The 120757-nt window shown below is 40.1% G+C and overlaps 4 protein-coding genes and 1 long non-coding RNA gene across 6 annotated transcripts; all 5 read left to right on the top strand.

Moving 5' to 3' along the window:
• The first annotated feature begins 12502 nt into the window (after positions 1 to 12502).
• On the top strand, positions 12503 to 109954 carry LOC115730983. Its single transcript, XM_048279771.1, has 6 exons — positions 12503 to 15349; positions 19865 to 19975; positions 20153 to 20376; positions 21074 to 21554; positions 107980 to 108696; positions 109520 to 109954. The coding sequence occupies exons 1-6, from the start codon at positions 12503 to 12505 to the stop codon at positions 109952 to 109954; spliced, it is 4815 nt and encodes a 1604-aa protein (XP_048135728.1).
• Positions 26446 to 27810, top strand: LOC125315150. Its single transcript, XR_007198504.1, has 2 exons — positions 26446 to 26551; positions 27703 to 27810. It is a non-coding gene; the product is annotated as an uncharacterized LOC125315150 (long non-coding RNA).
• On the top strand, positions 75167 to 77670 carry LOC115731359 (B3 domain-containing transcription factor VRN1-like). Of its 2 annotated transcripts, none has more exons than XM_048279308.1 (4): positions 75167 to 75434; positions 75939 to 76362; positions 76686 to 76852; positions 77159 to 77670. In XM_048279308.1, exons 1-4 carry the CDS (start codon positions 75306 to 75308, stop codon positions 77486 to 77488), a joined length of 1050 nt encoding a protein of 349 aa, XP_048135265.1. In that variant the 5' UTR covers positions 75167 to 75305; the 3' UTR covers positions 77489 to 77670. The 2 variants fall into 2 exon arrangements, with proteins under 2 accessions (XP_048135265.1, XP_048135266.1); XM_048279309.1 differs by having other exon boundaries at positions 76814 to 76852; positions 77159 to 77390.
• LOC125315123 (disease resistance protein At4g27190-like) lies at positions 98971 to 104704 on the top strand. Its single transcript, XM_048279298.1, has 2 exons — positions 98971 to 101838; positions 103834 to 104704. Exons 1-2 carry the CDS (start codon positions 98971 to 98973, stop codon positions 104449 to 104451), a joined length of 3486 nt encoding a protein of 1161 aa, XP_048135255.1. The 3' UTR covers positions 104452 to 104704.
• A 1744-nt stretch (positions 109955 to 111698) lies between the features above and the next one.
• LOC115730781 (beta-ureidopropionase-like) lies at positions 111699 to 114263 on the top strand. The gene is made up of 4 exons (XM_030661386.1): positions 111699 to 111821; positions 112743 to 112850; positions 113735 to 113899; positions 113997 to 114263. Exons 1-4 carry the CDS (start codon positions 111699 to 111701, stop codon positions 114261 to 114263), a joined length of 663 nt encoding a protein of 220 aa, XP_030517246.1.
• Positions 114264 to 120757: the final 6494 nt, after the last annotated feature.

Raw genomic sequence — 120757 nt, forward strand, 5'->3', positions numbered from 1 at the left:
GGGTGGCATGCTGGCCCTTAGGCCCTCCGACCATCCTTTGTTATGCCATGTAGGACCATCGACGATCAAGTCATCAATTTTCGGCCAAAATTAGCTGGATGGACTCAAGTAAAAAAACATGAAAATGTTTAGGACTCAATTAGCATAATTAAAAGGACTCATTTAGCAAAATTAAAAGGTTTATAACCGTATTGATTAAAATACGTTAAGTTTAGGATTTTTTAGATAACTTTTCCCTTGAACGAGCATAACATGTCCTGTGGTTTCTACAGAAGCAAATTAACTTGGGAAAAATGTTTGGATAGTGGGGCGCAAATGTAGAATGGGTAACATTCATAATGGACATATGCCGAGTTATGAAAAGAGATCGGGTCCTTAGCACCATTACCTTCTCAAGAAAAGATGGTCCCATCCCATTCCAATAAAGGGATACTCTGATTTGAGTTCTCCAGCTTTTCTCAAGGACAGTGAAAGGCTTAGGCATTTAGAACCATGGAAAAGATGCTCGAGAGCTCACTAGACATTTAGCTCTTGATTCAACATTTAAGAAAAGCCTTTGGAAAAATGTAAATGCTTTTAATCTAAAGGGTTTTGGAGAAATGCATGACTATTTGATAAGCTGTAATTGCAAAGTGCATTGAAAAGCAACTTTAGACTAAATGTTGTTTGGTAAACATTACAATTGGAAAGCCCTTTGATGTGACAAATTTTAGTTTATTCATTTTAATTTGTTTAAAATTGAAAAAAATGACTGTCAACTTTTATATTTAGTGTTGAAGTAATATAAAGAGACATAGCAATAAATTTATACAAGAGAGTCACTTCATTACAATAAATATGTTCACATATGTCCCCAACAAAGTACATTATCAGAACCAAACACACATGCTGCATATTAAAGACCATGAAATACAGATCTGAGCAATTGAAAGCGGATCCATCGGGGGTTTTGGGGGGGGGAGAGAGGAACTTGCAATCGAGCGAGCGGTGCGAAACTAAGCAAAGCAAATGAGCAGTTGAGAGCGAGAAAGGCGAAAAATCGAGTTAAACGTTCCTAGAAAATAGGGTTCTGATTCTAATAGGGAAAAATTGGACTTTCAATATTATTTTAGGGGCAAAAAAGGCAACTCGCCATAATTCATTAGTCGAAAGCTGTAGCATTCCAAAAATACTAAAAGCTTGAGACGGATGGGGATCTACCTTGAGTTTTCAACTTTGTCAAGTCCAGTATTTGGCTAAATAAGTTTCAAAATCATTTGTCAAGTGATCCAAATTTTCCTCAAGGGTCTTTGGAGGTCCATGGCCCCTTCCCAAAACTTAACCGAATGCACCCTAGACCATTTGGTCCAACTGTACAAAGGGAAAAAAAGGAGAATACCGATGAGATTGTAACTAGTTCAAAAAGAAAATAAAAGCCAAAAGTAAATGATGGTCGAATTCCTAATAACATCAAACTTTAGGTTCAGTCACAATTTTATCCCAAACTTTTTTTGTTTGAAAAAGTCTCAAACTTTGGGTCCAATCCCAAATCTATCCCCAATTTTTTTTCTCGGAAAATATCCCAAACTTTAGATCCATTCCTAAATTAACCCAAAAATTTTTATTTTGTCTAGGAGAAAAATCACCAATTTTTACTCTAATCTCAAATCTGCCTCCATTAGCCCTTTGTCCAAAAATCACTGTTAGACATCCCTAATTTCATATCTTGGAACAATTTCATTTTGGATAATTTAAATGATTTTTATTGCGGTCCATTTGTTATCCATGTGGAAATATCGGGTTGGTCCGTACCTATCGCCCCATTACTTTGCTAATGTTAATTTTTCTATTGATGTGAAAATGTCACGTCAAGTTAGGAATGGAGAACAGGGTATATTTGAGAATAGATTGAAAGTGTGTGATTTTTTTTTTAACGAAACAAAATTCGAGGCAATTTTGAGACTGTAACTAAAGTTTAGGATTTTTTCTAAGACAAAGAAAAATTCGGGACAAATTTGATACTGGACCTAAAGTTTGAGGGTTTTTTCTTAGATAAAAAAAAAATTGGGGTAAAATTGAGACTAGACCTAGAGTTGAGCATTTTTTAGGTCAACTTTCAATTGGCTCATCACAACCGAGTATACAACAGACATATATTGGTACACTATTCTGCAGCCTCAACTAAATCTTCCATTGTTCATCTCAGTCGACCTAAATGAGTTTCTTATAGCTATCAGCATTGCTGAAGATGGATAATCTGATTACAAGATTGTCTCTACCAATGAGCTCAAACATGCATATGTTACGGGCTTAGAGATTCTTTGGTCGTGGAATAGCTTGTGGGGCACCTGGCGAGTCGTGCAAGACCACGCTAGCCCTTTTTCCTCGGTTATTCATGGAACACTCGGACGAATGTCTTTCTCGTATCGAGTCATACCACACTTAGTTTAGCTCGGGCATCCTTTGTATCAAGCGATAATGGACTGCATTATGTACTACAACCGGTTTTGGCTGCCATGGCCTCATTAGGAGAGCGGGATCGGCTCCCGATCAGATTGTACACTAGAGGTCAACCCCGCCTTCGGAGATCCTAAGGGATGTATTCTATCTAATCCTAGAACTCCTAGTACAAACCGTCATGACACCACTCCCACATACCCAGTTGACTCTTATCCTCTACATCGCTCACTCACTATGTGTGACAACAACAAGCATCACTTCAAGGTTTACAAGTGTGGAAGGACCCCGACGACACCGGTCGCTTAGTCCCTTGCATCGTACAAGGGACACGAAACTCCCGACCTGTGTCATTCTTTCCACTCATTTTCGCAACGCCCTCATTGTGAATTCTGTCGCTTCCTTGTGCCTTTTCCTACTATCAACTCCAATGGAGTCGCGCGCTTGCCCAATAGAACTATTTTTCCTTAACATCGATAGCTTCTTTTTGTTTTCTTTTGTTTACGTGTTGATGGCCGTTCGGGTTTCCTTTGGTCACCCTTGCAATTCGGTGTGGCACTTTGGCCAACTGTCTTTCCCCCGGCAGCATTGTTTTATAGTCACCGTCGCTTTCAAAGTGTGGCGCTTTGGTCAACCGCACTAACCCGGCGGCACCTTTCTTTCTCCCTAATAAGAACTTTTTTTTTCTTTTATATTTAGCTAACCAATGGAGGGTTTTTGCTTGTTTATAACATGGTAGAGGACCCATCTTGAGATTCGCCAAATTGATCTAGGAACGTTTCCCATTTCGGTGAGAAACCAGTTTTTCCGTGTGCCCCCATTGGAATCCTCGAAGCAAGTTGAAAGCCGCACATTGTCTAAGCCTTTTCTTTTGTTTTGGCTCCGGCGATTCACTCTCCGCACTCGTAGGACCGAGAAGACCGCAAGTTTCTTCCAATTCACACACCTACTGGAGGGATTCTTGCTAATATACCATTTGTCGCGGGCTCGGAGATTCCTTGGCTGCGGAATAGCTTGTGGGGCGCCCGGTGAGTCGTGCAAGACCAAGTCAACCCATTTTATTTAGTTATTTATGGAACACTCAGGCAAATGTCTTTCTCATATCGAGTCATACCACGCCCATTTTAGCTCGGGCATCTTTTGTATCGAGCGATAACGGACTACATTAGGCACTATAACTGGTTTCGGCCTGTCATGGGATTATCGGGAGAGCGGTATCAGCTCCCACCTAGTTTGTACATGGGAGGCCATCCTCGCCTTAAGAGCTCATAAGGAATGTATTCTATCTAATCCTAGAACTCTTAGCACAAACTATCCCGACATCACTCCTACTGACCCAGTTGACTTTTACCCTTTGCAGTGCTCACTCGCTATGTTTGATATCAACAAGCATCACTTCAAGGTTTACGAGTGTGGAAGGACCCGACGACACCAGTCGTTTAATCCCTAGCATCGTATGAGGGACACGAAACTCCCCGCCCGTGTCACATACATCTGATTTAGACAAGATTCTCTCTCGAACGTGGGCCAACCACCAGAATAAATTCAAGCAAACACTAAAGAAAGATGGCAAAAAAAAATGCCCATTTTTGCTAGCCTTTTCTAACATAAAAATTTGAAGTCCTCAATCCCAACCTGGCAATTTGAAGCCAAAATGCCATTAATGTTTCGAACTCCTATAGTAACGCTTAAAGGATTGCTAACACTGATCGTCTCTATCACATCCTCTCGGTTTATAAATCATATATGTCTTCTTTCGACACACCTTTTTAAAAGAACCAAAAAGACGATCTCCTCTAATTGGTAATCTTATGAGCCCATAAACTAAAGGAAGTGAAATTTTTCAAATTGACAGAACTTGTCGGTTGCTTGCGAAGCTGAACTATCAGTTGAAGCTTCCCCCAAAATCGATATTTTCAATCGTTGCCATCAGAAGAGAAGACCGGTATCATGCTTAGGTCTGAGGTCGACTGAATTGACAATGCAGGGCCCGTACGCTTATAATTTAGGGCTTTTGTCAACAGAAAAATCCCCAAATCAAATCTAAGCATGCAATTCAGTAAAATAGTGTAGATTCTGAAGGTCACTCAATATGTGCATGATATCAATTGAACATCTGCATGGCGCCCGCGTTTTCCTACATGAGAGTAACCTATATTGACACGTAGTTGCAAAATTAAGGTACCCCGTCACTCAATTATGCTCACTTGGAAGGGGTTACTTGTAAAAGCGATATGAACCAGTCGCATGGTAGTATGCCAAAAAAGCTAATCGAAATATGTGGAATAGAAAATTGTGGTCACAATCAATAAAAACGAATGGCGGGTAAAGAAAGTTTCGGTCACGTAGCAGGCTGTCCCGGTCATTAATCGAGTTCCGTCTAGTTTTGGCTTGATTCATTATTGCCCTTTTTCAATTGCATGAACCTTATCCCTTTCCTCTTTCAATTTTGGGCATCCCCACCTTCCACAAATGCCTTTCATTCGAACTTTTGCTTGGGGTGACCCAGTCCTCAGGTGGCAAGGAATCATGCCCATTCCATGGCATTACGGTTGGAAGGAGAGAGGGGCCGGGCTTCAAAAGGGCTTTCAGACCTAACGTTCAAATTTGAAATGGGTTAAGGCTTCACGTGCATGTTAAGGGTCTTATTGAAAAACCACATTAATCCGTGCCGCGAGGACTTGAAATACTTTAATGAAATTTTGAGTCGGGTCGCATATTGATTTGGTTAGTAAAACCCCGAGTTTTATCTTAAAAAATATCCATATTTCCTCAATTTGGAAGAATACTGTTAAAGAATGAGAATGTGAAAATATTAAGTTTGGATGTTTTTATTTAGTCATAACATTTCTTTTTGTTAGAAATTAGTCATAAACTTTTTCAAATAGTAATAACCATTATGGTTGGCAAGAAACTTGAGCATTTTCAAATGTTTGTTATGCACTGAGTTTTTTTTCCCTCATTTAAAGGGATGATTTGAGGGCTTTTGGCCAACATATTTGAGAAAATTTCAAAGATAATACATGACTAATGGTCACCGTTAGTTAGATATAAGGGTCTAAGTTAGCCCCAGGCTAATATGTCAATAAGAAGAAGATTATTAGAAATTGCTATATATATATATATATATATATTAAACGACCAATTTCCGTTATAATGAGTGTTTTCTTAATTTATAATCTAGAAGTTTATGTTATTCTGATATGTAAAGCCGATAAAGAGAGAAGTTTCCAATTGATTGTGGCATTAGAAGAAGATAATCAAACAATGTCTAATGTCTGACACGAATGAAATCTCTATACGATAAGTAGGAACACTTACAAGGCTAAGCAGTTGAATGAAAGGGCAGGGGCCGGAAAAAAGCACACAAGTGAACAAAAAGATTTGGATTTGATAAATACTTGTTCCTTACGCAACTCATAGAACAAATGCAAGGAGCCTTAACATTCAGAGCTCTTAGACTATACTTTCGTTTTCTATGACATCCTTATCAAAGTCATTATTTCCAAAATAGCAGCCATGCATTATTACAAAAGTCCAAAAGTTGAACCATTCATGCAAAAATATGGTCCACATGTTCTCTTTTGTCTGATAAAGCTCTGTCAATTAAAAAAAAAAAAAAGAGCTACGCACGCTGCTCAGGACCAGAAGATGCAATAATTGGAACAGACATAAGATAGTGGGGTGTCCCATCTCCATCCCGGGTCAACCTTCAGAAAAGCCGCTTTATGAAAAAGCTAGAGTCCAAAGCGTCCATTACTCGGAAATGGATTAGCATGTGGCGCATCGCACACAAGATATGTTTGCTACGATGTGGAAATAAACCAACAGATTAATATTTAGCCATGGCTATTATTGTAAAATTACGTGGGAACCAAATGATCTTGCAATTTAAATCCTAAGCGAGAGAACTAGATCACTAGAGAAATTAATCAGGAATAATAAATAATACGAGAGATTTATGTAGTTCGATTGAAATATTAGTTTATATTCTATGGGAGGGTCAATTGAAAAGCATATACTTATTAACCGGAGAATTACAGAGTTCTAGTTGCTCACGTTCAAGTATTTTCTAGCCCTAAAATACATCCAAGCCAACCGTGTTGGTGTCATGATGTGGTTATCTCACCTTTTTTCTTGGGAAGGACCTAAGTTTGGTGTTTCTCAAGCTTCCATTGGTTGTGGCAATGGCATAGTTTTAAAACATATCATCATAATATGCATGAATATGGTTTCATGGTAGAATCGAGAATCAGATAACCAAACTAGTGAAAAATGGTAGGTTTCGGGTTTCAAGAATTGGGATATTGGCTTTGACGGGTGGGTACCACGTTCTAGAAAGCAGAACCCGAAACCTAGAACAAGTCATTGTGCTTTTTATGTTCTATGTCTGCGAGCGATACTATAGTATTCTACAGCATCCGATGATGAGTGCGTAATCAAGAATCATTTGTTTGAGCTTCCATTTCAAGCGATATCTACGACTAAGAGTTTTACTTTATTGATATTTCATATTGTTATTGTGTTTAAATATGAGGTATGATCAGTGGATTGTAATGGCAAATTGCGATTATTAGAGATAGTAATTCACTACAATCATTAATTGAAAATACAAGTAGAACTTAGGTAGCCTCTACAACCGACCCTGGAACCTGTGATTAGGTAGGTTCCGGGCTTCAGAAAAAGGGGAATCGGTTTCGACGGTTAGATTCTAGGTTCTAAGTGGAATTTGAAAGGAGCCTAGAATCGCTTACCCCTAATATTAGGGGCTTCCATTTTTCACACAATAATATTTGGTGAAAGTGCTCCAACGATATGTCATTCCTCCATTTCTAAGTGTTAGTTTTAATCTATTTTGCTTTTATTCATACTTCAATTTAACTATTTTTCTTAACCTTCTGAATTTTAATTGGGTCCTTATCATGATTATTTGTTAAATTTTTTTTTTTACTGAAATTATTATATACAACACATCATATGGACATTCTTCTCGAGATAGAGAAATATTGTCGGCCTCATACTTTAACATCTCCATTGTCATGAAATTAAAAATACTATATAAGGTATTTTTCAGAAGTTAAAATAAAGTTCCGGTAAAATATAACTTGAAGATTAATGCTGCCTATACTTTGAACTTGATGTTGCTGTAAATATACGCTTGAGAATATTAAATTACTCAATCAAGTAAGAAAATCAATGACGTCTTCAACCTCATTTTTACAAAGCATAATCCATGACAAAATCCATGAAAGACTTGTGCATGTATTTAGGAAGATCGCTAGTAATTAGTGAATCTCCTCCCTTCTAAATTTGGATTCAAAAAATTTCCAATATTCCATAATCTCTCACTTTTCCTTTCCCAACTATGGGAATTACTTTTAAAAAATGGGTCAAAAATCTTTACATACTTTTTATTTTTTTATTTTTTTATGATCTAGGATCCGCTAGTCATAATCGAGTTTCGCCCTTTCCGACGGCGACTATACATGGAGGGAGGCTGGCCCCCGCAGCCCATCAGCAAGGGTCCCCACTTAAGTCCGAAAAACGCGTTGGGAGAGTTTCGAACCCCGACTGTGGCTTACGCAGATGCTAAAGGGTTTGATTCTCACCAAACACGCCATGCCCGTGGTGGGTTACATACTCTTTTAGTCTGTAACATTTTGATTTTTCTCACCATATCTCTTCACACGCAAGGCATATGCTTTATTTCTAATACTAATTAGAGAACAATTTAAAATGTAAATAAAATTACCACAACTTAACACGTTCATGGAGCTTGTAGGTCATGTTTCTTATGATTCTAGGTAGCTGGGCGACTCGGGCCTTAGAATTTTCCCACCTGGATCATAAAAATTAAAAAAAAAATGAAAAAAAAAGAAAATGAAATGGACTTAATAAAGCCATGTTTTCTTCCATGGTAGGTTGCAAATACAAAAATACGGACATGCATTTTATTTTGAACTAAATCTGCGTATTTGTCATGTCCAAAGAGAACATCCCTCTCGAGTTTAATTAGTCATAACTATTTGTGGTTAGAAATTAGTCATAATCTTTTCAAAGAGTCATAACAAATCTGGGGATTTATAAGTAAATTATGGTTGCCAAAAAAATTGAACAGCTTCAACTTTTCCTTATCAATCACGTTTGTCTATTTTTAAGGGAAAATTGTATTAGAATTATAAAACTTGTCGCGAAAATGCAATTGAGCTCCAAAATTTACAAAAAAAAGGTAATTGAGTAATAAAACTTGTCAAATTGATGCAATCAAGTTCTTTCATGCATAGTATTTTCACTTGTATACTTTTACTATTTACTGTCGTGTATATTGTCTAATTCACGAGTTCTGAGAACTCCCTTGCTCTTTGCCTATAATGGCCAATGTGTTGTAATGGTTTGGGGCAGACGAGCCCTCCCCGAAATAAAAAGTGTGTTTTAATACTCCCATGGCTTTCTAAAATCTTTCTCTTCTTCTCCTTGGAATGGTGTTGTCGTCTCGTTAGAATGCTATTTTTAGCTTGAAATGATGTTCTGGTTATAAGTATGCTCTACACCCACCACTCGATGGATTTTGTGGAATAGAAATTCTAAAGCCTTACGAGTTTTATAGCATAGTTTCATGATGCTTGAGGCAGTCCCTAGTTATGATTTGAGGTAGCCATCTAGTGAGGGATAGCATACCTACTGTGAGCATCGTGTTTCTACGCTATGACATTTCCACATCTAAATTTTTATCACACAAAAAAGGGCAATTGTCAAAGAAAATCGCGACATCTAAATTTCGAAGAAGAGACGCCATGCGGGGCTCGAAAGAGTGAATAAATATTGCTAATTTAAACCATAGTACAGGGCAGATACAGATATAGATATGGGGACATGTGGGGCCTACACTAAAGTCACATCAAATCAAAGTCCTGACCATTGCACTCGCCCTTCATTGCAGTCTTTGAAGACAATACACTAAAAAACAAAGACTTATTTTCAACTAATGGTCGAGCTCTAATCATGCAGCGACTGATAGTGACAGCCATCTTTCTTTAAATTTTATTTTGGCCCAGTGACGACGTGGAGTAGTCTGCTACCGTTCAACTTCTTTAGTCTATCTCCTCCCTCAACATTACATTCCATGCCCATCTCTCCTCTTTCTTCCTCGGCGTGGCGTTTGGGTCGTTCTCAAGGTTCTAGATCGTTGGATTGCTGGTACTAAATCTTCGCCGTTGATCCCTCGTGCTTTCCTGGGCACAACCATTCTTCCTCCTTCTCCTCTTCTTCTCCAGGGTCATCATTCTCCATCTCTCCGTTTTCTCGCTCTTTGCTTCTGGTATTGGGAGATATGCTGTCAACAGAAACGAAATGGGTTGTGTTAGCATAATAGTTTTTGAGTATTTGTGAGAATAACCATACACGCGGGATGCAAATTCTTAAAAGAGCGATCTCATAATAACACTTAATTAATCGTTATTTTTTTTGTGGTCTAAAATAGACTATTAATTTTACAATCATTCAAAAATTATTACATAATCAATTCTCAAATGAAATCTACTTTTTTGTCCTATAAAAATGACAGCTATCAAAGAAAATCACCATATGTAAGTTCCGCCTCATTTGCACTGTACATGAATGAGTGACTCGCCCCAGCTTGGACACACTTTAGTAAACCTTTTTGAACTTCAACTGTATTCTTCTCTTGAATTTTAATTGTTCAGGCAGGAATCTAAGCCCAACCTACTGCCTTCATTGGTTTGAGTCGTTTGACCATTAAAACTGCCCCAAAATATGATTTTCGACATAAGGCTCCTTTTATTTCATAGAAAATAAAAGATTCAAAAAATATTTTTTTTTAAATATAATTGTTTGTATGGCTTGAAATACTTAGCTAATTAAAAATATTCTTATCGTGGACGATAATTTATATATGGATATTTTCGTGAAAGATAAAATGTATTCTTTCTTCATTCATTTTTATAAGCGATATAAGTGTTCATTTTTAAGAAAATATTTTTCAAATCATTCATTGGTTTTTGTTGATATTGCTATGATAAAACAAAAATAGCACTAAAAATAACATGTTTTTGCCATTAACGAATGTCTCTACAACATATGAAAGTTTTACCATATATGAAAGTCATTTACCCCTATAATAGATACATTTACCAAGTACAAGTAGCACACATTTATAGTAACACACAATCTTATCAACATATTAGAAATTGATCAGTACGGATTGCTTTTCAACGGCAAACATCTAATTTTATGGTTAGAATAGTTGATGGTGGAAGCCCCTCTTAAAATATAAAAAAAGTACTTGAGGATGTACTGACCAACCACAAAGGGGTTTTTGGTTTTCCTCGATATGACGAGAAAATTGAATTTTATGCACTACTAACTAGGTTAAACTTATCGAGCTAATTACAAAGAAACATGTGCCTCATGACTTTTATTGTTTTGACTTAGTCAAAATACTTTCGAACGGTGATAATGCATCTACCCAATTGGGGTTAAATTGACCTTTCCAACCTAACAATCTTGTTTGGACCAAAAAAAAAAAAACAATTTTGATGGGCATTTTTGTCATGTGAGACTAATAGACGCATAGAAATTTAGCCACCTAACATTCAACTATATCCGAGGCCAATATGATGAATACCCATCATATGCTACTATTACTTTAACATTATACTTACTAATCATCTCTCTTGTACAATTATTAAATATCTATAGTACGGTAATTTTTACGTTGACATAATCATTTTCTTAAGAAGTGTTAAAGAATGTAAAGTAAAATTGCTTGTTACTAAAAAAAATGTCATGCTTACCTAACTACGGGATTGGTGCAGTTGGTTGAGCCATTGTGAAAGTTTTAGCTCGAAATTGGGGAATCGTTCATTTGAATCCCACAAATTGCGTGTAAGCTGTTTTGGGTTAGAGTCACCTACCCGGGGGCCTAAGCTTAACTGATTTTGCAGGATATTTCATTGGCTTAACCTCCACACCCATGGCCCTAGATTGTAGCGAAAACAATTGCGTACTTTAGGAGAATGCTAACTTCATGTGGTAATTTTTTTTTTCTAGTATGTGCACTTATTCTCCATATATTAGGTAGTTACTATGCAAAAAGTCCTTATCAACTTAATTACAAAGTGAACGTCCCTGATGACTTTAATTAGTCATAACATTGTTTTTAAAAATTAGGCATAACCTTTTCGAATGGTCATAGTGGATATACAGGTTAAGGAGTAATTTCACATATTCTAATCTAACACTTATGGTTGGCAAAATAATTAAACAACTTCAATATTTCCCTATGAACTGAGTTTTTTTTTTTTCCACTTAAAGGATTGATTTGAGGTGCTTTCTGTTAATAAACCTCTAAAAGTTCGGAATATGATAAATGAAAAGTCAAGACATATTGTCACCTAACAGTCAACATTAATTAGATATTAGTACATGACCACTTAACAGTGGAGGAAAGGAAAGAGACTTAGACATTGGAGCTCGTGATCGGCCAAGGAGAGAAATAATCAAATGGGAGATACAAATATCATAATTTTTATACGGCAATCACTTAAGTACTATATTCTTTTTTGGATCATTAAGTGTCATGATTTATATATGATGCTCACTTGAGAATCATGACTGGTATATAACTTTTTCAAAGATCATTTGAGCGCCATAAGATTTTGAAATAACAAGTGCCATGCCATGTTGAATTTCTGAGATTCTTGAATGAATGTTCCTAAAACAGTTTGGCCCTTCAGCTGTGATTTGAAAATTATCGCACTCACGGCGACGTTTGACATATGGTTTGCAAGTCCACGTTGGTGGCTTGACAGATGGGACCCACTGCGGTCTTTCTTTCATTTTAAATCGTTGGATCTCCAGAACTGAAGCTCACCCGTTGATTCGTCATTCTTTTCTGCGCTCAAATCTTATTCCCCGCTTCTTCTCTCAATCATTCTTGCTCTGTTTCGCTCTTTCTTCTCCTCGGCCAAACCATCCTTCTTATTCTTCTTCACTGTCTCCCCGTTTTATCGCTCTTTCTCTCTCGAAAAGAAAAAATCAAAGCAAAATGTCAATCGATCCTGCCCTTCCTGTTGCATCTTTTGCATGGGATATCTTGAAGCGGGTAGTTGTTCCTGTCAAGCGCCAATTCGGATACCTGATCTCCTCCAAGAGCTACGCCCAGGACCTTCAGAAGGAAGTTGGGAAGCTTGCGTACGAGGCTGAGATGGTCCACAATGCCGTCGAAGTGGCTAGAAACAATTGCCGGAATGTCTACAGTCATGTCACGGGGTGGCAGGCAAAGGTTGAGAAGGCCTTGAAGGAGGCGGGAGAGCTGTTGGAAGAGTTTGAAAAAGCGAGTAAGAGTTGCTGCTACGGGACTCTTCCCGACCCCAATTGTCGCTATCAGTTCAGCAGGAAGGCCAAGGATAAGATCGAGCTCCTTCAGCGACTCGCTCGAGAATGCAGTGAATTCAGGGACATCTCCTTCATTGATCCTGCTCCGGGGAATGTCACTGCGGCCTCCGCTTCTTCTGCCAAGGACGATGGCGTCTTCGAATCCAGAGCTTCGATCCAACGTGAAATCATGGCCGCTCTTGCTGATAACCGCAACAGCGTGGTTGGGGTTCATGGGATGGGCGGGACCGGCAAGTCCACCCTTTTGGAAGAGGTTGAAAGAAGAATAAGGGAAGAGAGGTCGTTCGATCTGGTCGCTAAGGCCGACGTGTCGGAAAATCCGGACATCAAGAGGATTCAAGAAGAGATTGCGCACGGGTTGGGCCTTAGTGACATAAAGAAGGAAGAGAATGTCAGCTTGCGAGCGAAGCTTCTGCGCGAGAGGCTAGAAGATGAGGAGAGGACGAAACAAGAAAATGATGAGGGGAAGAAGAAGAAGAAGGTGCTCATAATACTGGATAACCTGTGGAAAGGGCTTGACTTGAAGTCAGTAGGCATTCCTTGCGGACACGACAACAAAGTCATAGGATGCAAGTTGCTGTTGACGTCAAGATTTCAAGATGTTTTGCGAAGGGAAATGGGCTGCGACAGCGACTTCCTCCTCGATGCGCTGAAGGAGGAAGAGGCAAAGAGATTGTTTGAGAGGACGGTGGGCGACAAAGTTCATCGCGATCCGTTCAAATCCCTGGTGGATGAAGCCCTCGGCAAATGTGCAGGTTTGCCTTTCCTAATTATTGCAATGGCGAATGTTTTTAGAGACGCCGATTTTCGCGAATGGAAGGATGTTTTGAGACAAATTGAGATGTCTACCAACAAAGGAATCGATGAAAAAATAAACGAGATGCTGCACTTGAGCTATAATCGTTTCGAAGGGGAAGATGGCGAGGAGGTGAAGTCATTGTTACGGCTATGTGTCGTTTATGGTGTCTCTAAGCCGTCTCTTGAAAACTTGGTGAGGTATGGCGTGGGTTCGAGGTTATTTCGAGAAGATAGCAGCATGGAAGAAGTGAGAGACAGGTTGAGCTCACTGATCCAAACCCTGAAAGCCTCCTCCTTTCTGTTAGCAGACGAGACAGATGCTGATGTTTTCAAGATACACGACTTGGTTCGTGGATTCGTTGCCTCGGTAGCTTCAAGAGATGACCCTCTTCTGGTGTTGAAAAATCATGATAAGTCGGTGATAGAGTTGCCGAAGGACAAGCTCAAAAGTTGCACATCGGTATGCTTTCCCTATGTCAACATGGAGGAGCTTCCTGAAGAGTTAGATTGCCCTGAAATGCGGATCTTTTTGTTGTTCACAAACAATGAATCTCTTAAGGTCCCAGTCTCATGTTTCAACTCTATGAGAAAACTCATGGTCTTACATCTTTCTCGGGTGCGGCTCACTTGTTCACCTTCGCCGTTCCAGCTCTTGGAGAACTTACACACTCTGTGCCTAAATGATTGCTCGTTAGAGGATGTAGCCATGATCGGCAAGCTAAAACGGCTATGTGTTCTCAGCTTTGCGAACTCCAAAATTCAACGATTGCCAAAAGAAATTGGACAATTGGTGGAGCTGAGGTTGTTAGACTTAAACCATTGCTCAAAACTTGAGATAATTGAACCGGGTGTGCTTGGGAGCTTGATGAAATTGGAGGAGTTGTATATGGAGAATAGTTTTGATCGTTGGAATGCCGTGGAGCAAACTCCGCCAACTAATGCCGGGCTCATTGAATTGAACAAATTGAAGAATCTCTATACTTTGCATGTGTCCATTTTTGATTCGAGTGTGCTCCCGGAGGATCTAAACGTTGAGAAACTAACCAAGTACCAAATCCGGATAGGTGATGTGCCACGCGAGCGAATTCGCAATGGATCGAGCATATTGGAGCTTACGTTGGATCCAATAAGCGATATTCTTCAGAAAGGATGCATACAAACTTTATTAGGCAAAACTGATAATCTCTTTTTAGGCGGATTAAATGGAATTGAGCAGACTATTTGCGTGCTATCCCAAAAAGGCTTTTCGAAATTGAAGCACCTACAAGTCAAGAATAGTTCCTCCGTCCATTACGTCCTCCAATCTCCATCATATACGGAGTTTAAGATGTTGGAGTCGTTACTTCTTGATAACCTCATCAACTTGGAGAAGATATGCAATAACCATATCTCCTCCAATTCCTTCGGTGCATTAAAGGTTGTACGAGTTGAAAACTGCAACAAGATGGAAGTTTTGTTTCCTCTTTCATTGTTGAGAGAACTTCCACAACTTGAAGAGATGCGAGTTGTTGAGTGCCACTTAATGCGGGAGATTGTAGAAGTTGATGATAGTGGAAAAGTTGAGTTGCCAAATTTGCGGGTATTGGAATTGCGTGACTTGCCAAATATAAAAATTTTTGTCTCCGACGGGATGGCTCCTTCAAGTAGTACATCAAATGACCAAGTTGGCCCTCAAATTGCATTCTTCAACGGGCAACAGGTAACTTTCTATCAAAACAATCTGGTATTTGTTGATCTTTTGTTCATTTGCTAATTAGATGTGACATAGATTATTATCCTTACTCTTTTTTTTTTTCGGTTCATTTTCTGTCTAGTTACCTTATCCGGTCACGCCTTCTCTGTAGTTGCATGAAGCAATCTTCTGTTACTCTTCATTGCGTAGAAGTCTAGCTAATAGAATGAAATCCATGTAAATTTAGATTGTGATAGGACTTGAGTAATTTTCAGCTTACATGCGGCAAGTAAAAAAAAAAAAATCTGATATTTAGATGACTTAGGTAAAAATCAATGCGAAGAATGGCAAGGGGATTGGGTTTTCAAATAGTAGCAACGATGCTAATCTAATTGATGCACGTCTTTTCCCTATCGTGTGTTTCAATAAGCACTTAGTCATTGCATAAGTCCTACAAGTATAAATGTACACAATTACATGGATGTTCATACATGCAAAGCATATAACGGATATAGATATATGTAAGCACTTTCGGCATAACAAACATAAATCTTCATTGCGTCTTTTTCCTCATTTTTCTTTATTTATATTGGAAATTTTCAACTCATTGTAAAAAAATCACATGTAAAAAATAGGTGGAAATTAATTAATTGTTTAACAATTTTTTAGTGTAGTGGGTAAGCTGTTAAATTGGTTATTGTTAGTAAGAGAAGTAAGTAAACTAAGGATAAACAGTGACAATTATCATTGAAGTTGATGGTGGAGTTCGAGACTCGTGCAATAAATTAGTTTCGCAAGTTATTAAACATGAGCTTACATGGAGAGAAATTTAAGTTGCCATTATAGATTTTTCGAGTATGAAAGGAAATTAGCTCCGTCATAGATTTATTCTTATTATATAAATTACAATATTTCACGCATAAATTGATTGGGTCTGGAAAAGCCCAAGCGGGCTTAGGTGGATGGTGAAGGCATAAAAAGGAAGTTACTTGCAGTAACTAAACTTTTGTGATTGTAATTTCCCTTATGATATACTAAATTACTTTTCAAGATTGCTAATTTTCCTTAGGTAGGTAGTAAATTAGACATACCTTTCTGTAATTAAGGAATTATAGCATTATAATTTACTTCTCGTGATTGAAACTTGCCTTGTTGATCACTCCATGAGATGTTGTCCTTTGTTTGTAAGTTGCCTATGTCTTTCATAATCACGGTGATTCTACAGTTTCTATATAATTTTTTCATTGTGAGATAGTGCAGTACTTTTTGGCAATCATCCGACAAAATGAGCAATGTAACATCAAAGTAGTAACATAACCCAAGAGGGAGTGGTATACCTTATAGGAAGGAATTTATCTTGAATGTACTTCCTTTTGCTTTAACGGTCACTAATCTTCGTAGTCATTAGCAAACTGAATGAATGCTATTTCTTGATGACTGTAGTTTCCTTATTGTTAATAAATTGCAAACAAAATCTAACGATCCGCGAATTTTTTGTAAATAAAAAAAATGAAGTTCATTAGTGGTTCTTGGGGTCGTAGGATAAAAAAAAATTATCCTAAAGTCTGTAAATTTTCTTCCGCAACCATTTGTAATAACCTGCAATAGCACGTATGCTGATGGGTCTATACGTCAGGTTTCAATCCCCTCCTTGGAGTCCTTGACAATGGTTGGACTTCCCAATCTGGAAAACATATGGACCGATGAATCTCCATTGGGGCTGAGCAGTCTCCAATCTCTTGAGGTCTCTTCATGCAAATCTCTCTCAAAGGTTATCAACTCCAGGTCGCTGGTAAAACTACAAGAGCTACACACTTTAAAGGTAGAAGATTGCGTTTCGGTGCAAGAAATTTTTGACCTCGACGGATTGGGCGCCAATGCAAATATGGAGACTCTTTCTGAGCTAGACGCCATCTATATAAGAGGATTACCAAGCTTGAGGTGCATATGGAACAAGAATCCTTGTGGAATTGTGAGATTCCATAAATTAAAGCAATTAGAGGTGTTTGACTGCAACAACCTCGGGTTTCTGTTTTTCTCATCCATGGTTCAATCTCTCCCACAATTAAGAGAACTAGAGGTACGACATTGCAAGAAGATGGAGGCGATTGTTATAGAGGATGAAGGGTCGAGAATAGAAACATCAGAAACTCTAGTCTTCTCGATGTTAACCAATTTAGACGTTGCAGGTTTGGAAAGTTTGACGTGCTTCTCTCGCAGAAAGTGTAAGATTGATTTTTCTTTCTGGTTTAATCATTAAAAATCTTCTTAGATTAATTCATCCCTGCAATGCAAAAAATGGCATTCCTTTCATCTAATTAAAAATCGATGACAGGTTCACGAGAAGCTTGGAGTGAGGATCGTCTCAAATCACGCTACACTACTCTCTTCAATCAAGAGGTACGTAACAAACTCTACGGCAAAATCTTAAATATAACAAAAATCCAATGATTGCATCAATTTTATGTGCATAGCACTTCACGAGTTTACATGCTGTGCATTTCAAGTTGCCACATAGCGTTACAAATAAATGGGAAGTTTAAATTCACATCAATAAGAGTTGGATCAATCACATCAAGGTATTAAGACATTGTAAAAGATGATATATTCATATAGATAATTGTTATGCCGGCCAGCTAAATAAGTAAAACTAACAAATAGTTATATTGGAGACGAAGCATGATCGCCAAAGCCCACTTTGGTTAAAATTGATTGCGTTCCACATAATCACAGCACCATAAAAGCTGGATAAGCCAAAGTAGAGTTACTCTTCAGATTGTGATTTTGAATTGAAATGAAGAATATATAGTAGAGTCACTATACATACAAAAGTTGGATAATTAATCTTCAATGAGCTCAATTGTCAACTCTCAAATTATGTGGTTAAATTCACTCCTGGTAACTTTGTAGTAAAAGATTTTGTGATATAGCAATGTTCATTGGAGAACACTTTATTTTTGTTAATTTTGCTATAAAATTTATGTATATTAAGTTCGTATCAAATCGTGTCATTTATGGATTTCTCGGATAATCATTTGCAAACAAGTTAATTCATATTGTAAATTGCCAGCCTTTCAATTCTGATGTTTTTAGCTACATCCTCACGCAAAAGGAATGTGGTTCTGGTTGAGACTTTCTTTCCGTAAAAGGACGTGGGACGTTCACAGAGTGCTTACTTCATGCTTTGTTTACTTCTCTTCTTTCCCTCACTGCACTCGATCAACGGTATACCTTATACAATCCAGTAACCCTTTAGTCCAGGTCGGTATCGTTGTCCAATCCACGCTTTGTGTTGTAAGCTTTTTCCAACTCGATTTCTTTGGCTAGCATTCCTCTTCTTCTTCTTTTTTTTTTCCTTTTCATGGCGATAACGAGTGACAAAATAGAACATGCTACTCTCTTGATATCCGAGGTTTCCCACGTGCAATGGATCTCCTACCATTGTTATTGCAAGCATCTCATACATGCTATCTATGAACCATGAGTGGTCATTTACAATAAATCAATATTCTATATTTTCAAAAAACACAGGGAAACATAGCTTAAAAATACAATAATATCCCAAATTATACGTGTATTTTTCACACGTATTTTTATACCTTTAAATGCTTCAAACATGTACAAAAATGTACCACAACATAGAGCATTTCAATATGAACACGTCGGTACCAAGAATGCGCCGATCGGAAATTTACGTGCTAAAAAAAATTCGCGAAAATTGTCAGCCAGAACCAAAAAATATGCAATGTGGGGGGAAAAAAATTCGCTACAGCCGCTTGCACGCGCCCACACTGCTGACCCTGAACATAATCATTGGCGCATGGCTTGCACGCGCCTACAATTTTTATCTTAGAATTGGATCATCCAACACGGTAACAAAGCAATGAATCTTAAAAGGAAAATTCAATCAATTAAGTATATTGAGTTCTTTCAAGTGTAAAATGATATAAATAAGTTTTGTTCGTTTTGACCCAAGCAACCCCTTCTTCATTGTTTAGTTTTTTGACTTTTTCATTTTTTTTAGAGTGATATAATATTGAATAAAAATGATTGATATGATGTCCCGACATATTTCACGTATATTTTGGAGAAATTAAAGATTATTACTTAATAAATTGTAATATTATTTATATCGCACATGTTTAATTTGAGTAAATTAATAGAAACTTAACAGGCTAACTAACGGAGTATGAGGAATAATACACTAGTTTTGAAGTAAAACTTGTCCAAAATGAAACATTGAAACTACTTCTAGTAAAATGAATGAGGAAATTTGTTAATATGGACAAATCAAACAAATTTGAGGAATATCGTCCTTTTTGTTTTCAAATATTTCATGTTGTCTTTTGAACTGCCCTTAAAAAATATGGAGAGACTAATAATATATCAAAACATAAACAGAAAAGCTTTGGTATGTCCTTTGCAAGATGAGGATACGGCCCCAATGGATAGACCAAGATTGTTAGGACCACCACTCCTTCCATATGTATTCATGGACTTTTCAAACTAACATAATCACTAATTTCTTGAGCGATACTGCAGGTTGCGTTTCCTAGCTTGGAGACATTATGCATCTGGTTTATGGATAGTATTGATATAATATGGGACAATCAAGTTGCTGCGGAGTCTTTCCGCAAACTAAAGTCACTCAATGTTTATGGATGCAACAAGCTAGCGAACATTGTTCCTTCTTACATTCTTGGACGGCTCAAGAGCTTGGAAAGTTTGGAGGTAGGATCATGTGATTCGCTTGAAGATGTTTTCAAACTGCAGCCATTGAGTCCTCTAGATGGACATCCCATTGCTCGTTTCCCGTTAAAAATGTTGGAGTTAGAGGGATTATCAAAGCTAAAGCGTGTATGGGACAAGGAACTTCACAGTCAAGTCAAATTCCAGTGTCTCCGTTCCGTTACCGTTTCCGAATGCGAGAGCCTCACCTCTCTGTTTCCAGCCTCAGTAGCTAGGGATCTAATGCAACTTGAGAAGTTGAAGATCAATGAATGTGGTGGCATTGTGGAACTCATTGAGAAGGATGGACCAGATCCCAGGGATGTGTTCCCTAAGTTAGCCTCTCTCAAGCTTAAGCATCTACCAGAGGTGAAGTGCATCTACACAGGAACACATGCTTTACGTTGGCCGGCATTGAAGATCTTGACGGTGGATGGCTGTAGCAAAGTGGAGATACTTGCTTCGCAACTTGAGAATGAGATGCCACCTCATAAACAACCTCTCTTCTTGATAGAAAAGGTACAACCCAAGATTTTTTTGTTAATTAATTTCTTGCTGCTTCGCCGGCAAATTGCGATTGTGATTACAATTGAGTGCAAACGGGAATGTAGGGATTTACTTGAGTGCAAACGTAGGTACAACAAGTCAAATGTAAAAGATCCATGATAATGTCTATTGCATGGGGTGCATTTCCTTCCGTCGAATTGCATGAGACTCAACAACTTAAAATGCAGGACTTATACCACAATACACGAACACTCTTTTAACTAAGCTGGTTTTAATTCTGATTTGACTAATTTCTCAGGGCGCATTCTCAAATCTGCAAGAGTTAAAATTAGATTTATATGGAGGGATGGAGATATGGCATGGGCATTCTCATGACGGAGAATTCTTCGGCAAGGTTAGAGTTCTCGAGCTTCATCATTTCTCGAAGGAATCTGCAATATCCACATGTCATTTTGTTCGGAGTTTAACCAACTTGGAAGAGCTGGTTGTACACAATTCTGATATAGAAGAGCTGAGCAACATTGTGGAAGCCAAAGGAGGCCCAAGGCACGAGCTAAAAGTAATACCACCATTTTCCAGATTTTTTCAACATCTCAAGACTCTAGATGTGTCATTTTGTGATGGGTTATCAAAGATGTTCACACCGACAATAGCTGGAAATTTGGTGGAACTCACGAAATTGAGGATAAGTAAATGCAAAATGTTGACGGAAGTCATTTGTGACGATGGAGGTGAGGAGGGGCTTGTGGTGGTTTTCAATCAATTGAAGTATATGGAGCTTGATGGGTTGACGGGGTTGAGATGTTTCAGCTCAAGTAAATACGCTTTAATGTTCCCACTCTTGGAAGATGTCATTGTGAATGGATGTCCTAGCATGAAGTTCTTCTCCGAGGGACCAATAAAGGCGCCAAAGTTGGAAAGAGTACAAGCATCAACAGAAGCGTGGTTTTGGGAGGAAGACCTGAACATCACCATCCAAAATATGTTTAAAGAAATGGTATGCATCGGTTATCAAATTTTGTGCAATTAGATGGTCTTGTTGCATTTTGCTAACTAGTGTTTACATTTAACGATGCTTTTTCAAACAGGCTACGGTTGCCGGAGTAAAGTCAATGCGGCTGTTTGAGTTCCCTGAACTAATTGAAAAATGGCACAACGAACTTATTGCCATCAAGCCTTCTTGGCAATTAGAATCATTGGTGGTGGATAGATGTCCATCATTTACTAACGCTATTCCATCCAGATTGATACCTGTTTTAAACGAAATGCGAAAATTGCAAGTGCGCGATTGCGAGTCGCTAGAAGAAGTATTCAATCTTGAAGGGCTGGAGGGTGTGCGAAGCACTCGGTTGCTGCCTTTCTTAGAATATCTAAACTTGGTCAATCTACCAAAGTTGCGGCGACTATGGAACAACCATCTTCAAGGGACGCTGCGCTTCGATATGATAAGTGTTCTCACCCTTTATAAATGCAGCAACTTGAGACATGCTTTCATTCCATCGATGGCTCGGTGTGTTGCCAATCTATGGCTGATGGAAATAAAGGAGTGTGGTCAAATGGAAGGAGTGATCGCAGAGGAAGAAGGGCAGGGAAGCGCAGTGGAGAAGATTACGTTCCCGAATCTTCATTGGATGAAGCTGGAATGTTTGCCCAATATGACTAGTTTTCTCTCAAGGAAGAATCATCGGCTGGAATGCCCCAAATTAGAAGAGCTGAGCATCGCCTACTGTCCCAAGATGAGAAGTTTAACTAGGCAACCTTTGATGGAGATAGACCACCGCACTCCTTCACTTTTTACTTCGCAGGTCAGTCTTCACTTTCTTTATCCAATGCTTTTGATGTTTAGATTAAACATCTTGTCAAATGGAAGCACCAATGGAAGTTGCAATGCGACATCCGCTGTTTTTCTTTCATTTGTTTTTGCCTTCGAAATCCTCAACACGACACACAATGTCATCGATCAACGATAAGAAATTGGTTACCCATTGCAAATTGATTAAACTTAAATTGTAGATAGGTGCCACCACTAACTAAAACTTCATAATTTTAAACCCATTCACAAATTGGATAAACTGAAATCTTCCCAATCACTGAAATCAAAGATAAAGAAGCACGAAACTAGTCACGATCCGATTTTTTGGTAGGGACAAGTGGCAATAGCGTAATTCACGACCAAATGAAAATTCCATACGGGCTCTTAAGTGAACAATTCATAGCAGCTCATACAATCGTTTCATTTTTTTTTTGTATTAGAATCTATTTTTGGATAACATGTTTTATTTGTTCACGAAGACTAGTTGCATTTTCCCGGGGATCCTCGTTAGTGCGAGAAACCTGCCTTCAAATTTCTTGTCACGCGAAATTTTTAAGATAATTGCAAAAGTATTCATGTGCTATTTGAGGTCGTCATTTCGTTCTTTGGATCGCAATTCAGTGAAATGTTCTCCTATCTTTTTTGTGCATGAGTATTAACGGGTGGTACAGGCCGTAAGGTAGTTTATTTTGTCGCACCGCACACGGCCTTAGTCATCAGTCCATTAAAGTGAAAGCATCATGCAACCCCTCCTTGATCGTGCCACTAACAAGTTCTAGAATGTTGTGATTTGTGGGAGGAAAGTAAGTTCATAATTCAATGTCATCAAATTTATGGTGTCATTTTTCCAAATATGGCGGGTACAATTTCCTAAGCTTCGGTCGATATTTCTCTCTCACATGGAAAATTTAAGAAAAATATGGATGGATAGTCCTCGAGATACTCTCACTTTTGAACATTTACGGGAAGTAGAGGTTGAGAATTGTAAGAGCCTTGAAAATCTGTTTCCGCATTGGGTGGCTACAAGTCTAAACCAATTGAAGAAACTTCGAGTGGAGTTTTGTGCAATCGAGGAAATAGTCGCAAGTGGGGATAGCAATCCACACTCCATTACTGCTCAAGTACTTTTCCCGCAATTAACCTCTCTGATGTTCCATGATATGCCACAACTCAAGAGTTTCTGCCCCAATTTGCCTACTTTGAACTGGCCATTCCTGAAGGAATTGCGAGTGACACATTGTGACAAGCTGAACATGTTTCCTTCGGTGGCAACCATGAACAAGTGGCCCCAAAGCGATGATCATCGGGACATTTCAAACCAAGAAACACACTCTTCATTTGAGAAGGTATGACTACAACTCTTCTCCCTCGGTTTCTACTCTGTTCTTTAAAGCACTTACTAATCTTATGTTCACTGTATATTAATCGTATCATGATACTAACATGGTATCCCTTGCCTATCAATTTGTTGATAATACAAGATATTTCTAATATCATAAGTATACTTTTCGATTGGGGACACTTATGAGATATTCCATTATCTAAAATTACAAAATAATTGCAGATTTTTTTAGAACATAAGATATTCCTTAACTAATCTAATTAAATATAATGTACTTGGGAAGGTCAATGAGAACTTGACACATGGTCCTCTCCATTGTTCTCACGTTTCTCACCATTGAACTTTTCTTCTCTTTTTTATTTTGTACAATCTTTAAAAAACATACTCTAATTTCATTTCAGAAATAAAAGCATTGGAACCCTAATTCACCGTATTCTTCTTTATTCTTTAATTCGCCCCGTTATGCTCCACGTCCACCGCATACTAACAAAAACTCGCAGCCCCCTTACTTATAGTTTTTAGACAACGTAACGAACCTCATATGTTTTAGTAACACTATGAGTGCATCCCATGACAGGTTTGCCTTTTACGGCACATGATTTCTCTTTGAATCTTGTTGAATTTACTTCTCTCATTGTATTGGCAATTTCGCAGGGCATTTTCACCTTAGAGAGACTTTCATTGGTCAATGAGGATATTCGGATGATACATAATGGAAAATTTTCTGAGGATGTCTGCGGCAAGCCAAAAGCACTAACATTGGCATGTTTTCATGATGAAAATGCCGTCTTTCCTCCCATATCCTCCCTCTTACAGAGATTTCGGAACCTACAAAGCCTTGAGTTCTTTTGTAGTGCTTTTGAAGAATTATTCCCGAATGATGGGCTTGTTGATGAGGGAAAATGTTTGGTGCTTGAACATTTAAGAGAACTCAAGTTAAGCAAGCTACACAACATAAAGCATGTATGGAGGAAAGACCGTTTAGTGTCCAAAATTCTTCAGCGTATTGACAAACTTGAGGTTCGGGAATGTCCTAGTTTGACAACATTATTTCCAGCCGAGATATCCTTTCAGAATTTGACGAAGCTAGTGGTGATGAATTCCTGCGGATTGGTACACTTAGGGACAGCTTCGGCGATCGCAAGTTTGGTGCATCTCACGGAGATGACTATAATAGGATGTGAAAGAATGAAAGAAGTAGCGGCAAAAGATGAAAATGAAGAAGGAAAAGTGATTTCTTTTGGGAACCTAAAATGGTTGACGCTAAAAAAAATGCCAAGCCTAGAATGCTTCTCCTCCACCACAAGTTGTGTCTTGAGGTTTCCATCCTTGATGCGGATTGTAGTGGAAGAGTGCCCCAAAATGAACATCTTTTCTAAGGGTAAGCTAAGCACACCAAGACTACATTATGCGTCACTGTTCAGATACAAGTGGGGCTGGCCCGGCTGGGGGCAATGGGAGTCGGAGGGTGATACAAAGGTTATCGGCATAAACAACCAAATGCGGACGGAATAAGTAAGGCCCAATTAATGCAGCCATTCTCATCCTTTGGTTTTTCTCTTTGCTTCTGCATCGTAAGTTCTGAATTTCTTCATGTTCATGTTCTTAAAGCACGCTCTCTCTCTCTCTCTCTCTCTCTCTCTCTCTCTCTCTTCAAAGTCGACCAACGCACGCCTCTCCAGCTTGCCCATGGAGACGATCCAGAACGGACAAGCTACAGAGGAGGCCGCGGCAGCTCGGGACGGCTCGGTTTGCAGATACGAGTCGCTCCATCGCCTCCTCCGCCACGATCTCAACCCCCAAGTCTTTCAGGTTTTCCCTTCTCAATTGCATCTCTTTCCTCAGTGTCGCTCGATCGGTACTGCCTCGCGAAGCAGTATCCGGTCGATTTGAATCCTTGTAGCTATTGATTCGATTGACTTGGTGTGTATTTCTCCAGTGTTATTCTTTGATTGGATTTTGACCTGAGCTTATTGAGGAAATGAAGTTGATTCCGTGAAATCCGCGGAATTAGAAACGACATAGTTTCGTTTTGGGGAATATGTTCTGGCACTGGTGCTTTTCTGTAAGCTTGATGGTGCTAGCATCTACAGATTTCGAATTGTTGCTGATCAGGAAAGGAAAGGCTTCATGGAGAAGGATTGCTGTAGTAAAATCTTGGGATGAAATACGCAAATCATGTGGTCAGATTGTACGATTCTGTTCTACTCGATTTGTCTCGTCTCTCTGCTCGCTTTTTCCAATTAAACTTACGCTTTGCTGTTTACATGAATATTGATGTCATTAGTCAATCTAGGAGAATGTTTGTATCTGCTCTACATCTTGCGCGTCTGCATATGTAGACATACCATTTACTAGTCGAGTTAAATAGGAGCTGGACTTCCGTCAGAAAGGTGGATCTTAGGAATTCTAGTGGTATTATTCCGTTAGTTTTCACAATTGGAATAGTTGTGGCCTCCCGAATCGTACGACTGAACACAAAAGAATTACAAGAAGTAAGGATAGACAGCTTAAAAGTCTTAGTATAGAAAGTTGGAGTTGATCGAGTAATTTCTATTCCGAATGAATTTTGAATTGACACGGATCAACTACCCATGACAATATTTGTTGAGACAATTGAAATGACTGAGCAATCGGTGCCTTCTTCCTAAAATGTCAAAAACTCAAAGCATGTCATTCCATTGTGATACAATCTTACTTTTTTGTTAAATCTTTATGATATTGATTTCAAGAAGTCAGTCGTTTGCATATTGGGTTGAATTGTGTAAGGACTCTTCAAGTTGATCCTCTGGCCGATTCTGCAAAAGCTCTCTCATCTGAATGTAACTTTGACATACAGGTGATCCTACTGTTTCTGTTTTTGTGGTGCTTAATGGATGTGGCGATTTAAAGGTTGTTGCTAAGAGTCCTGGTCACACTAGTCTGCACTGTTTCACGTGCTTCAATACCATTTGGTTGGAGTTTGATAAAGACTCACTATAAATCAAGTAGGTTCCTCTTGTAAAATAGTTTTCTTGATAGTATGAAACTTGTCTTCTCAGCACATTCCTGCTTGGAGCATATGGCGAATCTGAGCGTGTGCATAAGAAATACTTGCTTGTCATCGGTGAGATGACTGAACATCCTGAAACGACTGAAAAAGCTTTTTGGCGTACTTATCTCTAGGGCAATCAGTTTCAATGCCTCATGTTCGTTTTGGCAACCATGGCAGACAAAGTTGCTTAACGCCACCCAACAAACACTCAATTTATGATTGCCTTAATCTAATGTCACCTCAATAGCCTCTGAAGCAAGTTCCTCCAGCATTGCTCAGGCCTGCAAATGAAAGTTCAGGCCAACAATTGTTTGGAAGTTCTCTGAGGGACATGAGCAAAGATCTTCCGATGTGTGCTCCTTGTTCTCTCTGCAAAGGGGCATAGGGAGCTTCTATTTATAACTCGGTAATCTTTCATGCCTGTGATAGATAAAAGAGTCTGGACCGACTAATATTATGTCACTGAGATTCATACATATGGTCCTAACTGGGGAAATATTTGTTTAAAAGCAATGAATTGCAAAGATCTGGTCCAGATGTCCTTTGGCAATAGTGAGAACTTATCATTAGGGAGGTCTTGAAGAGCATAGTCCTGGAAATGAGCTATTCTGAAATCTGTTTAAGCATAGATTCTTGGTTCTGAGTTTTTCTATGAGATGGAAGGTGTGAGAAAGTCTGACTAGCATAGTCTTGTGCCATGTTGGGATTCTGTGGAGTTGGCAAGCCAACGGATAGAGTAACGTCCAAAGTTTGATGTCGTCGAACCATTCTAGTTGATTAAACTTGCTATCGTTGAAGCTAAGAAGTACTCTTACATATTCTTAGTGGCAGTCGCTATTTGGTAGTTGTTTCCTCTTATTGAAAAACATTAGTGCAGTTCTTAGCAGGATCCTTTGATTTTTATTCATTCTGACCAGTTTTGTGGAATTGATCAATTTATTCTGATTTTCTTTCAGGCATTTCGCTTTACAGCAGACAAGGAGTAATTAAGAGAACCACGAGTTGTCAGAGTTGGGCTTGTTCAAAACTCTATAGTTCTTCCCACAACTGCTTCCTTTCTGGATCACAAGAGAATGAAAGATGCTGCCGGTGCTTCAGGAGTGAACATCCTATGCTTGCATGTTAGTCACGTCATGAAGCTTGAACTGTACATTTTTCGGTTTCTCCTTTTGCACTTGAAAGACTGAAATTCAACTACTGAACTAATCTGTAATCTAGGAAGCGTGGATGATGCCATTTGCCTTTTGCACAGGAGAGAAGAGGCGGCATGAGAACATGTTCATTGTCAATCCTATCCTTGAGAGGGATCGCTGCCAATGCCAACAGTTCATTGATCTGGTAGGAACGGAATCATTTTCCAGTCTGTTCACATCAGGCGACGGGAAGCCATGGCAAGCTGATTTCGGGCACTTTTATGGATCCAGTCACTTTTCAGCTCTAGATCCTCCGTGCACACGCCCCTGCAAAGATGGATCGGTGGTCTAAGACATGGATTTGAACCTCTGTAGGCAGCTGAAAGACAAGTGGGGGCTCGGGATGATTGCTCAGTACGAGCTTTATGCGGATATGCTCGCTCGGTATCTGATCCCTTGCTGCATAAGAAGTTCTCTTAAGTTCTTGATTTACAACACTGTACATTCAGGGTTGACATTATCTGATCGTCGTTCATGTTCAATCAACGTGTTTCCATGAAATCCAAGGACACAATAGTTCAATCAAAATTTATAGCTCAATCATCATGCCTACTCAAATCTTGCGTGAGAAACCAATGAATAGCATAGTCACGTTCTTATTAAAACAAGAGAGCGAGGGTTGGGACGCTATGAGGAAAATGAGCTTATGAAAAGTCTATATCGAAGGTTAAGATGAAAGCAAAATGGAAATGCCTCCCAAGGTGCCTGAAATGCTGGCTAATGCATGGAAATTGCTTTAAAAAAAAATCCTCGTACTTTTACAAGTTCTTTAATCAAATTCGTTCAACACCAAATTCAACCAGTGGGGCAATAGGTCGAAATGATTTTGTGACGTGTATAAAATTTGTCGAATGAGAACGTCCACTTGGGCATTAGCATTAGCTAAATTTTAGAAAGAAACATGAATGAGTATAAATACTAGTGGGGCCGGGGGGAATGGGAGGGTGATCTCAATGCAACCATACAAAGGTTATCAGCATAAAATTGGTGAGCTCCAATTAATGCCATTCGTATCCCGACGCGTGAATCACGATAAGTTCTAAACTCTTTTATCTTTTTAACCTTGTCTAATCACCGACAAATGGAAGCTACTGATGCAGAGCCGGAGGTTGAGACGAGGAAGATTTTTATCCAAGTAAGTGATTCTATTTCCAATTTCCCTCTTTCTCATTGACTAACAGTTTTGAAAAGAGGACGGAGCTGCCGATGAGAACTGAAGATCGGGAGTAGAATAGTCTCTTCACCTAAAGCAAGTTACATAACCCTCCCATAAAGTATTGCCGTATATGGTAAAATGCTAATTCGCATTAGCTAATAAACAAATAAAATTAGGCATAAATGACTCTTAAAATGATAACCGATTTCTAATTGATTGACCATTAGTGTGCCGAATAAGCAAATCCTCTATCGAAGCATCCCATTTGGTTTCTTTTTCCTTTCCTTCAACTCTCTTAACGTTTGATATCCATTGTTTTCTTTTCGTTTCTTTTCTTTTTGTATTGTGAGAAATTGCATAAATTTTTTTTTTGACATTTAGCTTAATGTACAATCAAGCTCTAAAATTTGAAAAAGTGCGATTAAGTCATAAACAGTTTGAATCGAATGTGTCAAATCCTTCCTGATGACCACTCAATGAGATTTGCTAACGTCACATGCTTCAATTTTCTAATAGGTATTTAATGATCAATACGCAAGTAGATTCAGATTAAAGTCTGTTGATCACTTACTGAAATAATCAAGGATGAATCTCAAAAGCCAGCATTGACATTGAAGGAGGAAGTTTCATAAAAAGAACGGTCCCTTACCTTTTCAGCTTCCTACTAGAGGTGGAGTTTGGCCTCACGCCATAGTTTGCCCAGCCCCCATCACTTCGTGAACTAATTCTATGGATTTCAATCTCAGTACCTCTAACACTATTCTTGATACATTTTCGATCGACTAACAGACTGCCCAAACTTATGAAGGAGCAAAGCTTCAGCGACAAGATTCGGAATGTTTGTCAATCTTATCCTATAAGTGATTATGCTCTCTGCCTGAATAATTCAAGTAGGATGGAAAATTCCAAACACGAGGTGAGCCCTGGCATGCTGTCTCCTCGTAGTTCTACTTTGTCAGTGTTCTCAGGCAACTACATCTCCCGAAGCAGGCAACAAGTCCAAGTTGTAGAATCCTTTATTCATAGTAGTCAACTGATCACATAACCTATTGAAGCAAAATGTGGTAAGAAGAGATCCTGAGATACTAGTACTCGTGCAGAATTTGGTCTGGTTAACTTGTGTTAATTATCATACCTTTTGCGTTCTTACTCATGGATCATTTGCTGATAAAAAATCAAACCCTGCAGACTGTGCTAGGCTGTTTTCTTAAGGGGCGCATCAATGGAAGCATGCGAGCCGCAACTCTTAAATGTTCGGATGGGCCATGACCACTGATGCTCCTGCACTACACACAACATGGCTTGGGAACTTCTCCAAAGAAAGGAGATGTCCGCATGTTGAAGCTTTTAGAATTGATGCTATTGAACTCAAAGTCTCCCTTTTTAGAAGGAATGTTAAGAATTAGGCGTAAACTTTGGTATGCCATGTTTTGTTTAGTGAATCAGATCAAAGAAAGCAAACCTTTCTGCTTCAAGGGATCGAATGGTGATAAAATTTCCTGAGGTTTTTTAGAGACTAGTAAAAATTACGCAGGAAAATTGCATTTTCCAAAATTCCAATCTCTCTGCATGTTTGCTGTCTTTATTCAACAAAGTATAAATCGAACTCGTCCGCAGCATGGGATCGATAAAATAAAAGGTCATAAGCAATCCTCATCTCACGTCAATATGCAGAGTTGATCAGTAACAGAACAGAGATTTCAGAATATTTCTTGAAGTAATTTCTTTTACCCTTGGGGTGTTCTCAAAAAAGGAAAGAAACAATGGTCCTCCACCAACTCTGTTGTCTAGAAAAGTTCGATGATGGAGTGATTCTTTATACTAATTGGATCTCATCTCCTTAAGATGATAATTTCATGCTCTGCTCTAGTCCTCAGCTGCCTCTGGTTGTCCTACAAACTCTATACAATCTCCAAAACAATCACTCAAATTCATTCTGGCTGCCCGAGAATATGCATGGGCAGAGTACTGTTCGCGGGTTCATCAAGATACATATTCAGGAAAACAAACAAGTTGCGACCTCTTAGAGATTTAGAAAGATCTTGGCCGGTGAAGATAAGGAGCTATCCAAACGAGCATGTGGCACTCTCCTCTGCCAGTCGGCAAGCATTTGCTGCCATTGATGGAGACAATGTAGTAGTGTTCAAAGTCTCAATTTTCGGAGCTCAAGTTTGAATCTAAATTCTTCTTAAAAAAATGACTACTTGACTTAAATCTAGATCTACAGTCATTTACAAATAAGGCAATTTTTCTAATTCCCTATCTACATTACTCCGCTAAATATTAGAATCTGATGGACAATTCAGAGCATGGCTCTACTAACATGACGAAAAAAGTGATCTCGAATAATCAGCCTACTAATTCCTCATGAGCTAGACCCGATATTCTCAATGAGCCGAACCCATCTTAAGAAGGCAGGGACACAACAATGCTTTTAGCCCCGTCAATATAGGTAGATCGAGGTTCAATATGAGCATTTAATACACCAATGACAAAAAAGTTTATACGCATTTTGTTGCTTAATAGTCGGAAATTATAGAATGATTTCTTGTAACCCCAAATAGGATTAGCGAGTTATTTAGTCATGCGAATTCATTAACCGATGTCTTTAACCATTATTTGTAACCATCTGTAAATAGTTACAAAAACCTATACATTTCTTGTAAACTTCTCTCAATCAATTACAGAACTCAACGTCTTTTTATAATTTTATTTATCTTTACTTTGCTATGATTTATCTTTCCTTGCATTTACATGGCTAGCCACAATTGCTTCTAATCTCCGTATATTTAAGTTTCTTGTCATTTACGTTCCTGCCCCCTTCATAACCTTTGTCGATTCATATTGATTCATCCATATTCTTGAAGGATCTAATAGAAGGAATTGAACAAGTTATCGGAATCTCGGTGGTGAGTAAGCTAGCCCACTTAGTCTCCATCGAAGTCAACTAGTTATTCTTGGTCTAATTTCGATCAACTCCCACGTCGTCCCACTTTTGATGCCTTCGATTCCCCATGCGTTCTTCTTAACGAGCTTTCTATATATCAATGACTTTTCTTCGTCGTAATGATGAGTTAATCTGGTTGTTGCCACTCGTATTACTGAGCATGAACAGCTTCCGAGAGGTAGTTGTCCCGCAATCCCGAGAACGAATGTCTTCTTCAAATAAATGCTTCATCTTATTAAATTGGCTCACATAAAGCCCCCACGGAACTATGCTATATTTAGATTGTTACACAACTTGTGCTCGAGGGATGACTTCTTGTCTCCGAAGGGACGATGAACAGCGCCGGCGAAGTTTTGCATCGGAGACACCTCATTTCTTCAAGATCATACTCTCTCACACACTTCGCACTGTAAGTTCTTTTCTTTAAGCGTTCTTTTGGATGTACCAAGGCTTGGAAGACCGACGCGTTCTACGCGCTAGCCTTTTCTTTCGAGTCGGTTCGTGTTAAAACATATCCGGCACTGCTTGTTTATGAGAAACTAGGGAATTCCGAAGATGTTTATGAGAAAGTATGGCAAGTATCTTCCCGAAACGATCCGTTTGAGGGTTCCGAACGGTGGAAGTTGGAGTGTGGAATTGGAAAAATGGGATGATATGGATTGATTATCAAAGGGATGGAAGGAATTTGCGGAGCTTTACTCAATTTGTGAGGGCCACTCCTTAGTCTTCAAGTACGTGGGGGACTTGGATTTTCACGTGCTCATATTTGACAAAAGGCAACGGAGATAGATTATCCGCTAATGAATGCTAATGACGGCAAGAAATCGAACCTCGACACTGTCGAATTTGTCCCGCCTAAAATGGGAGATGTTAATGATGACCGTAATCTCGGACTGGGTTCCAAATCGAAAGGCTTCCAAAGCGATCAAGAACCGAAGCTTTTAGCACACGATTAAAAAGGTGTGTGAATCTTAGCCTATTAGTAATGCATGTGCTTTGCCTCGTTTTTTTCTTACATTCTCTGCCTGATTGATTCAGATCGGATGGAAAGTTCCAAACATAAGGTGTGCCTTGCCATGCGGGCTTCTTGTACCTTCACTTCTAAACGTTCGCGGGTAACTACGGCTCTCAAAGAAGCCAACAAATACGAGCTGCAGTTTTCTTCCTTCACAGTAGTTATCCTGCTATAATATGTCTCGAATTTGAACCCGAAGTCAAAATCTGAATATTTTGAATTGGATACTTCCTATTTGAAATTGGAGTCCACGCAAAAAATAAACATAAAAGGAAAGTGCAATTGAATTCAGATAAGGAATTTTTTATTGGATGCACTTTGATATACGGTTTTGATCTTGGCTTTCAATTGGAAAGTCCAAGCGGACTTTGTTTTTTTTGAAGTTTGACTTGGTCAATAAAAGATAAGAAGAAAAGGAAGATACGGATCCTTGCAAAAGTCGGTCTCGGTACATATATATTATAATATGTACTTGTGATTTGAAGGGAGACACGAGAAAAAAAAACGTGAAGTCTTCAAGAAGTGCTGGCAACGAGTCTTGGCGGTGGGTTAACTTCATCGTTGATTCTGTCCGTGGAATTACTTGAATAACTTTGTGTCCTAGTCGAGAAATTATTGCGGTAAGAATTTGTATTTTAATTCATTTGCGAGATTGAGAGATTATTTTACTAGGAATTGAGGGCTAAACAGTGTGTGCGTTATTGGATGTAATTGGGCTGGGAAACACCGAGAGTGTTTAAGTTACTCGAGTTTGGTCTGTAATCTCCGTATATCACTTAATCTATAGTGGAATTCGTTGCTGCTCTTCTCATGGATGTGGGTCTCTACGATTGAACCATATACATCTGGTGTCCGATTTATTTTCTTGTTCTGTCTATTTTATCATTCGATCACTTGTTCCGCGCAATAATTGGTATCAAAGCTAGGCTTATCGAGTTGAAGCAAATCGATGGCGACGTAATAATTAAAAGTGAAAATCGACGAATTTGAGGGGAAGAACTTTGGTTTCTAGAAGATGCAGATTGAAGACTATTTATACCGGATGAAGTTGCACTTGTCCCTGTTTGGAGAGAAACCGGAGACGAGGAAGCAAGCTGATTGGAAATTGTTGGATAAACGAGCGCCGGGTGTTATTCGGCTGACGTTGGCTCGTAACGTTGCGTTTAATATCGTCAAAGAGAAGACCACTACGGGTTTGATGAAAGCCATGTCGGATATGTACGAGAAGCCCTCTATGATCAACAAAGTCTATTTGATGCGACATTTATTTAATTTGAAGATGAGCGAAGGTGTGTCATTTGCTAATCATATCAATGAATTCAATGTGATTGTTAGTCAATTGAGTTCGGTTGATATTGACCTTGAAGATGAGGTATGTGCTTTGATTCTGTTATCCTCATTGTCCGATAGTTGGAATATTATTGTTCTCGCTGTTAGTAATTCCTCCGGGTCAATAAGTTTGACGTTTGATGGTATTTGAGATTTGATTTTAAGTAAGAACAACCGTAAAAGAGAATATGATGAATATGTATCTACTGCTTTAGTATGTGAAAATAGAAGAAGAACCGATATTCGTGGTAGCGGAAGTAGTATGAACTCGAATAGACGTAGTCGATCTAGGACTAGTGGTGCTGTCTGTTGGAATTATGGCGAGAGATGGCATCTTAGATGGAATTGTTTTAAGTTGAAAAATGAAACAGGCAAGGGAATTATAGTTGAATCTGTAGATGATATTGCAGCTATAGCCGATAATTCTGATGGTGTCGATAGGGTCTTGTCTGTCCTTGAGAATTCATCATTTGACAGATGGATTATGGATTCTGGTTATTCTTTTCATGCTACACCAAACAGGAACTGGTTTGCTACTTATCGGTGCACGGATGGTAATAAAGTGCAATTGGGGAACAACGTTGAATACGATGTTGTGGGAGTTGGTGATGTTAAAATTAGGATGTATGATGGTATTGTGAGGATATTGATTGGAGTAAGACACGTTCCAGAATTGAAAAAGAACTTAATTTTCTTGGGTGCCCTAGATTCATTTGGATGCAGGTATTCTTCACAAGGTGGAGTTCTGAAGGTTGTTCGAGGTGCTCTGGTGATAATGAAAGGAATCAAGCATAGTGGCATGTATGAACTTCAATGTGAGACATTGATAGATTTGGCGATCACTAACGCTTCGTTTGTCTCGCAGAAAACATCTTTCAAAAAAAATATTTTCCTCATTAACCTGCGTTTGGGGCATGAAAAATGAACAGTCAAAGAAAAAAAAAATTCGGCCAATAGAAAATGTGTTTTTAAATTAGGGAAAATTATTTCCTTTCTAAACATTGGACATTACCTTCTGTTTGATTTTTAGGTTTCAACCAAACACAAGAAAATATTGTTATTTTTCTACAAAATGATTTCTTGAAAAATATTTTTCAAAATTTTTACATTCTTCGCGAAATAAACGGAGCCTATCCGTAGTTTCTTTCCAAACATAGAATCGCCACCATAATTGATAAGTACTAACTATATAGTTGAAAAGATTCCAACTACCATCAATTGTTTTTTTTTTCTAGAGAATGAATTAAGTAGCCCTTTTATTTATGTATTTTTTTTTCAGGCTTTTCTTTATGTATTAGATAAGTCAATTTCTAGCAATCTCTTTAAGTCGAAACTAATCAGAGTTATCTTCTTCTTCTTCTTCTTCTTCTTCCATTCCACAATTCCGGACGACGATGATAACAAAGAAAGGGGAGTGTCATTCATGTAGGTAATTCCGCTCTCCGATCTCAACGACATCGTCTTGAGATGCGGGGACTCGTCAAAGGCGTGAGCGGTGGAGTGAAGAGATGGATATTAAGATTGAAATTGAGATTGAGATTATATAGAGGTGTTGAAATTTTAACATTGAGAAATTCTACTAACCTCTATCGATGTTCCATTACGGAATTTACCCAAAAACTTCGTTGAATCTCCGAAGCGTCCTCCATGAATCTTCAAACTCACGACAGTCCGAATACAATCACGTGCGGAAAGTATTCTTGTTTCACAATATCAATGTAAATCGATTCTCAAAGTAACGATGAATTGCCTTTCGTTTGTTTTATGGTTCTTGAGAGGGGGAGAGAGGGAAGGAGAGAAAAACGTACGTTCGTCTCTTTTGGTTTTCTAATCTAATGTTAGTTTTCTCATCTTCTATCTTCGTGCCCCTTCACATCTTACCTATAAGAAGATAAGAAGGCAACATTTTGAAAAAGCACATGTTCGTGGGGTCCTCTCAAATGCACCCTTTGATGGACGTATCAAATATATCTCTTCACGTACGTATTATTACATCCCCCACTCGGACATGAAGGGCTTGATAATACTTTATTAAGAATATAAGGCAATTAACATCGTCTACTTTGGAATCAATTCATACTTGCAAATACGTCATGCGACCAATGAGTACACTGCACTTGGGAGCTTAGTTACGCACCTATTAGGAATACATAACAGCTACAACCTCAAAAAAAAAAAATGATGTCTCACAGTAGCTCGGGCATATTTTGTTACATCGGTCTAAGTATACCTAACCCTTAAAAGCTATACTTGACATTCTTTAATCCACTATGTATTTGCAATTATATCCGCACACACAATAAGCGATATAATTAGTTGACCAATAAATACATGTGATAGATGAAAAACAACAATACTCTTCCTTCACAGTCATGTCTCTCTCCATTTTAGAACAACTATTTTCCTAGGCACGTCCCATAAAACCATATTAATTTTCATGACCGCCGATAACATGCTAAAGTAGAACATTAATCCATTACTTTGAGCACATAGTCGGAAGTAACATAGGGTTCAAATTAAGGTAATCAATTCATGAATTACCTCAAGGACTCACACGATGAGTAAGTAGGGATAATTATACCCATTTTCTTTATTGGTCGAATAAAGCACATGTAGTATGAATTACATACTATAGTGGATTTCTCTTTTCACAAGAGCATATGTCATTTATCAAATATATCCACTACACGGATCTTAGCCTAAACATAGTCACATGCTTTTCATGTACGTATGTTTAGCCCGAGTGCTATATCGGCTCGCTCTCTACAGAACTCAATTAAGCACTCGCATCCAGCTTCCATCGGGCATTCATGATTGTGGGTGTATCATGCTCGGTCTCATCATATATAAATCATAGACCTCATCTTGATTCCAATAAAGGCGACATAAATATATTATGTACTGAATTTGCTCTTCCAGCATCTTTCGTAGATAATGTCTCGTCTCAACTCGCTTATTACAGCGCTTGAGGTGATTGCTCGTGTGAGTGAGCCAATCATTACATAGTGACATACTTTTCAACAATATATGTGTGCTTTTGCGAGTCTTATAATGAGTTGTACTTGAGAATAAAACATCAATTCATTTAATAATAAGTACGATACGTATATAGTACATATACATAATATAACAATCCTCGACAATATTACATATTATATTCTACGCAACCCTAAAGACATCCTATGCGTCAAGAACACGTCTTTAGGAACAGCCTTAGTGAATGGATCAGCAACCATCTTGTTCATAGAAATATATTGTAGGATTACTTCATTCTGCGCTATTACATCTCTGATGAAGTTATTCTTTATGTCAATATGCTTTGTCCTACCATGATACTTGGGATCTTTCACATAGGCAATGGCCGCTTGACTATCACAATAAACTGGCACTAATTTTTTAACATCGGTGATTATGACTAAATTTTCAAAGAAACGTTTGAACCATACTGCTTCTTGTCTTGTAGCAGAGCATGTGTAACGGCTTGAGCCCACCGTGCTTCTGCTGCACCACTTTGCAAGATATTGTCCGCTTTGGACACACAGTCCTCACGGTTTTGTTCCTCCGAACGTCACCCATACAACGCTCGGAAAACGAGTCTTGCAAGTCTAAGGGCACCCCAAGGCTTATAAAGCCTTCCCAAGACCTCCTCCTAGGCAATGTGGGACTAGAGAGGAGTTGTGACAAACTCCCCCCTCAAAGGCACGGCGTCCTCGTTGTGCCCTCTAGCACCAACAAGAGCCCTTTGTGGCCCCACACGCTGTCGAAGGTCGACTTTGATACCAATTGTAACGGCCTAGGCCCACCGCGCTTTCGTTGCGCCACTTTATAAGATATTGTCTGCTTTGGACACACGGTTCTCATAGTGTTGTTCCTCCAAGCGTCGCCCATACAACTCCCAGAAAACGCGTCTTGCAAGTCTAAGGGCACCCCAAGGCTTATAAAGCCTTCCCAAGACCTCCTCCTAGGCAATGTAGGACTAGGGAGGAGTTGTGACAACATGCAATAAATTCAGCCTCCATTGTAGATAGAGTTGTGCATGTCTGTTTCTTGTTACTCCAAGAAATCGCACCTTTATTAAGCAAGAACGCATATCTAGATGTCGACTTGCGCTCATCAAAATCTCCTCCCCAATCAGCATCGGAGTAACCAATTAAGTGTAAATCAATTCCTTGATAACAAAGTCGATAGTCCGTTGTGCCTTTCAAGTATCTTAGGATCCTCTTGATTGCTTTCTAATGTTCTTGGCCAGGATTTGGTCGGTAGCGACTCACTATCCCCACGGCATGACATATGTCGGGTCGAGTACATATCATAGCATACATTAAACTCTCGATAGCATTAGAGTAAGGAATAATTTCCATATCTTTCTTTTCTTTTAGAGTCTTAGGATACATATCGGAACTCGGGCGTTCGCCTTGCATGATAGGGGTATCATTGGGATTATAATGCTGCATATTGAATCGTTCAAGAATCTTTTTTATATAAGACTCTTGAGATAGAGCAAGAAGGTGTCGTGAATGATCTCTTTCTATCTTAACTCCCAAAATATGAGCAGCTTCTCCCATGTCCTTCATTTCAAAAGTGGAGGACAACCATTCTTTTATGATGATAACTAGACCCTTATATTCCCAACTAATAGAATATCATCCACATAGATTGATAAAATCACAAATTTATTTTCAGATCGTTTGACATACACATTATGATCTACTTCAATCATCACAAACCCAAAAGAAGTTATGGCTTGATGAAAACGAAGGTACCACTATCTAGATGATTGCTTAAGGCCATATATCGAACGATGAAGCTTGCAAACTTTTCACTCTTGGCCTTTAGCTATAAAACATATTAGTTGCTTCATATAGATTTCTTCATCTAGTTCTCCATTGAGAAATGTTGTCTTCAGATCCATTTGATGTAATTCTAAGTCTAAATTTGTGACTATAGCTAGGATAAGGCGTATGGAGGCAAACCTTACAACCGGTGAAAAAGTTTCCTCATAATCTATACCTTCTTATTGAGTATAGTCTTTCGCCACAAGGCAAGCCTTATACTTTTCAACGGATCCATCCACCCTACGTTTGATCTTGAAAATCCATTTATTTCCAATTGCTTTGCGTCCGGGTGGTAGATCAACCAAGTCCTAAACATGGTTTGCTCTCATAGACTCCATTTCATCTTCCAAAGCATTTTTCCATCCTTCCTTGTCGGGAGATGACAAAGCCTCTTCAATTGTATTAGGGTCTGCATCGCATTGTGAAGCAACCATAAATGCTTCCCCTTCAATCTCAAAACGACGACAAGGAATGCTTGTACGATTACTTTTATGTAACCGATGTCCTTGCGAGTTCAGTTCACTAGACAATGCAACACTCCTACTAGGTCTAGTATGTTGAGGTAAATCATTATTTTCTTCATCAACATTAGTGGGTGCGTTATTAGAATTTTCCATCTCATATAATCTTAAATTCTTATCGATTTCACCTCTACTAGGAAAATTGTTCTTTAAGAACGTAACATCTCGTGATTCCATTTCGATCACACTTCCATCAGCCTGTTCACCTATGAACACATACCCTTTGGAGTGCTCAGAGTATCTAATAAAGATACATTTCTTCCCTTTATGACTTAATTTTTCATATTTATGGGAAGAGTCATGAACATATCCTCCGCACCCCCAAGGTCGCAGTTTGGTTAAATCTAATTTTCTACTAGTCCATAATTCATAAAGAGTGGAAGTGACCGACTTAGAATGTACACGGTTAAGTATATATGCGGCAATTAATAATGCATCTCCCTAGAATGAGATCAGTAAATTTGTTTGTGCTATCATAAACCTAACCATTTCTAATAGGGTTCTATTCCTTCTCTCGGCTACCCCATTTTGTTGTGGGGTATAAGGAATAGTCAATTGCCTTTTGATACCCTTTTCATTACAAAGAGCCTTGAATTGCTTAGATAGATACTTATGCCCGTGATCGGTTCTTAATGTTTTTATTGTTTTATCTAACTGGTTCTCTACTAAACTCATATATCGTCTAAATCAATCTAATGCTTCTGACTTATGGGAGATCGGAAAAACATAACTGAAGCATATGAAGTCATCTATAAATGTGATGAAATATGAGGCTCCATGCCTCGCCTTCACATTTAATGGACCACAAATATCGGAATGTACTAATTACAATGGAAATTCAGCCCTAGTTCCTTTACCAAATAGTTTTCTAGTTGTTTTTCTTGCTAGACAGCGTTCACATGTGGGTGAATCGATCTTAGCGAGTGACCCTAAAAGGCCTTCTCTAACTAATCTTTTCATTCTATCTAACCCAATGTGACCTAGTCTAGCATGCCAAACATTTGCATCAATATTTACATTTTGAGAAGATGCAATTAAAGAAAAACAATCATTTACATTAACATTGTACATATTATTGTCAATGTCTAAAATCATAAAACCATTCGGTTGTCGCGACCCTCCTCGATCGGAAAGTGAGAGGGCTAATGGGTCGCCCTTCGGGTCCCGTTGCATGTGGACCTTCGGACGCGAGCCTCTCCCAAGGCCCATTACCCAAATCGCAACGGAGGATAAAAATCGAATCGACCTTTCGGTGTGGTCTAGTGACATGTGCAACGTGTGCATGCCTCGGAGTCGCCACCAATCGTTTCGTGGAAGGTACGATTGGAAACCCTATCGAATAGTCGGGAGTTTCTATTCGATTCTGCGAGAACTAGAGAAGTGGATTCGGGGACTTAGTTACGCCAACTATCTGAGTTGACGCCCTTTCGGGACCTAAATTGATTGAATTTTTCTAATCTCGAATTTCATGCAGACGAGTGGGGATACGAATCCTAATCTAGGAATTCATGCAAATGGAAGTGACTATCCTAGCAATCACAATCAATTAAAGTAAATGCGCGAATCAAGGAATCCATAACATGCAAATAAAGCATACCAAATCAGCATAGCATTCTTAATATAGCCTTATTGGCTCGGAAAAAGGGTATTCAAAGCATAGGAGAAGATCATGAATGATTTGGAAGTGATTCACCCATGAGGGGCAAAATCGTAATTTTGAGAAAATTCGAGGACGATTTGCCAAAAAGGGTAAAATCATCATTTCAGAAATAATCGGGAGTGAGAAATGTCGAAAATAGGATTGGCCATTTAAACGGATCTATTTCCTAATTTTCGACATTTTTAGAGGTCCACAAGAATTTTTGGAGACAAATTACCCCTAAAGGGTAAAATTGTCAATTTTGAAAAAGATCGGGAGGAGAAATCTCAAAAATTAGGATTGATCAGTTGATTGTGACCATTCCTCAATTTTTGAGAATTTTTGGAATTTTCGTGAATTTTCTACAATTTTTTCCTAATTTTTTTTAAATTTTTTATGATTTTATGATTTTTTTTTTTTTTTATTATTATTAATTGGACCGGGTCAACCCGGTCAACGGACCGGTCAATCCGGTCATGAATGATTTGGAAGTGATTCACCCATGAGGGGCAAAATCGTAATTTTGAGAAAATTCGAGGACGATTTGCCAAAAAGGGCAAAATCATCATTTCAGAAATAATCGGGAGTGAGAAATGTCGAAAATAGGATTGGCCATTTAAACAGATCTATTTCCTAATTTTCGACATTTTTAGAGGTCCACAAGAATTTTTGGAGACAAATTACCCCTAAAGGGTAAAATTGTCAATTTTGAAAAAGATCGGGAGGAGAAATCTCAAAAATTAGGATTGATCAGTTGATTGTGACCATTCCTCAATTTTTGAGAATTTTTGGAATTTTCGTGAATTTTCTACAATTTTTTCCTAATTTTTTTTTAAATTTTTTATGATTTTATGATTTTTTTTATTTTTTATTATTATTAATTGGACCGGGTCAACCCGGTCAACGGACCGGTCAATCCGGTCCACGGATCGGTCCGCCCGGTCCACGGATCGGTCCGCCCGGTCCGGGCTCGCACCCGGACCGGCGTTCCCAAAAAAAGCGCCGTTTGTATTTTGGCGCACAAAATTTCGAAAATTCCCGCTTGAAAGAAAGTCGACGCTCGAGATTTCGCCACGTGGCGCGGCGTCGACAGCCGGATCACACGACCGGAACCAACGGCTCGGATTAAAGAGAGACTCAATCTCGGCCGCACGTTCTTATTATTTTTATTTATCTGAAAATGATTTTTTTTATTTATTATTTGAAAATTCGAAAATTCGATCCAACGATCGGAGCGGTGACACGCGGCCAAACCCGGGCCGCGCGATCACGAAATTCGAATTTTTTATTTTCAAAAATAAGAATAATTTCGCAAAATCATTTTATTTCCAAAAAAAACGAGATCTCGACACGTGGCGTCTGCGTGAGCCGTCGGATCATCTTTATTTTCGGTTATAACAAAAACGCTAACGTGGCTGCCACGTCGGCGCCACATAGACGTTGACCGAGTCAACGTGTGTTGACCTGGTCAACGTCTTCGCTGAGAAGACGACCGGTGCCGGCGAACCTCGCCGGAACTTGGTTCCAACCCCCAAATCAGCCTAAATTGTCACGTTTTTCTCTCCATTCGGTTCCAACGCTAACCCACGACGACATATCTAGAGTTTAGCGCGAATGATAAGCTCAAACTAACCTAAACCGATATTGAACTTCCGGCCAAACCTGCAACTTCCGGTGAGCGAATGTACGTCGACTACCAATCCTTTAAACCGAGACCTAAACATGTGATCATCGTCAATGATAGTTCGGGAAACTTGCTCGACCGTCCTCACGAACTCAGAATCAACCGTTAACGACCTCCGACACGAGACTCCGGTGAGGTATACGTGTAGGTTCGGATATGCGTTTTTTGGCCAAATTAATTCACAAGAAGGAGAAAACCGAGTTCAGAAAATAGCATAGATGCAAACGAAAGTGTAAGATAAGCGATTAAACGAGTTTGCAGACTCAAGACTTGGATCAGAATCCTTCGGCTCACATGGACATTCTATCGAACAGGTATTGCGCTAATGCCAATGATGAATATGCTCCGATCATTAACTAGATTATGCGAAACCGAATCCACATCCGTACTCAACTAACTCGGATTATTCAAAATAATGCATCAAACCTACTCGACACGGATGAAATCGACTAAGACCTTAGGTTCACAGTGCTCGCCGGAAAGTTAACGGAAGAAATCGAGCTCACCTTTCGCGTCGAAGTCGATCCGAGATGCGACGGTAATGAGCTCCAACCTCCGATGCAACAACAACGAATTCTCGGTTAATCCTCCACTCGCTTTCGTCTCCGGGACTCGTGCTCTCCTCTGTGAAGATTTCTTCTCGCACCCCCTTCTCTCCGTTCCGTTTGCCGCCCCTTTACGTTTGCGAGCACCACTCTTTTGTTAATCTCCCCCCGTGCTCTCCCCTAACCGCCCGCCTCTCCGGAATCTTCTCGAAGCTTTTTGTTGAAGAACGTCGTTCGAAAAACCGCCTTCCCTCCTCTAACTTGCGCCTGTGGAGCTTTGGGGGAGACGATGAACAGTGCCGGGTCTCCGGGTCGGATCCGCCCGACCCGGCAGACCCGGTTAGTGCAATAAATGGCCAAATTGAGCTAGCAATTAGCATTTTTTTCATAAAATTGATGCCAAAAATTGCTTTCCCATCATGGATTACCTCTGAAAATGAGATTTTTGTGAAAAATACCCCATGAATAGAGTGAAAACCCCAAATATTGAGTAGGATCCGAAATTGATTTTTACAAAATTGGAGTCCTTAATGAAGGAATTATCCTCAATTGAGCCTACCATTAGATTCAGAAGGTCAAAAACTGTAGGCTAGGGGTCATAGGGTTCCATGGGTGCCTCTTAATAAGATTTAATTTCAGATTTGGCATTTTAGGGACTAAAGTGAAAGAATTTTTTGTGCAATTAAGTCCCTAATGCCAAAATTGAGCAAATTAAGGCGCAATTGGATCAGAATGTGAGATGGAATACTAGAGAATCATGTCACAACCTTAATAGTGAAGAAAGAAAAATAAAATGACCCCAAATGGTATTTTTATGTCTAATTTGTGGGTTATATTTGTGAAGAAACACACAAATCCGATTTGAAATTTTCAAATTTTAAGAGGTCAAAGTGAAAAGAAAATTAAAATAAAAATACTGACTATTTTTCTGTATTTTTGTGACCTCGAATGGTATTTTTCTTGATTTTTTGGGTATTTTCCTATTTTCTGAAAAATATCAAAAAATGCGAAAAATATGAAAAATTATTTTTTGATCAAAAATGGTTCCTCGAGCTTGGCCAAGGCTACCAAAGCTAATTTTGCAATTTTCTAATTTTTTGTGAATTTTTTATGAATTTTCAAAGATAAATCGAAAAAAAGATGATTAAAAATCGGGTGTCAACATTTGCCCCTCTTTGGGAGTGATCTCGTGAGAGGTTACTTCCAAAGATAATGTGACACCTGAAATCTAATCGACTCAATTGGGGAAAGAGAAAAGAAAGAGTTGTGACATTTGATCTTCAAGCATTCCCACTAATAAGCTCTTATCCAAAATGAGACTCCATGCAGTAGATATAAGAGGAGAGCAAGAAGAGATTTACCTGGCACTTACCCGTCCGAAACTCGAGAGGTTTTCCTGTGAATGTGAATGGATTCTAGAAGATACCTAGGGATTCATCATCGGAATGTCCTAGGGAGGTTAAGCTCTGACCCGTATGGTAGGTCAAACCATAATGGAATTCCTAATTAATAGGAATGTGAAGACGACTTATCCCGTCTGTGGAATTCGTCAGAAGATTTGATCCGTATGGTGGATCAGCCCATAAAAAGAATTCCTACTTGAAGGGATTCTAGAGACGACCTATCCCGCCTGTGGGATTCGTCAGACGATTTGATCCGTATGGTGGATCAACCCGGAAAAAGAATTCTCGCTTAAAGGGATTCTAAAGACGACCTATCCTGTCTATGGGATTCGTCGGGAGATTTGATCCGTATGGTGGATCAGCCCAGAAAAAGAATTCCTACTTAAAGGGATTCTAAAGACGACCTATCCCGCCTGTGGGATTCGTCGGAGGATCTGATCCGACCGGTGGATCGATCTGAAAAAGCCTCACCTACTAAAAGGTTTTACCCGTAAGATGATTTATCCCACTTTCGGGACTTGTCAAAAATCTTTAGAAAAGGCTTACCTACTAAAAGGTTCACCTAATAAGATGATCGATCGGGGATTTAGGGGATACACGGAATCCCGGAGAAAATCGAATCTGAAAATTCTTTTTAACGAAAGAGGTGTCATTTTGGGATCCGGGGTTACCGGAAATCCTGCCGAAGTTTAAACCTGAAAATTTTTCTCCACAAGAGAAGATTATCAATCTTTTATGGAGAATCTGTTATCGAACCGACAAAATTTCTATGACTTAAACTGAAGTCATGAAAAAGTCTGAATGGATGTATTATGATGTCGGAGGTTATCCAAAACATCTTGTAACATGCTAAAGTGATCAAAAATTCCTTGTGAGGAAAGTTTGAATCCAACGATCCGAAACTACTAAAAGAGTTTGGTTAAAACATCCATTGGAGTATTCTCATTAAAGAGGGCTTCTCACCAATTTGAGATAACGTTTTTTTTTTCATTTTGAAAGCGCTCAAATTTCCTATCAAACCCATGCCTAGGATTCGGGATCATTCGCAGCGCATACATCTTGATCGATCGGGAGGTCTTCGAAAGGACCGTAATGTTGGGCTTGGATAATGGTTTCCAAGTGGGACTCACAATTGAGTCGGGGCTATTTGAACGAAAATCTTCAACATCTGCTCCAGGTTTACAAGTCAAGAAACCTGCAAAATGAGAAAGAAATGATCTTGCTCGTACTTCTTCGAGCTAAGCTTCTACGTTAATCCAAGTGTTTTAATCGGAAAAGACTTTTCGGGGTTGTAACGTAGGTGAGGATTGGGGACTGAAAAGGGCTTATTTTTGGGCCCAGAACATGTAAATGGGTGTGTCGTTGGTGATCATTGCAGCTTTACCACCGATACAGACCCTTAGGGATTATCCTTCGAAGAATGTTCCTAATCTTGAAGATATACCCCAGAATTCTTTGGAGAGCATCATCTGTCTTCAAAGTACATATTTGTCTCTAGAGAGCACCTCAATCTCGTCGGGATAGTGCAAAGTTTTATCTCTGTTTTCGTCATCCGAGAATGACATAACTACAGAGTGATCTACCTCCGCTGGGGATTTTCTTTTACAACCAAATCTCATTGGAGATAAAGATATCATGGAATCTTTTGATACTTACAAGATCGAACACATGGTTCACAAATATAGGAGTATTTGAATGGGCATTGGCCTTGCTTTTACCAGGCACTTTGCTTTTTCTTATGCCCGGGATTGGCTTTTCTTCTTTCTCGCTCTTTTTCAAAATCCCGCATTTTCCTTTCTTTTTGGGAATAGGATTTTCAATGGTTGTGCTAGATATTCAATTGAAAGTTCTAGCATGCCCCAAGATTGGCTTAAGAAATTCTTGTAAATCCTATTTCTTGAACTCTTCCGTTCTTGGAGTGTTGTCGCTCACACCTTGAGATATGCAACGATCACCAACGGGGTTCATGAAACGAATATGCAGGCTCAATTGGGCTATGCAAAGGATAAAAGTGTATAGGATAGAGAAACGAATGCTTTTCGTCATCCTAAAGCACTTGAATTATCGTATAAGCAACACACGAAGATTGATGTTAGTCCAAGCAAGAAAGTTTCTAACCATTTTCCTCCCGATCTTGCCAGATTTACCTCCATTTGACCCCAATGTGGGGTGGTTCTTGACAAGGATAAAGAATGAAACCGCCGTTCAAAGGGGTTATCAATGGTCACCTATGGTGTTTAAGATAGAGAAATGAATGCCTCCGTCATTTCAATCCATGTAATCGCTGCGAATCACCCCTACGTCCGCAGGTCAAGGTTTCGCTATCCCTTCCTTTCCACTCATCTCTCAAGTGTGTATGGGATGTGTTTGGGATAGGGTTTGCCTCTTGCCTTATGAGGAAACATCCAATGAATGGTTTAATCAAACTCTTATTGGAAAAATTTACTTTCTCTTTTTCAATTCATACCCTCAAAGGGAATTTATGATTCACTCTGCATGTTCCATTTGTATTTGAATAATCTCCGTTTTTGAAGATGAATGCGAGCGACATGACCAATAAAAGTTTAATTCCGAAATCAAAGGCCTCTGCGAATTACCGACATTTACAACCGTCTCTCGTCTTGTGAGATGATGGAAAGAATTTTTGCATCTATTTCTGACGTCGATTTTTGGTCGTCTTTCGTGCTTGATCATCGTACCTTGGCAAAAAGAAACGATCGCCCGATGAGCAATGGGATTAAAATGGGAGTAATGGAACAGATACATATCACATGTTCTCATTGTTTTGAGATGAACAAACCCCTAGTTCTTCTTGAACAGGTCGGGTCTCGGATTTCCTGTTTTTGAACCCCGCAAATTTTGTGCATGTATGCATGTATGCATGTATGTATGAATGCAATGCAGTAATTCTATGGCGACTCGGATCCTTCGGAGGAAAGCCACAATCATTTCTGATTTTATTTCGGGGATAATATTTCTTTACTGCGTCGGCGTTTACAGGATATCCCAATTCATCTCTCCTCGAGTTTACAAGAATCAAGGCCCCTCCTGCAAGCACTTTCTTGACAAGATATGGACCCTCGTAATTTGGGGTGAATTTACCCCCTGGATGAGCGGCGTTTGGTAGTGTCTTTCTCACCACGAGGTCTTCCACCTCAAAATATCTTGGTTTCACCTTGCGATTGAACGATTTAGCTACTCTTTTCTGATAACTTTGGCCGTGAAGGATAGCCTTGAGACGCTTCTCATCAATTAAATTCAACTGTTCCCACCTCTGCTGTACCCATTTAGCTTCGTAAAGTTTGACTTCTGATAGTACCCTCAAGGATGGAATCTCCATTTCCATAGGCAAAACCGCTTCCATGCTATAAACCAGGGAATAAGGAGTTGCCCCGGTTGAAGTTCGGATCGAAGTTCGATAAGCCATTAATGCAAAGGGTAGCCTCTCATGCCAAACCCTATAGTTTTCTGCAGTTTTTGACGGGATTTTCTTGATGTTTTTATTTGCTGCTTCAATTGCCCCATTCATCTACGGGCGATAAGGGGATGAGTTAAGATGTCGAACGCCAAAGTGATCCAGTAGATCGTCGACAATCTTGTTATTCAAATTGGACCCATTGTCCGTGATAATTGCCCGGGGAGATCCATAACGAGAGATTATATATCTCTTAATAAATCTTGCTACGCTCTTTGCGGTGACGTTAGCGTAAGAATTGGCTTCAATCCACTTGGTGAAATAATCGATCGCCACCGGAATAAAGCGATGACCATTTGAAGCAGCGGGGTTTATTGGCCCAATCATATCTATCCCCCACATAGAGAAAGGCCAAGCTTCTGACATTTGATGAAGTTCATTTGGAGGAGCATTAATCCTATCTCCATACATCTGGCATTGATGACATGATCGTACATGTTGATCGCAATCCGACTCCATGGTCATCCAATAATAACCGAGTCGCATGATCTTTTTTGCAAGGAGATGACCATTCATGTGAGGCCCACATACTCCTTCGTGAATCTCTTTCATGAGTATGTTCGCTTCCTTGGCGTCTACACACCCGAGCAATACCGAATCAAATGATCTTTTATACGGGGTTTGGCCGCTCACAAAGAATTTGGTAGCCATCTTGGCTATATATTTTTTATCTCCAACCCGACTCCCTTCGGGAAATTCTCCTTTTATGAGATAATTTTTGATATCGTGATACCATGGTTCACCATCAAATTCTTCTTCTATCGGCATGCAGTAAGCTGGCCGGGTGATCACATCAATTCTCAAAGGCTTTATATCCAGCCCGTTCGTCACCTGCAACATAGAGGCTAATGTTGCCAAGGCGTCTGCAAAATGATTTTGTGTTACGGGCAAGTATTCAAAGGATATTTCTTCGAATTCAAAAGCGAGTTCTTCCGGGAACTCATGATACGGGATGAGCTTGGAATCCTTTGTTCTCCATTCTCCTTGAGTTTGAAGAATAATTAACATAGAATCGCCATACACCTGTAATTTTTGCACCTTCATGGAAATGGCTAAGCGCAAGCCCAGGATGCATGCTTTGTACTCGGACACATTATTGGTACATGGAAATACCAACTTTGCCGTAACGGGGTAATGTTGACCCTCCGAGGATATCAAGATCGCCTTGATGCCAGCTCCTAATAGGTTAACCGCACCATCGAAATACATAGTCCATTTGTCTTACGTTAACGCCGGGACTTGATCCTTAACTTCTGTTTTATCCGGAATTGGCTTTGATCGAGAGCTTTTCGCTAGCAAATCTGCTATAGCGCCTTAAATGATTTCTGAGGTGAACTTCTTATGTCAAACTCTGACAACATCACTTGCCACTTGGCCGGTTTCCCAACCAATGTTGGTTTTTCTAGGAGATACTTAATCGGGTCATTTTCTGTCACCAATTGAACGTGATAATGCAGAGTGTACTGCCTCAATCTGTGAAGTACCCAAACTGTTGCAACACGGGTTCTTTCAACGGGAGAATAATTCATTTCTGAGGTAGTGAACTTTTTGCTCAAGTAGTAAATAGCTCTCTCTTTTCCATCTTTAGGATTAGTTTGTGCCAACAATGCTCCTAGCGACTCTTGATGGATCGTCAAATATAAGGTCAGCGGGTATTCTGGAATAGATGGTACCCGATGCGGTGGGGAAATCAACTCTTGCTTAATCTTCTCCAATGCACGATGACATTCGGCATCCCGGACCACTTTAGCGCCTTTCTTCGGAAGTTTGAAAAATGGTCTAGCCGTGTCGGAGAGTTGGCATATAAACCTGGCAATGTAATTCAATTTTCCCCGAAGGCTTCTCACTTGCTTAACTGTCGAGGGAGCGGCTATGTCGAGGATTGCTTTTATTTTAGACAGGTCCACCTCAATGCCCCTGTTACTAACCACGAAACCGAGGAACTTTCCCGATCTTGCCCCAAATATGCACTTGTTGGGGTTTAACCTCAGCTTATACTTTCTCAAGCGATCAAACAATTTTCTCAATATTTGGACATGATCTTCTCAGGGTCTGGATTTGGCGATCATGTCGTCAACATATACCTCGATCTCTTTATGTATCATATCATGAAACAAGGTCACCATGGCCTTCTGATATGTCGCCCCGGCATTTCTTAGTCCAAAAGGCATAACCTTGTAACAAAAGTTTCCCCAAGGGGTGGTGAATGAGGTCTTAGCCTTGTCTTCCTTCTTCATCGATATCTGATTGTATCCAGAGAACCCGTCCATAAACGAAAACAATTCAAACTCCGCTGTACTATCAACCGTTACGTCGATGTGTGGTAGAGGAAAGTCATCTTTCGGGCTCGCTTTATTCAAATCCCGATAATCCACACACACTCGAATTCTCCCATCCTTCTTCATAAGAGGCACGATGTTAGCAATCCAGTCCGAATAAGGAATGGCTTCAATAAAGCCCACTTTAAGAAGTTTCATCACTTCCTCTTTAATCTTGTCTGAGAGCTCGGGTTTCATCGTTCTGCACGATTATTTCACTGGTTTGCTTCCTGGATTGGTGGGTAATGCATGTTCTACAATATTCGGATCCAGCCCTGGCATATCCGCATACGACCATGCAAAGATATCTTGATATTCTTTGAGCAACTCAATAATCCTGGATGCGTCTGCCCGCGATAAATGTCCTCCGATTTTCACTTCCTTAACATTTTCGGATTCTCCAATGTTAACAACAATTGGCTCTTCTTCGGTGGGAGGTTTAGATTCTTCGAAATTAACCCAATCCCTACGGATAGCTATCTGACCCTCGTCTTCTTTTTCTACATCGCAAGAATAATCCACCTGCTGATCCGAGTTGCACAACAACCTAGCATGCATGTTTGGGATGATATGCCTGAAATGTCATGGAAATGGTCAGTATATGCAAATCATAATGGATGATTTTATGGAAAAATCCTTTTTTGTTTGTGAAAGACATTTTAAAATCGGAAAATCTAGAAAATGGAACTAGTCCTCATATCCTCAGACATCCTTGTTCCAAAAAGATTATTTTGGAAATCAAGAAGCACATGGCAAATCAGGCTTCAAGCTTCGATTCACGAAGACGAGTGTCATCATTAGGCTGATTTGTCATTCCACATGTCCTTAATGAAACATGAAAAGTTTTATTGGATGTAAAAAGGACCGCATTACAAAATGTGCTATTTGGACCAACGGTCGGAGGTCCAATGGCATTTTCCTTTTACATTCAAAGTAAAAAAAGGCACTAAATCAAAATGCGGAAAAGGAATACAGCAGAAATGCAGCAAAGTAACCACAAATGCTAGTAATGAAGGAAAAACTGCAGAGAAGATCTCTTTACTCAGTAACATCTTCGTTTGCCTCGAGCCACTCGACTATCACATTCACGGTGTTGTCATCGAGGAATGGATTGGTCGGGTCTGTCTTTGTCGCAGGGGACGCCATTTCGTCTGCCAACCATTTGGAATCCTTAGAGAAAAATTGGTTCAACTGATTGTCGAACATTTTAGCTTTGCCTTTCCAAGTAGGAGAGCCAACAAAAGAATCACCTCGGCCTCCTCGACGTCCTCGGCTTCCATGGCTTTTGCCTTTGCCTCGGCCTCGGCCTCCATAGTGATTCTTCAGAGTAACGATCTGCTTGCTATCACCTCCAAAACCCAATCCAGTTCTGTGCTCATTGGACTCGAGTTGTAAAGGAGTGCGGATTCCTTAGCCAAATTTTCCTAGGCCATCTCCCGGAAGATATCCATAAGCCAATAGCATTTTTGCGGGTAAAGCAGCAAATTCAGAAAGAGTAGGAACTCTTAGCTTGGTCCCAGCTGGTGTATGGACCACAACCACTAGTTCCAAAGAATGATAATTTGCTTCTTCTTTGGCTTCGGGCTCTATGTAGGGTATGACACTGTTACGATAAGACCGGAGATCCACCTCGCCGTGGACGGTAACAATCTTCCCATCTACTATGAATCGCACCTTTTGATGTAAGCTCGAAGGGACAGCCCCAGCTACATGAATCCATGGCCTTCCCAATAAAAACCCAAAAGCACTCGGAAGGTCCATCACCCGAAAATCAATAGAAAATTTGGTCGGGCCTATGACGACGTCAAGCTCGATCTCCCCAACCACAGTTTTCCTCATTCCGTCAAAAGCCCTACGAGTTGCTTTGGAAGTTCGAATCATCTCTTCTTTTATGCCCAAATTCCTTAACGTGGCCAAAGGGCAAATATTGAAAGCGGATCCATTGTCTATCAACACATGGGCTACTCGTTTCCCATGGCACTCTGCGGTAATGTATAGCGCTTTGTTGTGTACTCGCCCGTCCATATGGAAGTCTTCATCTGAGAAGCTTATTTGATCCTTCAGCAAGATCGCCCCAACAAAGTTCTCCAATTGAGTCTCATCAATCGTTTTGGGGACATGCACCTCATTCAACACCTTCAGAAGTGCTTGTTTGTGCTTTTCCGAATTAATGAACAGATCAAGTAAAGAGATCCGAGCCGGCATTTTCCTCGGTTGTTCTATCACTTCAAACTCGCTCGTCTTGACGATGGATAAGAGTTTTTTAGCGTCATCTTTAGATACCTCCTTTTCGAGTTCGGCCTCCCGTGGGGCATAGAATCTACCGGATCTCATTACGGCATCTATTTCTCCGATTCCATAATTCCAATGGACCGCTTTGGGGTTATACGGCTCTACAGGTGGAACTTTAATCACCACTGGCGTCGCTTTTTCCACTTCGACCTCCGGTTCATCATTCGTCTCATCCTCAGAAAAACCGATCACCACCGGCTTGATCGGGCGGTCGTCTTTCTTGTCAAAGTTATCAACTTTATCCGGTCTAATCACAACGGGAGCTACAGTCCCAACCATCCAATCAAATCGTCTAGATCTTCCGAATTATATCCGCACTCAAGCTCTTAGTAAAATATATCATGCTTCTGAACTATCGACGAGACTCCTTGACTTAAGGCAATCTCACTGTCTCTTTTGCTTGAGGATTCGGCCTCTGCACCTTGAAATTTTTCAATCAATAAGCTCCTTTCAACCTCTTCGCCCACTCGCACCGGATGAGCAAAAGAGTGAAAAGTTGATGGAGGGCTTTGCTCAAAAACTTCACGCGAGAGGGGTCTCGGAAGATATCCCCCCAATTCCTCTTCAACCATGGGAGTATAAACTTGCGAAGTTCGCATCCTCTCTCTACATGTATCCAATCCCAGTTCTTCATCATCCTCATGGGTCAAATCAGCCTTAGTAAAAATTGCTTCAAGACGAGCGAGTTTCCGTGAAGCAAATGATTCGGTAACTTGATCAGCAGCGGGGGTGATTCTAGCTGAAGCCAAAGAGCTCAGAAGTTTTTTCGTTTCCGTCAACAACACATTCAAATCCCCGAATTGGCAAATCAATCTCATCACCTTTAGACTTTGTTTATCAATCTGAGTACGGGGTTGTACAAGATGCATCTCACTCATTGTTTGCGACCGACCTATCGCTGCCATTTGTTGAGAAAAACTTTCCACTTCATGAGAGAAACTAGCCACATGTTCCTCCATATGAGATAACGGTTTCATAACCTCGGTATTATTCCTTGCCCCCGAGTCTTTCGGATGAGGTACGACTTTGACAACATCATCAACTATGTCCGGCTCAATAACCTCATCCATACCTCCCCATCTATCTGGTACAATATCCTCAGCCTTTATGAAAAAGCTAGGAGGAGCGGAGTATTTAACTTTGAAATTGTACCTCCCCGAGTCTTCGCCCAAATTATCCACGGTTTTGCCATTTTCTTGAGCCTCCAATACGAATCTTTGATCGCCCAAACGTGTCTTTTCAGCCTTCAGGTCATCTTCATCAATCTCGGACTCGGGATTCTTAATCGGCTCTGGATCACCCATCAAACTCTCATGAGGAACCTTCTAGGAATCGCCTTGCTCGGTTTCAATCACGAACCGATCCCAATCTAAACTCACAGAAGCAAGCACTCCTTCAAAGGTCTCGTCGGCGACATCCGCAACTATCCCGAGGCTCATCAATTTGGCGATACATAACATTTTTCGTTCAATCGACATTTCCCCTTCATTTGGATAAGATGAAGCAATTGCCAAAATGTCGTGCAATTTGCTCATGTTCACCTTGAGCTCTAAGTGATGCTCTTCTTCTTCGCCAAAAATCATCCCTACCACCCGATGATCAAGGAGCGGATTCTGTTGTACATTAGGCGTCGTCTTGTCAAACTCCACCATATGGTTATCAATAAGGGCTTGCACCTTGAGTTTTAGGATGTAGCGGTTGTCGACATTGTGTCCTCTCTCCCCCATATGATAGACACACGATTGGCTTTCATCGTATCCAGGAAATCTCATCGGGTTTGGCCTTAGCGGTTCCTTCGCAACTAAACGCTCCTCCAACAGCATCGGAAGCAACTTGGATAATGGCCTAGGAAGAGGCATGAAGCGCTTAGGAGGTGGCTTCTTCCTCGGTTCTTGTACCTTTTGCTTCAACCATGACGACCCTCCCCGTGTCGGGTTGGAATTCGAGAACTGTTTGGGCTTTAGTGGATTCGGTACAAAGGCAATGTCAACTCCTGCCCCACCTTCTTTTCTCAATGCATACCGGCGTCTTGCCGGCGCTTCGGGGGCTTTTCTTTCTCTCATGGCCCATTCCAGCCTTTCCGCCACCTTTATCGGAAGGACAAATGTCCGACATCCCGACGTGTTCAGCTTGTCAAAGTACTCGTAGGGGAGTGCCTTCAGAAACAAGTCAACCAACTCGTCTTACGGAATAGACGGCTTAACTTGCGTTGCCAAAGCTCGCCACCTCTAGGCATACGTACGAATCTGCTCATTCTTTCCCTTCACGGTTCTAAGCAAGTCTTCTCAAGTAGGGGCTGTGGCGGTGTTAAACTTGTACTGATGCAGAAAATCTTCCACTAAATCCTCCCGACCATCATAATCTTCCAAGTCTAACTCGATAAACCAGGCCAAAGCAGCTCCCGCCAAACTTTCTTGAAATGTGTTCATGAGGAGAGGGACGTAGTCCGAGTAATACGCCATCTTACGCAGATAATATTTCAAATGAGCACGGGGACAGCCTGTCCCGTTGTACTTTCCGACAAATTCCGGTTCCTTGTAATCCGGCGGCACCTCAATTTTCGCAAAAGGAGAGATCTCATCAAATCTGGCTAACTCATAGCCTTGATCGCTCGGGCACTCTTCAATTTTGGCTAACCTCTTAGCCCCTTCTTCCGTTTTAACCGCAAATTTTCCTTTTTCCTCCTTCTCTAAATTGATAACTACGGGCGACGCTTTAGGTTGCGGATTAACCTGAGGAGCTTGAGCAACCTCGGGAATCTGATGAGTGTCTCCAGGTTGCCCCTTGTCGATATCGTTAGACGATGATGGATGGGCGGGATTATTCAGATCTGGTATTGCAGGCTGTTTTACATGAGAAGCTTCCAGCAAAGCTTTCATCTCTGTTATCATAGAAACCAACGAGTTCACTTGTGTCTCGAGCACACCGACCCTCGGGCTCGGTTCTTCCTGCTCCATTCTGGTTCTCAGACGAGTTCTAATACGATCTCTTGGTTGTTCCGTGATTAAAATCACATGTTTTTGAAGAATGAAAATAAAGTAAGAATACTGAAAGGAAGCAATAACAAAGTCTTGAATCCTTTTAATTGCATGTTTTCTTTCGATTAATGAGAGAAAGGACTACTTCATGAGCCCTACTCTCATATAAGTGGCTCTTTTCCTCATTCTCCGAGAGAAATCATGTAATTAAAAGAAGCGTAATCCATGGCAATAGTTTTAATGCATCTTAAAGAGAAACGTCTCAATATGTAATATAAGAAAATCAACTGAGTTCATTACAATCGAAATCTCAAAGAGTGTTTGAAAGTTAAAATAACATAATTTCCCAATATCCTAAACTCGATGGAATGATTCTATCCAAGTCTGGGACGTTTGGGATCTAGGGTGTCCCAAATATCCCAAAAGAGGTCAAGTTCCCCCATCCGGGACTCCCCATCTTCATGATAAATCGGCGATCTCATATCTTCGGGTACATAGGGCTCCACTCCGGGCATATGAGGAACGATGTACTCCCGTACGTACGGCTCGACAAAGCTACGTCCGACTGTCTTGAAATGGCGGATGTATTCGGGTGACGCCCTGTGAAGGTTCATCTCATCGATCATATCTTCTGGCCACTCTATATCCCCGATGCAGGATTTCTTCGGGGAATCCTTAATGTACTCGACTTTGGCCTCGAACGGCTCCTTATCTTTGCCTTTGAGAACCTCATTCGGCATGTCAAAGGAGAAGACTCCCGGTCCGGGCGGTGTCGGCATCTTCCGTAAAGCCCCAAACCGTCCGATGACCCTCATCGGATAATATGCCGTAGCTCCGGTAAAGCCCAAGAAAGGAACTAGCTCTCCATCACTACAAGCAAGTCGAGCCTTATATATCCTTGGCCATTTAAGCCGCCATCGGAGTTGTTCTGGTTTTAAGGTTCTAAGAAATTCTCTCCAATCCTTAAAGTTGAGGTTAGGGACTCGAGCATGAGTTTGAACAAAGGTTCTAAAGGGGTTGGTGTGAGGGCTAATCTCAATGAAATCCATACGAAGGTTGAATTGTTTGATGTGAGAAGTGAACCACATATATAGAAATCCACTAGAAGCCCTAAAGATTCCCTTATTCCTAGCCCAGAAACGGTTTAGAGACATGAAAGTTTCTGCTAAAATCAAGTTAGAGTAATCCCACCCACAACAAACCCGTCTAACAACCACAGCCATAATAGGATCAAAAGTGGTGGTGGAAATAGGAAATAATACGAAGCTAAAGAAGGCTAAGATAAAGACCCTACCCGACTTAGTCCCCTTATCTGCATGAAGGTTTGAGAACCTATTTATGAGGAAAGCAAGGGAAATGCGCCCACAATTGCTCTTGGCATTTAGGGTTACCTCTTAAAGGTTAGTATCTAAGAATTCAGCTAAGGAACTAAGGGGTTCATATCCTATCGGGGGTTGGACAAGGCGTGGTGTAAATTCTACTCCGATGGCGACACTATACTCCTCCCGAGTAGGGGTAAGCTCGAGTCCTTCCATATTGAATGTGGCAGTGATCGGTTCCCAAAATTGTGCTATGGCTTGGATGAAAGCGGGAGGACATTCGATCTTCATCAAGTCCAACAGATATCCCAGTTGTGTCTTGGCGTATGTCCGATTGGCTTCATCCATACTATCCCACCAAGCTAGGAGCTCATCTCGAGGGATCTTGAATACTTGAATATCGTTCTTCCCCATCAAGTCTAGAATATTCAAATGATGTTGAAAAATCAATTGCCTTGGATTACTTTAAAATGCATGGATGCCAATGTTATGAAACATGCATGATGTGATCCAATTACATATTTCGGTTAGTGAAATAGAAATTAGATCACCTCATCTAGGCTAAAGACCCAATATGAGATCTAATTTAAATTTCAAATAAGCGAATTATGCAATTGATCGTGATCGTCTCGGTGATTAGGAGAAATAACAAAGTCACATTCCATTGATCAAAACAACAAATCGAACAAAGTAGGGGAAAACATACTAAAGTAGATTCCTAATACATGAATATCTAATAGAGAAAAAGCGGTAGAGATAAGAGGAAATCCCGTGAAAAGGGAATCCTATACATATAGACTAAAATATGAAAATGGTAAAAGATCAATGGAATGTGAAACCTAAGCTTCGAACTCCTCGAGATCGCCATGTTCTAATTGAATCCGTCTGATTCCTCGTCGGGATAATCTTCATTGTCTTGGGCGGATTCTTCGGTTGGGATCTCTTCGGATGAGTAGTCCATTGGAGGTTCTTCCTCGAGCGACCCCTCACTAAGCTCCTCCTCCGGATAGGGCTCTTCGATCAGTACCTCTTCTTTGATTGGCTTTTCCTCTAGGGGTTCTACCTCCGAGTCTTCTCCCGAAAATGCATCAATGATGGTCTTTCCTCCCTCAATGAATTCTCCATGGTGGCGTAGTTCCTCCGGCCATTCTCTCGTCCATGTCATTGTCGCTTCGGGGGACTCCTCAGCCATTTTGAGTTTAGGCTTCTTGAGCACGATATGCTTTGGCTTGGTTTTGATAGCGGGACGTTTCCCCTTCTCCCACGGAGCTAGCATGGGTCGGTTCACTTTGATCCGACGTTCGGCCTTTCGACGAGCATACGCTTCTCTAGCCAGTTGGTTGCGACGCTGTCTTTATAATTCCATAAGTTCCTCATGATGTCTATCCATTTCGCGATTGAATTGCAAGTCAACCACATAGTATTCGGTGTGGCAATCTTCGGTATATCCTAACTTCTTCCCCGTCGGTTCACGTCCATGCACGAACTTGGTGAAGTGCAGGCCTATATTGGGTCCGGGCCACACTACCTTCCTCCGATGGATGAATGGCTCCAGCTCGGTAGAACTTCGGAGAAACAGCGGCATCCTAATCTACCATTGTTATTTTTCTTAATCACCGGGACGATTTATAAGCATATGTCGTGCTCATGAATGCAAATGATATGCAATATATGAACAAATTATGATGAAACAGCATAAAGAAATACATCATAAAATAAAATGCCTTACCAACCGATACGAAAGGGAAGGCATGATTTTCCCTGCACATTTTTGGTTTTAGGTATACCAACCATCCACATACATGCGCATGAGACAAGTGAGGGGTATACTCTAAAAACCAGCAAATCGAGTATGGAACCTATGGCTAAAGGCTCCCACGATCTAAATATGACAAATTCGCCCTCGAGGGTACCTACCCGAGAGGGTTGGAACTTGCCAATCAAGATCATGAGCGGGAATGAATACGAAAGTCTCAAGTGCCATCGAACACAAGATCCTTTCGCACCCTTTCCCTATCTAAGGTAACCTATGGGTGGTCGCAATCGGGGTTTGACCGCCAATGTGTGCAATGTGTCGTAATCGCCAAAATGCAATTTCATGCACAACTGTTTATATCAAAACACCACTTCTATAAACACATCCACAAACATACATTCCTTACTCCAACCTGCAGGAAATAATGTCAACAAAACACTCCACCCCTTATTTCTCCCGTCTCTAAAAACATCTAACACATGGGTTAGCGTACGTACCTCACCTTCAAGAGTATCTGCATAAAACATGTTAGGAAAATCAATCAACTTTTTAATCGGCTCAAGTCCTCTAATGGCTTCGTAACCCGGTCCCAGCGGAGTCGCCGGTCTGTCGTGACCCTCCTCGATCGGAAAGTGAGAGGGCTAATGGGTCGCCCTTCGGGTCCGATTGCATGTGGACCTTCGGACGCGAGCCTCTCCCAAGGCCCATTACCCAAATCGCAACGGAGGATAAAAATCGAATCGACCTTTCGGTGTGGTCTAGTGACATGTGCAACGTGTGCATGCCTCGGAGTCGCCACCAATCGTTTCGTGGAAGGTACAATTGGAAACCCTATCGAATAGTCGGGAGTTTCTATTCGATTCTGCGAGAACTAGAGAAGTGGGTTCGGGGACTTAGTTACGCCAACTATCTGAGTTGACGCCCTTTCAGTACCTAAATTGATTGAATTTTTCTAATCTCGGATTTCATGCGGACGAGTGGGGATACGAATCCTAATCTAGGAATTCATGCAAATGGGAGTGACTATCCTAGCAATCACAATCAATTAAAGTAAATGCGCGAATCAAGGAATCCATAACATGCAAATAAAGCATACCAAATCAGCATAGCATTCTTAATATAGCCCTATTGGCTCGGAAAAAGGGTATTCAAAGCATAGGAGAAGATCGGGAATGATTTGGAAGTGATTCACCCATGAGGGGCAAAATCGTAATTTTGAGAAAATTCGAGGACGATTTGCCAAAAAGGGCAAAATCGTCATTTCAGAAATAATCGGGAGTGAGAAATGTCGAAAATAGGATTGGCCATTTAAACGGATCTATTTCCTAATTTTCGACATTTTTAGAGGTCCACGGGAATTTTTGGAGACAAATTACCCCTAAAGGGTAAAATTGTCAATTTTGAAAAAGATCGGGAGGAGAAATCTCAAAAATTAGGATTGATCAGTTGATTGTGACCATTCCTCAATTTTTGAGAATTTTTGGAATTTTCGTGAATTTTCTACAATTTTTTCCTAATTTTTTTTTAAATTTTTTATGATTTTATGATTTTTTTTTTATTATTATTAATTGGACCGGGTCAACCCGGTCAACGGACCGGTCAACCCGGTCCACGGATCGATCCGCCCGGTCCGGGCTCGCACCCGGACCGGCGTTCCCCAAAACGGCGCCGTTTGCATTTTGGCGCACAAAATTTCGAAAATTCCCGCTTGAAAGAAAGTCGACGCCCGAGATTTCGCCACGTGGCGCGACGTCGACAGCCGGATCACACGATCGGAACCAACGGCTCAGATTAAAGAGACTCAATCTCGGCCGCACGTTCTTATTATTTTTATTTATCTGAAAATGATTTTTTTTATTTATTATTTGAAAATTCGAAAATTCGATCCAACGATCGGAGTGGTGACACGCGGCCAAACCTGGGCCGCGCGATCACGAAATTCGAATTTTTTATTTTTCGAAAATAAGAATAACTTCGCAAAATCATTTTATTTCCAAAAAAAGCGAGATCTCGACACGTGGCGTCTCTGTGAGCCGTCGGATCATCTTTATTTTCGGTTATAACAAAAAACGGCGACGTGGCTGCCACGTCGGCGCCACATAGACGTTGACTGAGTCAACGTGTGTTGACTGGTCAACGTCTTCGCTCGAGAAGACGACCGGTGCCGGCGAACCTCGCCGGCACCTCGCCGGAACTTGGTTCCAACCCCCAAATCAGCCTAAATTGTCACGTTTTTCTCTCCATTTAGTTCCAACGCTAACCCACGACGACATATATAGAGTTTAGCGCGAATGATAAGCTCAAACTAACCTAAACCAATATTGAACTTCCGGCCAAACCCGCAACTTCCGGTGAGCGAATGTACGTCGACTACCAATCCTTTAAACCGAGACCTAAACATGTGATCATCGTCAATGATAGTTCAGGAAACTTACCCGACCGTCCTCACGAACTCAAAATCAACCGTTAACGACCTCCGACGCGAGACTCCGGTGAGGTATACGTGTAGGTTCGGATATGCGTTTTTTGGCCAAATCAATTCACAAGAAGGAGAAAACCGAGTTCAGAAAATAGCATAGATGCAAACGAAAGTGTAAGATAAGCGATTAAACGAGTTTGCAGACTCAAGACTTGGATCGGAATCCTTCGGTTCACATGGACATTCTATCGAACAGGTATTGCGCTAATGCCAATGATGAATATGCTCCGATCATTAACTAGATTATGCGAAACCGAATCCACATCTGTACTCAACTAACTCAGATTATTCAAAATAATGCATCAAACCTACTCGACACGGATGAAATCGACTAAGACCTTAGGTTCACGGTGCTCGCCGGAAAGTTAACAGAAGAAATCGAGCTCACCTTTCACGTCGAAGTCGATCCGAGATGCGACGGTAATGAGCTCCAACCTCCGATGCAACGACAACGAATTCTCAATTAATCCTCCACTCGCTTTCATCTCCGGGACTCGTGCTCTCCCTCGTGCAGTTTTCTTCTCGCACCCCCTTCTCTCCGTTCCGTTCGCCCCCCCTTTTCGTTTGCGAGCACCACTCTTTTTATTAATCTCCCCCCGTGCTCTCCCCTAACCGCCCGCCTCTCCAGAATCTTCTCGAAGCTTTTTGTTGAAGAACGCCGTTCGAAAAACCGCCTTCCCTCCTCTAACTTGCGCCTGTGGAGCTTTGGGGGAGACGATGAACAGTGCCCAGTCTCCGGGTCGGATCCGCCCGGACCGGCAGACCCGGTTCGTGCAATAAATGGCCAAATTGAGCTAGCAATTAGCATTTTTTTCATAAAATTGATGCCAAAAATCGCTTTCCCATCATGGATTACCTTTGAAAATGAGATTTTTGTGAAAAATACCCCATGAATAGAGTGAAAACCCCAAATATTGAGTAGGATCCGAAATTGATTTTTACAAAATTGGAGTCCTTAATGAAGGAATTATCCTCAATTGAGCCTACCATTAGATTCAGAAGGTCAAAAACTGTAGGCTAGGGGTCATAGGGCTCCATGGGTGCCTCTTAATAAGATTTAATTTCAGATTTGGCATTTTAGGGACTAAAGTGAAAGAATTTTTTGTGCAATTAAGTCCCTAATGCCAAAATTGAGCAAATTAAGGCGCAATTAGATCAGAATGTGAGATGGAATACTAGAGAATCATGTCACAACCTTAATAGTGAAGAAAGAAAAATAAAATGACCCCAAATGGTATTTTTATGTCTAATTTGTGGGTTGTATTTGTGAAGGAACACACAAATCCGATTTGAAATTTTCAAATTTTAAGAGGTCAAAGTGAAAAGAAAATTAAAAGAAAAATACTGACTATTTTTCTGTATTTTTGTGACCTCGAATGGTATTTTTCTTGATTTTTTGGGTATTTTCCTATTTTCTGAAAAATATCAAAAAATGCGAAAAATATGAAAAATTATTTTTTGATCAAAAATGGTTCCTCGAGCTTGGCCAAGGCTACCAAAGCTGATTTTGCAATTTTCTAATTTTTTGTGAATTTTTTATGAATTTTCAAAGATAAATCGAAAAAAAGATGATTAAAAATCAGGTGTCAACATCGGTACATAACCAGAACCATAATAAGCTATTCCAAACTTAATGTCAACACAATCACCATGAAAATTTAAAACATAACCTAAGCATATAAGATCAACTACAAAGACCAAATTTCGCCGATTATCGGGAGCATAGAGGACATCATGTAGGAATAGAGTTCAACCACCATGTAAATTTAATTTACATGGGCCAACACCCTTTGCTTTAATTTTGGAGTTATTTCCAACATATATCCATCTTTTTCCTAGCGGTATCCGATGATATTTCATAAATGCTCCTCGATCTCTAGCTACATGGTCCGTGGCTCCCGAGTCTATAATCCACATAGGATGTGATTCAGCAAGTATTACAGTGCTAGAAACAAAAGCATTCTTAAAATAATGGAGTAATCTGTTACCTTCCTTGGTTCGGTGCATTCACAAGCGAAATGACCCATTTTGCCACAATTGTAAGAGATCATTTTAGCCTTGTCCTTCTTTCCGGGACGCTTCTTGCCTCAAGGGTTTTGGCTCTTTTGGATGCCCGATCGGTCTCCTTCCCTTTGTTGTTGAACTTATAGTTCCTTTTACGCTTAAAGCTTGAAGCTTTACGCGAACCGGTTTTAGCAACATAAGCATGCATAGAAGATTTAGCAGCCTCTAGGCGCTCATCTTCTAACTCCAAATGACGCGCTATATCATCAAAAGTTGTGATATTCTCATTATGCATCATGTTGATTTTCATATGCTCCCAACTTTCGGGAAGAAACCTAATAATGGCCTGAACTTGTTGCTCATCGGTTAGGATATGGTCTGTTGTCTTGAGCTCTCGTATCATGTTTGACATCTCCTAAAGGTGTTGCCTCATATTTTGATTTTGATGCTTTCAAAAGGTGTCAAACTTGATAGTGAGCCTCCTTAATTTAGTAGCGGACGTGCCCCCAAACTTTTCTTTCAGAGCGGTCCAAATATCTTGAGCATTCTCAAGTCCTTCAAACTCACACATGAGATCATCCCGCATACGACTTAGCAATGTGATGCGAGTAATGCTATTTTTCTTTTTCCAATCTTGATAAGCTTCTAGATCTCTTACGTGTTGAGCAGAATTTCCTTGCTTAGGTTGAACCATGGTGTGGTTGAGGGTTTCCAAAACCTCTTGTTCTTCAAGGATGTATTGAGCCTTTCGATACCAAATATCATAATTTTCACCGTTCAGTTTTTCAACCTTATTGATGTTAGCCAGGTTTTACATGCAAAAGCCATAGTCAATGACAATTCTATATTGATAGAATAAGCACAGAATTAATACTAGCACATCTTTCACATTAACACATATAATTAATTTTGAAGCAAAGAGCAACTTAAATAAATGATAATTGGACAAAAGACACCGAAACGAAAGTTTACCACGTTCCCAATCAACTTCTGTGTTATAATTGTCTCACTATCATGCATTTAGTTCAATTCGCACAAAATTCAAGTTCTAGGTGAGAATTCCATTGAATTCTATCAACCTACGAACTTCCACTAGAAAAAATAATCAAGACACATGATCCATTGATCGTTTATCTCTTAATCATATAGGCATAGCATGATACATGCAATTCATGCATCGATCATAATCAAACGCAGAATGTAAGATAACATAATCTCCTACCATTATTCAAGTTTTCTTCGAACTGAAATTACAAGCATTTTTATACATGCTATCCGTGAATCATGAGTGGTCATTTACATGAAAGCAATATTCTGTATTTTCAAAAAATATATATGTAGGGAAATATAGCTAAAAAAATGCAATAATATCCCAAATTATACCCGTATTTTTATATGTATTTTTAATTTAATGCAAAACAGGAAATTTACGTGCTTAAAAAAAATATCGCAAAATTGTCACCAAGTTGCAAAACAGGAATATTCTTGCGTGAGGGAGGGCAGAACCAAAAACTATGCAATCTGGGGAAAAAAAAAATATTCTGCTACAGCAGCTCGCACGTGCCCACACTGCTGACCCTGCACAGAATCGTTGGCGCATGGCTTGCACGCGCCTGCAATTGGATTGGTGCGTGCAACGCACGCTCCTTATGCACGCACTGCTCCATTCTTCTTTTGCGCCTACTGACGCAACTATTCCCTTCTCTTTTTTTTTTTTTTACTGCACGCCGAACCAATGGACCAATTTCTTCACTGTTCATCCGGCTGGACAATTTTCTTTCTATACGCATCTAGCGCGTACGTCGTTCCCATAAGACACTACCGATCAATACGGTGATTTATCGCGCTAGAATCGTTTGTAAATATTCATGCAATAATCTTAAAACTACCGATCAAAACTCAATATCTTGAGTCTCCGCAACATTAAGCACTGAGGGATGGTTCCCATGAAATTGTTGTTGGAAAGGTCAAGTACAGACTGCACTTGGCAAACTGATCCTGGCCTAGATAGCACCGATACTAATACGCGACACGGGACACGACACGACTAGACACTCCGACACGTAATTTTTCAAAAATAAGAAATTTCGATATGTTAGGGACACGTTATATATTAAATATATATTTAAAATTAATATTTTGTAATTGATTTATTCAAATATATAAATAAAAAAAGAACTTAAATGAATTTACATTAAAATTGGGATAAATTGTAATCTCGTTAACCAAGATAGAGTCCTCTTGGCCAAAAAAATATCAAAAATCAAGAAAAAATCGGGGGAAAAAAAATCAAAATGGAGTAAATCGATATTTTTGTGTACTGCAGCTTGGCTATTGCCTCTTGCGTTCCAGCTCATGTGATGGGACACGTCCTTTTCTGTTTGCACAGCCACGTATCTTATCGTCTCCTTCACTGTCTCTCTCCATTTTCTCCATCATCTCTCTCTCCCTCCCTCCATCCAGGCAGAGACTTCTTCCTAAGCAGAGGACGGGTTCGATCGAGATTTGGATCTGGCCCCGCTCCTCCGTCAGCCTTCTCGCAATGCCTACCTCGCCTCCTTTGAGTGCCACCTCTACCGAAGACCTAAATGGAGGCAGGTCCCTTCCAGACACCTATCTCCTTCCCTTTCAGCTTCCACCGCAGCCTCAACGGCGGTGGCTGCTTCTATTTCTCGCCGATTCACTTTTCTGGTTGTCTCTTGATCCTCGAAGTCGACTCCCCTCTTCCGCCGATCTCTGCCCTCCAGTTCCGTTCTTTGCCTGCTCTCCTTCCTCAACGACGCGCGTGTCGCCGGCGAGTCGCCTGTGTTGACCAGGTGTCGGATGTCCGACACGCGTTGACCGCGTGTCGGACGGGTCTCGGAGCGTGTCGGACGGGTGTCGGTGTCCGACACGTGTCCGACACCAACGCGACGGCCTTCTAGGCGTGTCGGTGCTACCTAGATCCTGGCACAGGGCCATGGAAATGATTCTTTGAGAGAGAGAAGAAAATTCAGGAACCGAACTCAGCTGACAGGAAGGCGGGTTTATAGTGTAAAGAGTAGTGGAACCGAACAAAGCAGAAGTGGATGCAGAAGCATCAATTGACAAACAATTGTGGGAAATATCGAGATAAGTGAGGTTCTTGAACGGCTGAAACACATCAATGTGCAATGAGCCACTGAAATTGTTAGAAGAAAGTGACATTTAGAGAATCACTCAGCTCACCAGAAAACTGATTGTTGGAAATTTCTATCGCCTTAATTGAAGCAAGTGTAAAGAGAGACAAGGGAATGGTTCCGTCTAACGAGTTGTACCGCAAATCTACTTTTACAAGGCTCAGAAGCTCTCCAGTTAGAGCATTGCAGGATAGCATAATCTGTGTCAGATGCTTGGACATACTAAATGAAGAAACCGAACCCATAAGATTGCTCAAAGACATGTCGAAATGGAGGTCGGGATCAATCCACTCAAAACTGCAATTAACAATTCTAAACTAGACGAACTTCTGAGATTTTACCGAGGACCACAGTATCAAGAGAACTATCCTGCGGAAAATTGGGCATAGGACCCCGAAGAAGTTGGTTGCAGCAAAGGTCAAGGGTCCGAAGTGTCTGCATTTGAAAGATTTTAAAAGGAAACTCTCCATGCAACCCACAATAAATCAGACGAAGAGTAGTTAGATTGGGGAATCTAGCGAAGAACTCGGGAACTGTGGTTGACGGGTTGTTGCCATTGAGTTGAATGAATGACAAATTATGAATAGACATGCTCAAGACCTGAAGTTTTTGCACCGAAGAGGACAATGCGTTGCACCATTCAAAGTAAAATTTTTTTGTAGATTAGTGGCGACTCCAAAGTAAAATTTATTGAGGTGTCTAATCGACATATCGTAAAGAGATTAGTGATTGACTCCAAAGTAAAATTTTTTGCATGTTAAAGCATAAACCATAAGTTACGATTTGTCATGGACTTGATTGAGTCCAAACTAGGTCAATTGAATAATTAGCTCGGTGATGTGAATAGGTAGACTCCCATAAGAACCGGTAACTTACATTTTCCGACCATCACCGACCGCCGGTGGTGGCGGGCACCACCAAGTCCTTCACCTCTCCTCGCGTCTTTCTCGGTCTCCCACTCTTGGTTGAGAATAGGGTAGAGTTACGGGAGTTGATTCCATAAAGAAATAAAGGATCCAATTGCAAAAAACAAAATAAGTGTAGATACTCCAGACGAAGCAGGAGAGAACTAGAGGTAGAGGTTCCCGATAAGAGCAGCCTCAACACTCCGGCCGCGAGCCGTACGTGTTGGCGTTGGCTTCTATGGGGGGTCATCGTCGTTGCCCCATCCCAGCGTTCAAACCAAAACATGGCCCCAAAAAAAAAAAAAAAGGGAACTACGTAGGCTCCAAAGAATGTCATATCCGAAAAAAAAATTATTTAGTGTTTTGCGTGTCGCTCGGCATTCAAAGTGCCGAGCAACCGGACATCTTTTTCCATCAACGTTTTGATTTTTGTAAATTTTTTTATTATTTTATTTTACTCATTTTTTTAATTTTTTTTTCTTGTTTTCTTTTAATCATTTTTTATTCAATTTGTTTTGATTTAATCATTTTCTTAATTTCCTTTTCTCGTTGCTCTGTGGCCCCATCGCCTCGCTCGCTCGTGCAACACGATGACGCACCTCGACTCCGCGGCCCCATCGCCTTGCTCATTTTTAATTTCTTTTAAAAAATGATTAAAAGAAAACAAATTGAATAATGAAAAAATGATTAAAAGAAAACAATAAAAATAAAAATGAACGAGCTAATGAATGAACAAACGAGCAAACGAACGAGCGGGGCGACGGGGCTGCGGAGCAATGAGAAAAAGAAATTAAAAAATGATTAAAAGAAAACAAATTGGATGATAAAAAAATGATTAAAAGAGAACAAGAAAAAAGAAAAACGAGCGAGCGAATGAACGAACTAACGAACGAGCGAGGCGACGGGACCGTGGAGTCGAGGCATGTCATCGAGTGAACAAACGAGCAAGGCGATAGGGCCGCGGAGCGATGAGAAAAAGAAATTTAAAAAATGAGAACAAGAAAAAAGAAAAACGAGCGAGCGAATGAACGAACTAACGAACGAGCGAGGCGACGGGACTGTGGAGTCGAGGCATGTCATCGAGTGAACAAACGAGCAAGGCGATAGGGCCGCGGAGCGATGAGAAAAAGAAATTTAAAAAATGATTAAAAGAAAACAAATTGAATAATAAAAAATGATTAAGAGAAAACAAGAAAAAGAAGAATGAGCGAGCGAGCGAACGAACAAACAAGTGAGCGAGGCGACGGGGTCGTGGAGTTGAGGCGCATCATCATGGTGCACGAGCAAGGCGATGAGAAAAAGAAATTTAAAAAATGATTAAAAGAAAACAAATTGAATAATAAAAAAATGATTAAGAGAAAACAAGAAAAAGAAGAACGAGCGAGCGAACGAACAAACAAGCGAGCGAGACGACGGGGCCGTGGAGTCGAGGCGCATCATCATGGTGCACGAGCGAGCGAACGCACGAACGAAGCGACGGGGCCGCAGAGCGACGAGAAAAAGAAATTAAAAAATGATTAAATGAAAACAAATTGAATAATAACAAAATATTAAAAGAAAACAAAAAAAAAGAAATTAAAAAATGATTAAATAAAATAATAAAAAAATTTTAAAAAAATGTTGCTCGGCACCTAAGGTTCAGGCAGACCTCTAGGGGGAAATTTTCCGTTCTTTTATGACAAGGTTGCTCAAGAACGCAAGGGCAAATCGCACAAACCACCACCACCACCTCCTCCTCCTCCTCCTTCAGTGACCCCCCGTGACACTACCGTACATGGCTTGCGGTCGGCGTCGGCGGACAGAAGATGGAAGTGCCGGGCTAGATATCGCGACTGGACCACGTCTTGAGAGTCCTCACTTCTTCAAGATCATTGTCTCTGACACCCTTCAATCTGGGAAGCTCGTAAGTTCAACATTTTCGCAGTCTGTTTCTTATGATTCAGCTCCAGTGTCTCGACAGTTTCTGTCTTGGTTTAGAACTGTCGCCCTCGTGCTGTGTACAAAACAATCTGGAGATCTTTCTATGCGTTTGGCTTTGTATCAACATTTTGATTCTTGCGAAAAGAAAGAAAGAACCACAACCCCGAAGAAAAAAGTGTTCAATTTTGAATTATTCTAGATAAAAATCAGCGCTTTAACTTGGAATTGAGGATTGGTTGGCTAAGGATACTGTGGAGTGGAGAAAGGTGTTAGGTCTCCAGCTTGTCTCTCGTCAAATGAAGCAACTATAACTGGAAGTCACCCTTACTTGCCCGGTGACACCCTGCTTGTGTTCAAACCGATCTTTCATCGCCCTGTTGCAGAATCTAAAATTTGCCCAGTGCTCTTCCTTTTTTCCCTGCACTTTCGATTTTGATGAATTTGAGTCCTGGACCTATAAGCTATAACTTGAGTTTTCCTTAATAGGGGATTCCGAAAAAATTCTTAGGAAGATATGGAAAGGATCTCTCAAGCTTGGTGCTACTCAAGGTTCCGGGCAGTTTGACCCGGACTATAGGAGTAGAAAAGCGAAACAACGGCATTTTTTGGTTGTGGAAAGGGTGGCGAGAATTTATGCAGCATTACTCCATTGGTCATGGTCACCTCGTAGTTTTCAAATATGAAGGGAACTCCACTTTTCACGTGATGATATTCGATAAGAGTGCTTCGGAGATCGATTATTCGTCGAGTGGCATATCGAACCTCGGGAGTGGATTTATCTCGCCAAAGAGAGAGTATGTGGTAGAAGTTGAAGTTTCGGAGGATTGCGCTCCTCGTCAAAAAATGAGGGTCAAACCTCATTCACCATGTTCTCAGTCGAGTCCATACTGCTCATCACAAGATCTCGAAGGTGTGTCTTGTCATTTTGTGAGTCTTGTTTCTTCTTACAGAGCTCTCTCCTTTGCTAGTTCTTTTTTTAGTACTTGAGAACTTTTTGATAAGCTTGTTTATGTTGACTGATAACATTATGATTTCCGTCATGCTTATCGTGGTTAAGTAGTTACAAGTTCTTTGGTGAAGAGAAGCGAACTTTTCATTTGGTCAACTTATCTAAATCTGATTTCTATGACGGTAGTTTCTTCCATTCTGCGTTAAATATGTTCATGGTAAGTAAATCAACTAATGAAAATTTCAAATTGGCGTAATCTAAGTATTTCATTGTTTTTTAAGAATAGATAGGGTCGGAGAGTCTAGAAGCAGAGCTAGCCATTCTAAGCCAGTTTTTGGTGGTTCTACAAGTTTGTGGCCTCTCTCTAGTTTTGAATTGGCTAGCAAATTTGACTTGGAGTATCCTTTTTTCAAGGTGGTGATCCGGCCATCTCACATTAAACATGATATAGAGGTAAGATCGAGAGTTTAATTCATTACTATTTTGGCTTTTTTCTTAAGCTGATTGGATTTCTGCAGGAAACTACATAGCGTTTTCCTTGGATCTATTCGTTCCCATTTGTTTAAAAAGGCATAGATCCTCTACCCCTCATGCTAATTCTAAGAGCACAGAGTTTGACGTTCTGTCTTTTGTCCTGTTAAGACTATTTAAGAGTTACTAAAATTACCATATCTATCTACATTTTGCTTGCTTGCTTGAATAAGGGAATGCTTCCTCAGTCTTTCTTTTTAAAGCATGGGTTGTTCAAACATGTGTCTGGGCAGAATGTTCCTCGTAGTTTCATCATGCAGCACATTCGACAAATCAAGAAAATCGCGACTCTCAGGCATTCAGACAGAACATGGCCGGTGAAGCTTAGTAGCTATCCTAGTGGGGCGATGTTCTCTTCTGGTTGGATGGCATTTGTGAGAGGAACTCGCTTGCATGTAGGAAATGTCTGCGTGTTCGAGCTAACTGATAGAGATGATATTGTGTTCAGAATCTACATTTTCAGCGGCGCAGGTAGAAACTTGATTTACATTGTTTGAAGTGAAACTTGTTCTATGCTAAAGATCTTCATCGTCAATTAAAGAACTATTCACACCAATAATGTCTCTTAAAAGTTCTCGTTTTAACTCCAGGCAGGAACAAACGGTCTAAATGCAGAGTGAACCATTCTGAGCTGGTATTTTGTGATCCTACTCCTCCGGAGGCCTCTCACTACTCCTGAATTAGCCAGTGAATTTGATTCGGAGCATCCTTTCTTCAAACTGGTGATACACCGGGGTCATTTTAAGAGAGTGGTACAATCTTGAGCCTAATCCATCACTGTCATATCTGAAGTTCGATTACGATCTCTATCTAATCTTGCCTCGGTTTTGTGCTGATTTGGTTTGTATTGGGAACCATATAACATGCTATTTTCTTTGGAGTGATCGTGGGGCATCCCAGTGGTGGAGTGACGTGGATTCAGGAAAAACAGAAGCAAAGGCTGTAATTAGGAGGTCAGGACTATCCATTCACTTGGATATCCTAGACAAGCTGCTCCATCACTTTCACGTGAAAGGATGGACGGTCACTTGAATCGAGTACTAACCTAAAGTGGCAATATATGGCAGTAATTCGTTCAAAATGCTTTGCATCGCGGGTTAAGACCGATGGCTTTCATGAGCCTCTTAAGACTAAAAGCGGGTCTGATTATGCCTATTCTTAATCCTAAATGGCTAAAGCTCCCGAAACTCACCAAAATGGCCTTATGTGTGTGTGTTTTTTTTTAACCAAGAGTGCATGCATACGTTATTGTCCTTCTTTCAGCATACATTGATCGTTCAAATGTTGACTCATGTGCAGCATGTTCCTCGTCGATTCGCCGAGCAACATTTTGAAGAATTCGAGGGAATGGTAACTCTTAGGTATTCAGATAGATCGTGGCCGGTGAAGCTCTTAAGATTAACGCACCAAACCCGAGTGTGCTTTTCTGCTGGTTGGGCTGCATTTGCCAGAGAAACTCATTTGCGTGTAGGAAATGCCTGCGTGTTTGAGCTCATTGATAGGGATGTTGTGTTCAGAGTTTCCATCTTCGTAAATGGTGGTGAGGACGAGATTCACATTGATTGAGGTGATCATGAAATGTGTTACTCTAGGAAGTTCCCAGCATTGATATGAGTTCAGGATTCTTAACCATGTCTTCTTTATTCAGCAGTGGCGAATCAATCGAAGGAAGACTCTTGTCTGTTCGTGTTTTGTTGTTTTCCGGTGCTAGTTTTGATTCTGTACCGAAGACTCTTTTCCCGACATCCGCGTTCCATTTGTTTCACAAAAAATGAATGATTTGCAAATTATTTTCTTAAAATTGATCACTTGGCATAATTAGTCAATAAAAAATGATTTCATTTGATGACAACAGTTTTTGTCTAAACATTTTAATGGATAATGAAAATGCTTTTTGTTTGTTCATTTTTATAAGCGATATAAGCAATATTTTTACTCTGTTTGCTGAGCCATATTCAAATCTACATGAACGTACTGATTCAGAAATTGAGAAATCAATGCTGAAAAATTAAGAACTGATTTTTGAGTGTCAACACTCTTAAATGCTAAAATAGCAATAATTTTCTGATTACAGGTGACGCGTGAGCACTTACTTGGTGCTTTATCAATCTGTTTTGTCGTAAAATAAATTTGAAATGGTCACATTGGATTTTGGACTCCATTTATTTCACGAAAATGCGTCATTTAAAAAAATATTCTTCTGAAAATAATCGCATGTATCATTTAAAAGAATTAGTCAATAAGAAATATTTTCATCATCGATAATAATTTGATGCTTTAATTTTTTATTTTTTATTTTTGTGACAAGGACTATCTGCGGGTTCGCAGCGGCGGTGATCGCTGGAATTTCGAGCTACGAAGCTCACTACTGCTATGGTCGATGGAGTTCCGAGCCACGAAGCTCGCCGAGGCTATGGCCACTCAGCATGATGACCGAGCAGAGAAAGCAAGCGCACCGAGCTCTGTTTTTGTTTACTATCCTCTAATGGGATGGCCGGAGCGTCAATCAAGCTTGTGAGCTTTTAGGTGAGTAGTGCCATATGGCCTGGCCGTCGTCGTCCGTCTCACTCCTCCCTTGCTTGTCCCCATCTCTGTATGCTCGCGTGCTCTGCTCTGTCATCATGTGATCGGGGTGACCATGGCGATCGCGAGCAAGCGCAGCAGCTCGTTTCGTGCTCGCTACGATCGCGAGCTTGGAGCATGCGCGGCCCGCTAGAGGCTTAGAGCTTGAGCGGCCGTTGCCGCCTCTCTCGCTCTCTTATACTTGTTTGTTTAGCTGAAAGTGAGACATTTTCCGACAATATTTTCGAAAGAATGGAAAATGACAAATTTTTCATTGTTCGACTAAAACTTAAAAGTGAATTAGTAAAATATTTTTCGCCCTTTGGTATTGAAAATCTAATTTAATTTTCTAGGGGAAATTTATCAAAAATTTTGAATTATTTATTATTTTCTTCTCTATTTTCTTTTTTCCCTCTTCCTCGGTTGGTCGCTAGCCATGGCGGTAGCTAGCCACAAGTGAGGGACAAGCATGCCCAAGGCTAGCGACTTCATCCCTCATATGTTAGCTCATAAGATGCAGTTGCTCTTCATGTTTGACCATACTGTTTTTGGTGTCGCTCTCTCTCATCATAGCTTAGTTGTGAATCTTGAGCTCTGTCACAAGCTCACGGCTTCCAAATTTGAATTCTTGGAGGTTTTTTCCTTCCGCTTTACAAACTTAGAGCTAAAAGCTTCTGAATTCGTCCTAATTTGAGCGAAATCGGCGGGTCGTCGAGGCAGATTTGAGTACGGGGACGTGATTTTGGCTTTTGCAGTTGGATTGTAAAATTTGAGCTGGAGATTGATGGGACAAGGCGGGGCTGCGGAGTCTTCTTCGAAGAGGCAGCAATCGGACGCAGCCATAGGGGCTGGGGGAGAGTAGTAACAAGGGGAAGAGAAGGGGAGTGGGAATATTTTCCTCTTTGAATGTGTTTTTTCATTAATTGAAAATGTTTTTCTTGACTATTTTATTTTTGTTAATTAAACGCCGAAAGTTCAAAAAAGATTTTCCTAAAAGTTGTTTTTTTGTTATATAAATGGACCTAGTTTTGTGTTTTTTCAATTCTTTTTCTCTTTGTTTGACCCAAAAAAATTCTTTTTTCTCTTTTTCTCTCCTAGTTTTTCTTTCCCTTATAATTTATGTTGTCTGATGTGGCAATACCATCACCTTGAATAACTAATGGCGACTTGGACGACTACGATAGATTTGAGAATCAAATGAAAGTTAAAGATATATTTTGAGACAAAAAAAAATTAGAGATAGATTTGAGATTATAACTAAAGTTTTGAATTTCTTAGGGAATGAAGCCAGATTAAGGATGTGGCATGTAATCCGATAAGATAACTCTACACGGTATTTGGGCAAGTAACGATTTTCGGTAGAGAATTCTCGATTTATGGAAATAGAGTAATGGAGGCTATATTTGATTAAACAATAACTTCATATGCCTCCTTACTGCGGACTGGATTGATGTTTGGAATTTTCTGTTTGGAGTAACTAATTTGTGCCTTTTCAGGAAATAACATTATCAATCTCGGTAAGGTTCTTTTATGAGAAGGTCGCCTCAGGAACAAAGGCAAATCGCACAAACCACCACCACCAACCACCTCCTCCGCCTCCTCCTCCTCCTCCTCCTCCTTCAGTGACCCCCGTGACACTACCGTACATGGCTTGCGGTCGGCGTCGGCCGAGAGAAGGTGGAGGTGCCGAGCTAGATGTCGCGACTGGACCTCGTCTTGATAGTCCTCACTTCTTCAAGATCATTCTCTCCGACACCCTTCAATCTGGGAAGCTCGTAAGTCCCACATTTCCAAACAGTCTGTTTCTTATGATTCAGCTCCAATGTCTCGAGAGTTTCTGTCTTGGTTTAGAACCTTCGCCCTCGTGCTGTGTACATACAATCTGGAGATCTTTCTATGCATTTGGCTTTGTATCAACCTCTTGATTCTTGCGAAAAGAAAGAAAGAACAAAAACCCTGAAGAAAAAAGTGTTCAATTTTGAATTATTCTAGATGGAAAATGAGTTCTTTAACTTGGAATTGAGGATTGGTTGACTAAGGATAGCGTGGACAAAGGTGTTGGGTCTCTCTAGCTTTACACTCGTTAAATGAAGCAACTATAACTAGAATTCAATCCTTAGTTGCCCGGTGAAACCGTGCTTGTGTGCAAACCGATCTTTCATTGCCGTGTTGCAGAACTTAAAATTTGCTCGGTGCTCTACCTTTTCTCCCTAGCACTTTCGATCTAATTTTGATGAATTCGAGTCCCGGACCTATAACTTTTGAGTTTTCCTTAATAGGGAATTCCGAAAAAATTCTTAGGAAGATATGGAAAGGATCTCTCAAGCTTGGTGCTACTCAAGGTTCCGGGCAGCTCGACTTGGAGAATTGGAGTAGAAAAGCCTAACGACGGCACGGTTTGGTTGTGGAAAGGGTGGCGAGAATTTATGCAGCATTACTCTGTTGGTCATGGTCACCTCATAGTTTTCAAATATGAAGGAAACTCCAGTTTTCACATGATGATATTTGATAAGAGCGCTTCAGAGATTGATTATTCGTCGAGCGGCATATCGAACCTCAGGAGTGGATTTATCTCGCCAAAGAGGGAGGATGTGGTAGAACTTGAAGATTCGGAGGATTGCACTACTCATCAAAAAATGAGGGTCGAACCTCATTCACCATGTTCTCAGTCGAGTCCAAGCTGCTCATCACAAGATCTCGAAGGTGTGTCTTGTCATTTTATGAGTCTTGTTTCTTCTTACAGAGCTCTCTCCTTTGTTGGTTCTTTTTCAAGTACTTGAGAACTTTTTGATAAGCTTGTTTATGTTGACTGATAACTTTATGATTTCCATCATGCTTATAGTGGTTAAGTAGATGCAACTTCTAAGGTGAAGAGAAGCGAATTTTTCGTTTGGTCAACTTATCTAGATTTTGATTTCCATGACGATATTTTCTCCATTCTGCGGTAAATATGTTCATGGTAGTAAATCAATCAATGAAAAGTTCAAACTGGCATCATAGAAATATTTCTTTTTTTCAAAGAACAGAAGGGATCGGACATTCTAGATGCAGAGTGAGCCATCCTGACCGGAATTATGGTGGCCTGACAAGTTCGCGTCCTCTTCCTAGTTTTGAATTTGCCAGCGAATTTGACTCAGAGTATCCTTTTTTCAAGGTGGTGATCCGGCCATCTTATATTGGACATGGTACACTGGTAAGATCGTGAGCTTAATTCACTACTATTTTGGCTTTTTTCCTAAGCTGATTGGATTTCTGTAAGAAACTACTTAGCGTTTTCCTTGGGTCTGTTATATCCCATTTGTTTAAAAAAGGCAAAGATCCTTTACCGCTCATGCTAATGCTAAGATCAGAGACTTCGACATTTTGACTATTTTCCTGTTAAAGACTGTTCATGGAGTCGCTAAAACTACCATATCGGCCTACATTTTGCTTGCTTTCTTGAATAAGGGAATGCTTCCCCAGTCCTTATAAAGCACGGGTTATTCAAACGTGTGGGCAGAATGTTCCTTGTGGTTTCATCAGACAGCACATCCGGAAAATGAAGGAACTCGCAACTCTTACGCATTCAGACAGAACATGGCCGGTGAAGCTTAGGAGCTATCCAAATGCAGCGGCATTCTCTTCTGGTTGGATGGCATTTGTGAGAGGAACTCGCTTGTGTGTAGGAAATGTCTGCGTGTTTGAGCTAATTGATAGAGATGACATTGTATTCAGAGTCTACATTATCAGCAGTGCAGGTAGAAACTTGATTTACATTGTGCGAAGTGGAACTTTAGGCTGGTTATGGCATGACACGAATTCTATGCTAAAGATCTTCATAGTCGGTTAAAGAAATATTCACGGCAATAATGTCTCTAAAAGTTCTCATTTTAACGCCAGACAGGAACAAATGGTCTAGATGCAGAATGAACCATTCTGAGCCGGTATTTCGTGGTCCTACTCTTCCGAGGCCTCTCAGGACTACTGAGTTAGCCAGCGAATTTGATTTGGAGCATCCCTTCTTCAAAATGGTGATACGACGGTCTCATTTTAGGACATTGGTATAATCTCGAGCCTAATCCATCACTGCCATATCTCAAGTTTGATTACTATCTCTATCTAATCTTTCCTCAGTGTTTTCCTTGGTTGATTTGGTTTGTATTGGGAATCATATGACAGTAGTTAGTTTCCTTGGAGTAAGCGCGGGGCATTCCAGTGGTGGAGTAATGCGGAATCAGGAAAAAAGGAAGAAAAAACAGAAGCAAAGGCTGTAATAATGTGGGGACTATCCATTCACTTGGATATCCTCGACAAGCTGCTCCATCACTTTCCGCATGAAAGGATGGACAGTCACTTGAATTGAGTACTAACCTAAAATGGCAATTAATGTTCTGTAATTTGTTTGAAAATGCTTTACATTGCGGGTTAAGATCGATGGCTTTCATGAGCCTCTTAAGACTGTTGGCTAAAGCTCCTGAAACTCGCTAATATGGCCTTGTGTGCTTTTTTTTCCAAGAGTGCATGCTTAAATTATTGTCCTTCGTTCAGTATACATAGCATATGCTGGTTATTCAAACGTTTACTCATGTGCAGCGTGTTCCCGGCAAATTCGTCTGGCAACATATTGAAGAAAACAAGAAAACAGCAACTCTTACGTATTCAGACAGATCATGGGCAGTGAATCTCTCAAGATATAAGCGGGACGCCCGAGTGTTGTTCTCTGCTGGGTGGCCTGTGTTCGCAGATTTGGCGCGTCTTTAAGGGTTCTGGTTGCTCGACTCACCTGAAGTGTTCGTACGGATTCTCCCAACATCTCATTGTTATGTCTTAAGTGCCAAAGCCTTTTGTAAGAATAAAACAGCACACAGAAGGCAGTCCATTCGTTTGGTTTTTGCATTCCTCGGCTTTTGGCCTATCAACATTATGTTTTGTTTATATTGTTTTATGGCCAAATGAAAACAAAATTGAAAGAGCATTTATAGAAATTTGCATGGGTAAGGCTAGATTGTACAGTGTTCCAATTCAGGTTATACATGAATGAACCGATTGAGAAATCAATGCTGTGAACTTAAGAACTGATTTTTAGGTGTTAACACTCTTTATCTCTATACAAACATAGGATCGCGACCATAATGGGTGAGTCCTAACCATATAGTTGGCAAGATCTCTAATTGCTATCAATTATTTCGTCTACTGAATGAATTAGGCGACCCTTTTGTATGTTAATTGATTGTTTCAAGACAACTCTAATTAGAGGTGACTGGTTCCCAATCAAGTCCGACCTGATCCGATTCCGGATGATCTAATCATTGGACCGGTCGCCTTTTTTTTTTTTTTTGGTAATTCGTTGTTAAATTTTTCTCGCTAACTTCATATTCACCGAACAACCTTTCGTTAATTATATTGCATTGTCGCTAAGCTTGAAAGTTATACTAACCATCTTAGATTAGGTTTGGATTTATATTTAGGAAAATTTTTTAAAGAAAAAATATTATTCGGATTGGTCCGATCGCCCCCTGAAATCGGGAACCGGACCCAATTTTATGAAATCGGGAATCGGATTGAGATCTCAGGGAACCAAACCAAGCAAACTAATCCAATCTGGTCCCGGCGGTTCTCGATTCGATCGATCCATTATGCTCGGTCCTAACTCTAATTAAAGTTATCTAACGAGCTTAATATCATCAACCTGTAAATTTTTAATTTCCAACCACGGGGCTATCAAGCAGGTTGACAAGTCAAAAGTTTGCATATGACGTGTTCTTGATTTTTTTTTTTTATTGTTCGAATCACTATCGGGGTAATGTGGTTTCTTAAGGAATGTTTTTTTATGCTGATTATGTGCTGTTTAGGCACCGGTGCGGGCCGTACTTGGCCCAAACCGAACCGGCCCGTCTGTCATCCCTACTTTACTGGTTATGTCCTTTAGTTTAGCCCATTTCGAAGTCTGGATATGATCTGGCCGGAACAAATAGACCTAATCGCCGGAACTCATTCACGAAACATGCGCTAACTCTACATAAATTTGGAGATACTACACACGCAAATCGAAAATAATCGACCTAATGCTAAAAGAATTTGATAACGTAGATGCAGCAAAAACCACTTAACATTGTTTGTGCACGATAACGAAATAAGGGTGGCAATGGGACCACCACCACCACCGGATTCCAAACTATGACTTATTATGGGTGCCACATATATATACTTGCTTGGTGCTTTATCAATCTCAACCGTGATTAATGAATTGGTATGGGAGTTCTTGGTGTGTGATTATCATTGAATTTGGTGATCGGCCGTCGAAATTTTATGGTGGCAGATCTGTTCTTGAAGGATGAGAGTGTGCTTCTAGTTGCAGAATATGCCTTATTATTTGCTTTTTGATATTTGCCTTTTTCTGTAGTTATTTGGGAGCTTGAAAGCATTTTATATACCTCTCGAGTATTATCCCGATTAATGAATGGAATCTTTCTTTCGACAAAAAAGAAAAGTCTCCACGGTCGTCAAATAAAATTGGAAAGACCACATTAAATTTTGGTCACAATATAATTTAGTTCATCCTCACACACGAGTTAATTTGAAAAAAGTGTACAAAAGGTCTTAAACCTTTTGCATTGTATGTCAATTGCCCGAAACATTTTAATTCTGTCAATTTAATTATAAATCTTTTACATTTGTGCATATTTAGTTTATTCAACTAATTTTGGTTGGAGATATGGACGTTTTCCATCCTACATGGAATGACTGGGCTGACGTGGATACCTTTTGGTAATGTTTTTGAATTATTTTTTTCTCTTTTTTTCTTTCTTTTTTTCTGGTTGAGGGCCCATATGCCCTCATCGACCGTCCGGTGAGGACCAACAAGCCCTCGCTGGCTGTTAATGAGGCCGCTATGCCCATAGAAAATAATTAAACAAATTACGTTGTTAAAAAACTTATTAAAAAATACCCATATCAATGCCGGTCACGCCACGTAGACGGACGACGTCCACGTCAGAACCACAACGTCCTTTGAACAGCACTATTCAGCGGTTCGGTTTGAGACGAGTTATTGTCTCGTACTTGTAGCTTTAGCTTTAATTTCTTTATGATAGAAATTAATTCCAAAAAGTCTATTGAGAAAACGTGGAAAATATCTCTCAAACTCGATGCTTCTCGTTCGAGGCAATTTTAGAAACACCAACCCCAACCCCCACCCCAAAAAAAAAAAAAACAAAAGTTTGAGGTAGTTCGACCTGAACTATAGAACTAGCAATGTGTAATAATTGTTGGGATTAACGGTATCACCTAAAGAGGGGTGAATAGATGATTTCAAAGAGCTTTAAAAATTAGTGCAGAATTTTAAACAAATAAGCTTAGAGTTTAGTTTAGAGTTTGAGTGAGAGCAAGATCTAAGATATCCTTAGAAGTAGTAGCGTACACAATTCAACTATCAAATGAAAATGACAAGTAGTTCAAGCGATAGAGAATGTACGCATAGAGTTTATAGGATTCGGCTTTATTCAAGCCTACATCCACTTCGTCACGTTGACAACTAATCGGCTGGATTCCACTAGTGAATAGCTTAGAGGTTACAACTCGGCAATGATTCTTTCCGTCTATCACTCACGCATTTGAATGAAATCCTGTAAGTATTACAGTATTTGGATCAATAATATATGAATGATGTGAAGCTCTCTTGAACTTTGGAATTTAACGTTCTAGACTCTCGTGCTCTCTTCAGCCTTGAGATATCCCTTTATACTCTTTCACCTTCAAACTAACCATCGCAAAGTCTCCAAAGGATAATTCTCCAAACTTTCCGTTTAGATGAGATTGTATACAAAGGATTTCGTAGCTGTGGAGAATATCAAAAGAATGAATATCCCATTTGATTAGATCGCCCATATAATCATGATTAGGGTTTCCCAAGATGGAGTTATTCGAATGGTAAGCCATCCTCGTCTTCCGTAATCCAAGCCCTTGAATGATCTTCATGATTGATAATCTTCAAGAACGAATCCAGCTTGATTTGATAGCTATTGTGATAATATAACATCTTAATTATTTCTTCTCGAATGTATCTCATAATAGCTTGATTGTTGCATAAGAAATACTCCCTCAGAGCTTGACCTTTACGACAACGTTTGAGCTTGTCTTGCATCGACGTTTGAGCTCGTACAAACTTCAAACGCAATATGCAGTGCTTCACTTGAGTTTCCATCTTCTAGTCCCTCCTAGCGTATTGGCAATCATGGTTCGCCTTCTTGTTCACCTATCCAATGTCCTTCCAAACTTTCTTGAACTTCCTTTTCTAGGCTTATTCACATTATACTTAGGTACCTCCAGCTTGGAGACACCTCTACACCCAATGCCTTGTTCACCATTGATGGAGAACTCACAACCTTCGGACGTTCTGCTAAGACAACATATGCATAACAGCTTGTGCATCTTTTACCTAGTTCTACTCAATCAATAAATTCATCAGTAGCCTTTGATTATTTTATCATCTTCAAAATATTATAAGGGATTTTTCCTAACAATAATAATATCATTTCATCGTTGAAACGGTGGTAGGAGTTCACGGAACCTTGCTCCATTGTTTATATTCACCTCATAGTTTTTGAATATACAGAGGATTCCCTTTTCGCCCAATATTATTCAACTAGAATTCTTCGAAGATATTCTGACGGGGTATCAATTATCATTGTCCAAAAACGCAATCACTAATTCAAACTAAGCATGCAATTCAGTTAAATGGTGTACATTCCAAAGGCCACTCAATATGTGCATGAATTCAATTGTACATCGACATGGCGCTAGCGTTTTCTTAGATCCGCCTTAATTGACATGTAGCTGCAAAATTACGGCACCCCATCATTTAATTTCAGTCTCCTGCAAGGACATTTTAGTAAATCAATGAATAGCAATATGGAATAGCAATATGAAAAAGAAAAGTAATAAAAATATTACGAAAATAAAAGTGTGGTAACAATCCATAGGGAGGAGTTGCGAGTAAAGAAAGTTCCGGTCATGGATCAAGTTAGGCCCGGTCATGAACAAGGTCGCATGCATGCTAGCAGCGGACCACCGCACGTCTCGATCACGTAGGAGGCCCCATCCGGTCACGAATCAAGCTTTGTCTAGTTAAGCTTGATTCATTCTTTCCCCTTTTCAATTACATGAAACTTATCCCTTCCCTTTGTCAATTTTGGCGTTACCACCTTCCATAAATGCCTTGATTCGAACTTCTGCTTGCGGTGATCCATAGGTGGCAAGGAATCATGCCCAAGTATTGTATGATTCCATGCCATTACGATTGGAAGAAGGGAGGGACCGAGCGATCCAAAAGGGCTTACAGACCTGACCTTCAAAATCGAAATGGATCAACGCTTTATGTGCATGTCAGAGGGTCTTATTGAAAAACCACATTAATCAGTACCGCGAGGTCTTGAAATACTTGCTTGAAATTTTGAGCCAAGTCGCATATCGATCCGGGGGTTTTTGTTGTTGTTGTTAAGTTGTTAACAAACTTCAGTGGTTTTAGCCAAAAGAATATCCACAATTTCTAAATTTGAAAGAATGCTTTTATATAATGAGAACGTGAGAATATTCAGTTGAGAATGAGCCTTGACTTTTCATGTATTAGGGATAAGTGATTTCAGGTTCAATATAGGTTTCACTTAAAATTTGAAACCTACCCATTAGAACAGGTTCCTCATTTTTGGAAACCTAAAATCTACCCCGCATACTCCGGAACCTACTTTGCATACTTTAAAATCTGAAACCTACCCTGCATACCCCGGAACCTAAAACCTACTCTATCACGGGTTTCATGATATACTCGGGTTCCTCCGGTACTTTTAATTGAATAATTGCAGTGAATCATCATGATTAATGACCACAATTTGCTATTACAATCCACTGATCACAACTTATATTTAATCACACGAATAAATATGAAACGTTAATCTCATTAATCAATATCGCTGAAAATGAAAGCTCAAACTAGTAGTTCCATATACACATTCATCATCGGACAACATGGAATACCGTAGGATTGTGCAAAGACATATACCAATAATAACACAAAAACATGTTAAGGTTCCATCTTTCTAGAACTTGGAATCTATCCTTTGGAACATGTTCCCTAATTTTTAGAACTTGGAATTTATCGTGCATACTTTGAAACCTAGAAGTTGGAACATGGAACCGGATTTGGGGTCGGGTTCCGGGTTCTACCTTAAAACCATGCTTGCCCCTAATACATAAAAAGTCAAGGCTCATATTTTACCTTAGAACCATGCTCACCCATAATACATGAAAAGTCAAGGCTCAACTGATGGTCAATGTTAATTAGATATAAGGGTCTAGGGATGAGCATGGTTTGGGTCGGTCCGGCTCCTTAGTGAACTAGGGACCTGACCTTCCCAATTTTAGGAAATCGAGGACCACACCGTCGATTCGATCCTAATTCGGTTTGAGCAATCCAATGGAACCGGTCGAAAACTAAAATAAGTGGGTTATGCATTCTATCTTTATAGCAAGTCATTCTCTCTCATTGTGTCTCCTAATCGATGTGGGACGCTAACGAGAGAATGACTTGCACAATGAGCAAATAATTTGCTATAAGTATTTAGCCCACGCATTCTTTTTGTGAAGTTGAGCCATGGTGATCCGTTTTCTCATCCACATAGATGTGATGAACGGAAGCATAAACGAAGGAGGCTAAATTAAGTTTATGTTTAAATTTAATAAATAAATAAATAAATAAAATTTATATGCTTTGGGCGGTCTTGTTCCTTCTTGGAATCGGACCAATCATAATCGGTTTCAATTTATGAAATTGAAAATCAGGCTGAAGCCTTTAGGAACCGAACCAACCCAATCGGTTCGGTTTGGGCGATTCCGAATTGGGGCGTTCCATTATGCTCAGCTCTATAAGAGTCTAAGCCAGCTCAAGTGTAATATGTCAATATGTAGAACATTATGTCTAGAGAAACTACCAATCAAGCATTTTCGAGAGGCGTTTATGCTTAAACTAGAAATTAGTAGATTCCTGATTGAAGGTGGTTATTGCCTTTTTTTCAACCCTCTGACCTTGTGTCCTAATTTATGCAAAAGGCCATGAACACTTCAAGAAAGGAAAAATTGACCAAAAAATTCTAAACCTTTATATTGTGGCTAATTTAGTCTAAATCTTTCAATTTTGCCAATTGAATCCTAAACCTTTCCATGTTTTGTTAATTGAGTACATTTGACCGTTTTTGGTAGGAAATTGATTGCGTGGTCACTAATCGACCCTACATAGCATGGGCGGCGCTGGTGTCGACATTTGAATTTTTTTTTTTACTTTTTCTCTTGTGCTTCACCAACTCTGGGTGAGGACTGCGACGCCCGGATCCGATGAGGGTGTCGTGGCCCTCACCCAAAGCCCACGAGGGCTATGACACCCTCGCACGGTGCGTGCGAGGGTGGCCGTGCCGGCCCTTAGGCCCTCCGATCATCGCCTGTTATGCCATGTAGGATCACCGATGATCAAGTCATCAGGTTCCGGCCAAAATTAGCTGGATGGACTCAATTGAAAAAGCATGAAAATGTTTAGGACTCAATTAGCAAAATTGAAAGGTTTATAACTGTATTGATTAAAATACATTAAGTTTAGGATTTTTTAGATAACTTTTCCCTTGAACGAGCATAACATGTCCTGTGGTTTCTACAGAAACAAATTAACTTGGGAAAAATTTTTGGATAGTGGGGCGCAAATGTAGAATGGGTAACATTCATAATGGACATATGCCAGTTATGAAAGGAGATCGGGGCCTTAGCACCATTACCTTCTCAAGAAAAGATGGTCCCATCCCATTGCAATAAAGGGATACTCTGATTTGAGTTCTCTAGCTTTTCTCAAGGACAGTGAGAGGCTCAGGCATTTAGAACCATGGAAAAGATGCTCGAGAGCTCACTAGACATTTAGCTCTTGATTCAACATTTAAGAAAAGCCTTTAGAAAAATGTAAATGCTTTTAGGCTCCGTTTGTTTCACAAAAAATATTTTTTTGGAAAATATTTTCCCCAATTTTCGGTATTTGGGGGGCAGAAAATGAGTAGTCAACGGAAAATATTTTCTAGTTAACATAAAAAACCTCTAAACACCGGAGTTGCATCTGGGCTGTTGCTCTGGTGCTCGCCACCGCCACTCCTCTTCAGAGCAGTCTTGCACTGGTTTAGTCACAATTTATGAGTAGTCGATGGAAATCATTTTCCCCCTCCATCTTATTCTTAGCCCTGTGGCCACGTAAGTTTCTGACATTGAAAAGAAACTCTCTCCTCATCCCTATTCTCTCTCTTCAGGCCACGTTCTCTCTCTTCATCCCTATTCTCTCTCGTTCTCTCTCCTCCATCCCTGTTCTCTCTCTCGTTCTCTTTCTCCCCCCTCCCAAAACGAAGCAGATACAAGGACGAACAATAGTTCTTGGAGAAGAGCGTTCTGCACCTCCATCCCTAAAGATGACGACGATGCCAAGACCTTCTCCCGTAAGCTCCCGAGGATCAACCATAGCGACAGCACCGGCAATATACCCAGAATCTCCTCCAAATTCGGGTTCTTCTCCAATCCCTCCCCCCCGCGCTCCCGGTCTCAACCGCAGCCAAGCCCCCTCCTATGTTGTCGGACCTCTGCGGCCACGCCCGCCTCATCCTAGCCCAGCAGCCCGAGGCACTAGTGCAAGACTGCTCTGAAGAGGAGTGGCGGTGGCGAGCACCAGAGCAACAGCCCTGATGCTGTTCAATTTCTTGAATCCATTGCTGTTGTTGCAGATGAGATGCGAAATTTGCTTGCAGAGCGTGAAACAGGGCGGGGGACCGCCATTTTTATGGCGGAGTGCGCTCACACCTTCTACTTCCCTTTAAAAACAAAATTTTAACAAAAAAATCAAAAAAATGAAAAAAAAGTAAAAAGATAATTAAAAAATAAAAAATTTATGTGTCATAGAAATTGATTTTCCTTACTAAACGACGGAAAACATTTTCCAATTCGTTTTCAACTTTCGGCCAAACACCGGAAAATATTGTTATTTTCTTAGAAAAAAACTTCCTAGAAAATATTTTTTTGAAACACTTCATTTTCCGTGAAACAAACGGAGCATTAATCTAAAGGGTTTTGGAGAAATGCTTGACTATTTGATAAGCTGTAATTGCAAAGTGCATTGAAAAGCAACTTTAGACTAAATGTTGTTTGGTAAACATTACAATTGGAAAGCCCTTTGACGTGACAAATTTTAGTTTATTCATTTTAATTTGTTTAAAATTGAAAAAAATGACTCTAAACTTTTATATTTAGTGTTGAAGTAATGTAAAGAGACATAGCAATAAATTTATACAAGAGAGTCACTTCATTACAATAAATATGTTCACATATGTCCCCAACAAAGTATGTTATCAGAACCAAACACACATGCTGCATATTACAAACTAAGAAATGCACAGATCTAACCAATTGAAAGCAGATCCATCGGCGGCCCCGGAGGGGTTGGGGGGAGTGCTGGTTGTGGGAGGTGGAGAGGAACTTGCAGTCGAGCGAGCGGTGCAAAGCTAAGAGAAGCGAAGGAGCAGCTGAGAGCGAGAAAGGTGATAAATTGAGCTAAGCATTCCTAGAAAATAGGGTTTTGATTCTAATAGGGAAAAATTGGACTTTCAATAATATTTTGTTCAGTTGGCCCTAAACCATTTGGTCCAATTGTACAAAGGGAAAAAAGGAGAATACTGATGAGATTGTAACTAGTTCAAAAAAGAAAATAAAAGCCAAAAGTAAATGATGGTCGAATTCCTAAAAACTTCAAACTTTAGGTCTAGTCACAATTTTACCCCAAACTTTTTTTGTCTGAAAAAGCCCCAAACTCTAGGTCCAGTCCCAAATCTATCCCTAATTTTTTTTTTCTCAAAAAAACCCCAAACTTTAGGTCTATTCCCAAATTAACCCAAAACTTTTTATTTTGTCTAGGAGAAAAATCACCAATTTTTACTCTAATCTCAAATCTTCCCCATTAGCCCTTTATCCAAAAATCATTGTTAGAAGTCCCTAATTTCATATCTTGGAACAATTTCATTTTGGATAATTTCAATGATTTTTATTGTGGCCTATTTGTTATCCATGTGGAAACGTCAAGTTGGTCCGTACCTATCGCCCCATTACTTTGCTAATGTTAATCTTTCTATCAATGTGAAAATGTCACGTCAAGTTAGAAATGGAGCACAAGGTATATTTGAGAATAAATTGAAAGTTTATGATTTTTTTTAAACAAAAAAAATTTGGGGCAATTTTGAGACTGTAACTAAAGTTTAGGATTTTTTCTGAGACAAAGAAAAATTCAAGGCAAATTTGATACTTGACCTAAAGTTTGAGGGTTTTTTCTGAGATAAAAAAATTTGGGGTAAAATTGAGACTAGACATATAGTTGAGCATTTTTTAGGATAACTTTCAATTGGCTCATCACAATTGAGTATACAGCAGACACGTATTGGTATACTATTATGCAGCCTCAACTGAATCTTCCATTGTTCATCTCAGCCGACCTAAATGAGTTTCTTACACTTATCGGGAGGCCAACCTCGATCGGATTGTACACGGGAGGCCAACCTCGCCTTCGGAGATCCTAAGGTATGTATTCTATCTAATCCTATAACTCCTAGCACAAACCGTCATGACAACACTCCCACAAACTCAGTTGACTCTTACCCTCTACATCGCTCACTCACTATGTTTGATAATAACAAGCATCACTTCAAGGTTTACGAGTGAGGAAGGACCCGACGACACCAATCGCTCAATCCTCTGCATCGTACGAGAGACACGAAACTCCCGGCCTGTGTCATTCTTTCCACTCATTTGCGCAACGCCCTCATTGTGAATTATGTCGCTTCCTTGCCCCTTTTCCTACCATCAACTCCAATGGAGTCGCGCACTCACCCAACGGAACTATTTTTCCTTAACATCGATAGCTTCTTTTTGTTTTCTTTTGTTTTTGTTTTGATGGCCGTTTGGGTTTTCTTTGGTCACCCGTGCGATTCAATGTGGCACTTTGGCCAACTGCTTTTCCCCTAGCAGCACCATTTTATAGTCACCGTCGCTTTCAAAGTGTGGTGCTTTGGCCAACCGCACTAACCTGGCAGCACCTTTCTTTCTCCCTAATAAGCACTTTTTTTTTCTTTTCTCTCTTTTATATTTAGCTAACCAATGGAGGGTTTTTGCTTATTTATAACATGGTAGAAGACCCATCTTGTGATTTGCCAAATTGATCCAAGAATGTTTCCCATTTCGGTGAGGAACCGGTTTCTCCCTATGCCCCCATTGGCATCCTAGAAGCAAGTCGAAAGCCACACATTGTGCGAGCCTTTTCTTTTTTTCTTTTGTTTTGGCTCCGGCGATTCACTCTTTCCACTAAGTTTCTTCTGATTCACACACCTAGTGGAGGGATTCTTGCTAATATGCCATTTGTCGCGGGCTCGGAGATTCTTTAACTGCGGAACTGCTTGTGGGGCGCCCGACGAGTCGTGCAAGACCAGGTCAGCCCTTTTTCTTTAGTTATTTATGGAACACTCAGGCAAATGTCTTTCTCGTATCAAGTCATACCATGCTCACCTTAGCTCGGGCATCCTTTGTATCGAGCAATAACAAACTACATTAGGCACTACAACTGGTTTCGGCTTGCCATTGCATCATCGGGAGAGCAGCATCATCTCTTGACCGGTTTGTACACGGGAGGTCATCCTCACCTTCAGAGCTCCTAAAGGATGTATTCTATCTAATCTTAGAACTCCAAGCACAAATTGTCATGACACTACTTCCACAGACCCAGTTGACTTTTACCCTTTGCATCACTCACTCATTATGTTTGACACCAACAAGCATCATTTCAAGGTTTACGAGTGTGGAAGGACCCGACGACACCAGTTGTTTGATCCCTCGCATCGTACGAGTGACACGAAACTCCCGGCTCGTGTCACATACATCTGATTTAGACAAGTTTCTCTCTCGAACGTGGGCCAACCACCAGAATAAAGTCAAGCAAACACTAAAGAAAGATGGCAAAAAAATGTCCATTTTCACAAGCCTTTTCTAGCATAAAAATTTGAAGTCCTCAATCCCAACCTGGCAATTTGAAGCCAAAATGCCATTAATATTTCGAACTCCTATAGTAACGCTTAAAGGATTGCTAACAGTGATCGTCTCTATCACATTCTCTCGGTTTATAAATCATATATGTCTTCTTTCGGTATACCTTTTTAAAAGAATAAAAAAGACGATCACCTCTAATAGGTAATCTTATGAGCCCATAAACTAAAGGAAGTGAAAATTTTCAAATCGACAGAACTTGTCGGTTGCTTGCGAAGCTGAACTATCAGTTGAAGCTTCCCCCAAAATCGATATTTTCAATCGTTGCCATCAGAAGAGAAGACCGGTATCATGCTTAGGTCTAAGGTCGACTGAATTGACAATGCAGTGCCCGTACGCTTCAAATTTAGGGCTCTTGTCAACAGGAAAAACCCCAAATCAAATCTAAGCATGCAATTCAGTAAAATTGTGTAGATTCTGAAGGCCACTCAATATATGCATGAGTTCAATTGAACATCTGCATGGCGCCCGCATATTACAACATGTGAGTAGCCTATATTGACATGTAGTTTCAATTACGCTCCCTTGCAAGGCGTTATTTGTATATAAAAGCGATATGCACCAGTCGCATAGTAGTATGCCAAAAAAGCTAATCGAAATATGGGGAATAGAAAATCGTGGCCACAATCAATAAAAACGAATGGCGAGTAAAGAAAGTTTCGGTCATGGATAGGGGTGTGCAAACTGGACCGGATCGGCCCGGACCAACCCGGGACCGGCCCGGACCGGCCGGGTTGGGCCGGTCCTTGAGGTGGATGGTCCGGTCCCCGGTCCCAATAAATGGGACCGGTGCCCAGGCGGTCCGGTCCTCGGGTTTCTTGCATTGGGACCGGACCGGCCCGGCCCGGACCGGACCGCCAATAATATATAATTATTTATATATAAATATATACAATTGCAAAAAAAAAATTGAAAACAAAACAGAATAATAAAAGTCCACCGCCCATTTTTTTCTCAACCTTGCATGGTCGCACTTTCTTCCTCAAGACTCTCTTTTTAGTCTTATTTTCCATCTTTTTTTTTGTCATCTTTTCTCCTTGAGCTTTTTTAGTGCGGTTGGTGATGTTTTTATCATGTAATGGCTGGATTTGGTATTGAATTCGAACATTTTGGTCAAATTCGTCGATCATAAAAGTCATAGCGAGTCGCTATGTTTTTACCATGGCATAATTTATTAAGTTGACTAGATTTTCAATAGTTAGCGGTCCCTCTTGGGCGGGACCGAGACCGGACCGGGACCGGCCCGGACCGGGACCGGCGGTCCCGGTCCGGTCCTTGGTCCCGAAAATATGAGGACCGGGACTACGGTCCGGTCCCCGGTTCCATGCCGGGACCGGACCGGCCCGGACCGTGCACACCCCTAGTCATGGATCAAGTTAGGCCCGGTCGCAAACAAGGTCGCTTGCATGACGACAACGAACCAGGGCACGTCTCGATCCTGTAGCAAGCCGTCCCGGTCATTAATCGAGTTCTGTCTAGTTGTGGCTTGATTCATTCTTTCCCTTTTTCAATTGCATGAACCTTATCCCTTTCCTCTGTCAATTTTGGGCATCCCCACCTTCCACAAATGCCTTTCATTCGAACTTTTGCTTGAGGTGACCCAGTCCTCAGGTGGCAAGGAATCATGCCCATTCCATGGCATTACAGTTGGAAGGAGAGAGGGGCCGGGCTTCAAAGGGGCTTTCAGACCTAAAGTTCAAATTTGAAATGGGCTAAGGCTTCGCGCGCATGTTACGAAGGTCTTATTGAAAAACCACATTAATCCGTGCTGCGAAGACTTGAAATACTTGAATGAAATTTTGAGTTGGGTCGCATATTGACCTGGTTAGCAAAATCCTGGGTTTTATCTTAAAAAATATCTATATTTTTTGGAATAAATAAATATTAAACCATGCATTCTTTTAACAACTTAAGGTTTAAAGCGGTTGGTCGTGGTCCCATAAAATCTTTCATGGTATCGGAGCGGGAGGTCGTGAATTCAAATTTTTCTAATGAATATGTATATTAAACCAGTTAAAGAATGAGAATGTGAAAATATTAAGTTTGGATGTTTTTATTTAGTCATAACATTTCTTTTTTTGTTATGCACTGACTTTTTTTTCCTCATTTAAAGGGACGATTCGAGGGCTTTTAGCCAACATATCTGCAAAAAATTCAAAGATAATACATGACTAATGGTCACCGTTAGTTAGATATAAGGGTCTAAGTTAGCCCCGGGCTAATATGTCAATAAGAAGAAGATTATCAGAAATTGCTATATATATTAAACGACAATTTTCGGTTATAATGAGTGTTTTCTTAATTTATAATCTAGAAGTTTATGTTATTCTGATATGTAAAGCCGATAAAGAGAGAAGTTTCCAATTGATTATGGCATTAGAAGAAGATAATCAAACAATGTCTAATGTATGACATGAATGAAATCTCTATATGATAAGTAGGAACACTCACAAGGCTAAGCGGTTGAATGAAAGGGCAGGGGCCGGAAAAAAGCACGCACGTGAACAAAAATATTTCGATTTGGTAAATACATGTCCCTTAAGCAACTCAAAGCACAAATGCAAAGAACCTTAACATTCAGAGCTCTTAGTCTATACTTTCATTTTCTATGACATCCTTATCAAAGTCATTATTTCCAAAATAGCAGCCATGCATTATTACAAAAGTCCAAAAATTGAACCATTCATGCAAAAATATGGTCCACATGTATTCTTTTGTCTGATAAAGCTCTGTCAATTAAAAAAAAAAAAAAAAGAGCTACGCACGCTGCTCAGGACCAGAAGATGCAATAATTGGAACAGACATAAGATAGTGGGGTATCCCATCTCCATCCCGGGTCAACCTTCAGAAAAGCCGCTTTATGAAAAAGCTAGAGTCCAAAGCGTCCATTGCTGGGAAATGGATTAGCATGTGGCGCATCGCACACAAGATATGTTTGCTACGATATGGAAATAAACCAACAGATTAATGTTTAGCCATGGCTATTATTGTAAAATTACGTGGGAACCAAATGATCTTGCAATTTAAATCCTAAGCGAGAGAACAGATCACTAGAGAAATTAATCAGGAATAATAAATAATACGAGAGATTTATCTAGTTCGATTGAAATATTAATTTATATTCTATGGGAGGGTCAATTGAAAAGCATATACTTATTAACCGGAGAATTACAGAGTTCTAGTTGCTCACGTTCAAGTATTTTCTAGCCCTAAAATACATCCAAGCCCACCGTGTTGGTGTCATGATGTGGTTATCTCACCTTTTTTCTTGGGAAGGACCTAAGTTTGGTGTTTCTCAAGCTTCCATTGGTTGTGGCAATGGCATAGTTTTAAAACATATCATCATAATATGCATGAATGTGTTTTCATAGTAGAATCGAGAATCAGATAACCAAACTAGTGAAAAATGGTAGGTTTCGGGAATTGGGATATTGGCTTTGACGGGTAGGTTCCACGTTCTAGAAAGCGGAACCTGGAATCCGAAACAAGTCATTGTGCTTTTTATGTTCTATGTCTGCAAGCGATACTACGGTATTTTAAAGCATCCGATGATGAGTGCGTAATCAAGAATCATTTGTTTGAGTTTCCATTTCGGGTGATATCTACGATCGAGAGTTTTACTTTATTGATGTTTCATATTGTTATTGTGTTTAAATATGAGGTATGATCAGTGGATTGTAACGGCAAATTGCGATTATTAGGGGTAGTAATTTACTACAATCATTAATTGAAAATATAATTAGAACTTAGGTAGCCTCTACAACCGACCCTGGAACCTGTGTGATCGGGCGGGTTCCGGGCTTCATAAAAAGGGGAATCGGTTTCGACGGTTAGATTCTAGGTTCCAAGTGGAATTTGAAAAGAGCCTAGAATCGCTTACCCCTAATATTAGGGGCTTCCATTTTTCACACAATAATATTTGGTGAAAGTGCTCCAACGATATATCATTCCTCCATTTCTAAGTGTTAGTTTTAATCTATTTTGCTTTTATTCATACTTCAATTTAACTATTTTTCTTAACCTTCTGAATTTTAATTGGGTCCTTATCATGATTATTTGTTAATTTTTTTTACTGAAATTATTATATACAACACATCATATGGACATTCTTCTCGAGATAGAGAAATATTGTTGGCCTCATACCCTCATACTTTAACATCTCCATTGTCATGAAATTAAAAATACTATATAAGGTATTTTTCAGAAGTTAAAATAAAGTTCCGGTAAAATATAACTTGAAGATTAATGCTGCCTATACTTTGAACTTGATGTTGCTGTAAATATACGCTTGAGAATATTAAATTACTCAATCAAGTAAGAAAATCAATGACGTCTTCAACCTCACATTTTTACAAAGCATAATCCATGACAAAATCCATGAAAGACTTGTGCATGTATTTAAGAAGATCGCCAGTAATTAGTGAATCTCCTCCCTTCTAAATTTGGATTCAAAAAATTTCCAATATTCCATAATCTCTCACTTTTCCTTTCCCAACTATGGGAATTACTTTTAAAAAATGGGTCAAAAATCTTTACATACTTTTTATATTTTTTTATGATCTAGGATCCATGGGTCGTAATCGAGTTTTGCCTTTTCCGACGGCGACTATACACGGAGGAAGGCTGGCCCCGTAGCCCATCGGCAAGGGCCCCCCATTTAAGTCCGAGAAACGCGTTGGGAGAGTTTCGAACCTCGACTGTGGCTTACGCCGGCGCTAAAGGGTTTGATTCTCACCAAACACGCCATGCCCGTGGTGGGTTACATACTCTTTTAGTCTGTAACATTTTGATTTTTCTCACCATATCTCTTCACACGCAACGCATATGCTCTATTTCTAATACTAATTAGAGAACAATTTAAAATGTAAATAAAATTACCACAACTTAACACGTTCATGGAGCTTGTAGGCCATGTTTCATATGATTCTAGGTAGCCAGGCGACTCGGGCCTTAGAATTTTCCCACCTGGATCATAAAAAGAAAATAAAATGAAAAAAAAAAGAAAATAAAATGGACTTAATAAAGCCATGTTTTCTTCCATGGTATGTTGCAAATACAAAAATACGGACATGCATTTTATTTTGAAGTAAATCTGCGTATTTGTCATGTCCAAAGAGAACATCCCTCTCGAGTTTAATTAGTCATAACTATTTGTGGTTAGAAATTAGTCATAATCTTTTCAAAGAGTCATAACAAATCTGGGGATTTATGAGTAAATTATGGTTGTCAAAAAAATTGAACAGCTTCAACTTTTCCTTATCAGTCCCGTTTGTCTATTTTTAAGGGAAAATTGTATTAGAATTATAAAACTTGTCGCGAAAGTGCAATTGAGCTCCAAAATTTACAAAAAAAAGGTAATTGAGTAATAAAACTTGTCAAATTGATGCAATCAAATTCTTTCGTGCATAGTATTTTCACTGTATACTTTTACTATTTACTGTCGAGTATATTGTCTAATTCACGAGTTCTGAGAACTCCCTTGCTCTTTACCTATAATGGCCAATGTGTTGTAATGGTTTGGGGCAGACGAGCCCTCCCCGAAATAAAAAGTGTGTTTCAATACTCCCATGGCTTTCTAAAATCTTTCTCTTCTTCTCCCTGGAATGGTGTTGTCATCTCGTTAGAATGGTATTTTTAGCTTGAAATGATGTTATGGTTATAAGTATGCTCTCCACCCGCCACTCGATGGATTACGTGGAATAGAAATTCTAAAGCCTTACGAGTTTTATAGCATAGTTTCATGATGCTTGAGGCAGTCCCTAGTTATGATTTGAGGTAGCCATCTAGTGAGGGATAGCATACCTACTGTAAGCATCGTGTTTCTACGCTATGACATTTCCACATCTAAATTTTTATCACACAAAAAAGGGCAATTGCCAAAGAAAATCGCGACATCTAAATTTCGAAGAAGAGACGTCATGCGGGGCTCGAAAGAGTGAATAAATATTGCTAATTTAAACCATAGTACAGGCGGAGATACTGATATAGATATGGGGACATGTGGGGCCTACACTAAAGTCACATGGCATCAAGGTCATGGCCATTGCACTCGCCCTTCATTGCAGTCTTTGAAGACAATACACTAAAAACAAAGACTTATTTTCAACTAATGGTCGAGCTCTAATCATGCAGCGACCGATAGTGACAGCCATCTTTCTTTAAATTTTATTTTGGCCCGGTAACGACGTGGAGTGGTCTGCTACCGTTCAACTTCTTTAGTCTATCTCCTCCCTCAACATTACATTCCATGCCCATCTCTCCTCTTTCTTCCTCGGCGTGGCGTTTGGGTCGTTCTCAAGGTTCTAGATCGTTGGATTGCTGGTACTAAATCTTCGCCGTTGATCCCTCGTGCTTTCTTGGGCACAACCATTCTTCCTCCTCCTCCTCTTCTTCTCCAGGGTCATCATTCTCCGTCTCTCCGTTTTCTCGCTCCGTGCTTACGGTATTGCGAGATATGCTTTCAACAGAAACGAAATGGGTTGTGCTAGCATAATAGTTTTTGAGTATTTGTGAGAATAACCGTACACGAGAGATTCAAATTCTTAAAAGAGCGATCTCATAATAACACTTAATTAATCGTTATTTTTTTTGTGGTCTAAAATAGACTATTAATTTTACAATCATTCAAAAATTATTACATAATCAATTCTCAAATGAAATCTACTTTTTTGTCCTGTAAAAATGACAGCTATCAAAGAAAATCACCATATGTAAGTTCCGCCTCATTTGCACTGTACACGAATGAGTGACTCGCCCTAGCTCGGACACACTTTAGTAAACCTTTTTGAACTTCAACTGTATTCTTCTCTTGAATTTTATTTGTTCGGGCAGGAATCTAAGCCCAACCTATCGCCTTCATTGGTTTGAGTCGTTTGACCATTAAAAGCGCCCCAAAATATAATTTTCGACATTAGGCTCCTTTTATTTCATAGAAAATAAAAGATTCGAAATTTTTTTTTTTTAAATATAATTGTTTGTATGGCTTGAAATAATTAACTAATTAAAAATATTCTTATCGTGGACGATAATTTATATATGGATATTTTCGTGAAAGATAAAATGTATTCTTTATTCATTCATTTTTATAAGCAATATAAGTGTTCATTTTTAAGAAAATATTTTTCAAATCATTCATTGGTTTTTGTTGATATTGCTATGATAAAACAAAAATAGCACTAAAAATAACATGTTTTTGCCATTAACGAATGTCTCTACAACATATGAAAGTTTTACCATATATGAAAGTCATTTACCCCTATAATAGATACATTTACCAAGTACAAGTAGCACACATTTATAGTAACACGCAATCTTATCAACATATTAGAAATTGATCGGTGCGAATTGCTTTTCAACGGCAAACATCTAATTTTATGGTTAGAATAGTTGATGGTGGAAGCCCCTCTTAAAATATAAAAAAAGTACTTGAGGATGTACTGACCAACCACAAAGGGGTTTTTGGTTTTCCTCGATATGACGAGAAAATTGAATTTTATGCACTACTAACTAGGTTAAACTTATCGAGCTAATTACAAAGAAACATGTGCCTCATGACTTTTATTGTTTTGACTTAGTCAAAATACTTTCGAACGGTGATAATGCATCTACCCAATTGGGGTTAAATTGACCTTTCCAACCTAACAATCTTGTTTGGACAAAAAAAAAAAACAATTTTGATGGGCTTGTTTGTCATGTGAGACTAATAGACGCATAGAAATTTAGCCAACTAACATTCAACTATATCCGAGGCCACTATGATGAATACCCATCATATGCTACTATTACTTTAACATTATACTTACTGACCATCTCTCTTGTACAATTATTAAATATCTATAGTACGGTAATTTTTACGTTGACATAATCATTTTCTTAAGAAGTGTTAAAGAATGTAAAGTAAAATTGCTTGTTACTAAAAAAATGTCATGCTTACCTAACTACGGGATTGGTACAGTTAGTTGAGCCATTGCGAAAGTTTTAGCTCGAAATTGGGGAATCGTTCATTTGAATCCCACAAATTGCGTGCAAGCTGTTTTGGGTTAGAGTCACCTACCCAAGGGCCTAAGCTTAACTGATTTTGCAGGATATTTCATTGGCTTAACCTCCACACCCATGGCCTTAGATTGTAGCGAAAACAATTGCGTACTTTAGGAGAATGCTAACTTCATGTGGTAATTTTTTTTTTCTAGTATGTGCACTTATTCTCCATATATTAGGTAGTTACTATGCAAAAAATCCTTATCAACTTAATTACAAAGTGAACGTCCCTGATGACTTTAATTAGTCATAACATTGTTTTTAAAAATTAGGCATAACCTTTTCGAATGGTCATAGTGGATATACAGGTTAAGGAGTAATTTCACATATTCTAATCTAACACTTATGGTTGGCAAATTAAACAACTTCAATATTTCCTTATGAACTGAGTTTTTTTTTTCCACTTAAAGGATTGATTTGAGGTGCTTTATGTTAATAAACCTCTAAAAGTTCGGAATATGATAAATGAAAAGTCAAGACATATTGTCACCAAACAGTCAACATTAATTAGATATTAGTACATGACCACTTAACAGTGGAGGAAAGGAAAGAGACTTAGATATTGGTGCTCGTGATCGGCCAAGGAGAGAAATAATCAAATGGGAGATACAAATATCATAATTTTTCTACGGCAATCACTTAAGTACTATATTCTTTTTTGGATCATTAAGTGTCATGATTTATGTATGATGCTCACTTGAGAATCATGACTATTATATAACTTTTTTAAAGATCATTTGAAAGCTATAAGATTTTGAAATAACAAGTGCCATGCCATGTTGAATTTCTGAGATTCTTGAACGAGTGTTCCTAAAACAGTTTGGCCCTTCAGCTGTGATTTGAAAATTATCGCACTCACGGCGACGTTTGACATATGGTTTCCAAGTCCACGTTGGTGGCTTGACAGATGGGGCCCACTGCGGTCTTTCTTTCATTTTAAATCGTTGGATCTCCAGAACTGAACCTCACCCGTTGATTCGTCATCCTTTTCTGCGCTCAAATCTTTTTCCCCTCTTCTTCTCTCAATCATTCTTGCTCTGTTTCGCTCTTTCTTCTCCTCGGCCAAACCATCCTTCTTATTCTTCTTCACTGTCTCCCCGTTTTATCGCTCTTTCTTTCTCGAAAAGAAAAAATCAAAGCAAAATGTCGATCGATCCTGCCCTTCCTGTTGCATCTTTTGCATGGGATATCTTGAAGCGGGTAGTTGTTCCCGTCAAGCGCCAATTCGGATACGTGATCTCCTCCAAGAGCTACGCCCAGGATCTTCAGAAGGAAGTCGGGAAGCTGGCGTACGAGGCTGAGAGGATCCACAATGCCGTCGAAGTGGCCAGAAACAATATTCGGATGGTCTACAGTCTAGTCACCGATTGGCACGAGACTGCAGAGAAGGCCTTGAAGGAGGCGGGAGAGCTGTTGGGAGAGTTCGAAAAAGCGAGTAAGAGTTGCTGCTACGGGACTCTTCCCGACCCCAATTGTCGCTATCAGTTCAGCAGGAAGGCCAAGGATAAGATCGAGCTCCTTCAGCGACTCGCTCGAGAATGCAGTGAATTCAGGGACATCTCCTTCATTGATCCTGCTCCGGGGAATGTCACTGCGGCCTCCGCTCCTTCTGCCAAGGACGATGGCGTCTTCGAATCCAGAGCTTCGATCCAACGTAAAATCATGGCCGCTCTTGCTGATAACCGCAACAGCGTGGTTGGGGTTCATGGGATGGGCGGGACCGGCAAGTCCACCCTTTTGGAAGAGGTTGAAAGAAGAATAAGGGAAGAGAGGTCGTTCGATCTGGTCGCTAAGGCCGACGTGTCGGAAAATCCAGACATCAAGAGGATTCAAGAAGAGATCGCGTACGGGTTGGGCCTTAGTGACATAAAGAAGGAAGAGAATGTCAGCTTGCGAGCGAAGCTTCTGCGTGAGAGGCTAGAAGATGAGGAGAGGACGAAACAAGAAAATGATGAGGGGAAGAAGAAGAAGAAGAAGGTGCTCATAATACTGGACAACCTGTGGAAAAGGCTTGACTTGAAATCAGTGGGCATTCCTTGCGGACACGACAACAAAGTCATAGGATGCAAGTTGCTGTTGACTTCAAGATTCCAAGATGTTTTGAGTAGGGATATGGGCTGCGACAGGGACTTCCTCCTCGATGCGCTGAAGGAGGAAGAGGCAAAAAGACTGTTTGAGAGGACGGTGGGCGACAAAGTTCATCACGATCCATTCAAATCCTTGGTGGATGAAGCACTCAACAAATGCGCAGGTTTGCCTTTCCTAATTATTGCAATGGCGAATGTTTTTAGAGACGCGGATTTTCGCGAATGGAAGGATGTTTTGAGACAAATCGAGATGTCTACAAACAGAGGACTCAGTGAGAGGATAAACGAGATGTTGCAGTTGAGCTATAGTCGTTTCAAAGGGGAGGATGGCAAGGAGGTGAAGTCATTGTTACGCCTATGTGTTGTTTATGGTGTCTCTAAGCCCTCTCTTGAAAACTTGGTGAGGTATAGCGTGGGTTCGAGGTTATTTCGAGAAGATAGCAGCATAGAAGAAGTGAGAGACAGGTTGAGCTCACTGATCCAAACCCTGAAAGCCTCTTCCTTTTTGTTAGCAGACGAGAAAGATGCTGATGTTTTCAAGATACACGACTTGGTTCGTGGATTCGTTGCCTCGGTAGCTTCAAGAGATGACCCTCTTCTGGTGTTGAAAAATCATGATAAGTCAGTGATAGAGTTGCCGAAGGACAAGCTGAAAAGTTGCACATCGGTATGCTTTCCCTACGTCGACATGGAGGAGCTTCCTGAAGAGTTAGATTGCCCTGAAATGCGGATCTTTTTGTTGTTCACAAACAATGGATCTCTTAAGGTCCCAGGCTCATGTTTCAACTCTATGAGAAAACTCATGGTCTTACATCTTTCTCGGGTGCGGCTCACTCGTTCACCTTCGCCATTCCAATTCTTGGAGAACTTACACACTCTGTGCCTAAATGATTGTTCGTTAGAGGATGTAGCCATGATCAGCGAGCTAAAACGGCTATGTGTTCTCAGCTTTGCCAACTCCAAAATTCAACAATTGCCAAAAGAAATTGGACAATTGGTGGAGCTGCGGTTGTTAGACTTAAACCATTGCTCAAAACTTGAGATAATTGAACCGGGTGTGCTTGGGAGCTTGATGAAATTGGAGGAGCTGTATATGGAGAATAGTTTTGATCGTTGGAATGCCGTGGAGCAAACTCCACCCACTAATGCCGGTCTTATTGAGTTGAATAACTTGAAGAATCTCTGCACTTTGCATGTGTCCATTCTCGATCCGAGTGTGCTCCCAGAGGATCTAAACGTCGAGAAACTAACCAAGTACCAAATCCAGATAGGTGATGTGCCACGTTGGCGGAGTCGCAATGTGTCGAGCACATTGGAGCTGTCGAGCACATTGGAGCTTGAGTTGGATCCAATGAGCGATATTCTTCGGAAAGGATGCATACAGACTTTATTAGGCAAAACCGACGGTCTCTTTTTAGACGGATTAAATGGAATTGAGCAAAGTATTTGCGCGTTATCGCAGAAAGGCTTTCCGAAATTAAAGCACCTACAAGTTGAGAATAGTCCTTCCGTCCATCACGTCCTCCAATTACCATCACATACAGAGTTTCAGATGTTGGAGTTATTACTTTTCCATAACCTCATCAACTTGGAAAAGATATGCAACAACCACATCTCTTCCAATTCCTTCAGTGCATTAAAGGTAGTACGAGTTGAAAACTGCGACAAGATGGAAGTTTTGTTTCCTCTTTCATTATTGAGAGAACTTCCACAGCTTGAAGAGATCCAAGTTGTCAACTGCCACTTAATGCGAGAGATTGTAGAAGTGGATGATTGTGGCAAACTTGAGTTGCGGAATTTGCATGTCTTGAACTTGTGTGATCTGCCGAATATGAAGAACTTTTGCACCGCGGGGATGGCCCCTTCAAGTTGTACATCAAACGACCATGTTGGCACTCAAGTTGCATTCTTCAACGGGCAACAGGTAACTTTCTATCAAAACAATATGTTATTTGATGATCTTTTGTTCATTTGCTAATTAAATGTGACATAGATTATTGTCCTTATTCTTTCTTCTTCTTCTTTTTCGGTTCATTTTCTGCCTAGTTATATTATCCTAATCATGCCTTATCTGTAATTGCGTAAAGCAATCTTCCGTTACTCTTCATTGCGTAGAACTCCGGCAAAGAGAATGAAATCCATGTAAATTTAGATTGTGATAGGACTAGTCATTTGCGGATTGCATGCGGCAAGAAAAAATATGATATCTAGATGGCTTAGGTAAAAATCAATATGAAGAATGGGCAAGGGGATTGGGTTTTCAAATAGTAGCAACGATGATAATCTAATTGATATGATGCACGTCTTTTCCCTATCGTGTGTTTCAATAAGCACTTAGTCATTGCATAAGCCCTACAAGTATAAACACACACAATTACACGCATGTTCATACTTGCAAAGCATATAACAGATATAAGTATATGTAAGCACTTTGGGCATAACAAACATAAATCTTCAACTTCTAATTGAAAAAAAAAAAGAGAACATACATCTTCAACTTGTGCCAATATCTCGTAGTTTAAGGCATTACTGAGTGACTTTAAGGAAAAAAGTTCACGAGATCCCCCATGAAGATTTAAATCGGTAAACACTTACTTCGAAAATGTGGTTATATAAATTAGGGCGTATTGAAAGTAAATAGCTGACTAGGGAGGCCATATGCACAATGAAATTTCTTTGATCGTTTCATATGCTCGCGATATATTTCAAAGCCCTTTTCACGAAGTCAACCATCTTATTATTATTTTTTGTCTTAATCTCTTTCAAGATCATTGCCTTTTTTTTCCTCATTTTTCTTTATTTATATTGGAAATTTTCAACTCATTGTAAAAAATCACATGTGACAAATAGATGGAAATTGTAGTTAATTGTTTAACAATTTGTTAGTGTAGTAGGTAAGCTGTTAAATTGGTTATTGTTAGTAATAGAAGTAAGTAAACTAAGGATAAACAGTGACAATTATCATTGAAGTTGATAGTGGAGTTCAAGGCTCGTGCAATATATTAGTTTCGCAAGTTATTAAACATGAGCTTACATGGAGAGAAATTTAAGTTGCCATTATAAATTTATCAAGTATGAAAGAAAATTAGCCCCATCGTAGGTTTATTCTTATTAGATAAATTACAATATTTCACGCATAAATTGATTGGGTCTGGCAAAGCCCAAGCGAGCTTAGGTGGATGGCGAAGGCGTCAAAAGGAAGTTACTTCTAGTAACTAAACTTTTATGAGAGTAATTTCCCTTATGAAGTACTAAATTACTTTTCAAGATTGCTAAGTTTCCTTAGGTAGGTAGTAAATTAGACATACCTTTCTGTAATTAAGGAATTATAGCATAATAATTTACTTCTCGTGATTGAAACTTGCCTTGTTGATCACTCCATGAGATGTTGTGCTTTGTTTGTAAGTTGCCTATGTCTTTCATAACCACGGTCATTCTACAGTTTCTATATAATTTTGTCATGGTAGTAATGTGCATTGTGAGATAGTGTAGTACTTTTTGGCAATCATGCGACAAAATGAGCAATGTAACATCAAAGTAGTAACATAACCTAAGAGGGAGTGGTTTACCTTATGGGAAAGAATTTACCTTGAATGTACTTCCTTTTGCTCTAAGGATCACTAATCTTCGTAGTCATTAGCAAACTGAATGAATACTATTTCTTGATGACTGTAGTTTCCCTTATTGTTAATAAATTGCAAACAATATCCAATTGTAATACCATCCACGAATTTATTGTAAAAATGAAGTTCATTAGTTGTTTTTGGGGTCGTAAAATACCTTTTCTGATTTTTAAATTAGCCTTTGTTTATCATAGCTTTTTGTAAATGTAAAAATCATCCTAAAGTCCGTAAATTTTCTTCCGCAACAATTTGTAATAACCTGCTATAGCACGTATGCTGATGGGTCTATCCGTCAGGTTTCAATCCCATCCTTGGAGTCCTTGACAATGGTTGGACTTCCCAATCTGGAAGATATATGGACCGATGAATCTCCGTTGGGGCTGAGCAGTCTCCAATTTCTTAAGGTCTCTTCATGCAAATCTCTCTCAAAGGTCATCAACTCCAGGTCACTAGTAAAACTACAAAAGCTACACACTTTAAAGGTAAAAGATTGCGTTGCAGTACAAGAAATTTTTGACCTCGATGGACTAGGCGCTGATGCAAATATTGAGACTCTCTCTGAGCTAAACGCCATCTATATAAAGAGACTACCAAGCTTGAGGTGCATATGGAACAAGAATCCTTGTGGAATTGTGAGATTCCATAATTTAAAGCAATTGAAGGTGTTTGGCTGTAACAACCTCGGGTTTCTGTTTTTCCCATCCATGGTTCAATCTCTCCTACAATTGAGAGAACTAGAGGTACAAGGTTGCAACAAGATGGAGGCGATTGTTATAGAGGATGAAGGGTCGGGAATAGAAACATCAGAAACTCTAGTATTCTCGATGTTAACCAATTTATGCGTTGCAGGTTTGGAAAGTTTGACGTGCTTCTCTCGCAGAAAGTGTAAGATTGATTTTTTTTTCCTGGTTTAATCATTAAAAATCTTCTTAGATTAATTCATCCCTGCAATGCAAAAGATGGCATTCCTTTCATCTAATTAAAAATCGATGACAGGTTCACGAGAAGCTTGGAGTGAGGATCGTCTCAAATCATGCTACACTACTCTCTTCAATCAAGAGGTACGTAACAAACGCTACGTCAAAATCTTAAATATAACAAAAATCCAATGATTGCATCAATTTTCTGTGCATAGCACTTCACGAGTTTACATGCTGTGCATTTCAAGTTGCCATATAGCGTTACAAATAATTGGGAAGTTTAAATTCAAATCAATAAGAGTTGGATCAATCACATCAAATTATTAAGAGATAGTAAAAGATGATATATGAATATAGATAATTGTTATGCCGGCCAGCTAAATAAATAAAACTAACAAATAGTTGTATTGGAGATGAAGCATGATCGCTAAAGCCCACTTTGGTTAAAATTGATTGCGTTCCACATAATCACCGCACCATAAAAGCTGGATAAGCCAAAGTAGTGTTACTCTTCAAATTGTGATTTTGAATTGAAATGAAGAATCTAAAGTAGAGTCACTATTCATACAAAAGTTGGATAATTAATCTTCAATGAGCACAATTGTCAACTCTCAAATTATGTGGTTAAAGTCACTCTTGGTGACTATATAGTAAAAGATTTTGTGATATAGCGATGTTCGTTGGAGAACACTATGTTTTTGTTAATTTTGCTATAAAATTTATGTATATTAAGTTCGTATCAAATCGTGTCATTTTCGGATTTCTCAGATAATCATTTGCAAACATGTTAATTCATATTATAAATTGCCAGCCTTTCAATTCTTATGTTTGTTGTTATTATAGAATTCCACTAGTTCTGACGGCGTGCACAATTACTTTTGGGTATTTTGAAACTCGATGGATGGATGAATTTCGTTGTAAATGCAAATAGCATTACTCGAGTGACGAAAAACAGAACATGCTACCCTCTTGTTAATATGATAGAAATGTTTCACCTCATGAGGTAGATTATAGACATCTCCAGTATGAACTACAATTTTTATCTAACTATTGGATCATCCAACACGGTGACAAAGCAATGAATCTTAAAAGGAAAATTCAATCAATTTTCAAGTGTAAAATGATATAAATAAGATTTGTTCGTTTTGACCCAATCAATCCCCTTTTTCATTGTTTCGTTTTAGGATGACTTTTCAATTTTTTTAGAGTGACATAATATTGAATAAAAATAACAGATATTGACTTTAACCGGAAGTAATGAAGTCTTTGACCTTCTCACGTATATTTTGGAGAAATTAAAGATTAATACTGAAAAAATTGTAATATTATTTATATCACACGTGTTTAATTTGAGTGAATAAGTAAAATTAATAGAAACCTAACGGGCTAACAAACACGGTATGGGGAATAATACACTAATTTTGAAGTTAGACTAGCCCAAAATGAGACATTGAAAATGCTTTTAGTAAAATGAAAAAGGAAATTTGCTAATATGGACAAATCAAACAAATTTGAGGAATATCGTCCTTTTTGTTTCCAAATATTTCGTGTTGCCTTTTGAACTGCCCTTAAAAAATGTGGAAAGACAAATAATATGTCAAGGCATAAACAGAAAAGCTTTGGTATGTCCTTTGCAAGATGAGGATGCGGCCACAATGGATAGACCAAGATTGTTAGGACCACCGCTTCTTCCGTTTGTATTCATGAACTTTTCAAACTAACATAATCACTAATTTCTTGAGCGATATCGCAGGTTGCGTTTCCTAGCTTGGAGACATTACGCATCTGGTGTATGAATAGTATTGATATAATATGGGACAATCAAGTTGCTACGGAGTCTTTCCGCAAACTAAAGTCACTCAGCATTTATGGATGCGACAAGCTAGTGAACATTGTTCCTTCTTACATTCTTGGACGGCTCAAGAGCTTGGAAAGTTTGGAGGTACATTTATGTCATTCGCTTGAAGTTGTTTTCAAACTGCAGCCATTGAGTCCTCTAGATGGACATCCCATTGCTCGTTTCCCGTTAGAAAAGTTGGAGTTAGAGGGATTATCAAAGCTAAAGTGTGTATGGGACAAGGAACTTCACAGTCAAGTCAAATTCCAGTGTCTCCGTTCCGTTACCGTTTCCCAATGCGAGAGCCTCACCTCTCTGTTTCCAGCCTCAATAGCTAGGGATCTAACGCAACTTGAGGAGTTGAAGATCGATGAATGTGGTGGCATTGTGGAACTCATCGAGAAGGACGGACTAGATCCTAGGGATGTGTTCCCTAAGTTAGCCTCCCTCGAGCTTAAGCGTCTACCAGAGTTGAAGTGCATCTACACAGGAACACATGCTTTACGTTGGCCAGCATTGAAGATCTTGAAGGTGGATGCCTGTAACAAAGTGGAGATACTTGCTTCGCAACCTGAGAATGAGATGCCACTTCATGAACAACCTCTCTTCTTGATAGAAAAGGTACGACCCAAGATGTGACATTTTTGTTGAGAGAAATCTCTGCAATTTTTGCCATTGTGATTATAATTGACTGCAAACGGGAATGTAGGGATTTACTTGAGTGCATACGTGAGTACAACAAGTCAAATATAACGGATCAGTGATGATGTCTACTGCATGGGGTGCATTTCCTTCCGTTGAATTGCATGAGACTCAACATCTTAAAATGCAGGACTTACACGAACACTCTTTTAACTTAGCTGGTTTTAGATTCTGATTTGACTAATTTCTCAGGGCGCATTCTCAAATCTGCAAGAGTTAAAATTGGATTTATATGGAGGGATGGAGATATGGCATGGGCATTCTCATGATGGAGAATCCTTTTGCAAGGTTAGAGTTCTCGAGCTTCATCATTTCTCGAAGGAATCTGCAATATCCACATGTCCTCTTGTTCGGAGTTTAACCAACTTGCAAGAGCTGGTTGTACGCAATTCTGATATAGAAGAGCTAAGCGACATTGTGGAAGCCAAAGAAGGCCCAAGGCACGAGCTAAAAGCAATACCACCATTTTCCAAATTTTTTCAACATCTCAAGACTCTAGATGTGTCATTTTGTGATGGGTTATCAAAGATGTTCACACCAACAATAGCTGGCAATTTGGTGGAACTCACGAAATTGAGGATAAGTAAATGCAAAATGTTGACAGAAGTCATTTGTGACGATGGAGGTGAGGAGGGGCTTGTGGTGGTTTTCAATCAATTGAAGTATATGGAGCTTGATGGGTTGATGGGGTTGAGATGTTTCAGCTCAAGTAAATACGCTTTAATGTTTCCACTCGTGGAAGATGTCATTGTGAGTGGATGTCCCAGCATGAAGTTCTTCTCTGAGGGACCAATAAATACTCCAAAGTTGGAGAGAGTACAAGTCTCAACAGAAGCGTGGTTTTGGGAGGAAAACCTCAACATCACCATCCAAAATATGTTTAAAGAGATGGTATGCATCGGTTATCAAATTTTGTTCAATTAGATGGTCTTGTTGCGTTTTGCTAACTAGAAGTTTACATTTAATGATGCTTTTTCTAATAGGCTACGATTGCCGGAGTAAAGTTTATGCAACTGTCTGAGTTTCCCGAGCTAATTGAAAAATGGCATGGCGAACTTATTCCCATCAAGCCCTCTTGGCAATTAGAGTCACTCGTAGTGGATAAATGTCCATCATTTACTAATGCTATTCCATTCAGATTGATACCTGTTTTAAACGAAGTGCAAAGACTGCAAGTGTGCGATTGCGAGTCGCTAGAAGAAGTATTCAATCTTGAAGGGCTAGAGGGTGTGCGAAGCACTCGGTTGCTGCCTAGTTTACGATTTCTAGACTTGGTCAATCTACCAAAGTTGTGGCGACTATGGAACAACCACCTTCAAGGGACGCTGCGCTTCGATATGATATTTAGTCTTACCCTTTATAAATGCAGCAACTTGAGACATGCTTTCACTCCATCGATGGCTCGGTGTGTTGCCAATCTATGGGTGATGGAAATAAAGGAGTGTGGTCAAATGGAAGGAGTGATCGCAGAGGAAGAAGGGCAAGGAAGCGCAGTGGAGAAGATTACATTCCCGCGTCTTTGTTTGATGAAGCTGGAATGCTTACCCAATATGACTAATTTTCTCTCGGGGAAGAACCGTCCTCTGGAATGCCCCAACTTAGAAAAGCTGACCATCGCAAACTGTCCCAAGATGAGAAGTTTAACTTGGCAACCTTTGATGGAGATAGACCACCGCACTCCTTCACTTTTTACTCCGGAGGTCAGTCTTCTTTTTCTTTATCCAATGCTTTTGATGTTTAAAATTAAACATCTTGTCAAATGGAAGCACCAATGGAAGTTGCAATGCGACATCCGCTTTTTTTCTTTCACTTGTTTTTGCCTCCGAAATACTCCACACGCCACACAATGTCATCAATCAAGGATAAGAAATTGGTTACCCATTGCAAATTGATTAAACTTAAATTGTAGATAGGTGTCACCACCAACTAAAACTTCATAATTTTAAACCCATTCACAAATTGGATAAACTGAAATCTTCCCAATCACTGAAATAAAAAATAAAGAAGCATGGAACTAGTCACCTGATTTTTTGGTAGGGACAAGTTGCAATAACGTAATTCACGACCAAAATGAAAATTCCATACGGGCTCTTAAGTGAACAATTCATAGCAGCTCATACAATCGTTTCATTTTTATTTTTTATTTTTGTATTGGAATCTATTGTTGCATAAAATGTTTTATTTGTTCACGAAGACTAGTTGCATTTTCCCGGGGATCCTCGTTAGTGTGAGAAACCTGCCTACAAATTTCTAGTCACGCGAAATTTTTAAGAAAATTGCAAAAGTATTCATGTGTTATTTGAGGTCGTCATTTCGTTCTTTGGATCGTAATTTAGTGAAATGTTCTCCTATCTTTTTTGTGCATGAGTATTAATGGGTGGTACAGGCCGTAAAATGAAAGCATCAAGCAACCTCTCCTTGATCGTGTCACTAACAAGTTCTAATGTTGTGGTTTGTCGGAGGAAAGTAAGTTCATAATTCAATGTCATCAAATTTATGGTGTCATTTTTCCAAATATGGCAGGTACAATTTCCTAAGCTTGAGTCGATGTTTCTCTCTCACATGGAAAATTTAAGCAAAATATGGACGGATTGTCCTCAAGATACTCTCACTTTTGAACATTTACGGAAAGTGAAGGTTGAGAATTGTAAGAGCCTTGAAAATCTGTTTCCGCATTGGGTGGCTACAAGTCTAAACCGATTAGAGAAAATTCGAGTGGAGTTTTGTGCCATCAAGGAAATAGTCGCAAGTGGGGATAACACTCCACACTTCACTACCGGTCAAGCACTTTTCCCGCAATTAACCTCTCTGGTGTTCCATGATATGCCACAACTCAAGCGTTTCTGCCCTAACTTGTCTACTTTGAATTGGCCATTCTTGAAGAAATTTCAAGTGACACATTGTGACAAACTAAACATGTTTCCTTTTGTGGCAACCATGAACAAGTGGCCTCGGTAAAAGGATCATGAGGACATTTCAGACCAAGAAACACGTTCTTCATTTGAGAGGGTATGACTTCAACTATTCTCCCTCGGTTTCTACTTTGTTCTTTAAAGCACTTACTAATCTTATGTTCACTGCATATTAATCATATCATGATACTAACATGATATCCCTTGTCTATCAGTTTATCGATAATACCAAACACTTCTAATATCATAAGTATACTTTTCGTTTGGGAACACTTAAGATATTCCGTTATCTAAAATTACAAAATAATTGCAGATTTTTTTAGAACATAAGATATTCCTTAACTAATCTAATTAAATATAATGTCCTTGGGAAGGTCAATGAGAACTTGACACATGGTCCTCTCCATTGTTCTCACGTTTCTCACCATTGAACTTTTCTTCTCTTTTTTATTTTGTACAATCTTTAAAAAACATACTCTAATTTCATTTCAGAAATAAAAACATTGGAACCCTAATTCACCGTATTCTTCTTTATTCTTTAATTCACCCCGTTATGTTCCATGTCCACTGCATACTAAGGAAAACTCGCAACCCCCTTACTTGTAGTTTTTAGACAACGCAAGGAATCCCGTTTGTTTTAGTAATACTATGAGTGCATCCCGTGACTTAGGATTGCATTTTACAACACATGATTTACTGCTAAACCTTGTTGAATTTACTTCTCTCATTGTATTGGCAATTTTGCAGGGCATTTTCACTTTAGAGAGACTTTCATTGGTCGATAAGGATATGCAGATGATACATAATGGAAAATTTTCTGAGGACATCTTTGGCAAGCCAAAAGCACTAACATTGGCATGTTTTCATGATGAAAATGCCACCTTTCCTCCCATATCCCTCTTACAAAGATTTCGGAACCTACAAAGCCTTGAGTTCTTTTGTAGTGCTTTTGAAGAATTATTCCCTGATGAAGGGCTTGTTGATGAGGGAAAAAGTTTGGTGCTTGAACAATTAAGAGAACTCAAGTTAAGCAAGCTACACAACATAAAGCGTGTATGGAGGAAAGACTGTTTAGTGTCCAAAATTCTTCGAAGTATTGACAAACTTGAGGTTCGAGAATGTCCTAGTTTGACAACATTATTTCCAGCTGAGATATCCTTTCAGAATTTGACGGAGCTAGTGGTGATGGATTCTTCTGGATTGGTACATCTAGGCACAGCTTCGGCGATCGCAAGTTTGGTGCATCTCACTAAGATGACTATAATAGAATGTGAAAGAATGAAAGAAATAGTGACAGACGATGGAAATGGAGAAGGAAAAGTGATTTCCTTTGGGAAACTTGAAATTATGAGACTCCAAAATATGCCAAGCCTAGAATGCTTCTCCTCCACCACAAGTTGCGTCTTGAGGTTTCCATCCTTGTGGAGTATTGAAGTGGAAGAGTGCCCCAAAATGAATATCTTTTCTAAGGGTAAGCTATGCACACCAAGCCTACGTTATGCGTCACTGTTCAGATACCAGTACAGGCCGTACCCATGGAACGTGGGGGAATGGGAGTCGGAGGGTGATCTCAATGCAGCCATACAAAGGTTTTCGGCATAAACAACCAAACGTGCACGGAATAAGTAAGGCCCAATTAATGCAGCCATTCTCATCCTTTGGTTTTTCTCTTTGCTTCTACATCATAAGATTCTGAATTTCTTCATGTTCATGTTCATGTTCTTAAAGCACACGCTCTCTCTCTCTCTCTCTCTTCAAATTCAACCAACGCACGCCTCTCCAGCTCACCCATGGAGACGATGCAGAACGGACAAGCTACAGAGGAGGCCGCAGCAGCTCGGGACGGCTCTGTTTGCGGATACAAGTCGCTCCATCGCCTCCTCCGCCACGATCTCAACCCCCAAGTCTTTCAGGTTTTCCCTTCTCAATTGCATCTCTCTCCTCAGTGTCGCTCGATCGATACTGGCTCGCAGAGCAGTATCCGGTCGATTTGAATCGTTGTAGCTGTTGATCCGATTGACTTGGCATGTATTTCTCGAGTGTTATTCTTCGATTGGATTTTGACCTGAGCTTATTAAGGAAATGAAGTTGATTCCGTGAAATCCGTGGAATTAGAAACGACATAGTTTCGTTTTGGGGAAGATGTTCTGGCACTGGTGCTTTTCTGTAAGCTTGATGGTGCTAGCATCTACAGATTTTTAATTGTTGCTGATCAGGAAAGGAAAGGCTTCGTGGAGAAGGATTGCTGTAGTAAAATCTTGGGATGAAATACGCAAATCATGTGGTCAGATTGTACGATTCTGTTCTGCTCGATTTGTCTCGTCTCTCCGCTCGCTTTTTCCAATTAAACTTACGCTTTGCTGTTTACGTGAATATTGATGTCATTAGTCAATCTAGGAGAATGTTTGTATCTGCTCTGCATTTTGCGGGTCTGCATATGTAGACATACCATTTACTAGCCGAGTTAAATAGGAGCTGGACTTCCGTCAGAACGGTGGATCTTAGGAATTCTAATGCTATTATTCCGTTAGTTTTCACGATTGGAATGGTTGTGGCCTCCCGAATCGTACGACTGAACACAAAAAGAATTTACAAGAAGTAAGGACAGACAGCTTAAAAGTCTTAGTATAAAAAGTTGGAGTTGATCGAGTAATTTCTTTTCCGAATGAATTTTGAATTGACACGGATCAACTGCCCATGAAAATATTTGTTGAGACCACTGAAATGACTGAGCAATTGGTGCCTTCTTCCTAAAACGTCAAAAACTCAAAGCATGTCATTCCGTTGTGATACAATCTTACTTTGTTGTTAAATCTTTATGATATTGATCTCAGGAAGTCAGTCGTTTACATATTGGATTGAATTGTGTAAGGACTCTTCAAGTTGATCCTCTGGCGGATTCTGCAAAAGCTCTCTCATCTGAATGTAACTTTGACATACAGGTGATCCTACTGTTTCTGTTTTTTGTGGTGCTTACTGGATTTGGCGTACTTATCTCTAGGGCAATCAGTTTCAATGCCTCATGTTCGTTTTGGCAACCATGGCAGACAAAGTTGCTTAACTCCACCCAACAAACACTCAATTTATGATTGCCTTAATCTAATGTCACCTCAATAGCCTCCGAAGCAAGCTCCTCCAGCATTGCTTCGGCCTGCAAATGAAAGTTCAGGCCAACAATTGTTTGGAAGTTCTCTAAGGGACATGAGCAAAGACCTTCCGATGTGTGCTCCTTGTTCTCTCTGCAAAGGGGCATAGGGAGCTTCTATTTATAACTCGGTTATCTTTCATGCCTGTGATAGATAAAAGAGTCTGGACCGACTAATATTATGTCACTGAGATTCATACATATGGTCATAACTGGGGAAATATTTGTTTAAGAGTGATGAATTGCAAAGATCTGGTCCAGATGTCCTTTGGCAATATTGAGAACTTATCACTAGGGAGGTCTTGAAGAGCGTAGTCCTGGAAATGAGCTATTCTGAAATTTGTTTTAGCATAGATTCTTGGTTCTGAGTTTTTCTATGAGATGGAAGGTGTGAGAAAGTCTGACTAGCGTAGTCTTGTGCCATGTTGGGATTCTGTGGAGTTGGTGAGCCAATTGATAGAGTAACGTGCAAAGTATGATGTCGTCAAACCATTCTAGTTGATTAAACTTGCTATCGTTGAAGCTAAGAAGTACTCTTACATATTCTTTGTGGCAGTCGCTATTTGGTAGTTGTTTGCTCTTATTGAAAAACATTACTGCAGTTCTTGGCAGGGTCCTTTGATTTTTATTCATTCCGACCAGTTTTGTGGAATTGATCAATTTATTCTGATTTTCTTTCAGGCATTTCGCTTTACGGCAGACAAGGAGGAATTAAGAGAACCACGAGTTGTCAAAGTTGGGCTTATTCAAAACTCTATAGTTCTTCCCACAACTACTTCCTTTCTAGATCACAATAGAATGAAAGACGCTGCTGGTGCTTTAGGAGTGAACATCTTATGCTTGCATGTTAGTCACGCCATGAAGCTTGAGCTGTACATTTTTGGGTTTCTCCTTTTGGACTTGAAAGACTGAAATTCAACTACTGAACTAATCTGCAATCTAGGAAGTGTGGATGATGCCATTTGCCTTTTGCACAAGAGAGAAGAGGCGGCGTGAGAACATGTTCATTGTCAATCCTATCGTTGAGAGGGATCGCTGCCATTGCCAACAGTTCATTGATCGGGTAGGAACAGAATCATTTTCCAATCTGTTCACATCGGGCGACGGGAAGCCACAGCAAGCTGATTTCGGGCACTTTTATGGATCCAGTCACTTTTCAGCTCCAGATCCTCTGTGCACACGCCCCCACAGAGATGGATCGGTGGTCTAAGACATGGATTTGAACCTCTGTAGCCAGCTGAAAGACAAGTGGGGGCTCGGGATGATTGCTGAGTACGAGCTCTATGCGGATATGCTCTCTCGGTATCTGATCCCTTGCTGCATAAGAAGTCCTCTTGAGTTCTTGATTTACAACATTGTACATTCAGGGTTGACATTATCTGATCGTCGTTCATGTTCAATCAATATGTTTCCATGAAATCCAAGGACACGATAGTTCAATCAAAATTTATAGCTCAATCATCATGCTTACTCAAATCTTGCATGAGAAACCAATGAATAGCATCTTGAATAGCATCTTTTTGTCATTTCAACAGCGTAGTTACGTTCTTATTAAAACAAGAGAGCGAGGGTTGGTACGCTTTGAGGAAAATGAGCTTATGAAAAGTCTATATCGAAGGTTAAGAAGAAAGCAAAATGGAAATGCCTCCCGAGGTGCTCGAAATGCTGGCTAATGCATGGAAATTGCTATAAAAAAAAAATCCTCGTACTTTTACAAGTTCTTTAATCAAATTTGTTCAACGCCAAATTCAACCAGTGGGGCAATAGGTCGAAACGATTTTGTGACGTGAATAAAATAGTCATGAATGTTACCTAAATATTAGCTGGAAAAAAAAAATTGAGTATGATCGCTGCGGACTCACGGCTAAGGAAATTTCAAAGGCTAAAGTTCTTCTGTTGATAGCAGGTATACAATTTGTAATTGAACAAAATAGTCATGAATGTTACAAATTGTGCTCGAGGGATGACTTCCCATCTCCGGAGAGACGATGAACAGCCAGAAACGTTTGAGGTTTCCGAATGGTGGAAGTTGGAGAGTGGAGTTGGAAAAATGGGATGAAATGGTTTGGTTATCAAAGGGATGGAAGGAATTTGCGGAGCATTACTCTATCCGTGAGGGCCACTTTTTAGTCTTCAAATACGTAGGGGACTTGGATTTTCACGTGCTCATTTTCGACAAAAGCGCAACGGAAATAGATTACTCGCTAACTTACGCTGACAGCAAGAAATTGAACCCTGGCACTGTCGAATTTGTCCCGCCTAAGATGGAAGATGCTGATGGTCACTGTAATCTTGGATCCGGTTCCAAATTGAAAGGCTTCCGAACTGATCAAGGAGCCAAGATTTTGCCACAAGATTCAGGAAGTGTGTGAACCTTAGCCTATCAGTAATGCATAGGCTTTTTGTCATTTTTTCTTATGCTCTCTGCCTGGCTCATTCAGGTAGGATGGAAAATTCCAAACGCAAGGTGAGCCCCGCCACGCTGGCTTCTCGTACCTCTACTTCTAAACGATCTCAGGTATCGTCAGCTCTCAAAGCAGCCAACAAGTACAAGCCGCAGTATCCTTCCTTCAAAGTAGTGATCCGGTCACATAATCTATTGGGGCAAAATGTGGTAAGAGAAGATCCTGAGATAATGGTTCTCGTAAGGTGTCATCATATTGACATTTCTTGTGTTAGTCATCATACCTTTTATGTTCTTATTCATAGTTCATTTGTTGATAAAAAATGAACTAAGCCGAATGTCCGAGGTGCTTTTTTTAAGGGATGCATCAATGGAAGCATGCAAACCGCAACTCTCAAGCATTTGGACGGGTCATGGCCAGTGAAGCTCCTGTACTACCCACAACATGGTTCGGGAAAGCTCTCTGCCGGTTGGGGCGCGTTTCAGAAAGGAACTTCTCTAAAGGAAGGAGATGTCTGTGTGTTCGAGCTTGTTAGAAATGATGATATTGAATTCAAAGTCTCCATATTTAGAAGGAATGTCGAGTTAGGCGTAAACTTTGGTATGCCATCAGAAAAATGTCTGCTTAAACTATGTTCTGTTTAGATAATCAGATCAAAGAAAGCAAACCTTTCTGCTGCAAGCAAATGGTGATGCATTATGACGTTTTCTGGAGACCAGTGAAACTCCGGTTACATGTGTATTTATTCGACAAACTATAAATCGAAGAAAGAGATCAATGCAGGGTCTCTACAAAAGTTTGAGTCCACCTATATATCTAATTGCTTTCACCTACTTCTCTTCTTCCAAGCAATTGTCCCCAGATGCTCGCCTTTGCCAGTGTAGTTTTGGGGAAAAATACACTAAAAGTACCACAACTTTTGTAAGGCGTTCACTTGAGTGCCATAACTTTCAAAACGTTCACTTAAGTGCCAAAACTTTTAAAAATCGTTCACTTGAGTGCTATATTGATGTGGATACCGGAAAAACTGACGTGGCACGCCGGAATGCTGACGTGGCTTGCCGGAAAGATAACACGACACGCCGGAAAGCTGACATGGCACGCCGGAAAAATTATTGTAGCACTCAAGTGAACGATTTTGCTCCGATGTGGCACTCAAATGAACGATTTTTAAAAGTTATGGCACCTAAGTGAACGTTTTGAAAGTTATGGCATTCAAATAAACGCCGTAAACAAATTATGGTATTCACGGTGTACTTATCCCGTAGTTTTGCAAAGGAAGCTTCTCTAAGGCAGGAGACCTCTGTGTGTTTGAGCACTATCGTGTTTAATGTCTTCATCTTCAAGAACCGTTGCACAGAATCATTTTACTCTCCTAACAGCAGAGAAAGCATCCCAAGTACATTTTTAGTGCTAAAGAAGCTTAGAATTTCCAATGTAAATCTCTTTTTTTGTCACGCTCCGATTCTCGAGCACGCGGCATCCATGCCAATTCATCCCTCGGGTCATAGAGGATAGCGTATCGGGCACGCTACCGACCCACGATACTTTATTAAGCATACGGAAACGTATAATACTCCCAGACAACAACATAAGACAGGAATAGTAAAGCGGGAAAAACACATCACTAAAAAAAAACATCATTTTAATTACCGACATGGCTTAACCCAATAGAGATACTATGCTAATCAGCCCCATACTTTGGACCGGGGTAGGATCAACCTCATCTCTACTCCAAACAAGAGTTTACGTCACCCTTGCCTTTCAACATCAACTCCAAAGAATTGCTAGCTTCTTTATCTTGAACCTGAAATGGTTTAACAATGGGGTGAGAAATAAATCCCAGCGAGTCAACATCTATGCCGTCTAAGGCATTGATTCGTCTAGAATGTCCTATCAACCAATCATATCTCATAGTACAGATATCTCAACCATATGCAACTTACCCGCTAGGAAGCCACACAAAATATAAGAACAACTTGATGCGACAGTCAACGTCACCCCAATTTAACTCACCAGCAGAATATCATATAGATATCAATCCACGTAACCCCACACGGTTCGATCGACATGATTAAGGCCATTCGATCAGGCACACTAGTCGGTAGGTGCCAATACTCTCGTCAATCGGTGCTCTTTTCGGTAAGACGATGCATCGTTCCATTTACGTAGGTCATGACAACCGATAGTCCCCTTGGTATTTTCGGGACGGACATATCCGATATCGTCCTCTGGTACCCTCGGGCCAACGATCATAATCCCCCTGGTACCCTCGGGACGGATGTAATAGGTATCTTGAATATCGTTCCCTGGTACCCCCGGACCAACGATAATGATCCCCCTAATACCCCCAGGACAAATACATTAGGGGTATTAGGTATCGTCCCCCGGTACCCCCGGGCCGACGATAACCATCACATGACCACACAAGTACGCCAATCGATGCCAACCAATCCAATCAGTTTATCATATTTCCTTATAGGCGGATACTCGCACAGACATGTACAAACACTCGGCCCAAGGCCGTTTCCATGCCAATACATGTAATTGGTGCCGGATATAGTCATACAAATGTATGAAATTGTCCACTAAGCTCTACACGCATAACGGGGCTATTTACCCCCAAACTAGACATCCAATCCGCTAATGGTCAATCAAAATATTCAATCGGACAAACAAATTAGACTATCGATTCAAGCAAGCCAATCAATTCAATAATGAATATTTGATCAAATTATGTGCACTTAAGTTCAATTCAAGAGACAATTTAATATCAGTCGATTCGATTAGATAATCGATCATACGCTAGTCTCGAGTTTATTGCTCGCTCTCGATTAAGCAATAATAATCATTCAATCAATCAATCTCATCCACTTAACCATAGAATCCTAGCTAATTAGACTAACTTAACCAAATATGGCTATTAAACTTAAACCAAGTTTCTAACCTAAACCGGCCCTAATCGAGCTACCTAAACACGTAATAATCTAAATAAACTAATCCGAACATAATTAATGACCTAACTAAGGATTAGAGGATGACTCACAATTAAATACACGAGGCGAGTACGGCGTCGGTCCACGGAAGTCTCGGGCTTGGGCACGGATCCTCGGATACTCATCCCAAATCCTCGGCCATGGACTAGGACACTTGGGCTCACGGGCTCGGCCAATCGGCACACTTGTCCGGACACACGGCCACAATTTTTCGGTCCAATTGGCCTGCGGACCTGGCACACGGCCCAGGCTCTCGCCCAATTTGTTTGGCACACGGAGCTCAACTGGGCACGGCTAGGGATCAAAACGGGACGCGGCCCATGAAACAGGGCACGGGCTGAACCGAGAACAGGGCAGGGGCTGCAAACAGGGGCTGTTCTTGGCTCTTCCAGCGGCCTACGAGCTGGTGGCGAGTGGTGGGAGGCTTGGGGGATCTTAAAGGATGTCGGGGGAGGTGGTCGAAGGTTCATGGTGGCCGGAGTTATCGCGGCAAGGGCGAAATAGGAGCGGCTACAGCAGAGAAGCAGAGTAAAAAACAGAGCAGAGACAGTCGAGGTTTTGGGCTGCTGCTCGGGACTCCACTAGTGTCGGGGCTTCGTGGGGTTGATGGTGGAGGTCTGTGGAGATCCGAGGGTCATCGGAGACCAGCTGAGCTGGCCGGTAGGGGCCGGAGCAGCAAGCAACAGCGGCAGGGGCAGAACCGGCGTGAAACAGGGCAGACAGAGCAGTGTCTCGGGTTTGAGCTGTTCAGGTTCTCCATCGGTTTCGCGGCGGCTATCAGCGATCGAGGGTGGTAGCTGGAGGTCGATGGAGGGCTGAGGTGCTGGCTGAGGTGGTGTTAGTGGTCGGGAGCCACTGCAGCAGCAGCAGAAATCCGAGCAGAGCAGCAGCAGACGCAAAACACGGGACTCCGGCTGTGGGGCTGTCTCGCGGCTGTTCTGGGCTACGGCGGTGGTGGTGATGGTCTTGAGCGGCGGATGGAATGGTAGCTGATGGCTGGAGGTGATGGCGGTGGCTGTGCTCGCATGAAGTGAAGGCAGAAGAAGAAAAGAAGAAAAGGAAGAAGAAAAAGAAGAGGCGGCAAAGGAGAGAGAGAGGGGGAGAGAGAGAGAGCCAACATAGTTGACTTGGGGGTCTTAGGGATAGATTGGGTCCCACGTTCATCAATGCCTTTATCTTGTAGTTCATCTAGTTCATCAATCCTAGGGCGTCACAGCTTTAGTTTTTTCTGAGACTAAGCATAGTTTTTGCAGTGATAGATGGGACAATCTCGTCTTTCTTGATGCCTTGTCCTTCGGTGGACTAATGTGACTATGTGAACACCACGTTAGGATGCTCCATGTATGGATTCCATACAAATCGCTACTCATTGCTGGGATCTCTCCATGGCATATTGCAAACATCAAATAGCAGTCTTGTGTTCATCTGTCATTGTGGACACTAAAAAATGGTCAACTTTTGGCTATTAGAGATAACTGACAAGCCGAGTCGATAAACAGTTTGGTCGGAACAATCGACAACTCTCCAATAAAGTTATTGACACAAAACGTCGGTTACCAATGAGAACCTTCACCATCGACAGCCACTGTAGATTCTATGAAATGTTGGAACTCGAAGGCAATAATGATGAATCGACGATGAAACATAACTGCTGGATGGTTATTTTACAACTTCTTATTGATATGTGTTATTTTTTTTGGTCCAATTGATATGTGTTATTTAATAATAGGAGATTGTAGAATAACATCTCGTAACCATGTTCACACACGTGAGGATTCCTATAAGAATCGTCAGTGAGTAAACATCAAATGGACTATAAATACCGGGGAAGGATAATCACACGTACCAAGACTTACTGAAGATGGACGAAATAACTATAAAACTGGTGCCAACAAGGAATGATCCCGCTAAGCATCTGAATGTTTTCCAAGGGCGCACTAGAAAAGGATATTTGCCTTAGAATACATGGTGGGAGAACAGTTATTGACAATTATCTGAGTGATAAAACTGCTTTCTAAAGATACGAAGAATGTGAGTATAGCCCACATGAACAAAGGAAGAAGAGGATTGAACCGATACAAGCAATCCTAAGGCATGGCAGTTACTTGGGCATTGGAACAATTCCCCTGAGACTCGGCTCAAAAGGAAGAACGTGGGCATGATTTATCCGACTAGTAAAAGAAAAGGAACGAACTGATACAAAGTAAGTCAGCAGTTACATAAGGACTTAGTCAAATGGATTCATGGGATATGGTGAACGTGGAAGTTATCAACATACCAAAAGCTACATTATTCGAAGAGCA

This window comes from Rhodamnia argentea, chromosome 5 (assembly GCF_020921035.1).
Source record: "Rhodamnia argentea isolate NSW1041297 chromosome 5, ASM2092103v1, whole genome shotgun sequence".
Taxonomy (NCBI): Eukaryota; Viridiplantae; Streptophyta; class Magnoliopsida; order Myrtales; family Myrtaceae; genus Rhodamnia; species Rhodamnia argentea.

Bases quoted from the DNA above. Each gene is read 5' to 3' on its own strand.
- LOC115731359 (XM_048279308.1), top strand. From the start codon at position 75,306: ATGGCTTGCGGTCGGCGTCGGCCGAGAGAAGGTGGAGGTGCCGAGCTA. The intron at 75,435-75,938 runs GTAAGTCCCACA...TTTCCTTAATAG, and splicing joins CCCTTCAATCTGGGAAGCTC to GGAATTCCGAAAAAATTCTT. The intron at 76,363-76,685 runs GTGTGTCTTGTC...TTCAAAGAACAG, and splicing joins CTCATCACAAGATCTCGAAG to AAGGGATCGGACATTCTAGA.
- LOC125315123 (XM_048279298.1), top strand. From the start codon at position 98,971: ATGTCGATCGATCCTGCCCTTCCTGTTGCATCTTTTGCATGGGATATC. The intron at 101,839-103,833 runs GTAACTTTCTAT...TCTATCCGTCAG, and splicing joins CATTCTTCAACGGGCAACAG to GTTTCAATCCCATCCTTGGA.
- LOC115730983 (XM_048279771.1), top strand. From the start codon at position 12,503: ATGTCAATCGATCCTGCCCTTCCTGTTGCATCTTTTGCATGGGATATC. The intron at 20,377-21,073 runs GTTCCCTAAGTT...AGAAGAGCTGAG, and splicing joins GGACCAGATCCCAGGGATGT to CAACATTGTGGAAGCCAAAG. The intron at 108,697-109,519 runs GTCAGTCTTCTT...CAAATATGGCAG, and splicing joins CTTCACTTTTTACTCCGGAG to GTACAATTTCCTAAGCTTGA.
- LOC115730781 (XM_030661386.1), top strand. From the start codon at position 111,699: ATGGAGACGATGCAGAACGGACAAGCTACAGAGGAGGCCGCAGCAGCT. The intron at 112,851-113,734 runs GTGATCCTACTG...ATTTTCTTTCAG, and splicing joins AATGTAACTTTGACATACAG to GCATTTCGCTTTACGGCAGA. The intron at 113,900-113,996 runs GTTAGTCACGCC...TCTGCAATCTAG, and splicing joins TGAACATCTTATGCTTGCAT to GAAGTGTGGATGATGCCATT.